Source organism: Xiphias gladius, chromosome 17, assembly GCF_016859285.1.
Source record: "Xiphias gladius isolate SHS-SW01 ecotype Sanya breed wild chromosome 17, ASM1685928v1, whole genome shotgun sequence".
NCBI lineage: Eukaryota > Metazoa > Chordata > Actinopteri > Istiophoriformes > Xiphiidae > Xiphias > Xiphias gladius.
Genome location: NC_053416.1, coordinates 8527258 through 8632752, shown reverse-complemented (window position 1 = coordinate 8632752; position 105495 = coordinate 8527258). Strand labels below are relative to the sequence as shown.

General features: G+C 40.6%; 1 protein-coding gene and 1 long non-coding RNA gene across 2 annotated transcripts; one reads left to right on the top strand and one right to left on the bottom strand.

Moving 5' to 3' along the window:
• Positions 1-700: 700 nt before the first annotated feature.
• LOC120802853 (reticulon-4 receptor-like 1) lies at positions 701-69394 on the top strand. Its single transcript, XM_040151029.1, has 4 exons — positions 701-739; positions 1341-1491; positions 67035-67489; positions 68495-69394. The coding sequence occupies exons 1-4, from the start codon at positions 701-703 to the stop codon at positions 69392-69394; spliced, it is 1545 nt and encodes a 514-aa protein (XP_040006963.1).
• Positions 69395-90331: 20937 nt separating this feature from the next.
• LOC120802893 lies at positions 90332-92058 on the bottom strand. Its single transcript, XR_005709268.1, has 2 exons — positions 91658-92058; positions 90332-90887 (listed from the first exon to the last, which is right to left on the bottom strand). It is a non-coding gene; the product is annotated as an uncharacterized LOC120802893 (long non-coding RNA).
• Between the last annotated feature and the right edge of the window lie 13437 nt (positions 92059-105495).

The following is a 105495-nucleotide window of genomic DNA, read 5'->3' as shown; positions in this document are numbered from 1 at the left end:
AGCTATCTTTAATATATAAAGGGGATACGTACATTAAAAACTCTAAAACCAAACCTTATACTCTCTGCTCCATGTTCAGCAAATTAAAAATGATTTGTACATGATTGGCCCGGGGTAGTTCTGTTAATAATCCATAGTGAGGTTTCGTTTTATGCATCGAGCTTTGATTTTACGTCAGTAATCATTCATATGTTGGATCATGGCTGGGAATAAAATATTTCATTTATGGCATGTTCACAATTGTTGAGGACATTTGCTTTTGAATTATGGAGAGATTATTGGAGGTTGATATAAGAATGGACCAAAATGTTCACCCAGAGCTACAGTATGTGCTGACAGAGACAACATTAAACACAGTGAGTTTTAAATAAAAGTGTCAAGATGGTATAGCCATTGTTGATAGAACTTGCTCATGGGTGTGCTGCTGTCCCATGCAAGTGGTGTTTATGGGGGACTTGTCCCTGCAGCATCTGTGTCGGAGGGTGTCAGCACAGTTAATGTTGAGGGTTAGGGTCCATTAGAGGATGATTACTGCAACACAGAGACCAGTTTGTGCTTGGCTCACAGTTGAACAGAAAATTACAGCGGTGAGAGGGAGGAAGGGTGAAGACGTCCACAGTGCACCCTCTGAACCCCCTCTCCCCCTTTAACCAATACTGCATTAATCTTCTTAAGCTGTCAACATGACCTAAAACTGACGATGCACAAGTGTGCAGAGGAGAGGAAAAACTCCCGCCAAGTAGACAACAGCTTGTGACTAATAGTGAGTTTTAGCAGAGCTCACCAAGCTCATAACTGAGTTGTAGCACCATCATCTTGGCGCAATTCAATTACTGCTTTGAGAAAGGTGCCTGCCTCAAATGTTTCTGCTCACTCAGGAGTCAGTCATACCCTCTGCCTGGTGCTCGTGACCGCCATGTGAACCGGGGGCGACGGGAGAACATTTTTTTCCAGATGTGCAATTTAACAGATGGCACCACTGACTCATAAGTTCATGTCAGCTCACCCACACAACGGGAGACATTCATGTGGTTATGCAGGTGTGAGTTAATGAAAGGTGTGCACCGAGAAGCTGTGTGAAGTAAATGCTGTTAGATTACGTGAGGACGTGTGAAACAGTGAGGAAAGGAAAATGAGACAGAGGATGAGAGAGGGGGGCAGGAACAGAAACATTTGTGCTCATGAGCTTCACAGGACAGACTTTTTACACATCTGCTTGCACCTGTTATTTAGTGATATAATGACCTAACAGATAATCACAAAACAAAAGATGCCTATCAAATAATACAGTATGTCCCAAATAGCCTGTATAACCTGTGTTGGTGTTATGATTACTACAGTGCTACTGCCCCAATAAGGATCTGGCAGCTACACTGCAGCGCAGCTGTCATGACGATGGGCTGCCTGCCCGACTACACCAGCTGTGTCAGACCAACCATCACTTAATCACCCCGGGAGGGAAAGAGGGAAGGAGGGAGGATAAGAAGCAAGGTTAAGAAAAGACAGAGCAAGTGGTCAGTTTTAGGACGTTGGTGTCAGAGCAAGCGAGTTGAGGGAAAACTGCAGAAAGCAGAGAGGGACAATGGAAGAGGCAGAAATCTGACAAGTGAAGGGGTGATGGAGCAGGAGCAAGGGGATGCAGATGCTTAAGCAGGAAGGACAAGGTGATGGATTTGAGAAGCAAGGAATGCAAAGGAGGAGGAATGGTTGTATGAGAAAAAACACAGAGGTGTTAGAAGCAAGAAAAAGTGGAGCAAAAAGTGAACCGAAAGTCTAGAGGGTGGGGAGGAAGGTGAGTGTTGAATAAGAGATGTCTTGAAGAGTGATGGCAGCGAGAGTGATAACATGAGGAGAAGAAAGGTGAGAGTAATTTGTAAAAGGAGGTAGGGAGCTGAGGTGAAGGAAAATGGCCTGCACTGTAGAATGATGAAAAGGATGGAGTGCATAGTGTGAGAGAGATGGAGTGGGAAGGAGGAGGAGATGATGTCAAACATGTTTTAGGTCGATTCTTCAGCCGGCAAGATCAATAACCATGCAATCAGTCTTGTAATAGCAAGAGCAGTATGCAACCACACAAAATGCAGTACATTATGTTTAGCAGACAGGAACCTCTGACAGACTTTCAGTGCTCGCTCAGGCACAAACACTCAGCCTTGACGTTTGACTGCAGTTAACATCTCTTAATGAACTCGACCAAATGCCACAATAAACATTAAACTGAGGATGAATCAGTTGACCTTTATATATATTAAAAAAAAAAACCTCATTATACCGCATCACCCGTCTTTCTCTCTGCTACTTAATGACCTACAGAGGCATGAAAAAGTTTCAGGCACCTGTAGTAGTAGTTACTGTGAATAGTTCAGTTAGTAGAAGATGAACTGATCTCCAAAAGGCATAAAGCTAAGAGTGAAAAAAAGGAAGGGAGCACCATACTAAAGTTTGGGCACGCCAAGAGATTTGAGCTCTCAGGTAAATTTTACCAAGGCCTCAGACCCTAATTAGGTTGGTAGGGTCATGGCTCGTTCACAGTCATCGTTAGGAATGGCCAACTGATGCAAATTTCAAATCTTGTCCCAACAATCAGCAGCAATGAGCTCCTCTAAACAAGCTGCCTAGCACTCTGAAAATTAAAATAACTGATGCCCACAAAGCAGTAGAAGGTTGTAAGAAGATAGCAATGTGTTTTTCAGGTAGCCTTTTCCTCAGTTCGTCATGTAGTTAAGAAATGGCAGTTAACAAGATAAGGTAGAGGTCAAGTTGAGGTCTGGTGGACCAAGAGAACTTTCAGAGGGATTTGCGCGTAGGACTGCAAAAAAGGCAAACCAAAACCCCCCGTCTGACAGCAAAAGACCTTTAGTAAGATTTACCAGACTCTGGAGTGGTGGAGCACTTTCCTACTGTGCAACGACACCTGCAAAAATATGACCTTCATGGAAGAGTCATCAGAGGAAAAGCTTTCCTGCGTCCGCACCACAACATTCAGCAAGAGTGGTTTGAACATATAAACAAACCTGATGCATTTTGGAAACAAGTCCTGTGGATTGATGAAGTTAAAATAGAACTTTTTGGCTGCAATAAGCAAAGGAATGCTTTGAGAAAAAAGGGTAAAGAACACCTCTCCAACTGTAAAGCACGGGGGTGGATCGGTTATGCTTTAGGCTTATGTTGCAGCCAGTGGCACAGGGAACATTTCACAGGTAGAGGGAATGATTGTTTAAGTCAAATACCAGCAAAGTCTGGAAGCAAACATCACACTGTCAGTTAAAAGGCTAAAGATGAAAAGAGGATGGCTTCTACTACAGGATAATGATCTTACACACACCTCAAAATCCACAATGGACTACTTCAAGAGGCACAAGCTGAAGGTTTTGTCATGGCCCTCACAGTCCCCCCAACCTAAACATCATTTAAAATCTGTGGATAGACCTCGAAAGAGCAGTGCATTCAAGACAGCCCAAAAATCTAAAAGAACTAGAAGCCTTTTGCAGGAAGAATGGGCGGAAATCCCCCAAACAAGAACTGAAAGACTGAGCTGCTACGAAAAGCGTTTACAAGCTGTGATACTTGCCAAAGGGGATGTTACTAAGTCCTGACCGTGCAGGGTGCCCAAACTTTTGTTTCGAGCCCTTTTCCTTTTTAATTTTGAAACTGTAAAAGATGGAAATAAAAAGTAATTTTGCTTAAAATATTAAAGAAATGTTTCATCTTTAACTTAATAGCTTTTGGAAATCAGTTCATCTTTTACTCGCTTAACTATTCACAGTAACAGCAATTCTAACCGGGGTGCCCAAACTTTTAAATGTCACTGTACTTATCTAACTATTCATCATATTCCTCTAATGCCCCCCCCCCCCGACTATGTGTGACTAACATCACGTCAGGCAAGGACTCTCAGCGCAAATCATCCGTTCCCCAGGGCAGATTTGTGCTGCACTGCTTAAGATTTAGGGCGACCGAGATGAGTACATTTGTCTATATTGTAAGGACAGGTTATGCTTTATCTTCACACTGACCGACGATGAATCTACGCTGAAGGGAGGATCACTGATTCATGAATATTGAACTTATTCAAATAACATAATCACTCATAAAATCATATTTCATTGGCAAGATAAATATGTCCCGTTTAAGTGAGTCTTTAGCCTAGCCTATTCCGTCAGCAGCCATCGATCTGAGAACGTGCAATCCCGGAAAGTTTAAAGTTTGTATTGAACAGAATCAGCGACGCTCACATTCATTAACTCAGAACTTGCAAAAACTAACTGATATGGACACCTCCCGGGAACCGCCGTGGCGCTGCAAAATCCAGTTTAAGCTATCTGCGCGGAAATTGAGAAGGCAGGTTTATGTGAAGGACAAAAACAAATAAACGGGGAAATAACATGCCACATGAAAAATGTAATCACACTGAATAATAGATTTCTATATCCAATCATAAATGTAAAAATTGTAAAAGCCATTTTAACTATGACACTAATACGGAGTGCCAGGGTTCCTGCCTACCTCTCAGGATGTGTTTTGGTCTGCATTTCCCTCTGCCTGCATCTACCTGCCCCGTCTCTTCTCATCTGTCTCCTCTGCTAGTCTGAGGGACCTTACATGCTTCCCTCAGCAGCAAATCAAGACAGCTACATCTTCTCCTAATGTCGTTTCGCAAGCATTTCCCTGGACACGTTCACGGAAGAGGTTTTTCATGTAGTCAGGCGTGCATGTGTGCTGCCGGTTGCACAATCTGTGGGAGTGGAGTCTGCTCCTTGAGATGCCATATTTCTGCATGGATCAGCTGGAGTAATAACCAATTATGTCTCAGTGTATGTCGTCAGTGTGCTAATTAGATTACATACAGTATGTTTCCACAGTGAGAGGAGAAGTAGGATGTGGGGTAGATAAAGTATTGTGTTGTTAAAATGGTGGAGTCAGAGACAGTGGTAATTAACTCCTCCTTAATCATCTTGGGATGTCAGAGGAGAACATTTATTATTATTTCCCCCTTTTGCTGGGCCTTGTTTACACCCCCACCACACCCCCTACATCCCAATTTACCCCTGCCAACTAAAATCCCTCCACATTTAACCGGGAGCCCCCTGTGGTCCAGAGGACGACGGAGCACAGGCTTACCTCAAAAGAGTTAGCATGGTAATACCTTCTGGAAATGGAGTCAGTCAGCCAGGCCAGAGCAGAGTTAAGCCCTTGCTCTACTCAGATCAAAGGGGACGGGCCATCCACAGCAATCTCCCAGAAAGAGAGTGAGAGAGTGAGAGAGGATGGGGGGGGGCAGAGAGGAGGGAGAGGCTGTCATATATTCCCTTTATCACTGGGAATTTTACGGTTCAGACCTGTGATTCTGAGGGGAATTTTATAGGCTGACCAAAGATGGGCAGCTCCAATTCAAAAGCCGTGCTGTCTCATCACTTCCCAAAGTGTGAGTGTAGAGTGTGTGTGTGTGTGTGTGTAGGTGGGGTTGCGTTTGTGAGTTTGGGCCCATTTGTGCCAACTTTACCTTTCTTTACTTTAAAGGCATATTTTATCATCCTGTCAGCTTATTGTTTATCAATCCCGCTTTGTACAAGCTGATTCATGCACTGCTCTTGCCTTCCACTCAGACCTGCTTTTCTCATTGAACGCTTCTCCATGGGGGCAGAAAAAAAAAAAGGAGAAAAAAATCAATTAATCAGTTCATTTCGGGGGACAAAGTTTGCGTTGCAGTTTGTTCCTCTTTTCTAGGATGTCAGCTACGTCATTTTAATGCCAACATTCTTGGAAAACGTATCAGCACTATTACTTTTGATGAACTCACGACGTTGTATGGATGGATTATCAGACTGCGAGCTCAGGCGGTTGTTTTTATAGCCCGACGGAGACATTATTACAGGATAATGTAAGCATCATTACATGTCAGACATAAATACTGGAGTAAACACACCAGTTACATTGCATTAATGAAACATGTTATCTAGAGATTATTCACGTTCTGTTTTAATTATGAGATGGTCTCACCACACATAAGCTTCTTATCTGACTGTGAGTATCGGTTTATTTCTAAATGAGCCACGGAAATCCAAACAAGCACAAGCACACATGCCCGAGATGTACGCGTGCTCACACAGGCACACGGACACATGCCACACATGAACAGCATTTCATGCAACATTGTATTTTAAGAATTATGACTATATGCTATTATTCAGAAGGAAGGCCCGAAACCTTTTTTCTGTTTTCTCAATTAGCTTCTTGCTATGAGCGAGTCCTAAGTAAACACACTACTTTCTGCCAAAGTTCTCATAATCTCACAGGGGCAGATTTCTGTATTTGTGTTTTTGTCCCGGGGTCCAGTTGAGAAAAGGTGATGTCAATTATTTCCGTACACCGAAAAAAAAGATAAGCAACATTTTAATCCAAACATGATGAGGGTTGTGCAGTTGTCTGCTTATGTTGCCAGCCACTGTCAATCAAATCTCATCAAACTGCATCCTCACAGCCCGGATGGAGATTTAGAGAGGTTTTTTTTTTGTTTTTTTTGTTGTTGTTGTTAAACTGTTTATAAATAATAACTGAGGACATTTTGTTCTGAACTTTACTTTGACTGTTGCTCATTTAGTCATGAATATTTAATGTTAAAGAGAAATACCCAAGATATGAGACCAAGTTTTCAGGGGCTTTCCTACATTTTGGGGGACACATATCATCAAAGCATTCTCTCTGAAGACATGTGCAAAAGGTTCATTGCCAACAATTTTGCAGAGATGTTCACACAGACTGCAAAGCGACAGCCCACAGTTCTCCTGGGTAATGTAGTATATTAGGGCTGCAACTAACGATTATTTTCATTATCACTTAATCTGTCATATGATATTTTCTAGATTAATCTCTTAGTTTTTTGGTTTATAAAATGAAGAAAATGGCAAAAAAAAAAAAAAAAAAAAAAAGCCCATTATGGTTTCCCACAGTCCAAATTGATGACATTTCTGGCATTTTGGCTTGAAAAATGCCTCAAACGATTACTCAATTATTAAAATAGTTATCGAGTTAATTAGTTAATTTTTGGTTAACTGATCGATTAATGGACCAATCATTTCAGCTCTATAATTGATATTTATTCATGAATTCTGTCTTTTAGTAATATTTACTTTATTTGATTTTATACTGATATTTTGTCCTGTTCCTTCTGCCAGTGTAACAATAAAAATGCCCAGAGTCACTGACAGCGGGTGCAAATGTACAATAAGCTCAAATTCTTAAATTGCCAACAACATCACACAACTTAAAAGACGTGAGCGGATGACATTGGTGAAACATAGGTTAAAATTCATATTTTAATTTATTAGATTTTAACTGATATGAGGGGTGAAAATGTTTTTGTTTATAGGTTACTATTACTGTCCCGACTGGGGTGCGAGGTCATTTGATCACCGGGGGGATGACAGGGACAACAGATCACTCTGAGCAGAGCAGTAACAGGTCAATGTCGTTGTTCCTCTGTAGAAAACCACGATGTTGATAATGTTTGATGACCCACATGTAAACACACTGAAATGGTTACACTTTTGGCTTCTTGTACAACCACTGATGCAAATATAGACGCTTAATATACTGGAATGCTATTTGCTAAGTACTCGGTGTAAGAGCATCGTCATAGTGAATATAAAATGTACAGAAGTATTCTCGGGAAAGAGCATTTCCGTGTGCTGGTTTCTATTATAGAACAGACTGGACCCAAAAAAAGGTACTGCATTATTTTTAGTCCTTCAAACTCCACTTCAGATATGCCGTCCGTCTCAGTCTCTGTCTCACACTCACACACAGACACACACGACATGAGTGCTGGCCATATCGAATGAACTTCATTCTACCAAGTGTGTTAATTGACTGCACCACCACGGTATCAGGGACAAACTAGTCAGTTCCCCTTCATCTACAAGGAAGCCAGAGAGGCACTAAGCCTGCCTATGAAGTGACATTATGCGTTATGGGCAGAGCAATTAAGAAACGGAGACAGAACTCCATGTGAGGATGAGACACTGAGGCAGAAGACTGAATTATAGGCAGACGACTGTGCAGAGAGACTATGCATAAAGTCAGATTGATGGTGTTGAACAAGGAAGAGATGGAAAAAGAGTGATTTGAACAGATGAAAAACAAAGTGACTGAACAAAAAGAGATTGATGCAAATGAACAACGTTAAAGTCAAGTGTGTACCGGAACATAGATTGGGTTTTTGCAGTGATATAAGGTTGGTCCAATAACTATCACTCTACCAGCAGGAAGGTAGGTGGTACGGTGAAGGGGATGCTGCTGTTTCAGAATATATAAGCACAGCTGTCGCCTACAGCTAAAGCCGAACGATTATAGCTTAACTCCGTAACATCTGCTGCTCCCGGGCCAGGGAGAGCAGGCTTCTGGAAAATACCATGTAGGGAGGAATTATAAAACAAGGGTAGTTGCAGGGCAGCCGTCCTCTACGCTTATGTCAGGGTGTCCATCCTATCGGTGTCACATCGTCTTGGGATCTGTGTCGGTGTCCTGCTTTCCAGAGGATTTAAACCCACAGGCACTTTCATGCTTGTCTCCCCAGAGAGAGGCGTAGATTGAAGGGTGCAGGAGACAGTGAAAGACGGAGAAGGAGAGAGTGAGATGGGTAAAACGCAGACAGATGGGGAGGAGATTTTGCACCTAAGCCACGAGGGTCTGTAACACCACCCTGAGAACTGATCGGGTGTGAGCGCGCATGCATGAGTATGTCGGCACGTGGACGTGCCTACGTGCGTCTGTGTGTGAAAACGGAGGTTTGGCCTCATTAGGAGCTTGTTTGGGTAGGACAAGGCAACGCTACCGTGAGAAGGAGGATCAAGAGGGAGCAGAGAGGAAGCTTGAAGTACAGCTGGGATTGAAGTCAGATTGAAGGCTAGTTTCTGCTAAGACTGCAAGAGAAGAACATCAAAGAAATGCAAGAAATACAAAGTTAATGGGGCTCACTCCTGCGTGCAGGGCAATTCATCTAGCCTTGGCTGAACAAAACCTTCTGAGTGAGTGAAAAAGAGACATTATTTCATGTACTAGCCATGATTATGCTTCCCATAATACATACATTTTATAAGACCATATAGTGACTAATTTGAATGCCACAAATAAAATAACCAGGCTGAAAAACAGAGTAATCACACAGGATACAATAGTGTGAGAATGACCAACAAAGCTATGATTTCACACGTTTTATAAGCTTTCCAGTAGGAGGCCAATTTTTTTCGTTTTTTTTTTACTGAGAGTGGTGGTTAAGGAGAAGCCAAGGTGTCATTAAAGTCTAAAAAAGGTTTATACCCATGACAGCATGAATGTGCTCAACAGTTCAGATGAACAGATTTCTTTAGTGACATTTAGTTGATATTTTTGGCCTTCAGATGGCACTGGAGGAAAGAATTCATCCTCTGGGGACCATGAATGTCCTGGTTGGTTCTGATATCTCGTGTACATACAGTAGCAAATTTAATGGAATCAAGTTTAGATATGTAAAAAAGCCAGCAATAAGAGGCAAGGGTAGCACTGGAAGAGGGATCACGAGGAGTCCAAAATCGGGGGATTTCATCCGTTAAGGAGCATGAGCAAGCTCAGTAAATACCCAGGCATCCATCCTTTGGCAAAGGAACGCAAAATAATGAGAGTAACATAATGAGTCAAAGTCTGATACATTCACATCACACACAAGGGATTTTTATGGAACTTCAAGTGCTGAAGACATGTTAGAAAAATTTATTTTCATTGCCTTTTTTTTCTGCTTCAAAGTAAATGAGATGCAAAATAAAACACAAAAAACATGTTAACGTCAATGTGAGAGTTTCATCTGAGTTTTGTTCATAATGTAAGCTTTAGAAAAATAAGCTGCTAGATTGTCATGTCATGATTTTCATACCCCCACATTGTCACACACACACACACACACACACACACACACACACACACACACACACACACACACACACACACACACACACACACACACACACACCCCAGCATGCACTGCAGAAGAAAGACAGACACAGTGAACAGGTCCTCACTCCACAAATACAGACGTAAAATTATTGTTTCTACAGCAGTTAATTCTGATGTGTGATTTGGGCGGTAAATCATGATCCTGCTACAAATGAAATGAGCATGTTTATGAGGGGCCATGGTAAAATGTTGAAGAAAGTCACTACAGCATAATTAAATCTCTGATGTTGCTATTGCAGATGTACTGTGGTTCAAATGGAAATGGGCACCTCACTACATAATAATATGCCCATTACTACTTTAGTCTATATTTCCGTAATCAAAGGTAACTGAACTCTGGTTTGGTTTGATATTTATACCACATGAATGTGCAAAATTGCAAAACTGCCTTTTAAAAAGTAAACTTTTTTAATTGAACAGTTTTGACTAATATGTCTTTTTGTGTAACAAATATTAATAATAATAATAATAATAATATAATATACTGATTTTATTGTGTTTGCTATAACTTAGCTATTGTGCACATCATAATGCTTGTACTGTGTGTGAAGTACGAATAAAGATTCAAGTGTAGTAATCTTTGTCACAGAGGCTAAGTAGACGGCGAATTAAAAACCACAGCGAGAGAAGAGAGAAAAGAGGAATTTGGAGCAGAATTGATGAGGTGTAAAAAGAAAATGGGGTTGCGGTGGCTTTGATGTTTCCGCACAGCATCCCTCACAGCCATGCTGCAATAGGACTGAGACATTTTCCCATTATTTAAGCTATGAATGTGTATGAATATGGAGAGTCTATGTGGTTAACATGGGGGAAAACAGAAAATAACCACGTGAAAACTTCAGTGTCAAGCTTTGGTTGTTGAGCGAACGTGCTCGGATCTGAACGGCTGCAGAGAAGGCTCACAAATACTGTGTAGTCATCTGTGTAGTCATCTCTAAAGATGACTGGGAGTAGTGTACGTATTCTTAGCGTTTCAATATTTGTTTACATCATTTTAACAGACAGGTACTGTAGCCCAGCAGTAAACGTTTCATCTGTGGATTTTCATTTGTTAACATCTTATTTTTCTCCACCTCCTCCTCTCAGTCACCCTTCACCATTTCTTTTCTTAACCTACAGCTGATTCCTTGCTCATGGAGAAAAAAAAAAAAAGGAAGAAGAAGATAAAATTAAGTTTTGGAAAAATATTCAGATTTTTAACGGAAGTCTTAACTAGCAGCATTGTGATATGAAAATTCTCATAAAAATAAGTAACAGAAAGTCCTGCATTCAAAACTTTTGAGTCAAAAGGAAAGATGTACTACTAGCGAAACTAGAAGCATCCACACTTCTATATTTAGAGTTCTAGAGAGAGCTGTCTAACTACTTCATATGTCTTAGCAGCCGGGTAGTTTAAGATACAACAGATTTAAACACCTGGTAAGTGTCTTTTTTTACTTTCAAAGGACATGGGGAGGGGCTCTGTTTCCATTATCAGGTTCTCATTCAGCACTTTCTCCCGTGTGGAGTCAGGCCAAGCTCCACCAATCCTACGGTTATGTTTAGAAACAGAAGGGGAATTTGGGGTCATGGTCCACTCTTCGGTGTCAATTTGTCAGCAGCATGAGGGGATCAGATGAAATCAAGAAAAGACGCTTTTTAAAAGACACAAATACACACATGATCTCAAACACACACACACACACACACACACGAACACACACACACACACAGACCTATGGAGGTCAAAGCGAACATGATCCTAATGACAAAAGAGATTTCATAACACTGTCCAGTGCCAGACAATACAGAATTAGACATGGAGTCTGCGGGGCTGACGTTCTGTAATAAGGATCGAGGAGCAGGGTAAACAGAAAACAACCAGTAACTGGTTTTAATGTTGTTGCCGATCGGTGTATATTTTAAAATAAACGGTCTGTTAAAGGATGTTGTTTGTTCAGTCTCCAAGGTTGTGGGAACCATAAATTTGCCTCAACCTACTGTATTACTGCGCTGCTTCGGCTTGGTTTCTCAAATTCTGAGAGGACAATTTGGGAAAACCGGGTAATGCCATGGGGAGTAACAATTTGAACAATGAGTCTTTTTGTAAAAATCTATTGGAGGTTTATTTTCAACATTTCAGAGAGAATAAGTAGTTGTTGCTGTGCCAGTGGAAAATAGAGGCATGACTTGAATAACTGCCAGTGTAGTTGGTGTGTGCTGTAATGTAGGGTGCATGTACGTGTACTTGTGTGTGTGAGAGGGCGCGGAGCGCGTGTCGGTTCGTACACAGATGTTTAACTCAGCTCAACTTTCTGCAGCTGACTGAATCCTCCTTATGTAAGTCTGTTTCATATTTCATACTTTTCTATTTTAGCCCCTCCGCCTGACATTAGAGGCTTCGTAAACAGAAGACGAAGAAATGTCTGAGGTGTGTGAGAAACGGGGCGAGAGAAGCAGAGGCAGACAGCAGATGGGGGAGTGGGCTGAAGTGACTAAATGAAATACTCAGGTGTACACGCGGAACCGGGTCAAACAGCATTTACAGAAACTTTTCATAGTTTGCCTCCACTTTCTGAGATGCCATATTTAGAGACTTTGCCATTTGGGGGAAGAGCATTTAAAAAGCCATTTCAGCACACTATTCTGTGATTGACTACTTACCAGATTTGACCTGACACTTTAAACTCTGCACATCTGGTAAGGGTAAGCCCAAATACTAATATTTACACGAAAAAGTGATTAGTGCCACATCTTTAGGCGTTCTAAGTGAAAAGTTGTCTGTGTGATATGACTTCATGACTATAATCCTATAAAGACACTAGCAGAAAGAGGCGTAACATTCAAACCCTCAGCGAATATTGTTCATCTGTCATATTCATCAGAGGCTGATCCCATTTGCGAGGATCAACACCCCAGGAAGATAATCTCACAATAATCTCTCTTTCTTTATAAAACATAAGTATCCCAGTGTTTTAATCAAAGGTATTTTTCGTAACAGAACAGAATGGAGATTTTATTCCTGCCCTAATGAAAAATGGCACTTCTCCAATACAGTAATATTGGCAATTTAATGCCTTCGTGTGAGATCCTTTCTCATCATCTTTTAGTCTCCATTGCCTGGAGGTTCACATTAAACCGTTTTCCCATATGCCTCAGACAACAGCCAACACACACACACACACACACACACGCCCTCAGACACAATCTAATCCCCCTTTATTGTCCCAGTCCACATCTCCTTTTCACAGGGCCACAGGAGGAAGGCATTTATGCAAAACAGGAGATACACTGACAAGCACATTTACACACATGTTCATATCTACGCGCACACATGCACACACAAAGGCACATGCACAAGCCATTTCTCTCCAGTTACGTCCCAGATGAAAAGGTGCCAATTATTAAAGGCAGTTTTTTCAGGAGAGTCCGTCGCTATCACCATATGCAAATTTCAAACTTTTCTGAAAGAAATGCCTTCCCATCAAAAAACAATTTTGCTTTTTACCGCTCCCTATTGTTGTCATATACATACACACGCGCGCGCGCCACAATCAGACATACTCAAGCACACCAGCACGTCAACACTGACGGACTCTAAGAGGTGGCAGCAATAAAAATCTGCCCAAAATGGAAATGATAAGACAGCTGTGGCAGCACATCACAGCACTGCAGCACGTTCGTTTGTAAGTAGCCTGCAGAGACACAAGGAAAAGTATGAAGTCTGCATGGACATATAATATGCATGTACACAGGTGTGTTGTGTGACTTATAAATATTCATAGATTAAAATTTATTACAATAGGCGGAGAGGGTCGGCAGCAACACAACTCCTTTCAATGTTGAAAACAAAGCAATTAAAATGAGACATGACAGCATGCAGTCAGGTACAACCAGAGTTCATTTTAGTGTCAGAAATTTCAATTTTAAATGCTTCTTACAATTACATTTTTTTCCCCCACTGAGGAACAACTACACTGAAAGTACGACACATCAGGAATATCTTCCTGATTTTGAGCTGCAGTCACATTTTAATTATCACAAGCTTTCTATGGTCACCCATCTGCTTCTGTTTATCAGCATGTTTGCATGTACTGTTTAACGTTGTGATTGATATCCAATAAGGGAACTCCATAAGAGGTAATGGCCTTTGCCTGGATTCACCTCATCAGCGTACTTGATGAAAACAGCAACCATCCTTAATGTGTTTTACTTTCAGTGCACAGCTACATACCCACTGTGATTTGAGAAATATACCAGGATCCTGTCAGCCGTGTCAGCTCTGTCCAGTTTGGAACACGAGTGAATCACACTCAGGAAATCGTCTCTATTGCTACTGACAAATCAAACTCATGATTTGTCAGTAGCAATAGAGAAGATTTCCGTTCCTGCAGCCAAACGCTTTTCTCCTTCATCTTCTCCACCCCTGTCAGATTTCCCCTCTGTGACAAACCTCCCATGTTTTCAAATCTGTGAGATCTCAGCCACTGACCACGCCAGACTGGTTGCAGTGAACGTGAGAGGATGCCCAATGCGGTCGTGGCATCAACCACCTGAGTCACAGCCTTTCCCAGCATTGCTCAGAAGTAACTAGAGCTGGACCTGAATATTCAACTATTCCGATATTTGTTCGCTGGGTAGGTATTCGGTTTTAAAATAGTGGGATATAGCCAATTAAATAAGAAATAGTAATCCAAGATTATTCATTATGCACGAACCTTATTTAGTATTAGTTATTCTCAGACAAGGACATTTAATCTTAGTGATAGTTTTGCGCTTCACAGCTCTCATCTAACGTTACCAGCACTAACGCTGGGGCAGTGACACGTGGCCAAATGACAGGCTTGCAAGTTTCAACTACGTTAGCAAGATGTCGAAAAGGTCAAGTGTCTGGAATGACATCCAAATTTGTGAAGATGACACCCAAAAAGATATTCCAAAGGAAACTGGCATATCACAAATCTACAAATTTGGCAAATCACCTGAAAACTGTAAGTAACAGCTTAGTCATCTTGCATCTGCTAGACTTCTGTTTTTTTCTATTATAGCTGATGTTTGTGTGACATGCGTGCTAAGAAAGGATAATGTTGGAGTCCGTTTTTGTCCCCGTCTCTTGCCGCTATTTCTCACCAAAGATTCAAAGCACCAAAAGTGAAGAAGAAACTGCAAGGAAATTGCAAGAAATTGCAAATTCAGCCTTGATAGGACTGCCCGAGTCTCTCATCCCAAACTTTTGCTGTCACGCATAGCCTCAAGCAGTCTGGATGCAAAGTAAATACAGACCCATTAACAAAAGCTGTTGAACATGTTGTTCATTCAAAGCAAGAAAACATCCACCTCTACACACTTGTACAGATTCAGCTAATCCACTTTTAGAGTTAAAACCAGCACACAAATCGATCTCATATAGTAACTAACAACTGACTGCTGTTTTCAACATGTTCACTGATGACATGAGCAATGAGTCAAATGTACTTGAAATTGGAGGATTGCTGTGGTAAACACTTAATTTGGACCAAAAAATAATAATAAAAAATCGTTTGTCTGCTATGGCAGAAGAAGAAATTTCAGGCACAAACAATATGGCTGCAGCTGTGTTTGGCAGTGGCTGGTTGAAGCAAGGTGTTAAGTCTCTGGCTAAACTTTTTCACGGTCAAGACAGTTAAGACAGAGCTCATAAATATCTTTATATCCTGCACTGGTTCTTTAAAGCTTTAACTGAGGTGACAGGCAATTTTGATAATATTAAATGTAAAAAATGCATTACAAGCTAGTTGTGCAGTGTTAATAAAAGTCTGCTGTCCATTAAAGGGGCAATGCGAAAGACTTGACCAACCGTTGAATTCATACTTCAAACAAATAGCGAGCAGCATATTACCAGAAAGTTGGGGTGTCCACCGCTACCGTAGGAAACAAGGAAATGCACTCTTTGGTCCTTCCTCCTCCCTCCCCTCCCCCTGTGCCATAGTGGGACTGGCCATCGGGCATAGCGGGACAAATCAGTGGGCCGGTGGACCGTCAAAAAATCCACAAACTTTTTAAAGGCCCTCTCTATGTACCTGTCATTGGAGGGGGTGCTGCATGTGTGTTCCAGGACTGGGCTCACTGGTCACTCACAACCAAGTTTCAAACCCTCACCCTCATGCTGAGCTAACGTTAGCTTGAATAAATCGAAAACAAACATAGGGCAGTTGTTGACAGGTTGCAAAATCTGCATGGATTGGGGATTAATATTTTTCCACACAGGTTTACCTTGTAATCTGATTATGTAACTGGTAGGTTTGTTTTTCTTCGGTTATTGCTAGATGACGACTATTTCAGCGAAGATGTAGCGGTGGCAGGAGTAGAGGACGAGCCACGAGAGGGCTAGGAACGCGAGGGAGAGCCGCTAGAGAAGCAGCATCAATAACTGCTTGGCGAAAGAGTTGAGGAATGTTATGGAGAAAGAACGGCTGCAACACAGATTTATAGCCTACTCGCAGTTACAACTTCTTCATCCTCTGATGTTGGATTGAGGGCAGACTGGATGGTACAGTGACTTACTATCGCCTCTTACGTTACAGAGTGGTATTATGAGACGGGACAGGCGGGGTTTAGCTGATTGGCATGCTAACTTCAGTAGATGTCTCTGCAACACAATACATAGACCTTTTGACATAACGTCAAAAGTATTATTTCTTCACCTTCTGTAATCTTAGTTCATTTTTGAATGTTTTAAACGAAAATACTTACATATTCCCCCTTTAAAACACTGTTGCTGATGCGGAAGTGAGTGTGCACTGACAATATTCTGCATTCAAATAATGGAACAAAGATTTTCAGTGTATAATGTGGATGGATGAGGCCTCTGGAAACAAAAAGAGCATGTTGCAACCACTGTGGAGAAAATTCTTTGATGTTGATAATGATGATGATATATCTTTCAGCACTCGATGGTTATGCACAAGGCCAAAACCCATCGTGGGGTCTCAGACAATTTCCAAATGACCTTTACATCATACAAAGAAAATTACACCTGCTAAAAATTGAAAGCTAGTGAAGCAAAAGCCTAAAGTACACAAAGCAAAGTAGGCAACTGTAGATCAGGGAAGCTCAACATTTAATGCTGCCAGTGTAGACAAAACACATCACAGTGTCTCTGCGGTACAGTAGTTAAAGTTGAAGAATTTTATCCTCATAACAAGCAATGCATGAAGCAGAGCTTCTCTGGGTCACCAACACAGTTATATCAGACTTTTTATTCAACTCATGCTCACACTTCTCTAGCATTAATGAGCAAATGTTTCCAGGCACTGAAGTTATATTCATGTTGTGCAACAAAAACAGCTTGCCTTTCATGCTTTGGTCTGTCATCCTACTTCAGAGGATAGCCACTCAGCTACACAAAGTTGTCAAAAAGCGGTGTCATATCTTTTGAAGAAGGTTTAAACAAACTAACGCCATCTGAAAAGATGGTTTTACAGTAGTGAATGTTTAAGAAGGAAAGGTTGTGGCGCTATACGTGGATTCAGAGCTTTTAGATTTGTAAAAATTTAACCCTGAACATTTTTTTAATGCTCTTCTTTAAATACTCCAATCTGAACCAGGATTTTTATAAAATTTTAAAAGCATAAAAGTTCTGAAGACCCAGACATGTCAGAGCTAATCAGTGTTGGCAGCTGTGGTCCACTGTGCATGGCAGTTTTCATAAACAGTGGAAAGAGACCAAGATTGGAAGCTGGAAGACACACTGCCCAAATGTACTCCAGCTGTTGCTGCCATTTATCTGCATTTACTTGAATCTGGAGTTCAAACACAACACATTCAAAACACTGGAGGAAACTGCATATGGTCACATTATCATACATTTCAAAAAGTCCATGTAGAAATCTATCAATGATCATACTGCATCCTGCACTGACCGTGTAAATGTTTTCCAAACATGTGCAGTATTTCCTAATATATTAAAGTTATAATCCTTGTGAGTTTCATTAACTCACCCCCCATTTTCCTGCAGTATTCAGTCAAATTCATTGGATTCACTGGAAACCAATAATGCACGTATTGAAGAGTAACTGTGTGTAATTTCAACTCATTGATATCAGCCTCCCTGTTAACTGATTGCTCTCTTTACACCGTGTCAGAACTGTCTTACAATAAGTTATTGCTAATGCAACACTTAATGGAACATTTGCTACTGCTGCTGCCATTAGCACTAACCGCGTTCATTTATCAAAAAATGCATCTGTAAAACAAGACAACGGTCATTTTCAGATTTTTTTTTGTCATTGAGTCAGTTTTAAATATTGCAGTGAGTAAATGGGAAACGATCGAGCAGCCACAGTGAGCTGCAGGCGATAACCTGCACAACTCTAACTCCTCAACCAGGTGACCAACTTTACTGTGTGGAACTATTCATGCCATGTGCAGCACCGAATCAGATTGCTGTTGAAATTTTTTTTGGCTGACTACTTTATTACATTACACTTCATTTCAACAATGTGAGTTCAGAACAGCTGCACTGTAAACTGATGGGACCGCACCGGGTCTAAAGATGAACTGTAACTCACTTCCAATAGATGAGAGGAACACTTTACGACCATTCAAACAACAGGGGACACTGAGAGCCCTGAGAGCCACTTGGCAAGTTTTCCCCGATGTGCCACTATATGTATTTTCACATCACTATTTCCTTTCAAATTTGCTTCAAAGTTTTGTGTCAACGGATGGTTAAAAAATTTAGAGGTTGAGAAGCATGCGGGAATACATTCACAGCCAGAGAAAAATAAAATTTGCAAAGCGGAAGATGTCAAAGTGCCCTCATGCAGGCACCTCATCAGCCTACAGTACTCTGGAAAAGGCCACTGCTGTTTATGCACATAAGTGGCATGACAGCAGCCCTTTGAGGCAGAACCACAGCTTTTTTCCTTTGTTGCAGTGCAGCTGAAACATTTCTAAAAAATTCAGATAGATGGCCCAGTGGTAGCCTAGGAGCTAGAACACTTAGAGAACACTTTAAGGGGACATCTTTCCAACCAAGAAAAAAAGAAAAAAAAAAAACACTCCTCAAAATGTTGAAGTTGGACCAGCTTGACTAAACAGTGACATGAAGCCACAAGAGAAAATCTCGGCATAAAAGTAAGCTATAGATACAACATCGTAAAATCACCAGGAAAACTAGCAGAACTTTAAGTAGATAAAGAAAGAGTGCTTCTTGCCCACTGCCACCATCAGCGAATGGTTTATAGAGGGAGTTGCTCTGATGTGTGCTGCAGTAAGACGCATGAGCTCTCTTGATCCTTTGTCCATGATGCAGCATGCCAAACAGCTGGAGAATGTCCTATAGATTCTACTTAACACTAAAATGCTGATCTGCTTCCCAGCAAGGCAAATTCCTCGCTGAATACACACCCTTTGTGACAGAGACTACAAAGCGCTGTTCCATTTTGTTTACACCATCTCCTGCAGAGTTGGATGATTGAACAGTGAAAAAGCAGAAATCTGTACATGCTGATGGGCTTTTAAAATCATGCATACTGCATAATGTTAAAAGTAGAAGTTTCCAGCCACCTACATGCACAACATTTGTCACACAGTCATGTCTTGTGATATAATAAAATAAATTATTTGGTATTTCTCAAATATATTCGCATGCATTTGTGCTCCTGCTTTCTCATCTCATCTGATAACGGGCGATTTATCAACAATTTTCAGTCACAAGTGGTATAATGAGACGGGACGGGCCAGGGCTAGCTGGATAACATGCTAACTTCAATAGAAGAAAAGAAGTAATTGGAGTAAAGGACTGAAGTTTGATGCTGAATTTTGCAACTTTTCTTCTAGACTGGTAAGTAAACAGCTGTTAATGCTAACGTTGGCTATGTAGAAATAGCAAAAGCTTAAATATAGCACCTTTAAATCTGACACTTGAAACCTCGGTCCATAGTCAACAGTATTTCGGTACAGGTGTGTACAGTATGCTTACTCAACGTTGTCTTTTGGCACAACACTAACTGCGGGCACCAAAATAATCCAAAAAGCATTACGCACATTCTACATATGGTTCTGCTTTCAGAACCATAATTACTCATCAGCATGGCAGCAGAATGTTCCCCATGAATCATGCGTTTCTTGTAACGAGCTCTTTTTGTCAAGTCAGTCATTAACTTACACTGTGACCGTTTTTTGTCACAATGTGAGGCGATACGCTCTTTTTCCAAACGCTCCTGGTTTATATACATTCAGGTCTGCGATGTGTGCTGTGTGCTGTGGGCTGCAGCCTTCTGCTGTTCCCCTTGATGTTACTTGCTGAGGAAGAGTTTTCAAAGCCTGTCCATCCTCTCACCCACACACTTAGCCAACATGTATTTGTAAATGGTACACACTGTAATTTATTATTTAATCTATTTTTAAAGTCCTCCTCCACTCAAAAATGTGTTTTGCTTATTGTTACTTCACTTGGATGATGAGCAGAGTTTTTCTACGAGGGTGCTATTTTCATAATCATCTGCTCAACATGTGTATGTAGAAGCAAGATTTTGTGATATCACAACTAGTTTGGAAGCAAATCGTGGTCCAATATGAAACCTACACAAGTGAAATGCTGGAACTTGAAGCTTTCAGTACACATATACTGAGAACGGACTTTTCAGTGAAGTCGGAGAAGTCTTGTTTTCCAGCAGCTAAACGTTTGAAAATACTGAGGAAGTAGGAGCAGATATGAATTCAAGAGTTACCAAGGCAATTGAACTTTTTTTGCTTCTTTGTTTAGAAAAGCACTTCAGACACAAATTAGTGTCTGAAATGAGTCGTTTTAAACACCTTAAAAACATGTCTGCAGGGATCTTTAAATATGTGTGTTTTGAGATGATGCATTAACACATAGAAATACTAAAATTGAATCAAATGAAGCTGCAGGGTTACAGGAAATGGCTCAGACTGGCTCTACATCTCCGTTAGTTTGATGCTGGACTACACATTCACAGTTTTATTTAACAGTTATTGCTTTTGGTCCAATGTATCTTTCAACTACTCCATCACTTAGTACACCATATAAAAAGGAAACATGTCCTTGAGATAGACACCTGATATCCCAAGTGTTTTAATAAAATGTGAATTGACTGTCCTGCATGTGCATTTAGGATATGTCAAGAAAATTACAGAGTAATTTTATGTGTCATCTTTTTCCATTTCAAATTTTCCTCATTGTAAAAAGTGTCACACATGAAGTCCTCAGGGTATCCTGGTGGCTCAGCTGGCTCAGCAGTTATCATGTGCCAGTGATGTCCTGGTTTCATGTCTGGTCTGTGACATTTGTCTCCTGTCAATACTCAGCCCCATTTTTTTGTCTTACTCTACTGTGAACTGTCAAAAAAGACAGAAAAATGGCCCTAGATAATCTGTAAAACGGCTTCTGTGTGCTCAGTGAAAATGTATTTTCATCTGCACCAAAACATTCCTCCAACACCACAGCTTACATGCAAGACTTGCCTAAACGAACAGTTCAAACCATTGCGCTTCCAGCTAGGTACTGCAGTCTTTTCTGTTCTCCTCTCCATTGCTGTCATGCTCCACAAGGACACTGCATTTACTGCTGTCAATGGTGCTCTAAGCGCTGACCTTTTTAAGTCTATTTCCATACTGCGGATCTGTGTTTTCAGTGGTTAGTGTGCACGCTTCGTGAAGCAGAAACCGTATCCCCCAATAAAGCAGGAAAAATGACAACAGTTATCTCATGGTTGTGTTTACTGTGCGCTTTATAGGCCCTGGTTACAAATAGTTGGACATTTAGGATGATTTATGTATACTTTGGTGTGCTCTAGATTTATCACCAAAGTACTTGGTCAAATCTTTAGGCTAGTACTGAAAACTTACTCAGTTATTCAATTAGTTGACAGAAATTTAATCTATAACAATTGTGATAACTGACTAATAGTTAAATTCATTTATTGGCTGATTTAAGTTTCTTCATTGGAGTATTTGCTGCTTTTCTCTGATTCGTATAATTTAAATTAAATATATAAGTTTTGAACCATTGGTTTGAAGATGTGGTGCTCTGGGAACTTAGTCCAGACTGAAATATCTCAACAAGTACTTGATGGATTGCCATGAAAGTTGGTACAGACATTTATGGTCTCCGGACGATGAATTCTACAGACTGTGGAGATCCCTCTCTTCCTCTTGCACCACCATGACGATAATATTTTCGGTTCAAAGTCAAATGACTCGACTACTATTGGATGGATTGCTATGAAATATGTACACACGTTTATGTCTTCAGGATGGATTTTAATAACTTTTCCACTAGTGCCACCATGAGGTCAACCTTTCATTCTGTCCAGTACTTTTTGGTTTACGACCAAATGCCTGCAAAACTGACGTTCCTGTCCTCAACTGTACTGTTTGTCTTTCTTGCTAATTAGCAAACGTTATCATGCTAGCGCACTAAAACTGAGATGATAAACATAGTGACATTACCTTCTACACATCAGCATGTTAACATTGTCATGGTAAGCATGTTAGCATGGTGGTGTTAGAATGTAGCTCAAAGCACCAGTGTACCTATGGACAAGCTCACAGAGCGGCTATCATAGCCCCTATTTTTGTAAACTTTACATGATCCTTTCTTTGGTATAATTACAGTCTCGGGTCTGTTTTTCTCTCTGCCTCACAATGTGCATCCGTCTATGACATGTTCACAACTACAGCCTCTCCCACTCTTGCTTATTGGACAGTGCCTCTGTTTAAAGGAACACTGTTCCTCATTAACCCCTGTTTGTTATGCCCTGCTTTTTTATCTTTCTCTACCATCATTCCTTTTCTCTCTCTGCTCTCCTCCTGTCCTGCAATTGTATCTGTCTCACTGATGCCCCTCAGCTCTTAGCACCCAGGTATACTCATTACATTGCAAGGCCAGCTGGTAATTAGTGGTATTTTAACAAGCTTGTGAATTGCTCCCAGTCCCACCCCTCTTCACCTGTCTCTTACTCTTACCGTCACCATACCACCCCCCCACCCTCCCCCATCCCCTTTAGGTGCTGAATTTGTCTTGTCCCAGCCTCTGTCTCGAGTCCCTATTTCACATTACTGTAGCGGCTGAGCCTCTGTACTCTACATCCTCTTCTCATTGTTCCATTATCATGCTACCTTTGTGCATCTGCAATTAAAAATAGAGGAGGGTATTTTTTTTTTTTAATCACATCTGCTGTATCATATCATATCACGTTTTCGTTTGTCTCATCTGAGCCACTCAACACTGTTTACTTGGTGTCCTGCCACCTTTCTTTTTTCCTTCTGATCTAATCTAATCACTCTGCACTGTTCTAGTATTTGGCTTCATCATGTCTCCCCTGACTAATTCCTTTCCCCCACCTCCCTGTGGCTCCTCTTTTATGCTGCTTGCTATGCCGCTCACACAGACCTGTCTAATTACAGAGGAAAGAAAAAAAAGAGACGGAAGAAGAAAGAAAGAGACACATCCCTCTCCCCACCCCTCCAAGCCTCCTTTCTCTTGTTCTCTCTGTGTTTTCTTTCATTTTATCGTTTTTTCCTCTCTACCTCTCATCTTCCCACACACAGTCAAATGCAAACACACTCCGAGTTGTCATTGTGCACATATTGTCCAGATGGGCGCTGAAGCTGAAGACGTGAGCTGTTGTCATCAGCAGATTTGAGTATCTGCGTGTTAAAAAAAAAAAAAAAAGACAGAAAAAAGCAGTGCTTGTCTGTGCGTGCGTCTGTGTGTGTGTGTGTTCGTGTGCGTGTGTGTGTTGTTCTTTCACAATGCACCTACCCTTTGCAAACTTCAAGCAAAACTGACAACTTAGAAAATACAGTAAAATCATCTATGAAGATGAATACAAATCTCCCCCTCCCACGCACAAACACACACACACACACGCCTACTGAAGTGTTCTTGAGCAACACATTGTGTCTCTAACAGCTCTGGGGATCCTGTTCTGTTTTCACTCTCCACTCTGACCTTCCTGTGCAGAGAAGACATTGAAAAGTGAAGAGGATTTCTCGCACTTAAAACTACACAAAATACACAAGCTACTAAAGTTCCAGTTTTCTGGAACGGATTCATGCTTGATGACAGATCCACATGCGTGTCCAACCCGCCGTTATTGCCTTTTGAGCTTAACAGACTGAACTCTAACAGCTTGGTTTACTTGGCCTTTGTCTCACTTGGGAGAGCTCAATTAATTTAGGCTGCTTGGCCAGGGGCTGGTTGCCATGCCATTTGGTGATCAAATCACACCGGTGCTTTTATAACCGCTATTCTTCTCATTGCTGCTGTTACGCTACATTTAGCCCAACAGGCGGCTGGTACTGTGTTTCTCTGCCTCTATTTGCTATGAACAGACAACTCCTAACAACGCTGCTCATTTGTTTTTACCTGGGAGAATGAATACTGTGAAACCAGTCACCTGTGAGGAGGGATCACACCAGATGAAAACAAGTGATTTTTTTTTTTTCCCCTTACACCATAGCTATGATCAAGGTTGAACCCTGGGATCATTTTTGGAAAAACGGATAAGAGTTTAATCGTTCAGTTTAGTTAGTTATTTTGAGGGATTCTGGCCCAGAGTCAGCAGTTTATTTTCCTTTTTCATAATTTTTGTCTTTTTATTTTGATTGTGTGAAACATGTGAGTGGTGAACAGTGTCTTTCTGCGGCACAAAACACAACAATACTTTTGATTCATGGGTGGCCATGAAATTCAGGTCAAACCAGTTTAAAGGAATAGTTCAGCATTTTTGGAAAGTACATTTATCTTCTTTCTTCTGGAGAGTGAAATGTGATGACTGTGATTTTACAAGGATCTGTTTGATCTATTTCCTAATGGCGGTTCATCGATCTGACTGTGGTGCTGGTTGTCAGATACAGTTGGTGAGGAAGGGTATTGTTTTTGGTCTCTGTACAGACACAGTGGTATAAAAGCCGGCAAACCTCCCTCTGTCGACAAGACTCTGCGTAGCTGCACACAGTCGCTGCACCCTGGTTTTAAGCCCGGCTAGCTTTTCCCCCTGCCTCCAGTCTCTATGCTAAACTACGCTACCCATGTCCTGCATCCAGCTCCATACGTATTAATATTGATGTTCTCATCTCACTATTAGAAAGAAAACAAATAAGCGTACTCTTTGTCCCAAAATGGAGAACTACATCTTTAAACCAAAACCATAAAGTACCAGCTTCCACACAGCGGTCAACTTAAGGATGCCATTTTTCAAAATGTTGAACTATTCCTTTCAACCATTATGAACATTTTTGATAATTATGGTGATTTTTTTTTTTTCTGGTGATATACCTGGAGCAGCACCTGGATTAACTATGTGTTAAGGAGGAGGCGTGTCATCGTATATGTGTTTTATCTTAAGAATTGTTATTATAAATGTTTTATTTATGGTTTTTGCTGTCTGTGGCATTACTGTCATTACTGGTGGCAGGAAGCACTGATAAGAGTATGTGTGCGTACTCTCATGTGTGTTATGTTTTTGTATGTGTGTGTGTGTGTGTGTGTGTGTGTGTGTGTGTGTGTGTGTGTGTGTGTGTGTGTGTGTGTGTGTATGTGTGCGTATGTGTGCGTGCACTTGTTTTTGGATTACTTTGGGGTGGCAGAAGTGCTGAAGATGAGGGTTAGGTTGAGCTAATGGTTGTTAAAGGCCCCAGTGTTTATCTTGTGCTTGTCAAAATGAAATATAACCTCTCCCCCTCTCCCCCTCTCCCTCTCTCCCTCTCTCCCTCTCTCCCTCTCTCTCTCTCTCTGTGGCTGTGTGTTATGCTGTGGGTCTCGGTCGTCTGCTCACCTCTGAAAGCTGGATTCGTGTGTAGCCACCGCAGCGGATCATTGGGAAATTTAATTACCCGTCTGAAAGCTCCTTCAATCAGACAGATTACCCGCTCTGTGTGCGCATTTCTGTGTTTATGTGAGTGTGCATCAGGGTGTGTATGAGTGTTTTCAAGCATATGCAGTAAGTGTGTATGTGTGTGTGTTAGCACAGGCTGCCCACTGAGCAACGCTCCTGGGAGCCAAGAGAGGCAGCGAGTGGGGAGAAACACAGTTTTTTTTTTGTTTTTTTGTTAAAATGCTTTTTTCTCATACAAGTGAGAGTAAGATTAATGGAGGGTGTATTTGATCGATTTCCATCACGCAGAGACAGATTTCTCACAAAGAAAATCAAAAGAAAACTGAAGCTTTGATATTCTAACCCCAGACTCCGTTTTATTTAATAGCGCACGATACTAAGCAGCTCACAAAAGCAGCAGATTCCATACATTAGGCAAATAAAATAGCCGGAATTTTTAAATGTACAGCTGGATGGAAAACCAGACACAAATCAATTTGGTATTGAGGTCTTAGTGATAGATTCTTTATATGGTACACTAGCAGGTTTAACATTCCTCACTGTCTTTCTTTAAGCTTTCTGCTGAGGCCTAATCCCTTAGACATGCGGACTGACTACACAATGTGTTGTTTTATTGTTTTTTTGTTCAGTTTTTTTCATCTGGAGCAAATACTTTCCGTGAATTATGCTAAAACACAATCAAGCCAGACTGTTCAGTTCCAGTTCCATTCATATACTTACTTTTACATTTTTTTTTGATGATTTTTTTGGTTCTTTTTATTTACTTTTGAGCCATCATTTCCCTGTGTTTGTAATCTTATCATTTTATTCCCCATTGTGAAATATGTTTTATTAAAACCACTATAAATTAACCACTGATTATGTTTCTGTTGTTTAATATTGACGACCTAGATATCAACGCAAACCTTTGATTAAGGACATGTTTATATCCATTTATGGCTAATTATTGGATGGAAATCTGGGCCTGTATTTATCTAACTGCTAAAAGTAAAAATTTGGACCTAAGTGAACGATAAAAGTAAAAATCCTTCACTTTGGCTCCTACTCACAAACTTAAGAATAAAAGCTATTTATCAATCTATTTATCAAATCTAAATGATCAAATAATAGCTAAATAATAATACATTAGCTGAGGCAGTATGATTAAGAAAAGAAGTTTTAGTCTATTACTTACATTTCAACATTTGATTGGATGTTACACCACTTTTTTCTTTTTTCTTAATTTTGGCATTTATAAGGGCTGCAAACAAACAACAAGAATAAATCTGACTTACCTCGGCTACCAGCAGCAGAATGTCTCGCAGCAAAATTTTGTTTTCCTATTATTTCATCCTTATTTATATAGTTATACATTAGAAATATATTAAATTGTTGTTAATGTCCCATGTTAATTATTTCTGGAGATTTAAAGATTTCAACAAATTGTGTTTGCATGTTTCAGTATTTTTGCGTACACATGGTTTTAGTCTGAAATCTACAGTTTTATGCATTTGTCCACAGGTGTCATGACCTGTCTGGATAGCAGTCAATGTTTCCCTTTCGTTGAATGAACAAAGTGACAGTGAATGTTTTTCTGATAGCTAAAACAGATGGGTGACAAATTAATGGGGGGGAGTAAAAAAAAAAAAAATCAACATTGTCCTGGTAGAATTTGGGAGGCTATCCTCCCCAGAAGACAAGCAGCTTTGTTTCAGCAAATGCCTCAAAATGACATACATTAATGTTGAAGTGACAAAGCCCTCTAGCGACCACAGTAATCATGACGGGAGCAATCAACAAGGGCGGGTGAAGTTATTTTAGAGACAAAGTCAGTGTACGGTGGAGGTCCATATGGATAGATGGGTAAAAAAACACACCAGGCTTTAACACAGGAGACCACTGTTGGTTTACCGTTTCAAACCGACAGTCAACTTCATTTTAAAGCATGACAATCGTTCTGTAACCTTGACCAAGTGTTTAATATGGCAACCGTGATGATAAAGGTCTCCTTTTTCAGTCCAAACCATGATATTTCCCTACACACGACTGAGTTGTTTTTGTGTCTAACCTAACCAAAACTTAACCACAGCATTATCACATCACAAAACTGATTTATTTTTCAACAAAAGCAAAAGTCAAAAATCTGAAAACAATTCTATGTGTTGTTTTCAGAGGGCATGGACAAACAACGTGTTTTGTCTTTTAATTTGGAGGACTTGTTGAGATTTTGGGTCCCCATGAGCCGCCAGATCAGCTTCGATCAGCTTCGATTAATACCAATGTGTTCGATTGAACATTCAGACTTTTCTTTGTCCCCTGCCTTTACGCTATGAATACTCTATTTAATTCTGCATAAAGAGAAACATAGTCTCTGTACCAATGCATTTAGCCAAAGTTTATTACCTCAGTAATGGAGGCAGTATTTGCCTCCACACACTGGTTGCCAGTACGTTTAAAAAACTGCATGCTTCATGTCAGACCTTTTAATCCTTTATGAGCCAGTATGCAGCCACGAATCCACAGGAATGACGGAAACTGGGCTCTCTAAAGTCAAAGACAACGGGTGACCAGGTTTTGGCTGTCAGAGCCTGGACCTTTGGGAAACATGTCTAAAGAAGGAAGCTGGAAAAAAAAGTTTACTCTTAATCTCTTTTGAAAAAAAGATTCTGTCATAAACAAATCCCTTCACAGCTGTCAGTTTTAGACTTTACTGATGTTATCTATGATTCCGTTTTTATCTAAACTGACAAAGATGTAAAAGACAATACATAAATTTAAAAATAATGTATTATTATTATTATTATTATGAGAGGGTGAACTATTTAGAAGGAACTGCATTTTTTTTTGTCTGTCTCTCAACAAGGGGGTTTCTCAAATTGTAACTTTTAAACTTTTAATTGGATTTTCATTAAACTTGGTGGACTGCTAAACCTTGACAGGAAAGAACAGTTGATTAAATTTTGTGATCTGGAAATAATGTACTGCTGAAAAGAGTTCATCTACTGTAAATCCAAACAGCTTACATGAACAGTTAACTCAGCTGAATTTTCTAAATGGTTTTCGAGCATATGAGTTTTTGTTTTGTTTTTTTTAAACTTAGCTACATGCTGTTAATTTGCTGCTTCAAATGTGGACTTTCTTTTTAATGTATTAGGTAAACGTTTATGACTATTAAACTATCTTTGACATTCAAAAGATCACAGAATTTACAGGACAAACTACAGGTTGACATTACTTCCCGACCCATTTGGTAGGTGTGAAAATCTTTGACGTCTTCTGTTACGCAATTACAGCCATTCAGTCATAATGACACAGAAGTATAGACTTGATTTTAAATCCTAACGGTAAAAAATAAAACCCTTTTTACCTACAATGTAATTGACAAGAATGATGCTCTTAGGTGTGACATCCATTTGAGGGTCAATCAGACTTGGTGGAAGTGTGAACATTGAGTGCATTTTAGTTACTGAATGACTGATACTGAATGATTTTCAGTAATGCAATAGTTGATCAATATCTTCGCAATTTAGCAAAATGTTCTTCTCAGTTTTGGATTCCAGAGGAAGTGACTTATTTCAAGTCAAATGGATTAACAATAAGCATTAGCTGGTGCTTTTATGTATAACCACACTTCCATCTACTGCAGCTTTCAATGAGTTGGCAGATAGGGGTCCAATTTTACTCAAGGGCACTTTGACAGGACACACTGTTGTGTGTAAACAGTCCGGCAGTTGCAGGAATTGCTGCTGCGATCTTCAAGTTGTTCAGTCTGGCCTGGAAACAGAAAACCTACAGTACGCCCACGTGAGAGGAGATGGAACAGACAAGATGAGCGACCATAAGATTAACTCTATGCCGTCACTGGCTGGACCACTAGCAGACGAAATTCAGGAATATCACGTCTCCTCGCTGTGCCTCATCTACTGTTTGCCTGCTGCTTTGCATCCTTCTGTTGCTTGGGGCACACACACAGAAACAGTGCAGATCAAAGAGTAAGCTAATGCACAATGTTGCAGCAAGGTTTTAAACAAGATTGTTCACGACTTCTCATTTGGACTCCTTTAATAAAATACCATCATTATGACAGAGTCAGAGAGAGAGTCAGAGTGAGAGCCGGAGATGCATTCATTCTCAAAGTACAATGTCCGACTCGAGAAGACTGAGCAGGTTGATACACAGAAAGTTACAAAATATGATTGACGCAGTAGGTGCAGGACAAAAATATAGCAGCCATGCCATGCAAAAGTAAAACGCAAACATGTTGGACATATAGATTTTTAAGCTTCATTTTAAAGAGATCAAATTTATAAAGATTTGAGACCATTAAGGCATTAAAGAGAGGAAACACAAAACTTCAACTTATTTATTAAATAAACATATTTTAAGGATTCTAGTAACAAGTGCTCACATTTAAGGGATAATGATAAGCAGAAGCCTCTAAAAGTTAATGAGGTTCACCGTTAATGATTTGATTCCGAATTTAGAATCTCTTCGTGTACCCCTCTAGAGAGCTCCAAAACTCCTGGAGGTACACTTACCCCAGTTTGGGAATAGTGCTACTACATACAATATGCTCTTCAGTTTAGAGGGAAAAAACCCTCAAAAGATCCAGGGACCTCATTTCATACTCTTACACACTTTTTGTGATCCCAAACACCTCGAGTCAAAACTGTGATTCATGCTGTTTATTTTTGAATCGGAAAGATCGACAATTTTCTGGCTCTCTTTTTCTCAAAATGTCAAAAGTTCTCATTTTAAAATGGTTGCCTGTTGAGCTGCTGCTTAATTTTTGTCCATTACCAGAAGTTATAGGTCAAAACACTCTCACTGGAAAAGAAAAAAAACAGTGGTCTAGTAGCAAAAGGTTGATACTGTATGCTTATATAGTGCCACGTCTTAGCAGCTTTCTGCGAGATGAATACACGAAAAGGGACGATAAATACTAATTTTCATTTATTAAAAATTACCCATTTGCTTTCCCAGTCTCGCTATTCTCACTAAGAAGATTCAAACCCAAAGGACATGTCACAAAAAAGGCAAAATCAGTGTCCGAAATATTTTTCGTCGTGATCATCCACTGCACTCTCAGATAACAACAAAAATATTCCATGATTTGACTGTGTGACAGTAAAGTGACACAAGCAAGTCAAGCTGGAGTATACGCATTTGAAGTGAGAGCTGTAAGTTAGACAGAGCAGGGAATTGTTAAGAAAGGGATATTATATAATTATTATTGTTCAGAACACGCACTGTTGCATAATGCACGAGTCGACGCTTTGATTCTTCCAACTGCCTGTATGCCTTAACTTCCAGCTCTACTGATGCCGTCTTTCAGCTTAGACCAGTATGCAAATGTTCATCTGGGAATTAAGTGCTTTTTCCCCGCATAAAAACATGCTTGTTCTGGTTCAATCCTGCCTTCATTTTGCATTTATACTTGAATTAATTTCCCATAAACCTGTCTCAAGCCTGAGTGCAGCAATTCTTCAAATTTACTCTCATACAATGACTTATGTGCATTGTTTGCCACTATTATTTCCATATTCATATCCCCGCACTAATTTTCATGTTTCCATAATTGTGACTTTTACAGTAACTTTCCCTTCTCAATATTCATGCCACTGGCATCTGCCTGCAGCACTGCAGGGCTATAGTAAGTACTGTTAGTATAGTAAGTGAAAAGTTGTGTTGAAATGATGACATACTGTAATAATATGCACATATTTGTGTTTGTATGAATGATTTTTTTGGTGTGTGCGCTATAATTATGCACATGCTTCTCGAATCATGTTTGACCTACAAGCGTCAGTCCTCATATATATCTGTGTTGGGTCCTGTTGTACATTTCTGTGATGTACAGTCAGGACCAGTCATAATTCAGCGATGGAGTTTGATGCTCAGTATAGATGAGTCACATCACTGCTGGTTCCTGTCTGTCACTCTTTGCTTCTTCAGCTCAGCTGCTGCACACTTATGTTGTTAACTTGTGCTCTAATGCATTGGTTTCCTAAATACATTTTTTCTGCTCCTCTACCATTTCATTTCACAAACCCTCCGACTTATCTTGTGGCCCCAATGTTGAAGGACCCTGCTCTTCATTTCTAATTTCTTCATTTTTAGCAACCAACAATCCACCTCTTTGGACCAAACTGAAATATCTCAACAACTTTTGAATGACTTGCCATGAAATCTTGTATTTCGGTAGATCTTCATCTAAAGCCATCACCAGGTCAAAATTTCAACTTGTTCTATCCTTTATGACAAAATACTTGAAAAAGGCTTGACACTCCCCGTCATCCTCTGCTGTACTGTGTGTGCTAATTAGCAAATCTTAGCATGCTAACACACCACACTACGATCGTTACCATGGTGAAAACTGCCTGCTAAACATCAGCATACTGAGAGTCAAAGTCACACAGAAACTTCTGGGTTGTGTTCCAGAGGAAAGAAAACCTCATTCAAAATCCCATTGACGTTTGTAACTACACTAATATCTAAAAATACAGCCTTGGAACAAAGCCTCTCTCTTCTGTATACCCTGCGGTTTACTCCATATTTTTAGAAAAGGTCAATATTTTTAACAATTCAATATTGTTTCCTAATCAATATTTCTATTTTTAGCTGTGATTAAATGTCAACCATTTCCCATACGCCGTGGATAATTGACAAAAGAGGTTAGTCTGTGGATGCGCTGAGGGGTCATGGCCACTTTCGACATGTCTCCCATAACAACAGGACAGAGAGGACTGAATGCTGGACTGTATGCTGAAGAAGTTTTTGGAATGAAGAGATGACAACTAAAAGGCTGAAAAAAATTACAATAGAAAAGAGCACTGGGGATTATATGGATATGGACAAAACAAAAGGTACTATGAGTGTGCTGGTAGATTTTCATGGGAGCTGGATATTTTTATGTATGCCAGATAATTAATCGTTTAACTTATTTAAAATCATGACTGTTTCAATTTCTAATGGCGAGTGCTGTAATGGATGCCAATTTGTCGTAGAACATGTTCAGTAAAGCCAAGAACACGATTTTATTTTTTCTCAGAAAGAAATGCTCAGTGAGAGATTGCATTGAGTTACAGAAGCTAGTGGGATAGAGGCTAGTCCACACGTGATGTCATGACTTTGGGTTTCTGTTACGGTTGTGTTTTAGCATTGAGCTAAGTACGGCCTCAAAGACCGGATCCGTGTGTTACACAGATATTATCTGTATAAGTTCTGTTTTTCTGCAGATGGATGTAGTTCATCTAGTGTGACCTGAACATTTGCGTCTGTACTGCGGAGACGAGCTGAGAGTTGAGCAGTGCCATATTATACAACACGTTACTTAATCCCCACAGCGATGTACAATTATCATGTTCTCTTTCCATATCACTGGACGTAGGTTGAAATTTTTGATTATGCTGGTACTGTATGCGCATTTTACAGCTCAGTGCATCTCATCTCATGACTTAAATGCTCATTCTAGTGTGTTTTCTTAAGGCAACATGCCACCAACATCTACATACATAAAGAGTCATAATCTAAAATTGTGTTTATTTGACTCCTGCACACTGGGTTTGACACTCTGAAGCTGACCTACTTGACATAATGGTTAATGTACTGTATGTCCCTCTCTCCATCTTGCAGTTCCTGCACATTTTTCTGTCCTCTCTCTTCTTTGTCTCATCTCTCGGTCAGCATTCAGACTCCGTCTCCTCCCTCCTTTGCTTACGACCCTTCTGCTTTGCGTTATCAACCCTCTCCTGTCTTCACCTCTCACCTCCTTGCTGCATGACCATCCAATAACCAATGCCATGCTTCATTAAGTGTTCATGAGAGTGTGTGGAGAAACATCTCCTGTTCTTACAGGCATCATTAGTTTTGACCTCTGCTATCTCTAACATTCACCTCAATTGTAATCTCATGAACTCAGAATGAGATACTGATTTACTAACAAAATGATTTTCACATATGCAGCGTTATTTTATATAATGTTTTCAAATACTTTATAAAGCTCTCAGAGTCTTTGTAGTTATAAGGTATTGATTTTATACAGTCACACGTATGGAAACATGATACTTGTCTTAGAGAATTTTCCTTTATGCTCTCAAGGAGCAAATCTTTAACGTTTAATCTTTAATCAGTAATCTCTGCAAACAGAACAAGCAGCACATATAAAAGGACATGATGTGCCTTAGCTGCACCTTTCTGCTTTGTCATAATGGGGACTTTCCATGTTGGCAGGCAGGCTAATTTATTAAGCACGGTCTAATTTTTCATCACGCCAGTTAATCTCACTTCCCTAATACCCACATGCACCAACTATTATATCCAAATGGCTTATGGCTTTATCAAACCTTTTTTTTTTTCTTAACTGAGTTTTTTAACTCACCTTACAAACAACAGTATTCATAGTTTGCCTTTGATTAATAAAATAAAAAAAAAAAACAGGTATTCACAAGTTCCTGTGTACCAGGCCTGCAGCTAGTGCAGGTCAAAACTTGAGGAACATGTTGCCCTCACATGAAGTGGTAAGATTTACACAGTTAAAAGGAAAGAGCTATTACAGATTAAGGTTAGAAAAGTAATATGTTTACAGATGTGTGTCTGTGAGTTTAAAGTGAGAAATATTCTGTGGATGTGTGTATATGCAGCACAGCAGCCACTGCAGATGACTTACTTCGGCATTTTAAAATCTCCAAATAATTTCTCTGCTCTCGTGATGGCGTCATTTAGTTCTGTATTTGTTTGTGTGTGTGTTATAATCTGCACTTCCGAGGACTCCTCTCACCACCGTATACGTTTTTATCCTGCTCTAATTTCTGTGTCTACCTTGCTAAAGGTAAAAAAAAAAAACATCCCAGACTAAATCCTATTTTTCTCTATCCTCGATAACCTCTGACCTTGGCTAAGCCAGAGAAAAGCCTTCTGGGAAATGAAACATGAAGCCAGTTATTTGATGCCTTTTTACAGATCCTTGCACACTAACATTCATAAAGGCCTACAGACACACACACACTCACGCAGCCATATATACACATACAGTTCTAAGCACTGACCTCTACACCTGAATGACTTTAGGACTGATCATTTAACATGAAAATGATCCTGTGACCCTGAAGTAACACGTCTACTCTTCGACATGACCAGTCAATCATATGTATTGATGTCGGTCTTTAGCCTATGACTTTGATTATGAACGGCCTCAGTGAAGAAGACTTTGGGTGGGTGGGTGGGGGGGGGGGGGGACTTCATCCCTGAGGGAGTAGTTATTCTGAGAGGGAATGGATAGTGTGTCACATTGTGCTGTGTTGGGCAGAAACACAACAGTTTTAGTAATGGCAAGCCACTGACCTTTCCACTAATGCCTCACCCCGCCCGTCCCTCCTCCCCTTACAGAATCACAGCATCCAGCACCACTGAAACAGCACAGTCTGGTAAAATTTAATGAAATGCAAAACCGAAACTCTGAAATGTAAGTTTCGAACTGGGGACAGAAACTGTGTGAGTGCCACTCACTACAGGGGAGGCTTAGCTCCTCTAAAGGAGGCCTGAGCTCCCCTGAAAACAATAATAATGTGTATCTCAAAAAACTGATGAATTTTCAACCATTATCTTAACGCATTTGTCTGCACTAGTTGCTGACTTTATTTTTTTGTCAGTAACTCATAATGGGATTGGACTGGACATGTGCAGGGTGTTTATATGTTTTTATGTGGGCTGCTCTCGAGTGGTGGTGTTCTGTGCGGATTTGATGTCTGACAGACCAGTAATTAGCAGCATGTGAGCTGTTTACCAGTCCATGCAGTGTTGGCTACAAGTCTGCGAAGCTTTTATCAGACAAGAATGAACATCTCATACCCCTAACAAGCACCCCACCCCCCACACACACACACATACTCACTTCCACCCCCACGCAGTGGTTTATATACTTCATAAAACTTGTTTAAGGCAGTGGTATTGTCTCTCCCTCCCTTCCTGAAATTGTCCATGGTTCTAGCTTCATTAAATGACCGAAATCCCCCTGAAAGTGTGTAATTTGAACACTAGCGCTACATGTAATCAAAGATCCCAAATAAAACAACTAAGTGTGTGTTCAGTGCATGTTAAACATGTTAAATAATTATTAAGTAGGAGCTTGATTGCTGCCAACATCAAGCCAGTTTTGTATCATACCCTTGACGAGCAGTAAAATATTATCCATTGTGCCATTCAAAAGCCAGATAAGCGTCTGTTTCTATAAACGTTTCTCCTTCATATATTCAGTGTGATGCTGGGAGTTCCTTCATCTCTCAGTCACATGTTGAAAGTGTCATGTATGGCAGCCGGGTCAGAGGTGTCAATTATTTGACAGCACATTTTAAGATGGAATTCATCTATTCTCCGAGTTGATGGCCCTGGTTCAGGACCATTTATTGTGATTAATTTAAAATTATTTGAATATGATAGTCAAACATCACGAATGCTCAAATTTCGTCCCTGATTAACTGTGAGCTGTGCAGCACCATGATGTAAATCAGCATAACATCAGACTAAAGTCTTGATTTTCTGGTTTCCAGCTGTGGGAGAAAGATACTCACACACACACACACACACACACACAGACACACACAAACACACACACACACGCAAAGCTAAGCTAATGGTGATATTTTTCTTAAGATGGAAATCACACTGAATATTGTTAGCCTTGAAATGAAACATCTGTGTGATCATTATGGTTTTGCAGACTTTAGAATGATGCCCTTTTTACTTTCCACACTGAAGTCACCTTTGATGATTAACGTTTTATGAACTGCCTTGATTTCTGCCGATAGCCAGCAAACTGAACACTGCGATATTAATAATCATCTCTGAGCGAGGACTGTGTCAGTCTGCTCTCAAAGTAACAATATTGGCAGCAATTTGAGTACAAAAAGGCTTAGGAGTAATGATTTTTCACTGCAGCATCAAACATTCAACTAGGATATTTTTTTTGAACAGTGAGTGTGGGGAATTTGCAGAGGAAGAGATGGTAACAAAGGTTCACACCAATGACCAATCAGGCACAGATCCACGTTCGTAAATTTAGCCTCAGAGCAGCTTTACTTGAATATTTTATCAGCCCACAGTACATACCTTAAGTTTATAAACTTTGTGTTTCATATTGAGTTCAGACGATTAGTCAGTTCGAATAACTGAGCAGAAAATTAATCAGCAACTATTTTGATAATTGATTAAGACACTTTTCGGGCAAATATGCCAATCATTTGGGTTTTGGACAGCCGGTCAGACACAAGCAAACTGAAGACATCACTCTGAGCTCTGAAAAGTCTCAATATTTCGTAAGAATTCGTAGACTAAAGAGTTTCCCGATTACGCAGTGTTAGGCAAGCTACCTGATTTTAAAAAAAAAGTACTTATAATACCAATTACCCAATTGCAAACATAATTAGTTACAATACTCATTAGATTACTCTCCTAGTTCGGTTAATGTTTTCCTTTAAAACAACTCCAAAGCTGCTGCAACAGATAGATGTGATAAATTAATGGTACCAGCGCTATAAAAAGCCACATCCGTGCATTAACTGTTTCGCTAAATGAGAGCTGCTCTGGTGCTGTTAGAGAACCTCGCTGATGCGACACAATCAATGAAACTGCACTTCTTCTTTGCCGTTCTTCTCACTGACAGCTCTAATGAGTTGTGGAGTGGGAACAAGTATTCATGGGCACACAGATGTGAAAGGGCGCTTCTACATGCACTTATGTCTAGCTATGGAATTGGAAATGGGGCTCATGCATGTGTGACCAGTTCCACAATCATGTAGATTTATAAAACAGAACCAGGTGTTCTTGCGGCTTTAGAAGTCTGACGAAAAGAATGCATATGCATATTTCCGTCTTTGTGCGTGCTCACACGTTTAGTCGTGAATCTGAACAGAGTTTTATGCATCTGGCCCCTGAACAAGTCTGTCTACTGAACACAAAAATGATAAACTGATACCAACCCTCCCATCCAACTCCGTGGAAGACAGCGACCACACCGACCCCCAAAATGTCCAAGTAACTAAGTGATACTGGGATTACTGAAACAGCCCTTTTCACAGAGGATATTTTGAAATGTCACAGAATGGCACAGGTGTAAATAACATAATTAATGATGGCTGAATGTCACTGAGCTGCCTTGGTTGTGCATGCAGGCTCAATGCCCCTTTGTCATGGCTAACTAGGACACTTGAACAGGGCAGAGACATCGTTAATGTTATTTGTAATACTTGTACTTTTCCTAGTATGACAAGTTAAAATGTCTGCTGTTAAAAAGGCCTATAATATGCATTTTAGTTTGGGGGTGTGGCTCTGGAACAAATGTGGGCAAACGTGACACACACTGTCCCCAAGCTGGTGTGGCAGTGAGGATGCAGTGGAAGATCTGCCCATTCCTACAGTGTATACCGCGTGTCGATGTTGACAATATAGGAGAAGGGCTGGACATGGCAGCGAGTTGGCTGCCTATTCCTCCTTAATGGCTCATCAATCCAACACAATCCCTTTCAATATTACCTCGATGTTATGAGCATCAAGTGACTAATCGTTAAGAGAGATGGAAACTACAGTCTTGCATGTCTCCTGCTTCTGATTTTCCTGAGCACACATAAACACTGATAATTTTATCAAAACTTATGTCTGATGAGTTTGATTCCTGTCTGCCTGTATCTCTCTGCTTTTTTTTTTGTTTGTTTGTTTTGTCGTCGTCCTTGTCCCCCCGTTTTTCCTGCCCTCCTGACATCAGCAGCACGTCAAACAGATAATCAATAGCATCCCGTGGCTTTGTTCCCCAGAATTCTAGATAATGATTAGAATTGCTAGTGTGCTCAACACACCTCATTAACCAGTGGTTGCAGTGGTTTGGCTTCTCCAGTGCAGCCCTAGCCCCTAGTCAACAGTATGACTAATGTACCTGACAGTCATGGCAGTGACACACATATTTCAGCCCTGCTGCCACTACATGGTTGACAAAATTCACATCACCTTCAGACTCACTCAACTCAAATCATGAAATACGACTGTTCTTTGTATCTTCATTTGTCAGTTATGCTCAAACATACATAAATGAAAGCACATATACGGCTTTCATTTATGTATGTCGGTGCGTGGTGTCGTATGTATGTAGGGGGGGTTAAATTCAATCAGAAGGTGTGATGAGTATTTCAAAAGTAGACGCTAGCTGCGTGAACGCCAGTAAGGCCATCTTGTATCGCACATACTGTACCTATTCAAAACACACACAATGTAAAAAAAAAAAAAAAAAAGAACCCAAGAGACATGAATGTGGGAGGCCAAATGCAAAATAAGCAGGGGAGACAAAGAGAATGGAGAAACAGAAAGAGAGAGACAACGATGTTTGTGTGAATGGTAAAGATGGATTGGGGAAGCTCAGTTATAATGCAGACTGTTGTCAGCAATTCTGCCTCAGTGTGTGTTTGTGTGTGTGTGCCTGCTTGTGTGTGTACGTGTGACAGAGAGAGAGAGACCTGCACGCGGTATTATTTAAAGTCATACATGTATGGTGTTTCTATTGTGGACCGTGAACAAAGGGGGAGAAACATCAACCTTACATGGGACACGTGAACATCGTGTGCTCCGCTGTGGGGCTGAAAAGCTGCCACCCTAATCAACAAATCAGTACGTCTATTTATCAGAGAGAACATGGAAAGTCTTAAGTTCTCTGCAGTGAATGTAAACTAGAAAGATTTGCAATTCTCTGGTCCTTATGGTATAGTCACACATTATACTGCACATTCACACATCCACAACTCCTGCAACATGGACAGGCAGGAAAATAACAGTGTTGACAGTTCTGTACTAACAATGCAATCAACATGGAAAACAGGCAATTACAAGACAGAGTTAGAAGCATGGAAGGACTAATAAGCAACTGAAATTATAATTACTATTCCCAGTTATCAAGGATAAACTAAGGGTACAGTTTTTTGTATTAAAGTTTTTTCAGTGCTTCAGTGAGAAAAGCAAACTTTAAAACAGTATGTGGTTCCTTTATGCCTCATGTCATTAAAAGATCTGCTTTTTTCTCTCTCTAGTTCTTGTTTCCTCTCGTTGCATCTCTCAAGTTCTTTTTTTCCCCCTCTGCCTCATATTTCTCGTCTTCCTTGATTGGACAAGCTCCCTTACTGGAGATTTTGATTGGCTCTGAGGCTCGGGGTGTATTGTCATGCAGTTTCTGTGTCATAGGCTATACGGAGACAAGGCTGCGGTGTCTATTTCAGAGGAGATGCACAAAGGTGCACGTACGTTTGTACACTTTGAAATACAAACTGGTATTCATGTATTCAGGCTCACACAGGCGGGCTAGTTTACCCTCATTTTTAGCCCAGACACTCCATTGTTATGATATTGACTCTAAATAACTGAAAAGGATTCGTACCTGCTCTCTATTCCCCAAACTAATTATATGAAGCAGAGATGGAGACTGTGTGCATCAGGTCCATCATGTCATCAAGTTAGTCTTCATTTCACATTATCATTTCACAATAATGTCGTGATTCTTTTTTTGGAATTTGCTAGAAAAATAACAAAGTAGACCAAAACACATGGAGGTATGAAATTTCTTTTTGAAGAATTGATCTGATGATCTGTATTTCCTCGCCCCAAAAGATCCCTGTGTGAGCACAGTCAATCTGTAATTCTCTTCCAGTATTATTGTTCATTATTAAACAGTGTCTGAAGTCATGTTCAGCACAGCCTGGAAGATATCACTACCACCTAACTTTGCATGGTGACACCTTAACAGAGAACATTTCTGGTTATGAGTTCTTCCTCTAAAAGAATAAATTGGTTATCGCTATTATCTGGTGATGGAGAGAAGTATGGAAAGGGGGTTATGTTTAAAAAGGAATAGTTCAAATTTTTCAAAGTCTCTGCTTATGCACATAACCCTTCATCAAACTACAACTTGTTGTTTTACACTTGGGTTTTTGTACGCAAACACAATATAATGTGTTAATTACTGAGCATTAGAGGTGCCGGTAGGCAGATTTCATCAACTTTGGACAGAGCGTCTTTATGCTAAGCTAAGCTAATTAAATTCTGGCTATAGCTATATATATTTACTGTACATATATCAGAAATGTTGATCTTCTCATCTAACTCTCGGCAAGAAATTGAATAAGCATATTTTCCAAAATTTCAACTTAAACCTTTAACTAATAAAACGTTCGATTAATGTTGTGGAAAGTATGGTCATGGGTCAAAGATTTAAATCAATATCACAACATTAATAAGACTAAAAAACACGCTCAGTAGAGTGCAGACCTCTGCCGAGGCCAGAATATACAGCAGATTTTAGAGGAAAAAATTCAAATTCATTGTAAATGATCCGGATCTGCCCCAAAATTTAGTGGGTCCAACTAAGGACAACTTTTGGACCGGCGACAGGGTCATGGGCTCCCAAGGTTCACTAATGCATGTGGGGAGGGAAGACTGGCACGTGCGCTACAATAGCTCTTCCCACAAAAGAAATGGTATACAGGAGTGGTTTGAGGAACAAGGCAAGAGTTCAAGGTGTTTATTTCGCCTCCAAATTCCCCAGGTTTCAATCCGATCGAGCATCTGTGGGATGATTAGAACAAAATCTTCAATAACTTATTTTGTTTTTAATTACAATTTGCTTGGAATCATTAATGTAAACAAAAGTTTGTAAAACAATAAGGCAGTATGCTAATATCATTGCAATACAATAGCAATGAAGGTTTTTTGTTTTTTTTTAATATTTACCACTGCAAAACAGAGCAGCTGGTTTCAGATCTGAACCAAATACCACGTCCTAACAGTATGCAATAGGGCATTTTTTTGAACATTTTTACTGTTTTCTCATAAACTACTTATCTACTATTTTAAAAACACTTTTAGAGGAATGTACAGCCTTAGCAGAGGTATGCATTCTCTATGTTCTTTCGAGTTTGAAAAACATTTGCCAAGGGTTTATAAATGGTTAGTAAAAGTTACAGACAGAGCATAAAATAGCTGAAAACTGACAAGAAGCAAATGGAATTCAGCTGTGTATGACCATAAACTCAAACTCAAAAATATAATCAACATTTGACCTTGAAAAGTCCAATGCAATGATAGGATACATGTGCATCATTTCAGCATGACTTACTCATTTAAAGAGTCTATACATGAGATCAGCAGCTTGGAAGGAGAACTATATGAAATGTGAAATGATAAATTATTTTTACCCCAAGATAAGTTGTACTATTGAATTTTTTTCTACTTATCATCTCACACTGGAGTCCTATGAGGTTTAGCAGAACATGTTTCACTCTGCTGTTTATCAGATACCCAACTAACCATGCTCCTCTGAGCGGTTCTTTTTCTGTACATCACATTAATTTATATAATCCCCTGCTCTGTGATCCTTTACATTAAACACTTCTAGTACAGTCGCCGCACAGACTAAACCCACAGATTACCGATCATTTTAGCACAGTAGTAAGATTACAGGAGAAAGACAAGAGACATTGGAGAGCGGTGTGACGAGATGAAGGGAGCGACTGAAAGAGTGATGTAAGAGCAGGGGATGCATATACGGGTTCATGATGAGGAAGGGAAAAGACTGTGATTTGGATTTTTATAGCAGTCGAGGCAGAGGGAAAGAGGCAGAGAGGAGGGAGGGAAAAAGAGCAAGACGTCAGGAAAAGATGAATATTTCATCAAACTCTTGAAGACCTGCAACAGAGAAAGAGAGATGAGTGGGGAGGGTGAGGGAATAAATAAAGAAAAAGAGCTGGTTATACCAGCTGTTCATAAGTTCAAATTTAAGCACGGTGTATATTCTAAGTAGAGACTTCTGCACCTCTAAATTTAAGAGGTTTCGACACACAGAAACCAAGTCCTCCAAACTTTATGACAAAGTAACTTGTCATTGCCCTCCCAAACATATGAGTGTTTTCTGATACGTCTCCCCTAACATCAGGACAATACCGTTTGTCACAACAAATCCTCCAACCTAAACAGCCATATAGGGCGGGTCCCCACCCTCTGATATGACCCATAGGAGCATTAAGTGCCCCTACCAACGCGGGAGATATGCAACAGATGAACTGTTAAAAATTACTGTTGAAAAAAAAAAGAAATACACCTTTTACCCTTTTACTGCAAGAGTACTACTAACTCTCCATCACACGCATTTCACCATGTACAGTATTCATATATAAATAAGACAAAGTATTCACTAAAAATGTTTTTGCAACTGACACATTACCAAGGTCTTAAACAAGCATTAATCAGTTATTTGGCCGCTTGGCAGCAGAGCAGCAAGCTGTAAACACAACATTGGCATCACCTCATAATAGAGAATGTATTAGCAAACTGTTGCTTGTTTACACATAAAGCAGTTATGAAAAAACAATATCATTTATTTGAAAGTGTGTTTCTGGCCACCTGGGGAATGTAACTCCAATATTACCTCTCCTTTTAGCTCCGTTTTTGGTCTCCATCAACTCCCAAGGGAAATATCTTGACTCTTTAGCTGCTAAGTAACTTGTCATTGCCTTCCCAAGGCTCCACTATGTTCACCAGCTAGACGCTAACTTTGTCTGTCTGCCGTTTGGTGCTGGGCAGGTAGGATACAGTCGGTTTACCCGGGCTCCTTCTCTGAAAACAGCTGCCTGCTTAACACGCAGTTCAGGTGAGGGGAACTGCACAGTCCGTCAGTACAAACGACCCCTTTCACATTACACAGACATTTCATCCATTGTTAATCTACAAATACCGATTTTAGAGTAGTTTTAAGTTTTAATGGTGTAACTTGATTTCGCAAACCACTAGTTTAAAAGTAGTACCTTCTAAGACTTTACACACAAACTTAGAAATACATTCACAAATAGCTGGTGCAACCCAGTCCTGTGCTCTTTCTCCTCTCTCTCTTCCTTTTCTTATTCAAGCTTTGTTTTCTACCACATTGACTTTCCCCCTGTTCATAAAACCACTTACTATTTTCTCCTTCCCTTCAGCCTCGCTCTCTCTTTACCTCCTCGCTCTCTATTAAAAATGTTTGCCTCTTCTCACCTCTGCTCAGTCTTGCAGGTTTATTTTGGTCCTATGCCTGTTAGCACAGCAGCACACTTTAGTTGTCACCCATATCCACTGCTCACTCTCTACCTCTTTCCTCTTTACACTGGCCTAAATAATTTTCTTCATGGTAATCTTCATCTCCTCCTTTCTCTTTTGATCACTTTTTTCCCTCCTGGTTGGTCAATTCGATCTCCTTTCTCCTTCCTCCGCGCTCTGTCATACTTTCAGCAGAGGAAGCGTATGTTTTGGCATTAGCCTCTGTGCTGGGGTTCATCAGTGGCAGGGTGTGAGAACTCAGCCTGAGAGGTTGCGTGGGGGGGGGGGGTTACTTCCACTGTGAATACTATAATTACCTCAGCTGTCAGTCAAACAGCAGCACGTCTATGTCCACAAACACACACACACACACACACACACACACACACACACACACACACACACACACACACACACACACACACACACACACACACACACACATCGACTTGTGAATTCAGTGGAACTTTAATTGTATGTTTGGATCTTATATTTTATGTAGGTATATAGTGACACCGCAGCATCTGCCCCAAAATCCTGCTGTGTGTCAACATTCTGCACACATCAGAATATGTACGTTGCTTGAGGAAACCGTTCAACATCAGAAAAATACGCAGCTAATCAGGGGGTCTACCTGATATTTTTGAAGAATTTTCCTATAAGGCTGCGCATTGATAGCGAGGGGGGGGGGTTACTACAGTATAAAACAAAATATCTGTAGGCCAGGGATTTGGTATTAACTTAATGGTGTGCAGGATTTTACACAGAGAGACATCTTTGGGGTATGGCAACAGTAAATGGAGAAATATAAAACCCTACACTCCCATTTCTAAACAGATTGCAAAAATACCCCATCAGTCATCAGATGCATTTATCATGCGAAGTATTAAATTGCTGAAATGTCCCTATCATGTTGTTTGGCATGAAAAAACACAGTTTCGGTTGTTAATGTATACAGGTGCAAAATTATTTTTTCATCCAGCAGCAGCCTCCAGCTGTGACAAGTGCCTCAAATTTTTGTTTACATTTCACCAGAGAATCCATGTGCTGTCAGTGGAATATATTTAGCTTGAATGTGCCTTGTGTGTCAAATCGGTGTTATTATACATTGTTGCATCGTCCTGGTCACAGCTTATCCAAGTCCCGACGCAGTAGTTGGAAAACAAAGTTAAATTCATTTTAATCAAGTTTTGACCTCATAAACCTTGTAGGATGCCAATTAGTAACGAGTAGTGAACGCAGCACATCGGAGATAACATCAACATTGTTTTGAGTGTGGTTAATGCTGCCAACATAGTGCCGCTTGTGCTGAGTGTGGATTCAGGAACAGCAGTGATAAATTTTTCAGCTGATGTCCTTGCAAGCATTTGTTGTACTGAGAGGGTCCTGAGAGAGAGAGAGAGAGAGAGAGAGAGAGAGAGACTGACTCTTGATGTGGTTAAGAGCTGAAAGGAGGATGATGGATCAAACTAAACAATCAAAACAAAACCAAAATGGCAATAAGAATACAGCTTTTATTGAGTGTTGCTTTCATTGAAAGTAAAAGTGTGAGCAATGTTTTGGACTGAGATGGAGTGCTGGAAAAACTGAGACTGTCCCAGAGTGCCGTGTGATTTGGATCCCAGCTGACTCCTGCACAGCAGTTACACCAACAAGGAAGAGCTTGATGTGGAAAAAGAAATCATCTCAGCTGTTGTTTCTTTTAAAGCCTCCTTTCAGATGCCCTTTTCTTATCATCTCCTTTATCTAATCTTTTCCTTTCTTCACTGTGTTTACTCTCACTGTCTCTGTCACTGAACTGGCCCCGATCAGAATATGTGCGTTTGTTCAACTCTAGGATTTAAATCCAATAACAAGCACAAATCTGATCTACGACGAAAGAGACTTTTCCACCTCAGCCTGCCTCTTTCTGGTTTCTGACTTAACAACAAGTTGTATTCAGTCTCAAATACCAACACACAAAGCAGAGAGAGGCTATAGATGTTTTCCCAACACTCTGTTTTGATGTGTGCAATAAACTTACCAGAGGAACACCACAGGAGGTCTGTGCAACACTGGGAGTGGCGTGGTAGGGAAGGCAGTTTAGGAGCTTATGGACAGCCAACACAGCTGTTAGAGACAAAACAACATGGAGCTGAACCTTTCTATATCCTGCTCACTGACAAGCGTGGCAAATCATGCAGCGCTTCTTTCATATAACAGGTGCAAATGTTTATGACTGGCAATGAATGAATAAAGAAAAACAAAACAAATTGAAGAAAAATATGGTGAAAACATGGGAGAGTTCAAACTTGACAGATTCTGTTTTAATGTCTGCTCCTGCTGTTACATTGGAGTTGTTTCAGAGTGGAGGCAATAGTAAATTATTTTTTACAACTGTTTTAAAGCTCTCACCCACTGAATGATTCACTCTGTTGTTTAGAATCCATTGATTCATCCATTGTTTGGGTGGGTAATAACATTGTGCTCTGCAGTTTGCAGAGAAAAGTGCAAGAGAGCATAAACAGGTGCCAAATGTTGCACCCCAGAGTGTCTCTTCCCATTTACATAGTTCTCAGTTTGACATTCTTGTGAAAATCTATGGGTGTTTATTTCGATATTCCAATCTTTTCTTTCCTCTCCCACCCCCCCCCCCCCAGCTCCAACCCCCTCACCACCACCACCCCCCTGTTTTACATCCCTTGTCCTCTAATCGGACTTTTTGTGAAGTAGAGAGGAGAGCGAACGTCTCCAGGAGATTTGTGAAGCCCATAAAGTAAAGCGGCTCTCTTCCAAAGACAGCTAAGAGGCTCAGGGGAGGATGGCAGTCAGAGTCTTCTTCCAGAACATGTGCCTCAAAGCAGTGACATGGTGTCACAGCGAGAGAGGAGCACAGAGGAAAAGAGGAGAAATGAAAAAAGCAAAGGGAGGGAGAAAAAAGAAAGATGGAAAGAGAAAGACAGAGAGAGAAAGAACTTGGTCAACTTGTCATCCATTATAGATTACCTATTATTCATTCAGGCCCATCCTGCCTTGTAGGCAGAAAACCTACTGTGAAGTATTTTAGGATCTCCATAAGAGCAGCAACACACATATCATGATGATAACAATTGCCAACATTTTTAAGTTTAAAAAAAAAAAAAAAAAAAGAATTTGAGAAATCAAGTTGATAGAGCCTTTTGCTGACTTGACCCCTTCAATTTGGAATCTCTTAACAAACAACATTTATAAACAAAGTAAAATAACACTGCATTGGTCAAGGATGTGACGGATCTTTGCATCTCACCCATGCTACTCTACAGTTTCAGACTTTCTATGTTAATGCATTGGAGGACGATGTAACACTGAAAGCTAATTTTTCATAACACAATAAGGAAACATTTGCATGTACAGCCTGTTGCATTAAAAAAAAAACCCTGTCTGCTCAACTGGCATATATAATATTTAACAATCACATCTTTAAATGACCAGAGGCATCCATTTCCAATACAATCAACGCAAAACATCTAAATATGTGATTTTTGAAACATCACATCTTCTTTAGCAAATCAAGTGATGAGGAGAAACTGGAATAAACCTGATTAACACTGATTTTTTTTTTTTTTTTTCTGAAAACCTGATTTCATGGCCATGTAAACTCTTTTAGGAGGATTCTGAAAATGTGTTGATTTGCATAACAAAGACCCCAAACGGAAAGAATTGCTTTGGCAGCAGTGCAGTAGTTTGGTTGGGATCTGATTACTGACCAGATTATTACATGTAAAAAAAAATTTTTTTGCAGTAATGAAATTAATTGAGTTATTGTAAACACATTATCTGATTTATTTGCTTATGACTGATTTCTCACAGTCATCTGTTGTCTTTTGTGCATGAAAATGCAGTCGGTGAGTAGAGCTCAGTCCTGTCGGCAGGCTGGCGTGATTCACTGCTCTGCGGTGAGAGTTTGAATATATGCAGCAGAGTTCCCTAAATCCTCTCATTCTGGATTTCTATTCTGTCAGGTAGTTTTCATTCAAGCCGTCTAATTAGGGTCTGATTTACACCTGAGCTGACAGGTGACTGCAGTTAATTACATAGAAGGTCAGAGAAAAGAAATGGATTTGAGGATTGCTGAAACACGCGCGCGCACACACATACACACACACAGACACACACACAGACACACACGCGCACACACACACACACACACGAGGAATGCCTGCATATACTCATGTACACATGACAGATATATGCAGATACACCTTGACCACACATGCCTGAGTATTTCCCAAAGCTCCCTTCTCTCCTCCTTGTCTCTGTTGAAGTTGTTACATAATGGTTGATGACCAGATGCCACTAAAACTCAACAGTTTAACCTCAGGAGGCCAAAGGAGAAACAAGAGAAAACATTCTCCTCTCTGCTCCAGAACTCGTGTCAGATTTGGTTTCACCACAGGAGTTGTTGCAGAAAAGCTGCTTTTGAATTTGAAGCTGTTGGATGTGAGGGGATGGTGGGGGTCGACTGCCGAAAGCAAAAGATTTGCTTTGTGGCAGTTTAGTCTAACATTTTCAGGTCTGTTCTTTTTCATCTTTTTTTGTTTCTAACAGGAGTTTAAAGGATTCCTGTTTATTGCAACTTAGTTTTTTTTTTTTCTCTTTTAGTTATGTCCAACCATTGTTGGTTATCATGATAATGCTGTACTTGCCAAAAAGTGAGCACACCAGAAATGGCGGTTTTGCAAGTGTACATTACATAGCAAAACTGAGCGCTCACAACTAAAGAGAGTACAGCAGGTCAAAGTTGATCTAGAAATAAACTGTGATGGATGTTTACAACAGACTGTTTGACTAATCATTTTACTGTTTGCTGTTGTTGTCTTCCCAGTAAGTTAGACTGACCTGAGGCTCTGTCAAAAAACCTTTTGGAGATGGGGCCGGGGGAATGTCACGAGCTATCTACAGCATATTATAATGAGGGGTTACAGGTTACATATATACATAAAGAGACTAGGTCAAAACCTAGTTTGCTTCTCTCCTCCTGTCGTCAGACAAAACCCCCATACAAATAAGTTAAAGACAACAACTGTGCTGGGATTTCGGTTATATTAACTTGTAAAATGATCACTCAGAGAGAAAGTTAGAAGCTCATTTATGTGTGTGTCAGCTGTCGTGCAGTCAATTGAATGAGATGCATAGAGAGGTGTGTCTGCTGAGGGAAAGTCCAACCTTGCGTTGGTGGCAAGTGTCGGGCTCAGAAACTGACAACTCTCTTTTACAAAAAGTAGCTAAGGTTTGTCTAAAAAGTCTCTAGATTTGTCGCTAGTTGCTTTTGTGAAGAGCACTAGCTAATAGGGTCTGAAAAGTCTGTAAATCTAACAACAGAGGCACTCAGTATATCAGTAAGTCAGTCAGTCACGGACATTCGCAGTAACAGGGATGGCCCCGCTGTTGCAGTCCAACCAAATATACCTGTTCTAGTCTGGATCACCCAATGAGATGGAGCCAAGGTTCTAGTATATCTACTACATCAGAGTTTAAGCCAGTTTTATAATCTTGCCAAAGTGCTTATTGGATAGCTTTGGAAGCTCCAGCCCACACCTTTCTGATGTTGGATTAGGGACGTCTGGGTCCGACCACTTCTATAACATTCCAAAACCGACGATCCCAAATTCACATCCACTTCATGCTGACATTGGTCAGCTATGCTGAAGTGAGAAAGTACGCAGGGTTTGAACCTTTCCTTCAAGCTCACTTTTTTTCTTTATTGCACAACTATTTCTGTCACTACATGGGCGCAACCGAGTACAACACTATGTCTTCCTGGAGAGACATCTACCCCCTCTCTATGATCAACATGGCTGTTCAAACCAGGTATAAACACTTTTGACTCCCGACCTGGTCGGACAGCACGTCTTACAAACTCATTCTGACAGACCGTAAACTGGCCCTTAGAGTAACAGGCTTTTTCTTGCTCTTTATTTGGTATGGTATGGAAGTTTACACTGCAGCAACGTTAGCCAAACTTGTGTCAGTGTTACATTTGCCAAATATATCTGTTATTGCTCATCCTCTAATCCTTTCTCATGTAAAAGTAAAGCATACTGTTTGAAAATATGAACATTAAAGCAAAAATCTAAACACGATAGTAAGCTTTCAAACTGTACAAGGGTTATCTTAGAACAAATAATATTTCAATTACATTTTCAATTAAAATACTGTACCATAATACAAGGGCTAACTAGCTCTACCTTGCAATACAAGAACAATGCTGCCCCTTTAATTCCGTGTCTTCTGCATGGATCATCAGCTCTCTAACTTTCTGCCTGAGACATGTAGCTTTAACATCAGTCTTTTAGCATTATATCATGTATGTAGCCATTATGTGCAGGGTTCTTGTTTTGAAACGGACCAGCAGAAAAGATTAAAACATTAGCTGAAGACAGCATTTTTAACCAACTACCGGAGTTTTAGAGTTAGCATCGGCTTACACTAGATAGCTAAAGCTGATAAAATCTGCTTGTGACAGTTGCCATTTCAGACAACAAATAGAGTTGCAAATCGCGTTAAAAATGGGAAGCTACAAATTTACTTCTGTGTAAAATTTAAGACACTTTGTTTAACAAGTGACTGTGAATTTTGGGTGGTAAATCTCCAACATTATCGCAAACTGCATATGTGCAGTGCAAGACCAGAAGGCTTGGCAGGCATAGCAACAATAATTAATAGGAATCAAAAGCCATGAAGAGGAATCATGGCTAAAATTGTAAAACGTTTTAATAAACTTTAATTATTATTTAAGATTATATTAAATTAACAGTATATTTTTGTGATATTTCAGTTTATGCATTAACTTCTCTACATTTTTTGTCTGGCCCCATTTGCTTGTGCATATTTGTGTTGGTTCGTGTGTGTACTTGCCTATGTGTGTGTGTGGTTTGTCTCACCCTCCCAGCTGAGAAGCATTGTTGTTAATTACTTAGTTGCTGGATGTTGTGAGGGCGATCCTAAGGCCTTATGGGATGGGATGTAAATACCAGCTGAACACAGCAGGAAGTTTTTGCGTGTGCACTTGTGTGGCAGTGTGTGTGCATGCATGAGCGTGTCCTTAGTTTTATGCACATTTTGCAGAATCAGAATGTAATAGCTGTGTATGTTTTGTAAGGGCCAACCAGAGAGAGACCGATAATGCGTTTCACTACAGGTAACAAATTTCTGCAGTGAACACATTGAGCAGAGAAATCTATTGAGCTGAAGAAGTCGACAAAATGGCTTCGAAATCCAATTTCACAAACCTGCTCTACATTCAGCAGGGAATGTTTTTTCCTGAATTCAGCATATCTTAGATTTTTTGAGAGGACATTCGGCTGGCCCTCACTTTTAGTATTATTTTCCTATTCCTACCCATCTCTCAGTACGTGTCATACTGTACACTTGCAAAACAGGCAGAGGTCAGATGGAATACAGAATCAAATATTAATATGGTAACTGTGTGTTTCTGTGTGTATTTATGTATCTAGATGCACACTGAAGAATTTATTCATGTCTGCTCTGAGATCTGTGTTTTTCAATAAGCATACATGTCTGTGATAGTGTCTACGTCTAAATCTATGTATGTTAATAAAGGGGTTTCTGGGAATACATGTGTATGTGTATGTGTGCATGTTTGTGTGTTCCCCTATTCTCTGCTCTGCAAGTGCTCATTTATGGTTTTCCAAACGTTTGTTTTTTTAATCCACTTCACTTCAAAGGGGCACATGGAGAGCTGGGGGCCTTCTGCCATATGGGCTCTAATTGAAGAAAGACAGATAAACAGATACAGGGAGAGGGAGAAATTTGGGTTCGAGTGAGTGTGTGTGTGTGTGTGTGTGTGTGTGCATGTGCATGTGTGTGTTTGTCTTCAGGGCTGCCATAGGCTGGCAGTAGAAAGTGGCATTTGTAAAATGCATAAGCACACACATAAACACACACAGACTTATGCTACTGGCATTGCCCACCAGCCCTCTGCTAGTTGGAAGGAAAATGTCAACCAGCTCTCTCTCTTTCTTTCCATCTCTGTCTCTCTCACACACTAACACATACATATACACAAACATCTACATTAGCTTTTGCTCTCCTCTGTCATTTTTCACTCATTCTTTTCATTTGAAATTTTCCAGTACCAGCGTCAATGCGATACCTGAGTTTCGGTACCAAAATTGAACTCTCTTTTCAGACATCCTACTTTAAGAAATATAAGCATGATTTTTTAATTTAACACAATAAGCCAAGCTTCTCAGATAAATGTATTTCCTTTCGTATTAACACAAAGTAGCAGTACAACAATTTAAAAATCATCTAAAATGCATCTTTTTTTTTCTCTCTGTTTTTGGCCTTGTCCACACTAGAACTGCAACTAACAAACAATAATTTTCATTATCGACTTATGTAACCATGATTTTCCCAATTAATTGCTTTTTCCATAAAATGTCAGTTAGTAGTGAAAAATGCCCATTATAATTTCCCAGAGCCAAAGGTGACATAGATACATTGCTTTTTTTGTACAACCAGCAGTATAAAACCCAAAAGCAGTTCAGTAAACTGTCAATCATGACAAAGGAACAAATCCTCACATTCAAGAAGCCAAAATCAAATAATGTTGACCAGAAAATGTCTGAAATGCTTAATCGATTGTCAGAGTAGTTGCCAATGACATTTTCTGTCAACCGACTAATTGATTAGGTAACTAATCGCGTTCGCTATAGTCCAGATTAAGCTGCTCCAGAGTGATTAAATATAAAAACTCAGGTCTCTTGTTTAAAATATTTTTGAAATTTGATGATGGTGCCTGGTCAACTTTCTGTCAACTCTAACTTTCTCTGTTACCGCTCATTTTAAATGCCAGTATAGCTGATTACACGGCACAGCTGTTATGATTAATTTGCAATCATATAATAGAGATTTGATTGACGTCTTAATGAAGTAGCACAGTAGAAACTGGTCGCGTGGTAGTGAACAGGTAATATTTATGAGAGCAACTACACATCAGGAGTCACAATCTCACCAATGGGTCAACTCTAATTCAGACTCAGTTGGAGGAGTGTGGGGGAAGATGAGGAGGAGAAAGAGGTGGAGCAGGAAGGTTTCCAGCTGGAGTGTGCATGTGTGTGTGTGAGTTTTTGGTGCGATGTACAATAAGTGTGTTCTTGTGATGGCATGTGTTTGTTAAACTATGCTAGTAGCACAAGTGGAAGTAAAAATCTGTGCTTTGGTGTTTGTGTGTGTGTGTGTGTGTGTGTGTGTGTGTGTGTTTATTTGAGGGGGTGGGGGGTACTCGCACGTGTGTGTTTGGAGGTGTGTTTGTGCAGGCTGCAACGTGTGTGGCCTTGAGGAAGAAAATTAAAGTATCTGGAGTTGTGATGAGTGCTGTTGCCCCCATGCTGAAAAAGATTAGGGACACACTGCACTTCGGGTATACCGCTCTCATAGTTACTCGCCTCAGGTGAGGGAGAGAGCGTAGTCACACTGTCTTGAATAAAATGTTTCAGTTTAATCCAAAATTTCAAATCACGAAGAAGTCTTTTGTCGAAGAAGGATTGTCCTTGTGTGTGTGCGCACGTGTGTAAAAAGAGATGTAATTATTTGTGGAAAAAAGAAAAGCCAAAAAAAGAGGTTTCTTGCCCTGAATTTAGCCTTTCAGGCAACAGTGGACAAATTATAGCCCGGTAGTACCAAACCAAGCCATGACCCAACTCTAACCTTCACTTACTTTGCTTCACCCAAAACAGACAATATATTTTCCCATTTTCCACTTATAGTTGTCTAGCCATGCAGATACTTTTAGTTTTATTTGCCAGGGCTTTGATATATCCATCTCTGATACCTCTGCCTCTACTCCAGTACAATGGAATTCAAATCAAATCAAATTTCCATTTGTGATTCTTAAAGCACTGAAAAAAAGTCATCTATAGACCTAAAAAAATGACACGTCTTTTCCAGAAACAGTGTTCCAGTTATCCTGAATAATCCACAGACCTCTCTGTGAACTCTTTTGATTCAAACTACTTTCTATCCTAACAAATAGTGGCCATGAACTGAGAGCTACTTCAATCAACTAAAGGAGATAAATAAAAAGTAGAGAGCAACAGTAAGGAAGCACAAAAATTGTGGACACACGCCCAGAAAAGGTAAAACCCTGAGAGTGAAAAGAGACTGAAGGGAAAAAAACAAAACATTTATAATTAAGAGCAATGAAATCAGCAAGTGGATGTAAATAAAAAGTCTTGAACACATTTCACCACATAATCAACTCTTACGCTCTCACCTGGATGAGAATCCTCAGATGTTTTGCTTGACATTTTAGAGACTAAACAAACAAAGAAAATAATCATTTATTAATAATTAAAATAACTGCTTCTTGCAATTCTAGCAACAATGTCCACTTTAAAACTCCCACTGCCATATCTGTAAATCTATTCTTATAGCACAGAAAGACTACTTAATGTAAAGGAATACTGTAGTTTCTTTTTTTTTTTTAACTCCCTCTCATACTGCACAACAGAAGAGTTATTTACAAAGAGAATATTGAGTTTGTTTATTTTTAGATATATCAGATTTCCGAACATATTAGTGCCAGTGTGCCTAGGGCTATTTTTATCTGTCCTCTATTGGGTGCAAATATGATAAAGCAGCACGATCAGTGGTGTTTGACTGGCAATAGTGGGGGGGCAGAATTTTTTATTGCTGATGAAAATTTGGCCGTGTTGGCGTGCTGAATTCAAACGGAGTGGAAACCATGCCCAACTGGCACAGTGCCCAGTTTTGGAGTGCACCCGGTGGTCACACTCACAGGTGGGCCAAAAAGCCTAACGTCAGAGAGAGGAGCGAGACATGATAATCTTTCACATTATCTTAAGTAGTTATGTCAAAAAGAAAAAAAGAGATCCTGAAAGAAAAAAAAAAAATGTCCACACACATGGTCAATTTCTGGGTGTGCTTGTGAGATCATCGGTTTCTGAAAGTTACTAAAATTGTCAGATCCAACAATAACATAGCTCAAAGTCCTACTTCTGTACTGCCTCCTCATAATATAGTGAGTTGAGTGCACTGGTGGAGGAAACGCAAAAGGATCAGTATAACAGACAAGAAGGCAGGAGAAGAGCAGGACGACACATTTCCAGATGATTCTAGCCTTCACAGAAGCCAAACACCATGAATAATGGCGGAGTTTAACCAGCAACCTTCAGACTGGCCAGATCCAATGACTGATTGAAGGAGTTTAAACGACATCCTCTATGCGCTTCATCCATCTCTCTTTAGCTGATGGCGAAAAGCTGTGACACCTCCTCCTGTTCTCTCTTCATACATCCTTCCTCTGCCTTCTACTGCCCTTCTCATATTTCCTGATTGATGTCTCCTCGACACTATTTCTCTGTCATGCCACCTGAACGTATTTTCCTCCAGTGGCATGGTGCAAAAAAAGTCAATGAGAAAAAGCTGGCCAAAGGGGGAAGTGTAGCACTTTGCTACGCTAATATCATGTTAATGGTGTTGTGAGAACAGTCGAACTGCCGTCAGTTGAAAGCTATTAGAAACAGTTCAGTTTGACACTCGGGATTTACATGGAGGGGGTTGATCCAGCAATTTCATACTGTAGACTGTATCTAGTTATGGTCTCAAGTCATTGATCACTTTGCTGCTGTAGGTCTCACGAAACTGATCATATCAAGCACTGACAGAGCTACAGTGCTTAAAATCATTCTCCATGGGGAGCCTGTTTAATGAGAGAACTGTTGCCGATCTCCCCCTCTTGTTTTGGCCAATCACGCTGAAAAATGGCCAATGCCTGCCTGTGACTGGTTTAGTCAAAGGCGAGTGCGCAGTAACAGCGTGTTATCGGATAAAAAAAAGCCCAGTGACAGATGATCCCTCGGACATTTCACATCACCGAAATCGCTCTCGTCACTTGTCATTCTGGATATTTGGATTTGTAACTCTTCATCTAATTCTCCGTCTGCATCCTCGCTCTTTTTCTTGAATCTGTGCGTGTCTGATATACAAGTGTAATCCCCAAGCATGACGGAAATTTCTCGCTCTGAGAGCCTCAAAAACAAATACTGCGGAAAACAATGTGCGAGAGCGCAGACAGTCATTGCGATGAAAGATTTATGCAATATTAAGTCCTGATGTACTTTATAACATCCTTTGTAATAGAGACAGATGGGAAACTAAATGAACAAAAGGGAGGAGAGTGGAGGAGGGTGACAAATGGTGATTCATACCTGCAGTGTAGAGAAAAGAGCAGGGAATGATTTAGTCACAAGAGGAGGAAGAGAGATTTTCCTCATGCTGGGAGAACTGGACAAACAGTTATTAAGAGAAAAAAACCAGCTCGCCCCATTGTTGCACTCGCTTCTCCTCATTGGCTTGTTGGACAGGCTCATTTCTCACCACTCTCCACTGAGGATATCCGTCAAAGAGCATTCCAGATCCAGTGATGGCAAGACACAGGAGGGCAACCCGCACCTCAGCCACAACTGCTGTGGAGTGCCTCGATGTACACACACGCTCACACAGATGTTGAAACTGCAAACACACGTTCCTACACACCATCTCAGCAGACACAGATGTGTTCTGCCAGATCAGGGTCAGTCTGCTGTGAAATTCCTGTGATTGGTGTGTATTTGCTCCATCTGTGTGTTAGTGTGTGTATGCATGTCACTTTGCATCGGCACTTATGCCTGCAAGCTTGTGTGTTACTGTTTGGAATAGTGTAATTCTCATAGTTTTCAGTATACTAATTTTTATCACTTTTGTTGATGATTTCCAGTAAAATACTTGCAGGAGTTTCACCCAGATTTTATGATCCTATGCACCCAAACTTTATGTGCTTTGCTTTGCTTTGCTTTGCTGATCACCACAGTTTACTGTAAACAGGGTTCTCTGTCTAAGATAATACTTCTGGCAATAGAAAGTGAAAAGAAAAATGGCAAGATAATAAAAATGACAAACTGATCGTGAACCATAGCAATTCAGGAATAAGCTTTCTTTGCACTGTAAATGGTTTTCTTGAATCCAATATTTCCCCCTAGATTTTCTTATAGGTTTTTTGTTTTCCAGTTTAACCTATTTTATGATCAAAATAATTCTCCCCAAGTACAGTGAACATTGTGCTTCAGTGTCGATTAAAGAGTGCGTGGGTCTCAGCTTCCTGTGTCCTTGCATGCCCGAATGCATTAGTCCTTGATGCCTGAGAAGGAGGTGCCACACCTCCTCATCGAAGTCTGAACGTGGCCCTTGTTTCCCGTTGACACATGTCACCATGCTGGCCTGTCTTATCTTTGTGGTCTCAGTGAGAGGAGACATGAGACGGAGAGCAGGAGCAGCAGCAGGAGCAGCAGCAGCAGCAGGACTGTATGCCTGCTCAAATCTTTCCTCCACTAATAGGCAGGAGTTAAATAGGGAAAGCTGTGACCTGCATCATTTGATTATGCATGTGGAGAGAGAGAGAGAGAATGTGTGTGTGTGTGTGTGTGTGTGTGTGTGTGTGTGTGGGAGGGGTGGGCAAAACTTTTCTGAGTATAATTAGAGCTTGATTAGTGTTGAGATAAGCTTAGCCTTTCAAATGACCCAATTACTGCATGCAAAGAGGGTAGAGGTTATTTTTGCGTTCTCTCTCTCTCTCAATGTCTCTGCCAATGTCGCCATCCCTTACACACACACACACACACACACACACACACACACACACACACACACACACAGGCATCTATGCGCTCACTCTTAACAGAGTAGAGTGTGCCTAATTTATTTTTTTTAATTTATTTTTTATATAAATGGGCCAGTATGTTGTGCGCTGGACAGATGTCACAATGTCGGACCAGGGGCTGAAGGGGCCGCAGAAGAGAATCAGACCACTGAGAGTGTCAGGCAGTGGAAAATAGACCACACAGGACCGGCGCTAATTATAAAATGCCTAGATACCTTGAAAAATAGCTTTCAAGCAGGCCTCAAATTTCCTAAATAGGTGAGGTACCCATTAACGTGCCTCATGATAATGAACACTGATTTTTTTTTTTTTTTTTCAACTTTAAGCACTTTGCTTCCCTGCTGGAAAGGGGTAGACAGCACCACTGTGCTGGAGATCCAGGGGTTAAATAGTCTAGAGTTTGTTATTGTAATACAAAATTAAAGGACGGAAACTGGTGGATTTGCATGTTTTTGTGGATTAACAATGGTTAGTTTCCATACTGTGCCACACTGCCATCAGAGTCCACCCTGATGGCAGCCAATCATGTACGTGCTTCTGAATGAACATCAGCTTGCTTGAGATGGGTAGTCCATCACCGTGAGCCCTTGTTTGCCATTCATTTGACACCGCATATTTGCAAGCAAGGACAATTCTGAAAAATGAAATTGGTGGCGTGTTCAAGGACACATCAATATCAAAAATTTGAGAGTCAGCTGTTGAAAACTGCTTGCAGTAATTAAGTTTTCACAAAACCGTAACCTAAAAAGATAGGGGACAACCAAACATGGAGGTAGTAAAAAAGGATGATATCAGTTTGGCTGTTTCTGCTTGCTTGACTCAGTCATGGACATTCTGCAAATTTTCATATTTAGGGAGCTGGAACCAGTTTATAATGAATAATAATAATAAGAAGAAATAAGAAATAAGAAATAAGAAGAAGAAGAAATAAAAAGAAGAAGAAGAATTTAATAATTAATCATTTCAACTCTAATACGCACAATTTGAAGTAAATGAGAAAACATTTCTTCTCAACGTCTCCATTCATTTAACTGCTTTAATGCAGTAAAGCATAAAAAGATAGAGTGCTTGTCCCAGATTGCACAATGAAGAAATTGACAAATCATAGAAACTGAAAAAATATATTTAAGAGAGTATTCAGACATATTTGAATGTGTAAGCTAAACAAACAATTTTTGTTCTTCAAGCCATAGCCCAAAGGCCTGACTACCCCAGCTCCTCTGTAAACAGACAGGACGTGAGGGCAGGATCAAGGATCAGGGCAGGGATATGGCTACTATCCCATCTGTTTCAATAAATCAGTAGTTACTCCTACTCTGCCCGGTCAGACCGTGGTTTGTTTGTAAGCTTTGTTTGAATTTTTTTTAATATGGGTTCACAGAAGTGGGAGTTTAAATGAAAGAAACTTTCAGGACTACAAAACAGTAATTCCTGGGTCGCAGAGAATCGGTGGCGCAGAGCCTGCAGTATTGACCTGATTTGTCACCAATATGAAGATGGATGTAATGGTTACGTACTACATTATGTGAGAGGGGAGGATTATAGAGTGCAAAGATATTTCAGCTGTGTCTTTGAGGCAATGATGCCATTTAAATCTCTCATTAACTCTGCCAGAGATTTATCACCAATTGAATGAGCAACGCTAAATGATCTTTGGGATTATGCTAAGCTAAATCAACCACCAACAAGAGCAGCATCTATAGTGAGTGTCTGAGCTACCCGTCGCCCCCCCCTGCACACTTGTGTCATGCTCTGCGTCCTCGCCATTTCTGCAAATTCAACTCCTCTCTACCTTTTCCCATCTCTGGCTTGCTCATGCTTTAATTTATTTTTTTTCTGGTTCCATTCTGACAGTGCTGCTTAATTACAGTTAATTGTCTGTGTCTGTATATTGGTGAATGCGCGTGCGAGGTGCATGCTCATGTGGGTTGTGTGTGTGTGTGTGTGTGTGCGTGCACCTGGATGCACAAGAAAAATACATGCATTTCAGTGTGACTAAATGTTTTCTCTCTGCAAATGAGGAAACGTGTGTTACGTGTAATCAATATCTGCCTTGTTTATCTGACTTACCTCATAGAAGGTCATAGAATTTGTTGGCAATTCATCAGAAGTTGCAGCTGTGTTCTGTGCTGAGCAGACAGACATTTAAACACCTACCTATATAATGGTCTACACTTCGCAGTAGATCCCTGTCATCCCCATCATCCTTTTTTAGCTACAGTCTCTCTCGCTCTGCTCCCTTTCCCTCCCACACCGCCATGCTGTGCCTCTCTCCCTTTGCCTCTGTTTTCATGTTTTAAGAGCTTCTCATTCTCTTTGAGTATGATATTGCCCATTCCTCTCCTCTCTGGCTCCCCTCCTACTCCCTTTCCCTCCTTCCCTTACATTCCCTGTTCTGTGACTTTCTCCTTGTGCTCGCCAGAGTGAGTGGCAGGTGTCTTCCCAAAATGCCAAGCTGTAGCTGCCAGTTGTGACTATGACCTGACAAGCAGCATGTGTATCTGCTTGTGTGTGTGTGAGTGTGGGTTTTTCTTTTTCTTTTCTTTTTTTTTAATTTTCTGCCTTGTGTTTTTGTGTGCACAATGTGACTGGTGTAGAGGGATGGTAGAGAGACGGGGTAATTGAACCCTGTGCTTGATGGAGCTTTCAGCAAACATCTAACTGGGGAAGCTAAGATGAGAATTTAGGCAAACAACCCACAGGAAACGGATGTAGACACAGAGAGAGCAAGGGAGAGATGGGGAGAGCGAGAGAGAGAGTTTTGATTAAAAAAGGCATCACTTGCTGAAGTGGACAATTACTGGAAGAAGTGAAAACCACACATGCATACTAAGAGGACAAAAGGACATCATCACCCATGTGATTATGATCCAATCAAGCTGAAATTTAAATAGCAAACATATTTGACTCAACGGTGCTACATCACTTTTCAAAGGCTACAAATGCATGGCCAAAAGTTTAATGACACTCCTCCCCATATAATATTGTGTTCTTTTGGTCCAGGGCTGTTTTTAATGGTTGGCATGAGACCCCTACATTTGTTGAACTGAAATTTGAGCTATCCACAATTTGAGTTTGTAGAAGGGAATATTAACTTAAATGATACTGAAGCTACTGTGCATAACTTTCCATTTTTCGCAAAAAGGATAAAACTGTTTTTGGACACATTTGTTGAAACAAACACGTCTGAAATATCACTGGTTACATATCATTAGTGATTAAAGACAGTTTTCCCTCTACAACATTTAGAGCACCTATTGTGCAATCCAGCTTGTATTTCACTCAGAAAGTGAAAGCTAGTTAGCCAAGCTTTCTGACGTTAGCGCAGATTCCCGCTAGACTTAACTTTTGGTCCATGTTACTTCCACACCTGCTGAGTCACCGGCAGCTCTCACACACCCAGTGTTGTGTTTGTCCGGCCTTACAGAACGGAGAGGACATAGCTAGCATTAGCTGTCTCTCTCTCTCTCATGGGTCCTTGTGTGATGACGACAACCAACCTGACCGAAAAACTCACAGCAACGCCTTAGTTCTGTAACCTCAGCACTCTATGCGCTATCCATGATTCAGATGACGACACAGGGTAACTCGCGTGCAGAGTCCAGGCACAGTCATGGGGTACCATAGAGTCTTCAAAGATGGGACCACGAGCAAAATGCAGCGGCTAACAACCTCAGTCCCTCGGCTTCTTAACTGCTTCTGTGGTCACTGGAAGTGTAGGGACATTATGAACTACAGCGGAAACCGCTTGTAGTGATCACGGTTACGGTGATCAACCGCTTATATCGGCAGAATCATTGCTATTAAAATGCCGTTTAAATAATTTGCTTATAGTAATCAAGTAGTCCACTTACAGTGTTCATATTGGGTCTTTTCATACATGACTACATATGGAAAAAGAATTTAAAACTGTTTAAGCCTAATACTGCAAGCTGTCATATGCTCAGGCTCTGTTCTAACCTATTTGTACAAGGCTTTAAGACTGAGACAGTGTTTAACAACTGTCCCTGCCAGCTCTCCCAAAATAAGTACACTCTGTGTGTGTGTGTTTTTGCTGTGCGCACTAGCGCCCCATTTGATATCTTCCTCTATTCACTCCGCCCTGGCTCAGTGATCTATTTTGCCCTCCCGTTCCTGCTCTGCTCACGTTTTGGAACTTTTACAGTTTGTAATTATCATCCACGCTTTCTCACAGCAGGAGGTATGTTACGTGAGGGGAGTGTAATGCTTTCACCCTAACCATTCAGACTAAGCTGGGCCACGGCGCAAAAGCTGTCCGTTTCCGTTTTAATTTACATTCATGTAATAAATATACAAATGTCAATTAGGGTGGTAATCTGCATGAAAAATATAATAGCAATACAAAGGATATATGATATATACTGATTTCTTGGAAAAAAAAAAAAAAAAAAAAAAAAAACTGTTTGAGGAAGGCCCTTTTTGGTTTCAACATGACAATGCCCTCGTACACAAGGGAGGTCCATAAAGAAATGGCCCTCTCCCTTAGATGTGGAGGTACTTGATTGGCCTGCACAGAAGAGTGGAGGCAGATAAATCAGGAGTTTTTATTTATATATTATATATATATACACACACACACACACACACACACATGCACACACACACACACACACACACACACACACACACACACACACACACACACACACACACATTGTGGCTGATCAATGTATATGTACGTATAGTGTATAGAGTTTACTGTAATTGTCAAGCATTATCCGTATTTGATGAGCAGTGGAGAAAACATTGGTTTCCTTTGATTGTTCCCTTTTTTGCTTTTCCCATGGTCAAGTAATCAATTTACAAATTATTTAGCACAAGCAAACATAAGAAAATAAAGCTGCAGTCCACATAACTGCTCTCCATCTTTGTTCAACAGAGCACCTGGATGGAAAAATCTCTAGAAAAAAAAAAATTTTTAATCATAAAGTGTTCGAAAGAGTTTTAAAACATTAGACCCCTTCACCAGAGATTCAAACTAGGCACAAATCACTTTAATGGAAACTAACCCTGATTCATTTTCCTATTTAACTGCAGTACATGGGGAAATGCGTCATGAAGAATCACTGGCGGAACAGATTTTTATGTACCTTGACGCTTCAAACTGGGAGTTGTTACAGGTTTGAGGCTTGGCTTAATGCCAGCTTGATGCCTCAGCTAATTGCTGATTTGCAATTAGTTGTCTATTTATGTATTCCAGAATGCGCTAGAGCTGCAGAGCTGAAGGCAGTCGGAAAATATGCAGGAGTAAATCCAAGGATGTGCTGACTTGGAGTTAAGATGTTTGAAAACATGATTTTCACATTTGAAAACAAGGTATCAAGAATGTGTTGTTGACGCAGGATTGGATATTTTCCCTTACCGTTGCTGAAAACAATACATAAGAAAAAACAGCTTATGCTTATGCTACTGAAACATGGAACAACAAATCTTTTTTTCCCCCTTTGCCACCTTACTAGATTATACCTTGTTTTACAAGGCAAATGATAAATAAAACGTCTCAACAACTGGATACTGTTGGGAGATTTGCTGTCCCCAGTGTCAGAGACATATGGCAGTCAGCAGCTTTTCATCACTTCCATCTCTCGATCTGTAAACTCTAAAACACCCACAGTTACTCTGCAAGTAAAGATGTACACAATTTTTTCAGATGGGCTCAAATGTATAGATACACAGCTAGGGACATTCATTTCTTTCAAACACATATGTACATACTATGTTGCACAATGAATAGCAGAAAGACAGACGATATAATTTGGAAAGAATGAAAGGGGCAAAGAGGATGAAGAAGGAAATCAGAGTGATGATGAAGAAAATACAAAAAGGGGAAAAAAAGATAAACTGATGCAACCAGGAAGCAGAAGCAATTGGAAATGCAAACTAACGCTAGAAGCGGTATCACAAGTACATGTCAAGCAGACTTGTGCTGAAGACTATTTGAATGTTAAAAAAAAAAAAAAAAAAAAAGGCAACAGTGCAAACACCCCACTGTTGAGTTTAACATTGTAAACTTACAGTAACAGCTAAGAACACACATACTTCAAATCAAACTGTGATGACGCTTGACTCTCATTCTTTACGGAACCCTTTCTACTTACATGTAGAGCATACTTCACCAAGAAGTATGGAGACTTTTAGATTTACAACAAAGAGCTAAATGTCAGTTTCATGTCAATTTTTACAATGAAATTTAGAAGGTTAAAGCATGTAGTAAAGTTGAGGAAAAAGGTGAAGAGAAGCTTCTGTCAAGCCAAGAAAATACAGCTCTCTAAGAAACACTAATAAAGACACAAGGACACATAAGACACAGATTCATATAGACATGCATATACAGAACACCATTTTACACACTCAGATACACAAAGTACCAAATAGCAGCTTTATACCTAATTAACAGACACAGCAGGCGGGGCAGAGCAGTGCATGAAGATAAAGCTGTGCAGGAATGGAAATGTAAACGTTCTGGAGAAAGGAGGCAGAGAAGCATAAAGCAAAGGGCAACACAGATGCACAGATAAAGCAGAGGAGTAGAGAAGAGGAGGAAAGAAATGAGATAAAATCATTTTAATACCCCAAGGGACTGAATACACACTGTATGTTACAGCTTATGACAATAACGTCTGTCCAACAAAGCCTATAGGCAGATTGCGAGGGAAAAAAATAGTGTGAAACAGATAATAGTTTAAAGAAAAGGGTGGGGAAAGAAAGAGAAGAAGGTGATGGCATCTTAAACATATGCATCAATAATAAATGTGAATTGATCACTGTTGGCTATGAAATATTCAACCCTCCCCAAACCCAACAGTGGATCTGTCAGTACGAACACGTCACATGGCTGTTTAAACTGTTTAAACCAAAAGATGTTGTCAAGCTTGGGTGAAATGTGCATAAAACGATGCTCCATTTCACTTCCATTTGATGTAACAGAGCAAATTTAAATATTTTACCAAGCATGATATAGCTGCAAAGACTTGACAGCAGTATCAGATAAAGAATATATTCATCATAGTGTTGTTATATTTGTTGGTGTAAAGAATATTACACCAATAGCAGTAGTTGAGGATGTAAATTTGTACATTTGAAAATAACAAAATTGCACATCTTATACTAATGGCTACAACAATTGGTAAAATGAAATTACCAATACTTTTTTGTTATTATTAATTTGTTGTTATCTAGACAACTAAGTTAAACTATGAGTCTACAGTCATGTTTGCAGCTGATTATTAGCAGGTATAATGTTCACCATGCTCACCATCTTCGTTTAGTATTTTAGTGCTAATTAGCAAATGTCAGCAGGCTAAAGAAAAGTATACAGTTGAGGCTGAGGGGAATGTCGTTACTTTTCAGGTATTAGGTCATAAACCAAAGTACTGGACAAATTAAAATATTGACCTAATGGTGGCGCTATGTGCAAAGTCATGGCATCAGCACATTAATTACAATTCCGCCTGTGGGGTACTTGAATGTCTGTACCAAATTTCACAGCAAATCGCTCCAGTGGTTGCACAGGAATTTCACTCGAAACCAAAAATATCAACCAATATCGTAGCACCAGAGGAGAAGTCAGGGGATCAAAGTCAGTAGGATTCATCCTCTGGGGACCATGAATGTCCGTGAGCTATTTCAGTCTGGACCAAAGTGGTGGACTGACTGACAGACCGATTTTGCCATCCATAGAGGCATGCCGCTAGCCTGGCTAAATGCAGTATAATGAATAATCAGTCCTTAAACATAAACTTAAATCTAATGTAGGCTCCTGACAAAAAGCTCTAGGTAATGTTTAACATATGTGATTGAAATTTTTTTACTGTTTTAATCATAAAGTTTGTTTTTTATATTTATTAAATTTATGATACATTTTGTGTATTACTCACAATTTAAACATAAAACCTCAGATATAATTGAGTACTTGTTGCTTAACCATCTGTATTTGAAAAAGTTAAATATACATGAAGTCATATAGTGTTAAACAGGATTATACCGTCTTGATTTGTTGTTGGTACAACAGGACAGAAGATGGGCTGCCATGACGACAGCAGTTGTGTGCTATTTTGACTTTTTTTTTTTTTTGATGAAAAGGTCAGCCTTGTCAAATACAGCAGGCCCTGCTCCTAAAAAATGTCTGGGATAAAATGTCACATATGCTGTATAGACACACATACTGACAAGCACACACAAACACATTCGTTATGTTACCTGTGCGTACGTGGTTGCACAAGTGTACAGAGCTATATGGACACTTTTGTATCCCACAGGATAATGTTGCTCTGTCCTCTTGCTGACATTTCAGAACACATTGTTCTTTACAGAGCAGCTGTGTGTCAACCCAACATCTGTCCATCACATCTGTCCATGTCACCGACATGCACGCACATACACACACACACACACACACACACACAGCCAGACAAGGTTGAACATCTTTCAGCACATGATGTTCATATTGTATCATATATATCTCTCTCCATTCTGAAATTACTCCCTAGATCAGCATGTCTCCACCCTTTTTCCTTTGCCCCTTTAGCCTCCGGCCCCACCTTACATCAAACACCAGAATGATCCAAGGCAAGAAAAAAATCAAATACATAAGTAAGGAGTGAGACGAGGGGAATCTGAAAACAAAAAGTAATATCCAATTCACAGGCATCTGTCTCTTTCTCCCTCTATCATTCCCTCTCCATTTCCCTTATTGTGGGAATGTATTACAGGTGTGGTGCGTGTTCACTTGTAAACAGGAGAAACATTGATTTTCTGTCGCCTTTAGAGGATAACCAAAGGATATAACGCTGTGCGGTGCCTGATAAGATGCTGTGTGTGTCTGTGTGTATGTGTGTGTGCTGTATCGTTGAGATTGGTCCAAGGAAAACATAAATGAAAATGTGCGTACCTCTGTGACAGTCATACTATCGCACAATAAAAACCACAAGGCTGCACACACGCTCCTCCAAAAAGTGTTTGTGTACCTGAGTAGTGTTTTTTTTTTTTTATGTCCATCTGTGGTGATGAGGGGGGCCCTCTTGGTATTAAGGATTTTCAAGGTTTTTGCAAAACGGGAAAAAAAATCGGTCCCTTGAGTTTAGATTTCGGGTTTTGAAACAATTTAACAAGAAGACAACAGTCAAGGCTAGGCAAGGTTAAGGGTAAACAGTTTGAGAATCATTGAAAAATATGTAAGAAGAATGGGCTCATGTTTGTGTGCGTACATGTGTGTTTGTAAGAAATTTGTATCAGAGTCGTAAATTGTCTGCACTGAACCATGCCTATTTTTGTCCATGTAAACTGAGAGCAATGAGTGTTTCATTCAAGATGCGTCTGATAACAGAAGCTCTGCTGTATGAATTAAATAAATTCTGCACGTCTTTCTCTCTCCATCTCTATCCCGCCATCTCTTTGTGTCATTGTTTCCTCTCCTCTCTCAGGTTACGGTGGGGTGGAGTTACTGTTGGTGCTGTGTGGCCTAGATCTCTCTCTCCCCTGCCCTCGCCACTGCATCTGCTACACTTCACCAAGCACCGTCTCATGCCAGGCCCACAACTTCCATGCCGTGCCCGAGGGAATCCCTGCCCAAAGCGAGCGCGTCTTCCTGCAGAACAACAAGATACAGCGCCTGCTTCGTGGACACTTCTCACCTACAACCACCATGTTGTGGCTTTACTCCAACAACATCTCTTACATACAGCCATCCACCTTCCACGGCTTTGACCGCCTAGAGGAGCTCGACCTTGGGGACAATCGGCACTTGAAGGCCATTGCTTCAGACACCTTCCTGGGCCTGGGTCGGCTACATGCCCTGCACTTGTACCACTGTGGCCTGATCAGCCTGCCTCCCGGGATCTTTGCGGGCCTCCATAATCTCCAGTATCTCTACCTACAGGTACATGGATAATAGCCTCCTTTTATCTCTACTGTATAGTGCATCTGAATCCACAATCGCATTAGGGTGTAATCTGTCAATCAGCCCGGCTCAGCACTTACTGCCTATGAATTGGACACTGATCAAATACTAGCCGTTATCCTGAGTGCAGGGAAAATACCACAAAGCCTCCCTCACCGTAAGTAGCCCACAGTATACCTTCTGTGGTCAAATACTGTAGGGAAACAGTACAGGAATTGAAATCCAGGATTGAGTATATGATTTCATTAATCAAATGGGGGGTTTATGAGGAGAAATGGTTTTACTACATCGAAAGGATCTCTTATGCATATTATTGATGGGAAAATATATTGGTATTGGCATTAAGTGAGTAGGGTAAAGGTTACAGCTTAAATGTCTGACAGCATTCTTACATTATCTATAACAACAGCTTGTCAAATGTAGAAAAAAAAAAAAAAACACACATGTTGTGAGCAGATCACTAATAATCATTGACCCCATTCTTTCAACCAAGTCTTCAACCTCAAACACACAATTCAAAAAGTCAAGAAAATCATTTCTGACCTGTTTTATACTGCTCATCACTTTTTCTAGCTATTGAACATCCATTTGGAAGCTGTACAGATCATCCTGCATCATAGAAACAACACCAACTTTCAATTCCTTGGTCCAGCTATTTCTTGCACAAAAACTGCTTTGTCAATGTATTCTGTGTAATAAGACAAACCTATTCTTTGTGATGCTAATGTAATAATGTATAATATTGTAATGTTGTTGGTTCCTTGTTTGATGCCAGAACTCAGCTAAAAGCCATACAAAGGCATAATATTGCTGAAATAAATGTTACAATAGTGATAATAATGTCTTTCCAAAAACATTATATCACAATACAGCAAATTAAGGCAAAATTATTAATGAAATAATCAAAGTAATGTCCAATGCAATGCACTGCACCCATCTTAAGCTTCTGTTTTTACCTTTCCTGCTTCCCCCACATCCTGGCAGGACAACCAGTTAGAGTTCCTGGAGGACGACCTGTTCATTGACCTACTGAACCTAAGTCATCTCTTCCTACATGGTAATCGACTATGGAACCTTCGGCAGAACACTTTCCGTGGTCTGGGGGTCTTAGACCGCCTGCTTCTCCACCAGAACCGAATCCAGTGGGTGGACCGCCAGGCTTTCCATGACCTGCGACGCCTCACCACCCTGTACCTGTTTAATAACTCCCTGACTGAGCTATCTGGTGCCAGCCTAACTCTACTGCCAGCGCTGGAGTACCTACGACTTAATGACAACCCCTGGGAGTGTGACTGCAAGGCCCTGTCACTTTGGGATTGGCTGCGGAGGTTCAGAGGCTCCACCTCCTCTCTAATGTGTGTTTCACCACCAGAGCTGACAGGGAAAGACCTGAAAACATTGAAGAAGGAGGAACTGCCCAGTTGCTTGTCAGGCGAGGGTCATGCACATGGTGCCCCAGGTGGGGAGATGGAGCATGGAGAGTCACTGAACCACCTAAATCGTCACAGAATCCATCACAACCACCATCAGCGGCCGTACTTGCCCCACGGGGACCAATACAGCTTGCCTTCACCCTCACCCCTGCCGCGGCCACCTAAGGGAAGCCGCAGAAACTGTACCCGCCGGGGCCGCAAGGCAAAGGGGGGGCTCAATGAGGTGCAGGTACTACGGGAGGGGGGTGAGAAAGACTATACTCCAGATGGAGGTAAATATGACCTGTCTGCAACTGCAAGGAGGAAGAACAAGTGCACCCCCAGAACTTCTGTCGGCCCACCAAGTGGGGTCCAGAGAGCTAACAATAAAGCAGGGTCACACCTTGCTGATTATATTTTCTGTTTCACATCAGCTCTGCTGCTGTCACTCATCTCTGTAATCCTACGCTGAGCATGGAAATGGACACTTTCGTGCTGGTGATGCAACTCTTATGATTCATTCTCCTGAAACACCCTGCCCTGGCTCTTTAAATGAGGCATGTGTGCATAACTGTGTGTGGACATGACTGTGTATAAAGAACGATATCAAATATCTACTGTCGAAGTATCCCTGAGGTATTAGGGCAGGGATCTTTACAAGTCAAAACATGGAAGTCAGGGAAAACAATTTATCCCGTTACTTTGATGATGTCACCAAGGGAAACAACAGGAAAACTTTGCATTTGTCTCTGTGGCATTGATTGCTTCACTGAATTTATGTACTTATAAAAGCTGTACAGCCACAAAAAATAACAAGCCAATGATTCATTCGAATAATAGCGAGAAGAACACACAATTAGGATCAAAACAGTTCAAGGCTCAGTCTCTATGTTTAGCCCTCTTGACACAAATTGCGCTCTTTCAGTGCACCCTCCATCTGTTACTCTCACTGAGACCAAGACACAGTTGTTCATAACTGCTGTAATTCTCACTCATAGCACCTTAAGATTCAGAAACAAAATACTGCAGACACGAGTGGCAGTAAAATGAGTCATTGTGAAGAATTTCAGCAGTAAAAACCATGATCACTACACTGTAAGTCTACTAATAAAGTGGTTTTACTTCCATGTCTCAGGGCAGGGTTAACCCACTTTAATGCACATCTGTACTCTTGGTTTTTAGTGTAAACTCTAAAAAAAACAAAAACGCCCCTGGTGTTGTGACACATCTATATAACAATTCTTAAATTCTTGAAAATGTTCATGCCCTTGCATCCCATCAACTTAAAAGCCATTCAGAACTAACCAATCATTATATGAGCCAACTTGTCACAGTCAGTATAAATGAGTGAGTGGATGAACAAGGGAAGATTTCTGTGTTGCTGTTTGTATGCGTGTGTGTCCACTAAAGAAAACACTAAAGCCATGCGGGTAGAATGAAGCTCGATAGCAAGAGTGCCTAATGAGAGCCAGTGGACAATGAAAACAAACTGTGGAGGTAAGAGGCAGTTTCATTCAGTCTGCAACCTACAAAACAGAGGCCTCGACGAGCCTGAAGGGTCAACTTTTGCAGGCCAAGGAAAAGCTGAGGCCCGAGCCTGGCTCACAAAACTTCTGACTCCAAGAAACTGTTATGCACTTTCCTCTGTAATACTGTGGAGGTTACCGGAAAAAATATATCCTTCAAGCTATGATTCAATCCAAATAGTGACAAGAGGGATTCAAATGCTGGCAAAAAAGGCTCTACAATCAGGGAAGAGTACTGATGACCACCACAACACTGCAATCTATGTCCTGCAATGGTCTAATCAATTGCTGAAACTCAAAAAACAAAAGCAGTTCGGAATCTGTGATGATTATCACAGGGCAGAGGGACTAACTGCTCACTGCTCGAGAATTTCTTTCTTTGTTCTCTCTTGTGTGTTTAGTGCACTCCCAAACAGATGGACTTGACAATCTGTAAGCCCTGACTGGAGAGTTGGATTTTAATGCTGCTAATGTAGGTCTGAAGAGAGTGAATCCTGGACCCATTTCCGAGTCTCGGGATCCTTCTTTAGGAAAATAACAGAGAAGGACAAAGGACAGATTGTGGGAAACGGCACCCTGAACCATGAACTGGAACAGTTCAAGCATACACATCCCTAACAAAACCCGATCACCCTCACAGCCTTCCTGTCCCACTGAAAATTACTAATCCCTATCAGTCCGGGCCTTCCAAACCCCACAGCAGAGCACCACAGATGCTGTCCAGGCTTTGACTTTAGACCTGAACTGTTTCAGAGTCAGATATATACACGGGCCATCCGGGTACCTTAACTAGCCGGTAATGCTAAAGGTCTCTTTATTTCTTATAGCATTACAAAGTTATACATTCTATTTTAAAAAATCATGACATGCTGATAAAAAGCACAAAAAAATTATTAGTTTGGTTTGCTGGCAACCTAAAAATATCTGATTTGGATTGGAATCCAAGAGCAGGGGCAACATTTGTACCCTGCTTGTGTGTGTTTTCTGCTGAGCCCTGCCTTTTCATGTCTATCTATTTAAATGTTGGGGACGAACAGAAGCCTGCCACTGGTGTCATTCTCCTGACATGTAGGATTAGAGACCCCTACTGGTGAACTTGTTTGTGCTGCTGTGAACCCAGAGGTGATGTAAATTGTGTCTGTTTATTCTTGTGAAAATGACTTTTTTTGTAAAAAGAAAAGAAAAAAAAAAGGGAAAAAAAGAGAAACTGACTCTCTGTTGTGTCTCAGTAGTTCCCTCAGTAAATAAACAGGGAGCTAAAGGCTGGAAGTTTATTTTTTATTTCATATGATAACTATCATTATTTTTGCTTTTTTTACCCCATTCTAATTTTTTTTTGTTTTGTTTTGTTTTGCTGACTAATTTAAGATAAATGGTACACTGCACTGCCTGTCTCCTGCTCCTCCTATTCTCTTTTCTATCCTTCTATTCATTCCTCTGTATTTCCCTCCCCCTTTTCCCTCACCTCTTCCCCAACCTTCTGCCCTCTCCCTGTCTGTCTGCTTATTCCCTTCCTCACTCTCTACGTTCTTCGCTACTGTCTTTTCCACCCTCATTGCCATCCCACCCCAACCCCAACCCCCTTCTCCTTATTCTTTTCCTCCCCTCTCTTCCTTTGTGCAACCCAAATGTTTTGTATGTGGTTATCAAGCAATGCCAGACTCAAAAGCTGTTTATAAATAACATTAAATGGAAAGTGTCCTCAAATGGCTGAGGTGGTCTGTGTTTGTTTGCCTCATTTTTGTTAGTACATATGCACATCTGTATATGCGTGTATGTGTCTGTGTGTGGCTAATAGACAGGCCTCTAAAATGAGCCCTGAGGCTGAATGATAAGGCTATGAAAGTAAAGAAAAATGGTTCAAAAGTAAAAAAGGTAATGGAATAAGTGCATACATTCATCTACTGCGGGGAGAGAAACATACCCGCATTTGACCAGGATATATTTTTGCCTCCTTCATGTCCTAGTTTCACTCATACACTTATAAAATATGCATCAGAATTACTGTAAGCACACGCGCACACACAAACTCACAAATACACACACCTGTCGGTCTGTATTAGCTGTGAGGGTGCAAGGGAGGTGTCTTGTGTCAGGTCAAGGTGAGGTCAAATAGAGAGCTAGCATGCGCTACGTCTACTTTGATTGTTTGCACAGCGTTCTTATTCATGCATGTGTGTTTCTACGTGGCACTGAATCATTCTATGCCTTTGTGTTTCTGTTTACTATATGTGCATGTCCACCGGTGTTACCAAGTACGCCCACTGTCACGGCAGATCCATCCTGACAGCCGGCGAGGGCAGGAGGAGAGGTGTGCCTCTGAGAGACAGTATCAGTGCTCCGTTTGTAAAACAAAGCTGACAATTGGGGGAGAGAGAGAAAGAGAACAAGTAAAGCACAAGGACTTAAAGGCAGAGGGGTGGAGATATCTGCGAAAAGAAATCCATGAAGTAGTTATCAGTACCAAGCAGACCAGCAGTCAGGGGAGAGGAAGTCGGTATACTATGGGTGGCTGCAGCATCAGCTCCGAGTTCAGTCAATCACGTGTGTCCCACACGAAGCCTGGGCCGCACTTTACATGTGTTCATCCATCTATAGGCACTATGCACTGAAGAACAGAATTTAAATTAGAGCACAGAGCTTCTGTTTCAGTGAGTTCAGGGAGATTTGTGAAATAGAAATCTGCTTCTAAGACAGAAGCCACATTGGTAAAGGCACATTAATTATGAAGGGACTTAAAATAAAGTTATATATATGAGTAAAGAATGACTGGTAGGGGTGGGGAGGAAATATAAGGGAGAATGAAAGGAGGGAAGAAACAAACAAAGGAGCAAGGTAATAAGTAAAAGAACAAAGAAAAGTAATAAAAAAGAAAGCAAGAATGAAGATGCAACAATGAAGAGAAGGCTGAAGCCAGGGAGGATCTCATTAAGGGAAAAGGGGAGAATGTATGAATGTATTGCTGAAGGAAGAAAGATGGCAGAAAGGCAGTAAGTAGCAAAGGGAGAAAGGTCAGAGTAAAGAAAGAAAAAATTAGGTAGGAATGTCGGAAGGAAAAATGCCAGGAATGTGACAGATATGGGGAAAAAGGACAAAGGACAAAGAGAACAGGAAAGTATGTGAGGAGGGAAAGCACAAAAAAGGGGAATGGCAAAGAAGGAGGGAGGGAAAGAAGGGACAACTAAAGATAAATAACAGAAGGAACGAGGGATGGAAGAAATACAGGAAAAGGGAGGAAATTGAGAGAAAAGAAGGGATAAAGTCAAGTAGGAAATGGGATAGAAAGCAAGATAGGGAATTTAAAATCTATAAAGATGCTGTTAAGGACAATCGCAGGAACTCAAAAAGTTAAGGAAGGAAGGATGGAATTAATGGAGAAAACAAGGTAGCAGAGAAGAGGAAGAGATGTGGAGAGAGGGACGCACAGGGAAAGAGAGAAATAATCCAGTGACGCATGTATGCAGGCTTCATGATCAAACAGAAGCACAGCTCATCCACTAGTTCAGTCCCTAAGCTTAGGATCTGAAATGGCCGCATGTGAATATTTATATATGCCTATGTTCCCTCCAAACGCAAAGAGGCCAGGCAAAATTGATTTCTCTGAGTGAATCCCTGTAGAGTTGAGACTCAGCAAAAGAAAAGCAGAAACAAGCAAGGGAGGGTGAAAAGAAAGAAATAAAGCACCTCTAGAAAGAACAGTAGGAGATTTTGCAAAACAAGTGGAAAACTAAGAAACGGGAGAAACCTTCAGTGAAATGCAAATGTGTGATGTTTCCACCAAATTGATGCATACATTGCCGAATGCAAGCAGCATATTTGCACTGCGTGATTTGATTTTCGTTCCCATCACCATCCAAGCGCGATGCATCTATCACGCACCAGCTCACATGCCTCACAGTACCTTCCTGTAAGCACCGTTTAACACAAGCCGCCTTTTTGGTGCCATAACTCCATCAGGCTACATTACACTCATTGTCGGCAGATATCTGATTCTAATTAGGAAAAAGGTCAAAGTGTGGAATCATAATGGAGCCAGTGGGGACTTGCAGCCATGAAACCGCCAGCCTATACCCTGGTAGATCCAGCTTGATCTGTCAGAAAAATGTAATGCCAGTCTGTTTCAAGTTAAAACTTTCATAACATTCACTCACACTTTAACATTACTTGACAGCTCCTTTTGCTCCATCTTAGTCTAAACCCACAATACAGAGTGGTTCCTTTGTTCAATAGTCTACATATTATTGTTATTTGACAGATCCAAATATCACAGTTTTAAAGGGTAACAAAAGTTCATGTGCTTTTGAACAAAAAATGGAACAGTCAGCCACAGCTGGAGACATAGTCCACCTTTTGGCAGGAGAGTCTTACAAAAGGAAATCCAAGAAATGGCATTTCAATAAGCAGCTGATGTTGATGTCTTTATCATCTGTTGTGTGTGCTTGGTGAATCAAACATGAGTCAGTCTGTTTTCAACAGTTTTAGAGTCTTGCTGCAGTTTTATTAAATGTTTCATCATCCTAGATTAATGTTTTAAATAAGTGAAGTCTCTGTATCTGCACTGTGACACACAGGCAGTGTTGTCTCAGAAACAATATTTGTGTTTCTAACTACATTTTTAATGCTCTGTTCCCTCAACCAAACAATCTCAAAAGAGATTGAGTCTAGATTAAGAGTTGGCCCAATGTAAACACACTTTATAAGAGTCTATACAGCCACACTTGTGGCTCTGTGAGTCTGTACTTAAAAGGTAATTAAAAGCATGCTAGCTAGCTAGCCCCGGCCCAGCCCGTCTCATACTTTGTACCTCACTGTAGCATCCAGCGCTACATGAGAGGATGAAGAAGTAGCGCTGCCCATAAGGTAATAAACCACATTCGCCGACGAAGAAAATAAGTGATGGAAGCAAAACAAGAGTTAACGTTGGCGTTGCTATCCAACGAAGTTTGATGCTGAACTCGCAATTTTTCTTCTAGACTGGTAAGTAAACAGTTGTTAATGCTAACTTTAGCTATGCAGCAAGAGCAAATATTCACATAGTGCACCTTTAAGCAGGGTGTATCAGCAACCTAATATGCTCACAGTGACAATACTAAAGTAACATACTGATGTTTAGCCAGTAATGTTTACCATGTTTACTATCTTAGTTCAGCGTGTTAGCATGCTAACATTAGTAAATGAGCACTAAGCACAGAGTGCAGCTGAGGCTCATGGGAATGTCATTGGTTTTGCAAGTAAATCTTGTTGATCTTGAACAAAAGTATTTGACAGATTAAAACGTTTACCTGATGGTAGTGAAAGAGAAAAAAAGTTAAAGAATCAGCAAAATTGTTACAACTCGTGAATGTCTTTACAAATTTCCATGGCAATCCCTCCAAAAACTGTAAAGACATTTCACTCAAAACCTCGGAGTGCCAACCTCAGGGTGTTGAGATATCAACAACTATTGGCTTACTTTTCCAACAGTTGTTGTTGAGATATCAATTCAATGTGATGCCATATACTCTAAACTCCTCCCACTAAAAACCTACACCTCTACATGTCATCTAGATGCTGGTCCAACTTACTTTGTACACCCTAAGTTCTTCTATATTTTTAATTATTTGCTGCCTTTTGGCCATGAGTCATTCCCCTTTTTAGTTTTTAAAATGCTTAAATTAACTTCCTGAATTGATAAAAAGCTCATCTTAATTTTTGATCTTGTCACAACGTCCAAGCTTCTAAACTCACATCACTATCAAATCATTGCACTTGTCTGGTGCAATGAATGCACGAAGAATTTTGCTGGGGTAAGTTCAGTTCTGGGGGAGTTCGCCATCTTCCCTACTCACTCAGGCTGACAAGACAGATGCCTTTCTTATGTTTCTTCACTGAGTTTAAGGGTATGAAAAAGGTTAGAATGGCTCAACTACTTTAAGTCACCAGGATCACAAAGTACCTCCGTAAAAGCAGTAAGTAATAGTGTAATTTGTCCATTTATGACCCTGTAAATTTGACCACATTCACGGTACAACTGGACATGTTTTATGACTGTCATCATACTGTCATTTTTTTTGATTGAGGACTTCCTTACTTTTGAAAAGAGCTGATTGATTGTACAGACTTTCAAACATGTTATCGTAACTTCGAGCTGTATGAAATGACAGTAAAAGGCCTTCAAGAGATTGAATAACTCTGGACAGGTAGGTCATTGGCAATTAGAGTTGAATTAGTCTTTTTAAACTGGTGCTGAACACATTACAATACAGACATGAAAACACATGGGCATCACACATTCAACACACTGTACACAGTCAGACAACTCACACAGACCAGATTCACCTGAAAACAGAATATATGCAGAGCTGATATTTAACGTCTACACTCTGATCTCATCGCTTGCACTCTGTAATCTTACACCAAGCTCAGCAGAACAGAGAAGCCACACTGATGATAAACTTCCTCCAAAACCACATTACAGTAGGTACAGAGCACAACAACAGATATTACACAAATGCCATGTGGCTAATCCCCAAAAGGGCACCTCCAACCAGTGCAGGGAATATAATATTTAGTGCACAGATATGGATAAATCTAAATCCAGCAATTCACCTGATATGCAGCAGCAGGCAGAGACACATTCACTGCACATACTGTACAGTAATTATTCACTTAACATGAGTATATTAGAAAATCGAACATTCATGGCTTGGATCAGACAATGAGAAGCAGTAGATGACCATCAGGAGATGGAAACAAGCTAAACCCTATCAATGAGCACAGCTGTACCAGCAGCATAAACCACAGAACAGAAGAAGTTAAAATGTAATTATGACGAGAAGAATAGTAAAAGCAAGATGTCACACAATCCCATCAAGCTGAGGTAAAGTTTTTATCTAATGTTTGGCTTAGTGTGAAGGCTGTGGAGAAAATGTTAATGTGAGTACTTATTCTATATGTTACAAAAAAAAATTTGAGTTTACCATGAAGCCATGCAGAGAAATAATCTGACAAGACGACAGTCATGTTTACATCCTGAAGGCTGTAGTAGAGACTAAAACAACAGCAACAACCTACTGTTGTAAAACCAGTTTAGCCCATTACGTTCATTAACACTCAAACTTCATATTTCAACACTTGTAAATCAACAGTATGAAATCATCATAACACACCAGCCGATAAACGACCAAATGAAAAGAAAAATAAGCAATTCATATTGAAAACCAATGCAAACAACGCACACTGATAGCAAACACCAACATATCACCCGTAACAGATCAACGCTAGAGCCCGCCCGATACTCAGTGTTTGAGGTGATCCAGATATCAATCATTGAGAATTTAAAATGCCCAATAAAAAAATATGTCTATTTTAACATAAGCAAACATTTTATTAAGGAAGGATTGTGGACCAACAACCGTATTGAGCAGGATATTTTCCAGAATTAAACTTGTCAGTGCTCTCTGTTGGACAAACTGTAATGGCAACACTGTTCCCAAATTACCTCAAAATCATCTTTGGCATTTCTGTACTGTCATTTCTTGTTACTTGTCAACATATGCTTAACCAAAAATAAACTGATAGACTGCATTTATATAGCATTTTTATCCAAAGCACTTTACAATTTGCCTCTCATTAACACAAACAAACCATTACCACCCAGGGAGGCAAGCTACCACGCAAGTCACTAACCTTATCATCGTGAGCAATTAAGATTCAGTGTCTTGATCAGAGACACTTTGGATCTACATGAAACATCAACGTGTAACACAGTTCTGGGACAAAAACAGATCCCATGACATCCACTAGTGACATGCATATTAACACGAACAGAGGATACTTACCATTGTAAAGTGAAGCAATTATCCCCAGCATCTCAGCAGCAGAGCAACCCTTCAAGCTGTTGAAAGCAGGAGAGAAAACAGAGCTTTCATCTTGACGCTAATAGCTGATATGACCAATGTCCAACAAGGTGAGTCACAGCGGCAGGGAGCGGTCCCACACAGGATGTTTTTCCCCCTCCTGGAGCAACATGTTTGGACTGTTGGCCGGTGAGCCTCCATATAAAAAGTTACATGAGCAGTAGGAGCCACGGATGGATTACTGAATGGGCCCACTGGGAACAGGCCCAGAGAGGTCTGGGGACTCCTGGGGCCCGGGCCTCTGTGCGATGGGAATGTTGATATTTCTTGTCCGGAAGCCACGGAGCTCTGGTAAAAGACACAAAACAAAGACGAAAGGATGAAAAACAATCCCACAGAGGTGCAAAACGACCATGTGGAGACGCAGAACAACCACCAAGAGACGCAACACAACCACCAAGAGAGACGACACAACCAGAGGGGACACATTTTGTGTCTCTTTCAGGCTGGGGGTCTTGCTTCTATATTGTGGATGGGGTTGTGGCTTTTTTACATGTCTGTGTCCGCGGGCCTATTTTCTTATAACCCATCCATGGTAGGAACAAGTGTTTGTTGCTGTTTCCGGGTGGAAGCAACCAGAGAGCAGACAGGGCACAGCTGGTTGAAATGCACCGCCTTTTGCTGCCAAGGGTGCGTTCGATGTGTTGCAGCTAGCAGAGTAAGTGACGTGTGACGGCACCGAGCAGTCGTCGCCCAAAAAGCGTCAATCAATTGAGTTTATATCGATGGTAACAATTACTTACAGTATTAATATTTCGATAAACAGTGGGAGGGTAGGGTTTTAGTTGGTGGCCGTATCGATTTCGCTGCCTGAAGCTCTAACGCCCACTGTCCGAGTTCAGCCGGCTGCGGCTGGTTAATGTCCTCGGCCCGTGAGGCGATCGAACTACAGGGTTGAACAATGGCTGCCCTGCTCGGTCAAAGATGGCTTCAGCGGGGACGACACACCACTCTGGATTCCCGTGATGTTTCAAATGAGCCACCGTAGTTTTGCTATTCAAAAAAAAACCCCAAACAAAACAAACAAAACAAACAAAACAAACAAAGAAACAAAACACCTGCAAAGTGGTGATTCTGTTACGAAATAAACGATCTGGACTGGGTGGACTGGGAATGGACTGTATCTGGCGGAGAGTGAAGTGCTGTCGGAATTGAAATCTTAAAACACATCATGTTGTTTTCAGCTTAATACCTTAAAATTCGGGAATGGGAACCTTCCTGGTTCAGGGCCGTGGAGCAGCTCTTCCTGTCAGTACCTGAAGGTAACGTTTGCCCGAGCAGTGAAGAGCAGAGCCACTAACATGGGGGGTTCCCGGTGAGATATAGAAACAGTGTCTGAGGAAACTTAACTCCAGTAACGTTTTACTTTTCTCTCTCTCTCTCTCTCTCTCTCTCTCTCTCTCTCTCTCTCTCTCTCTCTCCTGGCTATCCAGGTGCAGGAGACAAGTTGTGAACACAACATCAACATATTAACACCTTTTAAAATTGATATGCAGGGAATCTGCAGGTCTAAAAATGTTTTTGTGGGTGACTTTAGCAAAACCTGGCTGTAAAATCCCCAGTACAATTGTCCCACGCCTCTCACTTTAAGTTAATTAGTTAGCACTGGTTCACTGGTTAATCCATCCATTCATCATTGTATTTTCTGCTGTTTATCCAAGTCATTGTCATGTTTTATTGATTAATTATATTATAAGGGAATATGCCAGGAAGCAATGAGAAAAGATGTGAAATAAATTAGTAAATATATTGACATTTATTCCACATTACACTTGGTATATAATTCAAGGATTTGTCATCCCTACTGTTTTTTTTCTGACATCTTCCATACTTTGTAAGCAGTATGAACATGAAACAGGTATTAAATTGCATCCTACCGTACGTGGTATTAAAAATGTCTTAAATTTAACTTAAACCTTGTAAACCTGAAACCCTGATATGGCAAGCTTATTAACAAAAGTCATGTTTCTGGTCGCCTGGTGAATGTGATTCCAATATTCACTCTCTTTTACTGCAGCCCTGTTTTTGGTCCCCAATCAACTCCTGAGGGAAATATCTGGCTCTTGAGCAGCTAAATGTTCCACTGTGTTCATCGGTTAGTATAGTGTCTGTCTACTGTTTGGTACTGAGCAGGTAGTGCAGAGTGGGTTTTCAGAGCTTCTTCTGTGAGAACAGCTGCCTACTGCAGCCGAAACAAAAACACTATGAGAGCAGTGAGAGTGAACTGAAACAGTAAAGTCACGGCCAGCGCTATTATCATGATCTGAAACTCATTATAACTTATTCTAAAGCTCTGTAGAGCTGAGAGGAGCTGCAAATTCAGGTGATAATTTTCTGTAGGTTCGTCACAGCAAACCCTATCACAACCCTATTGTCTTATGACACATTTATATTGTAAAAAAATATCCATTATTGTTGCTTTAAATGAATGTAGCAATACCATAATGTAAAATTATTCTATTACAAAATCATTTAAAAATTTACTTAAGTACAGAAATATTAGCAACAAAATGTACATAAAGTATCACAAATAAAAGTACTTAATATTCAGTAAAAAAAGCTCCTGTCAGTACATTATCATATTATTGGATATGAGTTTACTCCAATGTGTAAGCAGCATTTTAATAGTGTAGCTACTCAAGATGGAGTAGTTGGGTAGTTTGTTCTATAACAATACATCATACTTTATAAATTCATCAAATTTTTTTTAAATGAAAAGTCTTAATCTTCAAAATAACTATTTACTATAGCTGTTAGATAAATGTAGCAGTGTAAAAAGAATATATCCCTCCGAAATGTAGTGGAGTATAAAGAAAATAAAAAACGCTCGAGTTAAGTACAAGTAAAAATGTACTTGAACTTGAACTTACACTCCACCACTGTTACTGAAACGATATCTCACTCAGTGTGAATTAAATTGATCTTTTTTCCTCCAACATAAAACTAGCTAAGTTTACTCAGAAGCTGATTTATATCCAACTGACTGGATTAAAAAAAAAAAAAACTTGGAGCGACCTCAACAACATGCAACTCCGTGTATTATTTCTGTGTTCCGCATAGTACGATACTATTAGTATTAGAACAATACTATTAGTATCATTCTATTGGTATCCATTACTACAGAGACCACCAGGCCTTTACTTCATAGAAAACAATTGCAGTTTGTCGCAGGGCTGATCAGGTAAATCATAATTCGATTTTTTTTTTCCCCACAACTCTTCAGTCCTACCTGATCTAAAAGACAGACTTCATTTTATTTAAAGAAACTGTGCCCGTGCAACATCTTCAGCACATTGTGAACAGCAGACAGGGGGGTAGTGATCAACTGGTTGCAGAAAGCAAATGCACCATACGGCCGACAGGAATACATAGCACTGAGTCTGCTCCCCTGAAAGTTATGAGTGATTACGAACCTGCAGTCGGCAGACACAGGGCAATGTTCAGTTTTAATCCTCTTAGTCTTGAGTACAAGGTTCGGTACTGTACCAGACCACTGTGATGAACTCTATCATGAGCTTGGCAGATTTTACTACTATTGCACATTTGATACATGGGCACTTAATAGCAGAAAATTAATAGATACTACGGAGAAAATGGACAGCAGGAGAGTGGAATAAAACGGAAAAAAAATGATATAGGTTTAAATTCCAACCAGTAGCTCTGGCACAGCTGTTTACAGTGGAGAGTTGTGAATATCTCAAAGTGCAGTATGCCAATTTACAATAGGGCCAATCATGCCTCAGAGCACAGAATGCTGAGACTGGCCTTAAAGTCAAGAATAACTTTTCGTCTGGCCGCAGACACTGGATGATATTCAGCTGTAATCCTCTAAGCCAGGAGTGCAGGTTTCAACTCCGTGCCACTCCATTTTGGTTACTCACGTGTCTTCTCTCCTATCGGTCAGTAACTTATTGTGCCTTGCACAAATCACATGTGATCAAGAGTGAATTCTGGGCCAATTTCATCATATCACATGTTTTGCAATCTATACTCGGCGACTAACTACAGATTGATATGGTTTTTACATAATCTGGTGTACAGAGTGTCAGAGCAGCCTGAGACCATTAGGAGACCTACCTCAGTCACTACAGCTTTTCATAACATGAGAGACACTTTTAATACCCATGTGCCTGCACAGATATCTGAGCATGTATTCATTTTGAGTCCCGCTGTTGTATTATTTTAGAATATGATGAAACTTTTAAGAAGTGGACCCGCAGTATGTCATGATTTTCAACACTATCCAGTGCAATTTTAACTTTGGTGCAAGATGTGTGTAGTGTTGTAGCATGAGGAGTTTAAGGCTTTGGTTGGGCATTGTGTTGTTGAGACGGAGAAAATGGAGCAGTCCTCAGGAGTAGTAGTTGATATTCTCAGGAATGCTTTCGATCTGTTCCCCTTATTAATTAAATCCTAAGCATTTGGAAAATTGAAACCACATAGGGGGGAGAGAGAAAGAGAACAATGACTTAAGTGCTGGTGGTTTGTGCCTTAAGTTTTGTGTGTGTGTGTGTGTGTGTGTGTGTGTGTGTGTGTGTGTGTGTGTGTGTGTGTGTGTGTGCGTGTGTGCGTGTGTGAGTGCACATTTTTTGTCTTCACATAATGGCAGGCAGAACATTCAGGAGGAGGGAGAAAGAGAGAAAGCAGGTTGGGAGCAGGACTAAAAAAATAATGGAGAAACAAAAGAGCTTCTTGTCATTCTTGTCCTTATCTTCTTTGTCTCCTCTCCACTAACCTTGTCCTGTTTATCTGACTTCTGTTGCAGATTCCCTGATCCATCATGCTTTAATCTGTTTTTATGAGCCGGCCTAGGCCTTGTGTGTCCCAGACACCTTAAAGTGTGTGTGTGTGTGTGTGTTTGTGAGTGTGTAGCAGAGGGCTGGTTACAACAAAGAGTGTGTTTATTTGGTTATCATCATTCAAAGTCACGAGACTACTCAGTGCGTCCTCAGAGATTGGGGCTGATGTAGCATTCATGTAAATCCTCGAGGCAGGAATACTACTGACAACATGTTGCCATGGTATTTATTGACAAATCCTTTGCAGGGATGGTTGCCACGGTATTTATCATCATTACAGATAAGAAGTTTGTTCGGTGGGCAGCTTACTTGTAGACTAGAAGAGTAGTTTATGAGTAGGTTGATGTAAGCAAGCATAACCACACTAATCAGAGACATCATTAAAACCGGTCATCATCACTGGCTCCAATACACAGATACGTGTGTGTGTGTGTGTGTGTGTGTGTATGCAACATCTGCATTCATTAGTGATGCTTCTCCTCTTCTATTCCATTATTTAATCAAGTAAAAGTTCCACTGAGAAGAGATCTGGCCAAGAGGGCAGCATAAAACAGCGTTACAACAAAAACAATACAGACAATATAGACAAGCCATGAAAACTGTCACACATTATACTAATAGATCACAGAGAATATTGTGTCCATTTCAGGGGTAAAAATACAAGTTTTTTAACTTCTCAAGTGACCAGACAACTTAATTTGAAAAGTAAGCTTTGACTGAGAGAGTTAGGTGAGGTGAGTACTTAAAAACTAACTTGAATTCATCAAGAGTAACCTCCTCTTGGATGATTTGTGGTCCTTTTCAGTGTCTTTGTGTGCTCTGTTCCTGGCAGAGGGGCAGTATATTCAACCCTTAAACTTCTCTGACCTGCCAGTGGGTCAGTCATTAATAACCCAAACAAGTTTATTTTAAATTCTAGTGGAGATCTCAAAGTTTCCAAAGATAAATATTTCAGGCTGTATTTTGGAGAAGTTTGTATCAAATTATGCACATCTAGAATATTTCCAATACATGGACATAGTACTGCAATAAAAAAGTTTGTACAGTTTGAATATATAATAAGTGCAAACATATACAGCATCACTTAAGAGATGAAAAAAGTTGATACAGAATATAGATGATACTGTGTGAAATAAGCAGGAACAGGTAATAGGATCACACACAGGGGAAAGACGCTGGCCCACAAAGGCATGAGGCAACACTTTCAAACCTGACAAGGAGCGAGTGAATCTGGGCCGGTATAAGTAGTGGGAAAACTGATAGGGGAATGGGGAACAGGTGAGTAGGACTGGTGAGAAAGTCAGATGGCATTTGGTGGACAGATGGAGAAAAGCAGACCGGGAAAGTTTACTCACAAAGCATGGGCATAGGTCGGGCATAAATCCAAATATACCATGTACAGGGATTGCTCAGTTGATGTGCATAAGAATCGAGAGGATGGAAGGTCATTCTTGACCTTGAGATCAGTATGAGTGACAAATGATAAGTATGTTTGTGGACTCCCAATTCCACTTGAGTGGAGATTATTTTGGTCATTTCATTACTTCTCCAGCTAGTAAGCGGGTCCTGAGGTGAGATCACTTTGTCGCACAGTCGTATGATCATTTTTGCAAAGGTTGATTTGTGACAGTTTGGAAGCCAAACAATGTTGTACTGTTGATAGCATGGGCGGATTATGAGAGAACTGGCCCCTGGGCACAGACAGGTAAAGAAAAAAACCTCTCACCCCTCTTATATAGGACCCCCAGACTGTAAGTCTCTTTTTGGTCATCTTTATGTCTCTTTGTGGTTGTTTTGAATCTCTTTGTGGTTGTTTTGTGTCTTTTAACTTAGCTGTGTGACTTTCAAACAAGAAATAGTAATCAATTCATATAGCGGTTCTTGGTTTGGGTAAATAACTTGATTTATATAAGAAATAACACCAACAGTTGGTTGAAACACCCGATTGTTGTGAGTGGTTTCCTACCCATGGGTACAGGGTAAAGTTAACCTAGTACTATGTTAGTGCTATATTGTCACAAATCAGGTCGGTTTTGACTGTAGTTTTTTTTGTGTGTGTGTGTGTGTGTACAAAACATAATGAGAACAGGTAGTGTTGGTTTAGAGAAAAAGACTCTTGAACTTGAATTCAACCTGAATTCAAACAGGCAGAAGCAGAACCTGCAGGAGACCCTTTGTAGTTTAAGCTCCCCTGTGTTCTCCTACAACACATACAACGGTGTGTGTCTGAGTTTGGATGTGACTGAAGCACAGCTGTCATAAAGTGCTTCAACTTTCTGTATTGTTTGCAAAAGACTTATTGAGTCTATTGAAGAATGAATCCCCCAGAAATGGAGGGAATCTATCCATAAGTTACTGGTTCATGATAAACAATAAATAAGAAAAGCTGTGAATTGCTTATAATCTGCTAAAAAAAAAAAAAAAAAAACTCCTTGGAAAAGTGATTCAGCACTCATTGTCACTCACTGTTTCTCTGTGAAGTTTTCCTCAGCTCCCCACCCGCGAGCCCACGAATATCTGAAGAAAACCGGTAGAATTGAAATCTTTTTTTTTTTTTTTCTTTTGCTGTCAGCAGATTATGTGGGTGGACAGCAAGTTGACAAGATTTGTCAGTTTTCACTCTCTTCCTCCTTCCCTCCTGCTCTCTCTCTCTCTCAGACACACACACACACACACAAAGACACATCCAAGCAGGGAAAGCCCATCACCCTTACAAGCTCTAACCAAAATAAGAAAGGCACGGAGAAGGACGTGAGGATAAACATGCTGATTTACATGTATTACACTCTATTTGTCTCTTTTTCTCTGTTCATCATCCCTGCCTTCCTTGCCGCTTTTTTAACTTACTTCAATCAAACCCTCTCTGTTTCTCATTTTCTCCATCATTCTGTCTACTTTTGTCTCACTCACCCACTCTCTAACTCTGTCACCTCTCCTTATGTCTCCCATCTCAGCCCCCCAGCCTCCCAGCCCCCCACCCCTTTCCTGCCAGATGCCTATGATTCACATTCAAAGTGTTTATACCTCCTGCTGTTCCTCTCTTTCCTCACACCTCACACACGTACCTCATCACCCCCACCCCTATGCCTTCCCCTCTCCTCATCTTTCTACTTCTCCCACTGTTTTCCCCCTCCTCCTGTGCCTCTTAGATAACTGTCTTCGCTGCTGACACTTTCATCACTGTAAGACCAATAGAAGCGGAGGGGGGGTGCAACACCCACCCATGTTAACCTGTCACTCCCCCTTCATCCCTGTGTGGATTCCTCCCATATTTTCTTCTAGACCAGCTTTCTGAGATCCATCACTTCCTCCATCCTTGTAGTAAAGTAAATCACCTCCTCGCCTCTCTGTCCACTTATTCTGCATTATGATGTGACAAACCTGCTTCAGCATCTTCTCATGGTGGCCACAGCAGCTGCTATATATTATGTATGTTTCAGTGTTAGACCAAAACAAAGAAGACCAGTTCCGTTTGCCAACACAGAGCTATATAATGCATTAACATGAAAGATTTTGAACTGGAATGATGCAGTTGTGTGTTAAGATATAATCTTGCAGTGTTATCTTTGACTCTTTAATCATTCCATAGGCAGCATTGAGGGTTAAAAAATATGGTTAAAGTTACCTTATCTTGATAAAATACAATACGAGTTCAAGTTTTGGCATAAACAAATCTCTATCTAACCCAAGGCTGCTTTTCAGGCAGTGAGCTTCCAGGGGCCCTTTCCAGAAAAGAAAAGGAAACAAACTTTTGTGAAAAGCTTCTGAAATCTGAAAATGGCATAGTGACTGTGGTGAACAACTAACTCCTATCCCCATACTTTAAACTTACATGTCAGTATTTGTAACTGAGTGTTAATAATATGCGTATACTTCACAGTTTTGAATTAAAAAGGGGGCTCATATTCAGTGTTTGGATCCCAGTATTGTCAGCTGTGCACAATAAGCATTAATGTGGTTGTTATTGTCTATGTCTTTAAAGCTGTTATACTCTATGTTTTTATATAAACAGTGGATTGAAAGACGGTGTGTATAGGAAAGGTGTCACGACTAGTGAGAAACCCATGCCGAATGATCACTTGATTGTGCATTTACCCTCAGCTTTACAGCTTTAATCATTGTTTTGGTTCTGCAGCCTGCAACTTGCAGGCCTGGTTTACTCTCGCAGCTCTCGTCAGCGTTGCTCCTGTCTGCGGCAGGCAGCTGTTTTCAGCACAAAAAGCTCTAAAAACCCACTGTTGCCTGCTACCTGCTCCCCAGACCAAACGGCAGACACACACAGCTAGTGACTAGCTGGCGAACGTAATGGAGCAGGAAGGCAGAGTTCGATATTTCCCTCAGCTAATGCAGGTTTAAGGATGCTTTTACCTTCTTTCTTATTTTGTATGTTTCTTTGGACAAATGTCCGTTTTAAATGTCTCAAAATCCAAAACGTGACCTGAGCGCAGACTGAAGACTCAAGAACCAGCAACAAACAGGATGAAGCCGTTTCCTGTGATTTGTGATCTCTCTCGTGCTCTGAGTTGTCTTGTATACCTTGAAAACTCACCTGCTTCATTACCCCTGCAGGGACATTTGAACAGAAGCTGCACATGCTGCTGGACTACATGTTTGTGCACTTACTGTATGTGCCCTTGTATTTCAGGTGTCACTGGCTTAGACTCTGTTGAGAAAAAAATCATTATATTGTGTTTTTTATAATATTTCAATATTATTTTGTTGTTTGAATGTATTTAGTTGTTCTTAGTTTTTTGTTTAGTTTTATTTAATTTGAAGGAATAATGTTAACTTCCAGTGTATTGTATTGTCTATATAGACTACTAATCAGTAATCAGTCTGTTATTTCCACACTGATGAAGACCATGTGAGGAAGAAACGGGTCTGAGTTTTAAACCATTATTCCCAAATAAACAGCTTTTTAAAATAACTTTTCCCCTTCCTTTGCCTAGGATTGTCTGAAGAATGTTAATTTTCTCTGTCAAAATATTTGTTCTCACTAACAGTCTTTGTTGTGTAAGTACTTCAACCTGATGTAATAGCTGGCCTCACCGCAGGCAAGACATTACAGCATCCAGTAACCACATCCAATTCTCCCCAATCACTTCACGCAATGTGGCTGCTGCGTGGCTGTCTCCCATTTTTAGAGAGCGCTCAGAGAAATACGGCCAATTTGCTTTTCATACAATTTCCTTCAATTCACAATGAGTTCAGGCTTACGTCACACACTCGCACACACGTGCAAACACACAATTGGGTGACTCATCCACATGCTCTGGTGATACCAGATTTTTTTTTGGGGGGGGGGGGGGCTTAACAGCAGACAAATACAGCTGGCCATGTTTGAACACTCCATTAAGCCATTTGTTCTGCAAACTCACATCAATCTAAAGATGTTCACTTAGCACAGAGTTCTTTCAGAAATCCAGGGTCATCGATTACGAAACATCTTTCAGCAGAATTACAAATAATTTTCTAAAATGTTGTTTTTTAGTTCAAAGGGCTGACATCTATTAAAATCTACTTCCCATTTAGCCTGTTTGAGTTTTGTTTTTATGATTTTACTATATTATTTCTGTTTAATCACCAATGACAGTATTTTATCTGCTGATATTAAAATAACGTTGATCCGACGAGTCTCCAGATTGTTCCCATATGTGGACTTTCTGAACCATATGCATGTTTTCTGTAATCCTCTTGCCCAGGCTCCAGTATTTCCAGACCAGCATTTTCATCACTAATAAAGGTTCCCTTATTTCTGGCACAAGAGACAATTGACAGAAAACTGACCCAAGGCCTCGGTTTTTTTTTCTCTTCCCCATAACAAAACGCTGTCCATTAGAAAGCCCAGATGAAGCATGCTGTGTGAAGTAAAGCTCCATTTGGCTCCATCTTCAGTCCTCGTTATTTCTGCCTGCCCAGTGGCCCAGTACCACACAGGCAGCTATTTTCTGATGACAACTAACTCACTCCACGGGCCGGGGAACTTTTGCTCATTTTTCCTCTTAGGACTTCTTGGTAGCAGGCGTGCCCACGCATGCCCACACGCGCACACGGACACACACACACGCACACACACACACACACACACACACACACACACACACACACACACATATAAGGATGACTCTCAGGTAGTACTCTTTAGGTTATACACACAAACACATAAATACACACACACTGTCTCCGGTGAATTGTCCCAGACAGATAATCTTGCTCCCCCATAAATGCTAACCTACATTGTATGTGCGTCCTAGTTCTGCCCAGTGGTCTGCATAACCCCTCTATCTTATGAATGTGAACAAACACACATAAAGAATCTCTTAGGGGTTGCTCTTTTGGCTATAAAGTGGGTAACCTAATGAGTTCTCTAACACAGTTTTACCGTAATTTATTATCGTAAGTCCCACAGAAATCACGGATCTCTCATACAACGGAAACAGAGGTGTGAGCATGGTATGTGTGTTACGATACTGGATATAAAATATCATGGCTAAAAGACTACACACCATAACACGAGATGTTTCGCAGATGGAAAGAAACTAAATTGTGGCCCTGTTGGACTGCACAGTAAGACAAATACATTGGCCTCTCAATACCTTACCAACATATCTAGAATCAAAGAGTGTGTTAGCAGGATTTTTCAAAAAAACTTGTCCATGCTTTTATCTTTTGTAGACTTGACTACTGTTACAGACAAAAGTCAATGAGAGAACTGCAGCAGATTCAAACAGCTACAGCTAGAGTCTCAAAAACAAAGAACTGATTTTAAAATACATTTTTGATCTGCCGCTGCATTATGAACACAGACTTCTCTGTCTTCTCAGGCCGTCAGGTTTGATTTCTGTCCCCAGAGGCAAAACTAAACATGGAAAAGCAGTGTTCAGTATCTATGCCCCACATATTTGGAGCGAATTCCCAAAACGCTCTTTTTAAATCAAGGTTTAAAACTTTTCATTGGCCGCTACATTTTATTAAATTAAAGCTGGGACTATTCATTCATATCTTACACAAACTACCCGCGGTCTAAGTTTTATTCACCTGTTAAATCTGTTTTGTTCAGATGTAGCTTATTTGATCTTCTCTTTTATTTTATTCTCTAAATCGTATTTGCGTTTCTCTTTATAATCACCTTGTGTTTCTTTAATATGTTGTCTCAGTGCCTTTTTATGTCTCATGAGAAATGGTAATGGTGAATGATAAAGCTTTTATTTTTACGTTACAGGTTTAGTTCTATACCACTGCTCTAACTCGTGTGTAGGGGATGTAATGTATGTGTACATGGTGGTGGTTGGGGAGAGAGAGGACATATCACGCTGAGATTATGTGCAGCTTCCCTAGTGAGTATTGATTGTCTCAGCTGATTATCCCTTTCTGTGTTGTCTTTGTGCATTTTTCCACAGGGAATCCACACATGACTTTTTACTGAAATAACTGCAATTTATATAAAAACCAAAGTCAATACAGAATGAAAAACAGGGTGGGAGATCAGCAACACCTGCAATGAAAGCATGGACGTGTGCGTTATGTGCCGTGGAGGTGTTGAGAGTGCACATGGAAAAGAAGACGATGCAGAGCGGATGTCAGCTGAGGGAGGAGCCTCGGAGCCCGGGTGAACTAGATGAACTAACAGCCCTCCACTGTCAGCCGGCTGTCTGCCGCTGTGCTTGACAAGGACATCCCTCTGTACAGCGGGAGGGCCATCACACCCCCTCGCTCTGATGACCAAGGTTCCGCTTTGACATCTGAAACATAATACAAAGTTGAAAATCCGAGTCAGAGAGACAGTGCAACACGGCAGTATAAAAATGAGAGTGTCCCACACTTCCTCCATTATGGCCTTTCGCAACCATCCACTATCACAACACACTACCATATAAACACAGTGGCCTATACGTCCTACCGCCGCCGCCCATTTTTACCAGATCCAGCAGTCTTCAATCCGGAGGAGCTCTTCAAGGGTGAGGAAACTACTGCACTAGCAAAAGAGACGCAAGTGAATGGCATGTGCTGTAAACAGTCATCTGGTAAAATTAGTTAGTAGGTGCTATGTTCCGTACTCCTGACATGGTTATCAGTTTGATAAAATACGAAACAGTTTCCACCTCAGCCGATTTGGCATTTTTGCCGGAAACAGAAAAAAGAGGAGTATAGTCAGTATGAAAAGAGGTTTCACATCATTTCATTCACATCAACGTGTTGACCTCAAGTGAAAACTTGAACTGGGTTAAACATTCGACGCTTACAAAATTGATGATAAATGGCTTTAATGAATGTGTTTTAGAAATTAGTCTAATCTGAAACTGGCGACGACAGCTGATGTGTTATTCATGTTTTGAATGTCAGCCAAGACTTCACTAGAGAAAATCTAAGCTTTTGTCCAAATGCTTTGAGCCAAAATGTAGTTACATTTCCGTGTATCTTTTCATATTTACAGAGACAACACATGCCAGTAATGTTTAACACCAAATACTGTATACATGCTGGCAACCGCTTGTTCGAAGAGCATACTCACCCCAAAGATCAATTGTAACCCAGACACTGAACAGCTCGACTGCTCTGAGTATCACCTGGAGCTCAGTGGACTATTCATAATCACTTCGCGTTAAGTGGAGAATTGGCAACAGACGATGCAAAAATATTCAAAGGCTTTGCAACCTCTAACTCTACAGACTCAGCTGTTGGCTGCTGTTAAGATCAGGAATCGGTTCATTTTAGATTTCAGTTATTATTCCAGTCCTGTCCAGAAAGTTATAAATTGGAGGTTTAACATTTTCTGAAAATAGATGATCATAAAACTTATTAGCTGACAGATGCCTCCTGTATCTATATATAGAACTACGGAATTATGAACCAGTTTCAGTGCAGTACTGTCAAACCTCCTCTGATTGCTAATACAGTTCTGCTGTGTCGCTTTTTTTCCCCCCTCACTCTTTGTATCTTACAAATGCCAGCTTAGCAGAAGGAGGTGTGTCACTGATTGAATCTGCCTACTCACAACATGTCGCCTTCTGAGTCAGCGCATTTGGAAGCATAGCAGAACCATAAATTCGACCATCACTTGGCGGCCACACTGAGCAATTACTACCTTACACCGTATGAGTCTGCTCCTGAATGCAGCACACAATACACAGCATGTACAGTATTGCCTCTGCTCTAGCGGTCTTGCGCTCGTATCCTCATAACTGCGGTCTGAGGGACTGGAGGAACGAACAATATCATTTGTGAACAATGTCCTGCTGCAGTCTTACGACAATACAATAAGTCACTATTCCCCTGAACACCCTCGCTACAAGACTATCTGTAATGAAATATGTTATTATTCCTCTGTGAAACACCTCTTTCAGTTTGCCTTCCACAGTATAATAACCTTCCCTCCAATTATGTCCCTGCTCCTGAAACACGCTGCCAGAAGAGAGTTCTTTGTGTTAAAGTAATCTACTGTGACTCTTGAACGGGCGCAAAAGAGATCAGCTTTATTTTAAAAAAGACAGACAGAGCAAGAAATCTCTTTTTTTTTTCTTTTTTAAATGAAAACTCCTCATGAATGATCTCAACATTTCATTAGTTTCTAATTGAAATGGAATGCCTGATTAAGCCCAACTCAGAAGGTGCAGAATAAATGGGAAGGCAAAGAGCTGAGGAGAGAGCGACTCTAATTAGACTGAAGACACAATGACCAGAGAGGATCTCTGATATGTTATTACAAAGAGGGATGCATTTAAAAAGGAAAAAAAAGATGCTCACTAACAGAAGATTAAGAGGGCTGGCACTGTTAAAGGGTAAATGCCCCCTTTTTGGTATAAATTTTGATACCCTTTTTTTTTATTGGAACAACAAATAAGAATTTGGTTGCAAAGTCTGATCAAGTCTATAAGATTTAAAGCACTGAAATATCTGGGAAATTACGGGCTAACATTTCAGTCAGACGCACGTAGAGGTGGAGGGTGTTAACAGCGAGGTTGCAGAGCTCACTCTGTTGTGTGCAGAGTGCAGGATGTTTACACTGATCGCCCATCGAGAGAGATGGGTCAGGGACATACATACCTGGATGATACTTATGAGTAGAACATGACTTCCATGCCAACCTGAGGCTCTATTGATGATGTTGTGTGAAGCCCTCGCATTCACTAATACCATAAGATATAAACACTGAACAGAAAAAAAAGAAATTGTGTTGAAAACTGATTGAGTTTGAAGCAAATGTTGCATTTCAGTTTACTCGTTCACATCCCATTTATGTTTGCTCGAGCCGTGCCTCACAAACAGTTATATAAGAAACAACTGACACAAATTTTAGCGTCTCTCCAAACTGTGCCATGTGTCTTGCTCATGGGCTGAACAGAGGGTTCATGCTGCAGCAGTGCTAGGTACAGGACACTGGGGTTTAGGGATGAATAAACTAGACTGCCGATTTTTGTCCATTGTATTCCTCACTAATACCGATAGCATGCTATAAAAGACTGGCGACAGCCAAGGCAAGTGTCGCAGTAGGTGCGGTTTTATAAAACATCACGGCAGGGCAAAGTGGCCACAGTCGGTTTAATGGAGGCAAAGTGGTGGCTGAGCTGAAATGGTTACATGCTGGGGCATCTGGTAGCCTAATGGTTAAGGTGCACACCACAGAGCCCTCGCTCTCTCCCTCTGCCCTAGTTTCCTGTGTCTCTCTAGACTGTCAACTATTAAGTAAAGGCAAAAATGCAATAAAAATATTCTTTAAAAAAACAGACTTATTTATGTGCAGACAGATTAATTTGTGAATTGTTTTATTGTGGTATGACAATTAATCAACATGCTACCACTAAACATGCATTAAATGAGGATTATGTAGGTGTAATCTACTTTATAGGCAACAGACATTTCATGGAGTTTAGCATTAATCTTATAAATTGTGTTTTTAAAGCCACATCCCTGAAATTTATCATTGTAAATAGTGTATAATCTGTGACCAATGATAACTAATTATACTTGTGAAAGCAAATAAGCCCAGTGTTGCCTATTGTTGCTTCGAATTTTCATCTTACAGCGGCCGGGCAGAGAAGTGCGCACGTAGGCTGCGATGTGGCACACGAAAATCACTCAGTGGAAAAGCACTGGGTCTGTCGCTCAAATCTTGACAAATGGGCATTTTGAAGTTCACAGCTTGGTTTTACTGCTTACTGCCTCTTAATCAGCCAGAAAAATCTAAGTTTGCAAAGCAAAGTTTGATAAAAAAAACAAAACAAAACAGCAACCACCATGGCAGACTGTGACAGCCTGAGATGTTGGTCAATCAAGCAAAGTGTCACACCAAACATACCTGTGTTTAAGTCAAGTCGATTTTAGATAATAGTAATAATAGTAAGACTAGTAATAGGACTAATAAGAAGACTAATAATAATAATGATAATAATAATAAGACTAAAAATAAAAATAATTGTTGTGGTGGGTGTGGATCATGGAGGCAGTCAGTGGTTTGCAGTCACAGATCCAGACTCTACAGCTCCAAAGGCAGAAACAGGAGAGAGAGGAGAGAGACAAGAAAGCACAAAACAACGGGAGAGAGAAGTAACAAGCGTTAATGGGATATGAATGCATACAGATGGAGAGGGAGAGGAGGAGAGAGGAGCTCGGTGCATCATTGGAAGTCCCCCGGCAGTCTAGGCCTATAGCAGCATAACCAGGGGATGGTTCAAGGCAAGTCTGAGCTAAGATTTGAAGTCCTTCTGTGTGATCAGTAGTTTTAAAAACTGCCACTAAGACATACAGAAGTTAAACTGGCCCCTAAACGTGATTTTTGGAGTAAAAAGTAAAAAGTGCCCTGTGGAGTTCATTGTAAATAAACTTAGTTTTAAAAAATGTTCGCCAAAACGCTTTGTGTGAATCCGCACTGCCTTATTTCACACCTCATGAAACGCTTGCAAAGCATTTTTTTTCCCTAAAACTTGCATTTTGATACATTCAGCTTGGAGTCTTCCTTGCATGTTTTACTGGTCCACTGATGCCTTTACATTGCATTAAAGGCACCGACCACCCTGTGCAGTCTGCACCACTGTGTGTCATGGCCACCATGACGCTAGGAAACACTGTAGCGTTCATGTGCGTCCTTGTGTGTGTGTGTGTGTGTGTGTGTGTGTGTGACAGATACAAGCAATGTGGGGGAACTGTTTCACAAAAACACTGGTCAACGGCGCCGTTAGTGGTAAAAAATGGCCACAGTGTAACTTAGCCTTTACCTGCCACCCCCTAAGAGGATACTCATTTTGACCTCCAACTGAGCTGCTTTTTTTTCATGACAATACCGGGACAGTCAGGGTGGAGGGGCAAGCATCAATTTTTATTGGGGACAAAGAAAAGAAGCGGGAAGCGCAGGCAGAAGGAGGCATTTGTATTGTGACAGGACACATCCCACCTGTCTTTTGCCTTCGCTCTCTATTGTGCTGGGTTGTGCGTCACATTAGAGTAAGCTGTTTCTTAATAACATGTCGGTGTCTGTTTCATGGGTGCTGTAACTGGTTTGTGTAATAACGCAGTAACATGGAGCCCAAGGCAAATTTCCCTACAGGGACAATTAAATATTGCTCTCCTCTCCTCTCCTCTCCTCTCCCTCCTCTCTAATATGATTTAAAAGGTGCCACTGCAGTTCAGCACCCTCAAAAGCAGAGATTTTACACCTTATGTGAAATGGTGATAGGTTTTTGATTGGGTGCCATTACTGTTATTCCACTTTCTATTTCTTTGTTTTTCCATCTTTTCCTGCGTGTTTGCGTGAAAAGGAGACTCAAGGCTAAGACAATTAAAAAAAAAAAAAAAAAAAAAAGGTAAATGAGCTGAATTAATCGTGGCATTTCAAGAGCGTGATTGGAGCAGACGGCTTTCGTGCGTGTGCTCACTTGCTACATGTGAGTGTGGATAAAATTCATGAAAAAATCGATTTAATAGCACGAGGAAGAAAGGATCATTTTTTACACATTAACTCTACTCTGACAGCCTTTACTCTCCAATCCCCCATTTAATATAAGCTTTCTCCTCTTTTCTGTAAAATCTAATTTAATAAAAGGTTGCAAAAATTTCAGCAATCCCCACCTCCTGAGGTAGTGTGTCTAGGAATATGGTCTGCAGCCTTGTTGCTTGCAACCCCCAGCACTGATAATCTGATTAAATAGCTGAGCTTCAGACATGTGGTGCATCTGTGATTAGCCGTGTCCCTCTGGGACACAGATTTATGAGCTTCAGAACTGCATTGTTCTATTCTAAGTCAGATACCAGGTATTGAAAGCTTGATTATGTTGGTCTTCTCAAATGCTGTTTTTTTCCCCCTATTAATCCTGCTTTAACGGTAAGATTTAAAGGGTGTTTGACTGCTTAGTTAAATATTATACTCCCTGTAAGCTTCAAAAAGACCCCCCCCCCCAATAACACTTCACTGATGTACCCTTTACGAATCCACACACACAAACACACACGGCGGAAAGAGCCGCCACACCCTCCACCCCACTTCCTCGCGCTCAGTACGTACTGCACGCTCAATGTTTAACTTCCCATAGGGGTGTAATTACGTTGGTGGTGTAAACTGGGTAATTACCCGTGTCTCCACTTAGCTCTCGGCTGGAGTCATGGAGAGGAGCGAGCGAAGCAGCAGACAGAAACATCACCACATCTGCTGACTCTGATTCCACCGCCGGATAATGCAATTCCGAAACAAATCATTACAAAACACATGCTAGCATAATGAGAATTATCCATATGCTGTATATCACCATTGTTCCCTTTTATGTTCCGCCCTACCCTCCTGAAGCATCATTTATGAGAGAACAAACGCACTGCTCAGCAATGATGTGCCTACACACTCATGTATGTGCACTTGCTGAGGAGACAAACAGTGTCCTGGCGTCGGACTTTGTTCATCAGAATTATTGGCAAGAATTGTACCACGCATCACGCATCAGGTTTTCAACTGCATCGGAGTCACCGACTCCATTGCCGATGAAGAGTTCAGACCATGACACGTGGTTGAGAGCTCCAGGAAAGTAGACCCTTCCAAAGGTCAGTGATGAACTTTCCCACTCGACCTATTTACTTCATGACTGACGGCTTTGGGCTTCTCTTACTGTCATTTTGATGGTCTTAGCGATTTTAAAATATTAAGTATTTATGATTCTGACAATTGATTAAAATGAATTGCATCCCCCTGTTTGCGTGTCATTACGGTTTTCTTTTCCTTGATCCAACTTTTTTGGATTCTTAGGGAATGTTGCTTTCACTTGCTGTGGTTGCGTATGTTCTTTCTATTTCGTATGTTCCCATGCTCCTGACTTACGCTGCATTCAATTCACATCGGAGGTCGGTAACTTCCGAGCTCAAAATTCCGAATTCTGAGCATGGCTGACTCCGAGAAACTTGTCTTCTCATGGCAGGCAGAACATGGATATTTGCAAAGTTGGCAGAGCTGAATTGTATCCACAAATGAAACACAGAAGGATAAACAATAGATATGGAAAGAGAATGTCACAAATTACATTTTACAGCAATTTAGTGAGAATATTACACACAATAGTAATTTCAAATGTAATTTTCTAATATAGCCCAAGTAAATAGTTTTCATTTTGAGACTTTAATTCATTTAAAAACATTCAAAACCATTTTCTGTGGACTGTTATATTGAGTGACATGGGGTAGATGAAATTGGCCCAAGTTTCCCAGTTGGAGTTCTGACTTCCACAGACGATCAATCATATTCAGTTCAATCATAATTTTTTCAACTAGGAGGTCCGAAATTTTTCAGCTCAGAGGGCATATATCTGGCTCTTTGTCTGCTAAATTCTCCACTACTTCACCAGCTAGAAGCCAGCTGTGTCTGTCTGTTGTTTCGTGATGGACAGGTAGTTTGAGGTGAATTGTTGAGGTTTTGCTGCCTGCTCGCGTCTGGAGGGGGGGGGGGTGCTGCTGAGAAGAGCGATGAAAGGGAAGCAAGAAAAAATTAGGAAAAAAGTTGTGGGCCATAAAACCAAAACAAGCTGAAAGACACCGAAACGTTCTTTAAAGCTGTGGCGAACTGCAGACGTGGGTGATAATCACTACGAGAGATTCCTTTTTTTATCCACGGTCATTTGATCCATTGTCAATATAAAATTACTGAGAATGCAGAGAGAGAGAGACAGACCACACATCTCTTCCTCTCTCTTCCTGGTAATGGAAAAGTAGAATAAGTAGAGCCATCCCGGTAGGTGTGTCTAATCCTGCAGATAAGAAAAACAAACAAGGGGGAGTTATCACAGTCATATCTCTCAGTGTTCAGATTAGAGGTTATGAAGATAAAGGCTTTAGACAGTTATCTAGTGGCTCATCCCGAAGACGCTACAGGTGCACATACAGGAGATGGCATCACGTGGACCGACCGAAAAACATTAAGCCACTGGATGGGTACTGCATGAGGAATTGATAAACATACTGAAAATAAACGACATTTTGAAACATTCCCTCAAATCACCCTCTTACATTCCCACTGCTTTGAGGGAAGTGGGGTTTTAATACAATCTTGGATTTTGTGGACCGTTTTCGTTTGCTAGCAAGACCCAAATACAGAAACCAAGACTTCAGCAAAATGTAGCAGAACAGATTGAAACATGCAGGGGGGGGGGGCATGGCAGCCTGGACAACCCGACAAAAGCCCTCAAGCACAGCGCCAGCTGTATTTATATACAGAGACACTAATGGTGAAATGAGGGTGCAGCTGGTGAGGAAGCCAGCAGGTCACAGGAGCTGGTGAGGGAAACAGTGACAGGTGTGCAGAGGCGGGAAGACAGAGGGACCCTGGTGGACAGGTGAGGAACAACACTGCCAGTCAGTGACGGTTCACCCAAGTTATTTCCAAAAAACAAAAACCCACATAAACTTACATGTCCTCTAGTCCCTCTGCAGATAGTTTGGGTTTATCTGCCCAGGTTTTGAGATTTTTCTCTCCACCTTATAACAACCGAGGAGGATGAATTTTCTATCTCCCTTACTTACAATATATCATTGGTGATAGTTATGGTATTCATCTAATCATGGGTGCATGTTCACGTTGTCGTTGTGAGCATGTTGACATTATCATACAGCTCAAAGCACCAATGTGCCTAAGTACAGCCTCACAGAGCCTCTAGCTTGGCTCTGGCTTGGCTGTGACTTTCCTAATGTCTTTTTTACATTAACTCAGGTTTCCTTGGAAGTTAGTCACAATGGGATTTACCTGATTAGAGACGGGTTTCTAATATTATTATTATTAAACCATCCCCTAGTTATGCTGCTACAGGCCTAGACTGCAAGGGGACTCTCTCCTCCTCTCCCTCTCCATCTGTACGCATTCATGTCCCATTAACGCTTGTTACTTCTCTCTCCCGTTGTTTTGTGCTTTCTTGTGTCTCTCCTCTCTCTCCTGTTTCTGCCTCTGGAGCTGTAGAGTCTGGATCTGTGACTGCAAACCACCTACTGCCCCCACGAGCCACACCCACCGCTGCAATTATCATCATCATCATCATCATCATTATTTGGGGTGCTCACACTTTTGTAGACATACTGCCCTTCTGAACAATCCGTTTTCATAGGAAATACTTCCTAGTGAAGAAGTAGTCCTAATGAAAACTTTTTACAGTGTGTGCTGTGGATTCATATTGGATAATTTTAATTATTTACGTACTTTTTTTCCCAATGCTTCAAAGATGACCAAAACTATAAGCCTGACCCCATTCTTATAAATCAGTTAGAGTTAACGTGACTTGGAAAAATGTTCAAGCAGTGCATTACTGTACATCCATGCACAGTAGGGTCATTTAGCAAAGGTCAGCTTGCGCTTTGTTTACAGTTTAGATAAGTTTAACACTAAAATCACATCCTCCTAATCAAAAACACAGAAGGCATCTTTGTAAAGCCGCCATTCTCTACTAATGTGTTCAACAATTACAGGGGGAAAAAAATCCCATCAGAAAAAAGTCAGCGTGTACCCTGTGGCAGTAAAGTGACATTTAGTTTGGCCGTACACAGTTTGTTTCCGCACCCACTGATGTTTTTGTCAGAATTACTGTGAATCCGACTGTGGCTTAAGTGAGGAGAGTTGGATGAATAGCTGCGGCAGGAGCAATCATGGGAGGCAGAGCAATTTGGATGCCATGTACAGGTATTTTTGCTTATGCCACCCACCCACCACACACCAGAGGTATACTGAAGCACAGCATGCACCTTTTTTTTTTTTTTTTGCGGTGCCAGCAAGTAATGTACGCATGAACATACAGATGGATGGAAAAGACAGCATTCAACCATTGGAACCAGGTTTAATGCTCTTTAGAATAAATCCATGGGGGGACCGGAGGGATTGGCACCATCGTTCCAAAAGAAATTCCCTCCTTTGGTGTTTTGCTGAACGTGGATACCACTGTCTTACCGTGTCGGTCCAAACTCTCCCATGGGTGTTCAGCTGGTCTGAGATGATGTGATGGCGACGGCCGCAGCTTATGATTCACCTAATTTTCATACTCATCAAATCATTTCATGGCTCTCTTGCCTCGTATGGAAAAACCTGGATTTGTTCTGTGTCTCAAAACATCTGTCAGTTCCTCCTTTAATTTCTCTTTGAATATTTATGAGCCACTCAACAGAAAATATTCTTGTTGATTTTTAAGCAGCTTGTTGCAGTGATGTAGAAGCGGCACAGGTTCAACAGAGCACATTTCGGGCCGCGCTCATCCGTGGATGCTGGGTGTGGTCGAAGCCAAACGGGGCGTGAAACTTGTCACTGTCACTGTCACTTGGATGTTTGACTTTCCGCTCTGCGGAATGACGTATGTGCAGAGTTTGACACTAGAAGACGGTTTTCACATTCACGTGCCGAAGAGCTGCTCACCTCAAGTCTCATCTTAAGATGCGGACGCATGAGCAGGATTTTGTGACATAACAATAATACGCAACTAAGACAAGAGCGATGTGGAAGCTTGAAGCCTCCAGTTCACCTACACTGAGGGTGGACTTTTCAGGGAACTAGGAGTCATGTTGTACCTGGCAGTTAAACTTTTTGAAACAAAGATTCGAGATTTTCAAAGAGGGAAAAGAAGTACTTTTAATAATAATAAAAGTTTTTCAAAAACATATCAAACAGAGCATTTTTATATGTCTTAAAACATATCTGGGGGGGGGGATCTTTAATATCTAAGAACTGAAACTCAAAGGAGTGAGAAAAAACAAAAGTTTTCCCACATAGATGACCTATTTGCTATGTATCAAAGAGACTCCAAGACTCAAATAGTGGAACCATCAAATGTTGCTTTTAGCTCATAATATTACAACTGAGGTGCAGTTCAGAAAAGGTTGTTAGTTTATTTATCTTACATTGTATATATTTTGTTAAATATTTGTAAGGATATTTTTTATTTATTTTAATGTGCTTTGGTTTCATTAAGTGTTCAAACAAACAAAGATAGACTGTTAAAAAAAGCCAACCTTTGTTTTTCCCAGGTTTATCCTCTGATTGTAGGGTATCTTTTACTGATTCAGTAGCATTGAGCCATTTTTTGTGTTTATTTTTCTTGTGGGGCCTCTTGCAGGTTGGGGGGGGGGGGGGCGTACTGAATGTATGCTTTATTGTGTGGTTTGCAGGCAACTCTGTTGTAGTGTTGAACAGTTTTGATTTAAACTGGATCGTGTAATGCTTGTGTATTAATTTGCCTGCACATCTTTGAGGCATACCTCTATAATGACCTCCCTTATGATCCAGTCCGGCTCCAGATTTTGTTTTTCTTTCTTTTGTTATGGAGTGTCCTTGGTGATAAACATGTGTGGTAAATACTCACACCTCTCATAAAAGCGTAATAACGCTTGATGTATCTAATAGCATCATTTAGCTCTCATTTCCAGTGAATTCTGTGCCACTGTGACAGTTAATGTAATGCTCCATCTCCCTCTGATGCAACTCATAGCCTTCCTGAGAGCGTTCTTTAATTTAATCATCCACTTATTATGTATGCATCCCGTATAAATATGCCACTGTCAATCGAATCTGCCAGTTATACCGAACCTACTAGGAAACACCACCAAAATGCACCTAAAACATGATCTGTCATTACTGCACCCAATATTTTCACCATTTAGGTAACGATCCATCACACGCCTCGATTCATGTTATCCACAGCTTTCTAAACTGGCTCACACTGGCCATTTAACATCATTCCATCTCTGAAGTGTTATCATGCATACGTACAGGCGCACAGTGTGCACTGTGCATGCTGGCCTTGGTTTCGGCATGGCCCCTGGCTCTCCAAGTGGAGCAGAAAAAAATACGTACATAAATTGCTTCGGGCTAAATCTGTTTATGATGGAGAGAGAGAGAGGGCAAAAGGGAAGGTTTATTTAACTGGTTGTGGGTAGGTAGAGAAGGAAAGACAGAATGAGATGAGAGGCAGCACGGAGTGGAAAAAGAAATCGATGAGGAGCTGAGAGAGAAATGATGATGATGATGATGCTGCTGTAGAAACTGTATGAAAAAAACCCCCAGATACAGTAGGTGGACAGGAAGGCAGAGGAAAAGACAGATGAGTTGAATAATAAAGCGAAGGGGGGCGTTGAAGGGGGATTGGGTAATTTATGTAAAGAGAGGAAGGAGGCAAGGTGGGAGGGCTGAACAAAAGAAAGAATGAACTGAGTTAGAGTGACACATTTGCAACTACAGCTCCCTGCTAAGAACATGTTTCATTAATGACCAGAGAACGCTTCAATATACCTGTGCTGCTGCCCCCTGGAGCCCTTTTTGACTAGGATAACTTAGATCATACTAACATTAATGCACCACTGCGCGCGCACACACACACAAACAACCAGATCAGAGAAAACAGAGCCTATAAATACCCTTGTGAGAGTAAAGGGACCTTGATAAGTCTGAAATTCTTGAGCGGAAAGAGGCCTTTCAAACCGTCTTTTAAAATGTTCCGTAAGACCAGCAGAGATGACTCGCAGTCCTCACTGAGCTTTGGGGAAAACGCAATTTCTTCTTCCTGCCTGTGGATGCATGTTGTGGATTAAACAAGATTTTTAAGTTATGCACATCAAAGCACAACATGTAGATAGTTGATGGGATGCTGCGTGCTGGCCTAGAATCTGACCCCTGACTTTAAACTCCCAAGCCAATTCAACCTTTTAGACTTTCTAGTCTCGACTTGTAGAGATTCAAACATCTTCATATTCACTTGGACTTTTTAAAAACGCATCTTTTTTGTTTTTTTGTTTTGTAAATGCACCTCAGAGTGTATGTTTTGTGTGTCTAAAATGGCTACAATCAATATTTTTATAACACCATATTAAATGACAATGTAACAACAATGAAGCTATGTGAAAGGGGTCACTTGTAGTGATGAACCTACTGAGAATTACCACCTGAATATGTGGTACGGAGGAGGCTTAACGGCGTTTTGTTTTTTTAGTTTTTTTTTTACCAGGTTTAGCTCATTGTTTATCTGTCCACTCCACAACTTAACTGTTTTGGTTCACTCTTACCGCTCTAGTAGCATCGTTTTTCGGCCACAGGCAGCTGTTTTTAGTGATAAAGGTCTAAAAACCCGCTGTGGACTACTTGCTCAGACACAGTTAGCGATTTGCATGTGAACACATTTTGCCAGACATTTCCCTCAGCAGTTGGCGGAGGCCAAAAACAGAGCTAAAATAGAGTGAATATAGGACTCAGATTTGCCAGGTGGAGAGAAACACAACTCCATATGAATTATAAAGTTGCTCTGTAACTGCCGGATGTGTAAATACGCAACTGTTTGGTAACAAGTTCCCCCTATCAATGTAAAAAGTGCTGATGCGTCAATGTGGTGTTCACAACTTGTTTCGGCTGCCCCCAAGTGCCAAAAAAAGTTATTGCACATTAAAGAGTATAAACAGTATCTTGAAAAAACTAAACATTTCTTTAAAATCAGAGAATTACTTTGACCTTGGCTAACAGTCAATGGGATAACACTTGACATTTATCTTTGTTTTGCTCAAACAGGCTAATACTGTTCACATTTGTTTTATTGTGCTAATGTTAACACAGCCACATTTCCTTGCAGCCATGGACCTTCATTAAACGTCAGCGGTAGATGCCAATCTTCTAAGCAAGTATCCAAGAGAAACCCACCTGTGGTTTTAACAGGTTCCTTTCATCAGAGTAAAGGCTGGTTTATACTTCTGCGTAGGATCGACGCAGGGCTTACGCGACTGGCCCGACACTGTTGTGTGCATTCATACTTGTGCGCTGGTGTGTCTGCATCGCTCTGCGATTACGCCGGCGAAACCCTAGTTAGCGGTGAGGTTTCTATGCCACCGTGTGGCACTGGAACTGAGCGGATCATGTTGGAGTTAGGGCTAATAAGTGTTACGAAAGAGTGCCACGCTACTAACATTGAACCGACTGAGGCGGAAGAATTTTCTGAGCTTGGCCGGCCACTACAAGACATGGTAGCAGGAAATTCGATGCTACCGAGCGGACCAATCACGGTTTTTGCAGTCTGCGTCGCCATGACATGTAGTTACCTTTCTAGGGAGGTGCATGTCAGGCTATGGAGTAGGGTACGCAGCTAGGCGACACCTGCGGTCTTGATTTTATGCAGAAGTATAAAACTGGCCTTAACAGTCGTGTAGGTGTGGGAAGACCCGAGCAGTAATTTCTCTAACGTTCATTGCTTTAGATTCATGGGTAAGGTAGCTGAGGTAAAGTACTTTTCTATGAAAACACGTGAGGGGAATCGGTACATGGCCACTTACTGCCACTCAGAATTCAAGTATTTCACTGTGAAGGACAACTGCAAAATCACAATCGATTTTCTGTGTACATTTTAATGTTTTATTACCCAGAAAGTTAAGTTGACTCAGCAGGGCTGTTCTTTCAGCAAAAGATTTGAATTATCAGGAGACAGAAATTGCTGAGCTATTCCAACGCTTTTATGCCATCATGCAAATATGCCTCATCAACTTGTTGCTGGATGTTGAAAAGACGTAAACGCGTCCAGCTTGATACATCAGTAAACAGTCTGTGGATGTACCCTCTACCGTGTCTGTCCCTCTGGCAACGGCAGCTTCAGTTACATTGAAATTACACTAAAATTAGCCATCATTCCCCCTGCCTTATTGAAGTGACAGGGAAAATGTGCCTTGAGTGATTGAGCACGTGATCACACGGACGGCACGGCGGCCTGTTATAGCATTTATTTACAGATCCCTGATCAGTTCAGACAATAACACTTTTGTCTTGCTTGTAGTTCATGAATATATTTAGGTAAGTTTGGTAGTTTTTTGAAAAACCCTCCAATATTGTTTATTCAGTATTTACATTTTTAGTGGCTTTTAACTATGCCCATTGCAGTTAGTTCA

Excerpts from the sequence above, each read along its gene's own strand:
- LOC120802853 (XM_040151029.1), top strand. The coding sequence starts at position 701 with ATGCACAAGTGTGCAGAGGAGAGGAAAAACTCCCGCCAA. Across the intron at positions 740-1,340 it reads AGAGGAAAAACTCCCGCCAA|TGCTACTGCCCCAATAAGGA; the intron begins GTAGACAACAGC and ends TGATTACTACAG. Across the intron at positions 1,492-67,034 it reads GAGGGAGGATAAGAAGCAAG|GTTACGGTGGGGTGGAGTTA; the intron begins GTTAAGAAAAGA and ends CTCCTCTCTCAG.